We start from the raw sequence: 134,693 nt of genomic DNA, 5'->3' as shown, positions 1-134,693 counted from the left end.
CTCAAGTATTCAGAAGGCTTAAAATTAAAGAAGAAAATCTGAGTGCAGAATTTATGCTGCTTTTGTGATACTGTATGATGCCCTCTTAATTTTGACATAAAAGGTGTCAAAATCTGTCTTTCCTTGGTTTCTGGAATACATTAATGTATATGTGGGAGAGCATTAAACTTTTTGGTTTGCTTTTCAAGTGAAAGCATTTTCAGTTTTTATTCTTAATTTATATATATAGGCTTTAAGCTTGCCTGTTCAGTATTGTCCAGACTGTTCCCAAGTACTCAGATGGTGCCAAGAGTAACTTTTGTTTTGCTAAAATGCTGTTGGCCCAGATTTTTGTTTCCTATTGATGTATATTTATAATAATGCATAATAGATAATATTATTCATGTAATAGCAGACTTTATTTGATACCACTATATTGTGATGTCTGCCATTGAAAAGTAGCAGGCTTGCTTCAGTTTCATTTTTGCAAAAGGAAATGCATCCAGTTGACAAAAGGTGCTCTTGCCATTAGTTCATGCTTGAATTTAATTTTCTTATTAAGAATGTATTTGAGATAAATATGCAGCTTATCAAATAATTATAATAAAACTAAATTGTATTCTGCATTTAGTTTTGAATAGCCTGCTACTCTCAATTTCATTCACTTGTGTTCTCATTTTTAGTAGATATATTGCAGATTACATGAACAAACAGATCCTACAGGGAAGTCAAATCCTAATATTTGACTTGTACTGATGTCTCTGTCATCTGGTCATTTGTTAGGAGGTCCTTGAGATTTTTTTCTCTAGGACTTTGGAAAGAAAAGGTTTTGCAATGCTTGGTAAAACCTCTGGTACCTTGAAGACAGAGTATGATTCTGTATTGCAAATAAGGTCAATCACTTCATATTCATGATAATTTTAAGGGATCTTCTGCATCAAATAAGCTTTTTAATACTGGCTTTAGGAATACAGAGGGCAAGGCTCTAAATTGCTTTCCTGAACTGTATAAAAATATTAATCCTGTTGTTATGCTCTTACTGGGGCTTTTACATGAGGGTTACAGAGAGGGGAGGAGAAGAAAGCACTTTTGAGAAGGGTTTAATAGAAGAGTTACAAATTCCTGTGAGGAGATGGCAGCAGCAGCCAACCTGCCAGCCATGCCTCTTTCCGCACATGGCTCAGCTTTTGTTACTGGATTCAAGAACTTCAAAGCTTTTCCTTACCAACAATTATCTGGACCCATCTGAGTGCATTTAAAATAGCTGGAGTCTGGGAGCCTGTCTTTGTTGCTGTGATTAAAGGACAAATTGTTTTGCTAGAGTAGGCTTATGTTGAAAATGGGCTACAAGTTTAACTTGATTGTGAGGATAAATGTGCTATTGGACCTTAACCTTGGCACTCCCAGCAAGCCTGGCCTGTGGCAGCTCTTCATTTATCATACCAAATAAAGACCCAGCTGCTTTTAGAAGAAATAAATAACTTTTGCACTGATCCCTTTTGAAGAGGGTTTCAGCATTAGTGTTGGGAGGAGCAATCCCACCTTCCTAGAAGGAAGAACTAGAAGATTGGTTTTGTCCTGTTCTTTCCTGGTCATATATATGTATGTAAATAGCAAAATAGTGCACTCACTGAGTTGCCCATGGCAGTGCCCAAGCAATGCCCAGTTGAGGGGGTGGGCGGGCCAGTGTTCAGGTTTCCTTTTAGCTTTTTTTTTTTTAGGGGAGGTTTATGCTGGATATTAGGAAAAGGTTCTTCATCCAGAGGGTTGTTGGACAGTGGAACAGGTTTTCCAGAGAAATGACCATGGCACTACGCCTGCCAGAGCTCAAGAACTTGGATAATGCTCTCAGTTATGTGCCATGATTTTTGGGGTTGGTTCTGTACAGGGCCAGGAGCTGGGCTTTGATGATCCTTGTGAGTCTCTTCCAACTCAGGATATTCTATGATTCCTTCATTCTGAAGCCACTGCTGGGCACACCCTCTTCTGGCTTCACTGAAAGGCCACCAGTGATCTCTGCCTGTCATGCGTGGTGCCTGTTGATCATTTTATGGGCCTGGTTAGGCACTTTGGCTGCCACCAAGTGGGGTAATGGAGCTTGCAGGATCTCATAGGACTTACTGTGTATCAGTAAGAAAAGACACATAGTTTTCTTGGAGCCATGGGTGAAGTTGCAGACCTGCCATTTGGAGTAAATATTGTTGCCGTGGTTAAGATGAGCCTCATTTCTGTAGAAAGAATGAGTAATGTGGTGCTCCCTTCATCATATTTTAGTTCCTCCCCTGAGTAGAGCAGCCTTTTTTAGTTGAGTAGGGAAGCCATCCCAGCATCTTCCTTCAGGCTGAGTGGTGACAGTGCTTCAGACTGCCAGTTCTGAGAGAGTTTAATATCCAGCTTCCCTGGAGACCAAGTTAGATGAGCCTAAATCAGTGTAATTTGCTTGTCACAGCTACAGATAAAGAACACTCTGTGAAATAATTTGTCAGACATCTGAATGATGGGATGTACAAACTGTACTCCAACAGTAGGATAGGGAGAGAAAAAGGTGCTTACCCTTTGAAAGCAAAACACAAATACAGCTGCTGCTGTTTCCACCAGGTCTCTTGTGATAAGTTCCTCTCCTCAAGGATTTCAGGCAGCCTTTATCTTGGTGGTTGGCTTCAGTGATGGCAGGAGCAAGTCTCCAGAGGACTGTCTGTACTTGCAGGGATCCTGTGCTAGAGAACTGGGCACTGGCACTGATGTTAATGAAGCCATTGCCCTGGGGTGATACATGCCAGCTCCAGCCTAGGATGGGAATCTGGATGAGCTCCATCACTGCTCTGAAAGCTCCCATGTCACAAGATGTTGAAAAGCACTTTTCAGCCTGCCAGGATTAGGGTGCCTTTCCTTGGCTCTCAAGGAGTTTAATTATCCCTGAATTTAACTATCCCTTCTCATTTCTGGACCTACCTAAGTGGACTGGGTAGTGCCCTGAGCTGGGGCAGATGGTGGAGGGGCTGGTGCAGGGGTAGTTGTGCTCAGCACACCTTGTCACATAGCCCTGAGCCCACAGAACCACCAAGGACAGCCTTTATGACATGTGCTTTTGGGAAGTGTTTCCATTTGCTCAGCCGGGGATGTGGGAAAGCTGCCATATCCTTGGAGCAAGGCTTTGTTTAATGTTTGTGAGACTGTGAACTTGCACAGTGTGTCACCCAGAGTGAGCGAAGAGCAGCCACCTCTGCCACCCTGTTGGGTACAGATGGAATGCAGCATCTGAGGGAGGTGAAGGGATTTGTGTACAGACAGTGCTTACAGGAGTGCTGAGACAGAGGTGAAAAGCCCTTGAGCAGATGCTTATGGAAGGCCCATGATTACACTGAGAAGGCCCAGAGGTATTGTCTTGCCCTGAGATGTAGAGAGCACCTGTCTTTCATGGGAGCTCATTCCTTCTCTGACCCACTGTGCCAGAATCTGACCATGTCCTGTATTGGTTTATGCAGGGTTGCCTTTAGTATTTGGCTGGCCAGGCGTGCTAAGAGCTGCTCTTATTGATCACCTTTTAAAATAAAAATTCTGTTTATAGTGTTTCTCAGGTATACTCAGGGACCTGTGAAGTTCCTACATTAGCCAAGCTCCACCTTAGTGAGTTTGTGCCCTTACCTGGGCAGGGGAGACAGTAGGATATCGTGTTTGGCATTCTTCACAACTGCTTCAGCCATGTGCTCCTGTAGATCAGAATGTGGAGATACTCAGCAAACTGTGGAGAAGGATTCTTTGGGGATAAATCCTGCATTTGGGTGCCAGCAATGATCCTTATGGGAGGGGGGGTTTGTTTTGAAGTGTGCTCAGCTCAATGCATTCAGCTCATACACAGCTTGGGCACTCCTGATGTCCTCTGCACCCGTTTTGCTCTGGTGCTCTGCCCCACCTTGCTTTCAGACCAAGAAAAGGTGAAAGGAACGTGATGTCCCAGCTCAGGAAATCCCTGAATAGACTCCTAAAATATATTCCACTGCCACCAGCCACGCAGGTATGCAATACAGCTGCATAATTTACTTGCACACTAGACAGAACCAGCTGCTTTGACAATCCCCTCCGTGTCTTTGGAGGCCTTGCTGGGAGAGCCCTGCGGGGACTTCTGACACAGGGCAGCCTGTGGCTTCTGAGTGATGGACAGACAATACCTGGGACTGATGAGCAGCTGCTTGATCAGATCTCATCCAGCCCCCTCCATGGGTGAAGAGGTGAGGCTGTCATTTGCCATCACACGCTCCTCCAGCTCCCCAGGAGGAGGAGGAGAAGGGAGGCTCAGGCAGTGCTGTGTGGGTCTGAGGGGAGGAGGGAAGGTGGTGGCTGTGGGCAATGACAGGCTGGTCAGTCAGGCTGGCTGGTCTGGTGCCCTGGGCTCAGCAGGATATCAATGGCCTGAGATGCTGTGGAGACCCACAGAAGGGACATTTCTTCCTCTGCTGGAAAACCTCTTTTTGTCCAACTGAAAAGTTGCAGAGTGTGTGGGCGCTTGAAGGCAGATCTAATGGGCTGTAGGAGGAGCCCAGCTCACATCCTGCCGCTGCCTTACTCAACACCTGGCTCCTCACGGTGCTTCCAGTGTCTGCCAGGATCTGCAATCCTGTGTCCAGCTGGCTGGGGATTTATTGCTGTGCCCAGGCCCACGAAACATCAATGAGTGCAGCATCCCAAGTGTGTGGACAGTGAGACAGTCATGGGGTAAGTTGGTGACACAGGTGCCAAACCACTGCTCTAATGAACCACACACTGGGTTGTGTTTACAGGAGATTTTCGTTTCCACCAGGAAAGAATGCAGGGAAAATGGATCAACATAAAACATTATCATGAAAGCTTGTCTGTCACACTTTTCTATCTGATGGGTTTTTTTAAAATAGAGAATAAAAAGTATGAAATCCAGTTCACTGGGAACAAGAAGGAATGGTATCTCAGAGTTCTGTGTTTTAATGGAGTAACCTGTGCTGCACCGTGCAGTGTCCATAAACCAGCAACATGCACATGCCTCAAAGGAATGAGGAAAAGCCAAGCTGGAATCTGGATTTGGAGGACAAAGTGGGTGTTACAAACCTGCAGTTTGAACAAAAGGCCATGAAAGGGGAGCTGCTCCTGGTTTGGTTCCAGCACATTGTACACCCGTGCCCAGGGGCAGTGACTGGTCCCACTGTGCACTGCAGCCCAGGCGTGCTGCAGCCACAGGTGCTGCTCCTGGGGTTCAGTCCTGCAGGGTGCAGGGCCACAGGCAGCAGAAGGGGGTGCAGCTTTTGTTTCCTCTGCCTTTCTTTACAGAACATTGCAAAATGGGGCAGAGAAGTCCAAGTGTCCTCCCCAGAGGACACTGGCATATAGAGATGTCATCACTGTTATTGAATCTGCAGGTTATTCTTTAATAAAAGGTATTTCCAGAGAAAAGAGTCAAACGTCCACACTGCAAACCATTTTCACTGGCTGGAACCTCATTAATAGATTGTAAAAATTACTTTCCTTGACAGCAGCACCTTAAACAGTAGTATATAAACAGGGTAGTTTATGCTCCATGAGGTTACAAATACATCTTTGCTGATCGTTGTGTAATTCTTAGTAATGCCAGGAAATAAGATCTTGATTATACTAATTATTTATAAAATGTTAATATCCAAGAACAATAGTAATTAATTAATATTAATTTGTTCTGGATTAATATTCAGAACAAAATCCTGTGCATAAGGAGCAATGATGCAGAACATGGTCTGTCCTGAGAGGTTATTGATCTTCACAGTGATGTATCAGGGTAGATTATTGTATATATGTATTTTTTTTTCCATTAGTATTTCAGTTAGTCTTCTGATCTGAAAATCTTACAGCATCAATGGCTTGGAGCAGATGCAGCTGGGGATCAGGATCTCCCAAATAAAGCACCACACACCCCCTCAAGCTTCCAAGTCACACAGGGAGGGGAAGAAAATCCCCTCAAAACCTGAGACACATCAAACCACAGAGCAGGGAAGGTTACACATGGATTTGCCATGGACTCTGAAAATACCAAAGCTGAGGCCACGGTAAAAGAAGTTAAAAGTTGTGCCAGAATGAAACCTACCTGGAGAGAAAAGCAAACCAATATTTTGAGGTATTTTGGAGGGGCATGAATGCAAGGGTGCTTCAGGGCAAGCACGCAGTGGCGTGGTTTGAGGCTGGGCAGTACCAGGACCTGGGGCAGTACCAGGACCTGCTGTTCCCCCCCATGCCAGGGGCTGAGCCTGCAGCTGAGTTCCCTTTGCATTCCCAGATGGCATCAACATTTCCTAGTGCTGCTCCTGCCCAAATCAAGCTCCCCTCACTCCCAAAATATCCCTCTCGAGCTGGTGCCTGGCAGGGGCCCACTGGGGAGTGAGCCCAGGGAGGGCACTGTCCCTGCTGTGCCTGGGCCTGGGCAGAGGTGGGTGTCAGGGCTGGGTGGTTGCCAGCGCTCATCTCCACTTAGTGCCACATTGCATGGAAGAGAATCTGACACAAATCAGAGCAAATGCAGCTCTCAGGCTCTTACTGATCAAGCCTCACACAGAGGATGCTATGTCTAATAAATATTTTAGGCAGTAAAACATCCTTCAGAGAGGGCTGCTACATTCCTGTTGTGTGTCTTCTTGCTGGGAGAAGCCTGCCTTAGCTGCTTCAAATATTCAAATGCTTGATATATAGTTACTGTTTTATGGAAAAATGCCTCTGGGTGACATGTGTTTAATAGAGAGAGGCTAATATGTGAATGATTTATCTCATTTTGCCAAGTTCGTGCCTGTAATTCAATAACCCCATGAGCTACACTTAACTGTATTCAATAAAGATGATCTAGAGGAGATGTTCGTGCAGGTGAAGGATTCAAGAACTGGAGGAAAGGTTGTTATAAATAACTGGGTTTGAAGTAAACAGGGAGCTCAGGCAGAACTTTTCCCCAGGATAAATGTCTTGAGCATCATTAAGCCAGTACAAATGGCTCTGTGAGCTGCAAAGATTTCTTCCTCTGAAAGGAAAAAGCTGTGAGAGAGACTTTCATTAGGGAGAAAATGCCACCCTGTGCTCCGGCCGTGACCCAAATCCTGCAGCAATCCTTCGCGAGCTGTCATCGTGGGGAGCATCCCCAGCAGAGCGTGCCGGCTCCTCTGGCAATGAGGCAGTGTTACCAAGGGCACAGGAAGGTGCTTTTACAAGCAGACAGAGGAAAGAGGTGTGACAGCCCAGGGCTTTTTTCTCCATCTGCTTTAGAAAACCTTCAGACACGTACCTGGGTGTGCAAAGTGCTTTATAGACAGCGCTGCCTGCAAACTCTGACAGCATGACAAGGAAATGCAGACTCTAAAAGCTGTTCAGGGCTGTAATTGCCCAGTTTGATTGTAAAACTAAAGTAAACAGCACTGGCAGCTGAGTCACCCTAATGCAGACCTGAAGCACTTCTAAGTTAGGTCTAAAAATATCTTGTATGCTTCTAAGTTACTGGCTCAATGGAGAAGAAAAGGGCACTGAGAAATAAAGGCATCACAGCACTGGCAGTGACTGCACAAGGCTTTGGGGTGAGGTGTGAGTGCTGTCCCTTGCCCAGCCCTGTGGCCAGCACGGCTGTGTGCACACCCAGCACTGGTGGCTCGCTGAGTGCAGCTGCAGGTGCCAGCCTGGGCCAGGAACGGGCTCTCAGCCTCTGCCCCACAGCCAAGTGCGACAGCCCACCCCAGACAGCCAGTTCCTAGTTGAAGGTGTAGAGCAGTTGCAATAGCAGGGAAAAGGGAGTGGTTTTCAGCCAAAAAGCTGATAGAAGAGGCCTGGGGACAGCAAATAGGCCATGGCCATTCATTGCCTTTTCCCAGCCAACACCTTGGAGGCATGGAGCAGCTTGGAGGCAGGAGGCAGCAGCTTCAAACAGAGAGGTGCTTTCACACTGCATGTCATTACACAGTGGGGCTCTGCCATGGGAGCCTGCCAGTGCCGGCCACAGCTTCAAAACATGGCAGGAAAAAGTCATGAAAGGAAAATAATTTAAACTCTATTGCCTACAGAGATACTAACTCTAGCCCAGGAGGTTGCTTGGATTCCCGTGGCTGGGGGGAAGAGGCTGGGAAGGTGCTGGAGTGGGTTCACCCTGTCCTCACCCTCCTCTCATGGCATCTGTGGCTGGTAGGGACAAGCTGTGGGGTCAGATGGACATTTGGTCTGACCAAGGGTGGCTGCTTCTCTACAACAGGCAGTCTCACACAGTAGGGGCAGCTGTCCCTGAGCCACCACATGAAGGTCACTCTGTGGCTGCAGCCTGGCAAATGTGCTCTGCTCAGCCCCCTCAGTCCTCAGTGTGGCCACTCGCCCAGCACAGCTGGAGCCTTTTGATATGGGATGCCTTTGCCTGATCATTGCCTGACAGTCAAGGCCCAAAATCTTCAAAAATTTGGAAATCATCAGCCTTGGAGCAAAGTGAGGGAGAGAAGACACTGAGCTGGCAGGGTTAGAGGAGGAGATGAGAGAGCAAAGGTGCCAGAACCCCTGGGGCACTGGCTGCTGCTACCACAGCTCCTGGTGCAGGTACCACCAGTAGTGTGGGCATTGCTGAAGGGAGTGGGAAGGGCCTAGGGAGCTGTAGAATTGTTGGCAGAGAGAGAAAGGAGAGCAGATGGAGGAAAGGACAAACATGAGCAGTGGGAGCACCCCAATCTGTGCAGCCCACCATGGTACACATGCTACTAGCTCCTGTTTTTGACTTCTCTTCCTAATAATTATTGCATTGGAATAAACAAACCAGCTCTTACCCCCTGCAGTCTCTGGTGTTTCTGGTGCCCACAGTCCTCTTCAAAGACCCAGCAGGCAGAGCAGGAAAGGAGCTACAGATCTTGTTTCTATCCTGACACATCATTGCCACAGATGGGGCTGGCAGCAGCAGCCTGGGCTGAGGCACAGCCAGCTGCTCAGCCTGCCTGGGATGGAGCTTGGGATGACTGGAGCACTGGAAGGGATTTTCCAAAGCATGTGTCACAAAGCTGACAGTTTTTGGTTTTCCTGCTACTTTCAGAAGAGACTTTGCTTGGCATGAGCTCATCTGTTTGTCTGGTTTGGCAGGGGCAGCCAAAGCACTCAGCCTGCGTGGGCTGCACGCAGCCTCACAGCACCTCTCCTGGTCCTTGCCAGGGCTGAAGGAGATGCCTGGCCTTGGCATCCCACACCTCCTTTCCAGCCTCTCCAATGGGTCACGTGCCACAGCAGGAAGCCTAAATATACTCAGATCTGTGGGGCGCAAGTTTGGAGGGACATAGTGCTTTAACAGCACTACAGCTACATCTGAGGAAACAAGTCTGTCTGAGCCTTGAGTCCAGGACAACCTCCAAGGGTTTCTTTAGGTCAGTCACTCTTGTGCCTTTCCAAATGTTCAGGAAAGGTCATTTTTTCCAGCTGGTTCAAACAAAGACTAATGCTGATGTTTTTCTAAAAGCTTTCCAAATAGGTTTTTGAGCAAAGCTGTACAGGCCAGGAGTGGGAGTAACAGAGATGTGCAAAAGGCTCTGGAGAGAAGAAAAACTCTTCTGGGTTGCATTTGTTCCTCAGTCTTTCCATAAAGTAGCTAATTGGGCTTTTATTTTTTCTTTTTGGTTGTTGATGTTTGTAGCTGCCATTTATGTAAAACACCCTGCTAAAATTTATCCCAGTTGTCTTTTCACTCACAAGCCACAGAAATATGATGTATTATATCAGATCTACCACCTCAGTGATCTGCCCCCTTCACATACTTTGCAGTTGTCTGTTTGGCATCTCTGTTTGCTGTATTGCTTTGCACACACTGGAACTATTTTGCATCCCATCTGCCTTTAGCACTGGTACCCTGGTCACCTGCACCAGCATCCATGCAGAGAAAAGTCTGGGGTAATCTGAAAGAGACAGTAAAAATAGCAAATCTCTCTCTCTCTCTCTCTCTCTGGATCTGAATAAACCAACCCTTATAAATATGCAGAGTAATAAAACCCTTAATGCAGTGTGATTAAAAAGTTATGGTTCCCTCAGCAACCCTTGCGCGTGCCGAGGCTCCGAGATGGCTTTGCTGGGATATTAATGCCTCCGTCTGCCTCCCTGCACCGCACCAGGGCCAGGGTTGCCATGGGAATGGGAGGTCAGGCTCTGCCTGGTGGGAACGCTGAGAAACTCTCTGCTCCCCTGCCCTGCCCTGCTCTCCTGTGCTTGGTGACTGGCAGTGCCTCCTGCAGCTGCCTGTTCCTCCCAGCACCTGAGAGCAGCTTCCTGGCCCCCAGTCCAGGCACAGAGTTCCCCCCAGCTGGCACCTCTGTTTCAAACCCTTTTTTCTTATCTTTCCCTCAGCACTCTGTGCTTCCCAAAATGGGCTCTTTTTGTTTTGGTTTCTTTCAGTCCTCAGTCCCCAGTGAGGCTTGTCACACTGCCAGCAGCCTTCTCCTTAATCAGCTCTGGGTCAGTCCTCTCAGCTCTCCCTCTGCTTCTTGCTTTTCCCTGTATGCCCTTACTGGGAGCACAGGCACCTGCTGAGCCCTTTTAAATGAGAGCTCAGCAAATCATTTGTGTAAAATATATTGGATGAATGTCCTGAATACTCTGGGTGGGTGATCCCATGCCCCTTGTTTGCTCGGGGAAATGGGTGAATCTAGTCCACAAACAGCATTGGTCTCCAAGCCTGTCAAACACTGGTACAATGAAATATGAGGTTTGCTTTTTGGAGGGGAGCTCTGGAAGTAATGCAGGTAAGGAACCCTGTGGGCAGGAGCAAACCCAAAGCAAGAATAAGGTATGAATTCTGCGAGAGGCATCAGCCCTCAGGAGCTCTCAGCCAGGATTTATGACACACATCAGGATTTTAATGAAGACAGAGTGTCTTTCTTCCCAGATTCCCTCCTGCTCAGGCAGGAATTGCCGGGCTGGATGCGGGAGCTCCTGGCTGCAGTTTTATGGCCAGTTACACAGGAGGGTGGGCAGCTGATGGCAATGGCCCCTTGGCCTTCCCAGTTATGACTCTCTGAATTTCCAGCTGCTCGTTCCCTTGTAGTAGATGTCATTTACACAGAATGGAATGTCACCCAGTTGGTGGCCGGGAGCAATGCCACGTGGCTGCCAGTGCTGGGAGAGGCAGCTTGCCACTGGCAGCCCCCAGCCTGCTACATGCAGCTTGTCACTGCAGCTCTGTAAAAGCTCCCTTGCGAGGTGTTGGTCACACAAAGAAATCTGAATAATCCAAACACTTCCTCCAGGTGTGACAGAGAGATCCCACACACCTGTGCTCTGGGAGCATGAATAGGATGCTGGCTGTGAACAAAATACTTGGTGATTTTCACTAATCTCTTTGCAGGTATTTCTCTTCCCTCTCCATCACCACCTCCCCTAGCAGTAGAAATCCTTCTTGCTCTTCTTCCCCCCTCCCCCTCCACTTTCCCTGCTAAATTACGACTTCAGTAGGGCGTGTCTACCTCTGCCTGCTGTACCATGACTATCCATCAAATTCCATACTGTCTGTTTTATTTTCATCCATTTTATCTGTAGGTAGCATTACTCTGAGACTGTTACTCCAGAATAGCAAATAAACACTCAGATTCTTTTTCCTTTCTCCCTATAATTTCAGCGTGATTAAAGATGTACCCTATTAAGCCAAAATAGAAAAGAGGTTAATGAGAGGTCCTGTGTTAACTCCACATGAAGGGCAGGCAGGGAACCATAGGTTGCAAGGGATCTTTCTCCTGCAGAATACATGCTGCAGTGAATGCTGACCTTTTACTGAGCAAGACTGGGAGCCTGGAGGAATTATTGAAAATGAGGATCCAGGATTTACAGATTCCCATCTCCTCCTTTCTGGCTTGGTTTTGTGGGGATCAACAGGTCTCTGGGTCTAGGGATTTCACTTAGAGAGCAACATGACTGGTGCAGCAGCACAGCCCAGGTGAGGTGTCTCCTGGCAGAGCTAGAGGGAAGGTGCCTGGCAGTTTGGAAGTGAGTTATTTATCCCCCCCACTCCCTGTGTTAATGGGAAGTTGGAAGCTAGGCTGCTGTTGCTAGTCTGTAAATTCATGCCATTACATGAGAACTGCAGCTTTCACTTTTTTGCAAAAAGTGAGAAAACTTGTAAATAGAAGATCTCATGTGTTTTGGAATTCACCTTGAGATTCATTTTCTTTATTGCTGATTTGTTGAGCAAGGAGCCTTCACACTGTTAAGGCTCCAACAAAATGAACAGCACTTAAGCACTTGGCAACTCTTCAGGATTGTGAAGGGATGAGCAAAGCCAAAATATAAACCCAGGCTCAACTTTTTTCAGCTTTTCCCCTTAACTCCTGCTGCAGTGCATCAAGATGATTTAATCCAGGGGCAAAATAGGCAGACAAGGACCGGGCCCAGGAGCAGCCTGTGAAATCCAGCCCCAGCCAGCAACCCCTGGACAGCTCTCAGATCCATCTCAAAGGATGAGCACCTGGCTGGAAGGTGTATTTAATAAGTGCCAGATTAGCTGAGCTGTGGGAGATGCTGTTGGGATGTGGGAAGCAGAGAGGAGCTCTGTGGAGGGTCAGTGCCTCTGCCACAGGCTGTGCCCATATTGTGAGCTCCTGGCACCTGTGTGTGGCACCTGTGTGTGGCACCTGCCCTGGCACTGCCGCTGAGTGCTGCGCTTGAACTATATTTGTGAGTGCTGCTTGTGTCAACTGGACACAGACAGTCTGGCTTTAACGTGATCAGTCAGACCTGGAGAGGTCTATGAAAATCATGGAGTGTGAAGAGCAAAAGGGACAGCTTAGTTTTTAAATTAATGCTACCAGATTCATTGTAAATTCTTATTAACCTAGGTTGGCTTTTCTCTCTCTATTCATCATGAAGTGAGCTCTCCTCAGTTGCCCTGAGCTCTGCAAACAATGCACTCAGTCACCTGAACACTTTGCATTCCTCTTTGAAGGCTGGTGCATGGACAGAGCAGCAACTGTTCCATGAAGGTTTCCCATTTATCAGATTGATGATGGAAACCCGGATCAGCCTCTGTGCCTGACTGGTCTGGGGCTGCTGTGCCGGAGGCTCTGGGCTCGCACCTCCAGGGCACCTGGCAGCCGAGTGTTTCGGGGAAGGGGCTGGGCAGGAGCCGGGCACAGGCCGGCTTCCCTCCAGGGGCTGCGGGAGGAGGCCCTGGAGCCGCTTTCCCGGCCGGCAGGGAGCTGCTGTGCTTCCCGGACAGACAGCGACAGCCGCTTCTCCACGGGGCAATACGGGCACTGCCCAGCCGGCCAGCGCTGCCCCAGCCTTCCTGGCACTCCCTGCAGCTGCAAGGATGATTTTGGCAAGCTTCGCTGACTTCTTCCCCGCGCAGGCATCAGGCGGAAATGCCAAGGTCTGCCTTGGTGCTCACAGCAGGGCCGAGAGCTGGGGCCGTGAACCGGGCCTGAGAGCCGAGGCTATGAGCCGGTGCCGTGAGCCGGTGCCGTGAGCTGGAGCTGTGAGGCGGGGGTGTGAGCTGGGACTGTGAGCCGGGGCCGTGAGCCGGGGCTGTGAGGCGGGGATGTGAGCCGGGGCCGTGAGCCGGGGCCGAGAGCCGGGGGCGAAAGCCGGGGCCGAGAACCGGGGCTGTGAGCTGGGGCGGTGGCCCGGGGCCGTGGGCCGGGGCTGAGAGCCGGGACTGAGGGCACAACGCCTTCCCCGGCTCCTGCCCACAGCCACAGCCCCCGCTCCAGAGAGAGCCTCGCAGGCTCTGCCAGGGAGAGCAGCTCTGCCGACAAGAAATACACGGAATTTGTGAGAGTTTGGGTGGACTGGTGAGGACGATGCCCCCAGCCTTAGCAGCGAGTGCTGCCAGGTGAGTGTTCACCTGTGCGATGGCAGACAGAGCTGTGCCACTCCCTCACCCTGCGGAGGGACCTTGTACCCCAGAACGGCCTTCGGGGCAAAGGAGTATTTTTAGATTTGGTGTGGAAAGGACTGTCTGGGAGCTCTGCATCACTGGCTCCAGTCCTGAGCAGCCGCGGGTGACCACTGCCTCCCATTTCCCTCAGAGACTGATCATCCTCATCATCACCTTTCTGTCCTCGTTCTCCTCCCCAGCAGTCATCCTCTCTTCCATCTTCCAGCCCATGCCCATGTCAGATCACTCTTGCTGTGGTTTTGTTGCCGAGCCTCCCGCCTGCCCGCTCCAGCGAACCCCGGGGAGCTGGGAGAGGCGCACCCGAGTGTAGTACGGGATCGCACCGTAAGAGGGAGATGATTCCCTGTGGATTTCCTGGGGGACCTGTAGCCCTGTCCTGACTGGTGGGCGTCAGTGGAAAAGGTGGGCTATGGTGGGCACAGAGCTCTGGCAGAGAGAAGAAGAAGGGAATATCTCAAGATCCCTCACCTTGGGAGTGTGGTGTCCTTTTCATGGGTTTATCCCAGGAAGTTGTCAATAGGTCTTGGGAAGGCTGCTATACCTGAAGGATAATTTCAGTTATTCCAGTGTGTTGCAACACAAAAACGGCTGCAATGTCTTCCAGCCAAAGTGTTTTAAAAATTATTCACTGTAAAGTCAGTTTCTAACAGGCCCGCAGAAAAAAAAAAATATTAATTTTGTCTCAAAACCAGCCTTCCTCCTCCAAGGGAAGAACTTTTTTTCCCAAGGTCTGAAGTGCAAACTTAGACCTTTTGAACCATGCTTTTTGAACTTCAACAAAAGAAATCAGATCAACCAAAGCATATGTACCAGTGCCAGTATCTTGCATAATGACCCTGGCTGTCTGGAAAACAGCACCACATTCCTCGGTGTTCATTTCTGGAAGAGATCTGAATTCAGGGACAAGGTGCGAGACATTTTGAAAAGTCTTCATTAAAATGCTGAGATATTTCCCACCCCCTCCTCCTCTTCCCATCACACCCTTTTTTTCCCCCCTTCCCTCTCTCTGAGCCTTGTCACAGGAGGTTAAGGAGCAGAATTACATTAACTGCCTCTTTCTTCCAGTCCACAGCAACCTCCCGAGTGGCAGACACTGTTTTTGCCAAGACTGTTTGAAGCTGGAAAGGGCCTGAACTTTGCCAAGCTCAGAAGCTCCTGTGATGGCCCAAGAACAGACTGAAGTGTCCAACACACAGCAGCCTGCTCTTCTCCTCCTGTGCCCTGGTGCTTCCAGCAAATGTTTTCAAGCCACAAAAAAACCTTGCCCGAGGTTGGCTGTTTGGCTCCATGGAATGTGCATGGCCTTCCAAGGCATTAGGGAGGAGGCAGAGAGGAGGAGAGCAGCCTGCTATGAGAGGCTACGGTGGAATCCCCTCAGCATCTTTGCTGAGCCAAAGGTTTTGGGCTGCCAGGCTTTGGAGGGAAGCAGATGGGCAAGAAGGACTCAAGAGGTGCCAGAGAAAGTCAATGGGCAGGAAAACAGCTTTACCCAAGCAAGAAAGTCTCTTGCCAGGGTAAAGCTGTGGGATGGTGTTCAGCAGGAGGGATGGGAGCAGGGAAATACTTGAAGGTGGGAATGTGAGGAGAGAGTGGAGCAGGTCTTGTGTAGCTTTGGTCTCCCCCACATTCCCCTCTCAAGAACCTTGTGTCCATAGGCTGTGTCCTGCTGCATGCAGCAGGTCCTGCAGTGAGAGATGAGGCCATGAGAATGTTGCAGCCCTTCAGTTTAACATGGAGCACTAAGAGGAGAGGGAAGGATCGCCTCTCCTGACCTCAGAGGGCATCACATCGAAGCACAAAGTGGAGATTGCTGCACCATAGCTGGTAGCAGATTTGCTCAGGGGGATGAAGATAAACTCATAGATTTCTTGCCCTCCCTGTATGGCCAGGAAGTCAGAGTTGTGAGCACAGGTTCTCTAGAGCTAAAAGCCATAAGCACCAAGGCAGCTCCATTTCTAGTTTGCTGCTAGAGAAAGTGGCTGGGAGAGCAGCCTACCAGAAAGCTTCCCAAAAGGTAGGATCATCCTCTTCCTCTAGTGAGCACCTGCCTAGGTCAGAACTGCTTTATGTTAGACATTTTACCAAAGGACAATTGCTTTTCTGAAGAGCTTGTGTAAACATCATCTTCTGCTTTCTTCTTTTATTTCTTTTTGCATTTCTTTCTAGGGTACCTTCTGAAAGGAAATAAACAAAAAACAAACAAACAAACAAACCAAAAAAAAACCCAAAAAAACCCCAAACCCCAAACCTTGAAACAAGCAATCAAAAAAACCCCAACCAACAACAAAACCCAAGAAACCAAAACCAAGCTACCCTAAACATCATCCTGTGAAATTCTGTAGAAATATCAAAAGAAGAGTTGCTCCCTATTCTAAGGTGCTGCAGTCATGTACATGACAGCAACAACCAAGGGGCTCGCTGAAGAGCCAGGAGAATGTGGGACATGACTAAGGCTATTTGGGCAGTGCCAGATTTTGTTTCCAGAAACACATGGTTTCTGCTTTGCCTTTTTTAGAAAGTTGAATAATTTTGATGGAGGACAAGAGGGTGATTGAGCCTTTGGTGCAGGCTCTCACATAGATCTCCTCTATCTCTGAGAAAGAAGAAGGAGGACCTCCACAATACCCACACAGATTGAAAAAAAATCCAAAACCAACACCTAAAAAATCCATCAAAATTCAACATCATTGCTTTTGGACAGTGAACTTCTTATTAGATGCACATTAATTTTCAGTGATGTTTTGAGCCCAAAGAAATTAATTTTCTTTTTATGAAAATATTTTCCTTGTAACTCCAGAGGACTATCCATTCAAGTATCTCTTTTCTAAGAAAAAAAATAGGATTGGGTGACAAATGTCTACAATGTCAGAAATAAAAGAGAAAGAGAAATCAATACTTCCTCACCAAACTATAGTTTTCAAATTGAATTCCCCTTCCCAGCTGTGCCCTTGGCCCAGTTAAGGAATGATGGGAGGTGCTCAATAGTCTATCAGCTGGACTGGGGCTCTGGTGACCCTGGGAGTCATCACATCTCCATGAGAAAACAGTCAGCTCTGCACTTACTCGAGATCAAATAAGTTCATGAGGGCTTAAAGCCATCCTCACCTCATCTGCCACTGCCACCCTTCCTGGCTCTCCTTTCGTGTCCTGGTCAGACTTCATCGACCAGGCTTTGGGGCTGCTGCTCAGGAAGAACAAAGTGTATCACCCCCAGGGAGGGAAAAGGCTGCTTTGCCAAGCTTCAGAATATGACAATTCAGAGTTTGACTGCCTGAAGCTCCCCTAAATTATAGAGAAGGATCCTGGGAGGAGTGTTTAAAGTCCATGGGAAACTCTATGGAGCTGATCAGGAGATTCACTTTCTCTAAAGCTCGCTTGTGGTCCAAACCAGAACAATAATGTAGACACATCCTTTGCAGCTGCCAACCATCCAACACATCTAAGCTAATGTTTACTTTAAGAGAAGTAAAATTGTCCCCAAAAGCCAGAGACTGCCTTGATACAAGGGCAGAGCAGGCACCTTGCTCGCAGGCAGATCCTTGTGGAACACTCAGATATTCTTCCACCGTCCTGCACACACCAGCATACTCTGTGTCCCTACACACAGCCGGGCCCAGCTGTGCTTTCAACTCCGCCTTTTGTGCTCCCACAGATTTCACCCAGAGTACACCACAGCTGTGTGTCTGCAGGGATGCAAGATCTGAGTCAAACGCTCTTCAGCCCTCCAAAGGCACCACTCTGTGCCTGTGCAAGGCCACTGGACTCCTTCCAAGTGAGCTGAGTTCTCTGGGATGGAGAAAATCCCCATGGGCCTGTTTTGCCGCAGAGCTATTTCACTCTGTTTATGTGCTGGCTGTCCATCTGCAAATGCAATGCAGAACTGGCCCCTCAAAGAGAGTTTGAGTCAGTGGTTGAAACATTCTTACTTAAATGAGCTTGTAGACAAAGACAAACAAAAGAGACTCTCTGGAGTCCATTAATTAACAGCATTATGTCATCTACAAGACTGCAGTAGGTAAGTACTGTCCAAGTGTTCTCAGCATTTCAGCCTCAGAGCACTGTAGTTCTGCTCTGGTTTGGAAAAAGCCGACTTTCCAGGGTTGCTCTCTGTTAATAAGGCTTCTGCTACTGCACAAATTTGAGTGATCTAATTATGCACGCCTTTTGTTTGAAAGTTTATGTAACTAGCAAGTCAGAGCTTCTTTTCAGAGTCTTTGAATGGTATCTCTTCAAGAGGTCAAGGGAGGAAATGTGAGATAATTGAGCAAAAAACAAATCAGAATCAGCTGCTTTCAAGTGTATCCAGGGGTTACAGTGGCTTCAGCCTGATTTGGGAACCAAGGAATTTCTCAGTAGCCAGAAACTGATGTAGTAAAAGAGACAAAGATACAGGAGGGAGCTTATGAATAAAAACAATAGATGCTGCAGAGTGGCTGCTGATAATATCTTCGCAGAATTAGGACTTTATTATTCCTGGTGCTCAAAGCTCATATGCTGTTTTTTGTTTGGCTTTTTGTGATTTTTGTTTGTTTGGTTTGGTTTTTTGGGGTTTTTAATGTTCGTTTGTTTTGTTTTGCTTTGGTTGTTTTTTTTTGTTGGAAAAGGTTTTCTGTGTATTTTTTTCACTTAAAGTTTCAGCTTTGCTGCTGAAGTGCACTTTCTGGTATCCCTCTAGCTCCATCAAGGAATATAACATAACATATGGCCCATGTAGCCTCTTCCTTGAGCTAACATGGGGGTAAACATGTGAGTGCTTTTCAATTGTGGATGTAGTGCTCAAACTAGGAGCTGGGAGGGAATTTCACAGCCATTAGCCAGCCCACTGAAACCAAAGCAGTAAAACTTACCCAAGCACTCACAGTCTGTAATTCTCCAAGTGGCATGTTATCCAAGGGAATTTATACACATTTACCAGGGAGGTGTCAGTCAGGAAATTTATCATGTCTCTTAAACCCAGCCTTTTCAAAACACAATTATTTCTCTCTGTCGGTTGTGCAGAGAACTGGGTGCAGTAGGATGGTGCTGCAGGAGCTCACCATCGCTGCAAGAATGCTCTGCTCCCCTTCTGCCTCCTCTCTGTCCTCCCTGAGCATGGATTGTCCCCATCCTTCTTTCTGCAGGCTCCATCCCTCCCCTGTGCTCCCTGCCAGAGCCCATTAACTCCAGTGGGTCAGCAGGAAAACATTCCCTGCTTGCTTTGTCTGTGAAGACTGACTTTAGGGCCTGGAAAATGGGGAGCCAAGGCCTGAATGTCTGACCCATTTCACACTGTCATTTTCAGCCAAAGTGACCTAGAGATTTCACCCTGGGGTGATAGCCAAAGCTGATCCATGTTTATTCAACTGGCTTAATTCTCCTCCCTCGTGAAACTTTCTAGTCACAGCTCAGTGATATTATTTGGGTTACTTCATGCTCTCAGAGGAAAACAAGACCTTCAGAAATTCTGTTGTGCTGATTGTGACATTTGCTGGAGGGAGAGGGATGGAAATAAGAAAATATATAAACGGGCATCTGGGCTGCAAGTAGACAGCAAAATATATGAGTTTCACCATTTTTTCCCTTGTGATCAGTTACAGGACATAAGATGTTATAGCAATGTATTACATTATCTGGTCTGGACACCAGGGAAAAGACACTCCGTAGGTATTTCAGGTAGTCCTTAGTCTGACTCCTAAATATCCTCCTCAGCATGTTCTTTTTAACATCTGACTCCAGTCTTAAGGTCTATAAACCAGCTCCACCCTGGGGAAGTAGTTTCTTCTTCTGGATTGCAGAGGTTGACAGCATGATGGTGGGATGGTGCCTCCAGCCCTTTCTTCTGAGAGCAGAGATGTGTTTTAGGGAAGAGAGCCTAAGCAAACAGACACATTGTGTTGCAGGGCTGAGATTAAAACTGTATTTATGCTTTGCTGGCAAATCATCTAACAGAAACCTGAACTTATCTCTTGCTGAGTAAATGGGGCTTTGTCTTGCCAGCAGTGTCTGTGTTTACTCTTGGGGTGGGCTCAGAGGGGCCTGATGAGGGTGAGGTGCCAATCTGCAGGTATCACAAACAGTTTAACAAGGAGAGGAGAGATGTGAGGGAGCCTTCACTCTGAGACACAATCAACTCCCTAAGGACTCACAAAATATCTGGGAAAGGCTATTCCTAGGGCTGGTATCTCTTAATGCTGAGTTCTGGTGGTAAACTGTCCTCAGCAAGCAGAAGCAACATCTTTCCCAGCCTCTCTTCTCCTCTAGGGTTTAGTCAGTGAAATGTGTCCCAATGTTTACAGCCAGCCTGAAGTGTCAGCCCATCTAATCCTGTTCTTTTGCAGGGGAGATGGAAGTCACAGCTTGCTGGTCAAGCTGCATGTGGCCATTCAAAGAAGACAGTAAAGGCAGTAATTATTCTGCAAATGGTGTTTAATGTCTTGTTCATACAGGTTTCATGATGTCTTCTGGGGTTCATGCTGCTGTGGAGCTCTTTGCTAACTGAGGAAATCTGGGAAATACCTAGAATGTAAGGGCTGCCAAAACAGACCTTGCTGCCCTAAGGCGCCTCATACCTGCACAGCTGCATGTGCCACAAATCTCTGGAAACCACAGGTACCACTTCCTATAGAAATCAAAGTTCTATGTTAGGATATGCTAGAGGCACAGGAAAGCATATTGTACTTAAGAAATTACTTTAGTAGGCAAATATTAATACTAAAAGAGGAGAAAATTACACAGAGGATGCTTCTACTTCTGTTATATTGCAATGAATCAGAGCTTGAGTAAAACTTCTGCTAGATTTACTGCTGACCAATCATGAAAAACTTACTAGCAGAGGCTACAGATTTCCAGAAAGCAAAGGAAGCATTTTTTGTAGATTTTTTTCAGCCCTTTCACAAAGTCTTGTAGCTCCTTTTTTCTGCAACTGTATTTCTCATCTTGTCAGAACAAGACAGCAATGCATTTTGAAAAAAAAAAAAAATCTAAAGAATCTCTCTGAAAATATGACTTTTTCTCAACCAATCTTACTTGTATTTAAAACACTATATGATGATCTATCCACCAAAGCATTTGGAGATCTTTATAATATTGATTAACTATGAGCTACCTTCTAATTGTATCACCTCTATAAAATTTGATCTTGAAAAATAAATCTAAATTCACAAACACCATATCAACTTGACTGCCTAGTCTGAGTTCATTCCACTCAATGAAATTATCAGATCACAAAATTTTATTGACCTGGTGTTCAATTAAATATAGCTAATGATTGGTAGGGAAAAGGTAGATCATTCATATTGCTGTTCCTGTTTTCTTTTTATATATATTACCAGAGTTTGAGAAAACAGGCCATGTTTTGGGTCCATTCTCCATGATGTAGATGAAGATCTTGCTTGCATGATTCCCTCTTTCTCATCGTACTAAGGTGAGAAAAAAGACATGAGATATAAGGCAGTGGGGTTTCAGCCATGGTATAAAGTGGGTTTAAAAACAAGGTAAACCAGAAACTCCTCAAAAGGCACTGGATATGATTTCTTTAGAGGAAAGGAATATCCTGGTTGGGGGAAAGAAAAAATCATCATGGAACACAGGAGAGGAACAGCTTAGCTATTTAACTGTAACACTTGAGAGGATGCATTGGGTACTGATACAATGCAGAATAATCTGTGTGCAAAGTGTCACAGATCCTGGGCAATTGCATGTGGTCTGTGAATAATGGCTCTGGAGCAGAGCTCATCACTCCCCCATCCTTGGGAGGCCTTGGTGACACCAACTAATGTGTCTGGAGAGAGTCATTGATGGGCAAACTCAACAAGACTAATACCACCATCAAAATAAAATTGGGTTTCACCAGTCTGAATCCTGTGTGGATTTGACCAGTATCTTAATTAGAAGCAAATCAAAGCTTTAACCTGAAGAAACAGCAGATCCGTCTGTTTTGAATCCTGTCTGTGTGATTCTGTGCAGCAATTCTCTGTGCACACCCACACCTCTCCTTGGAGGTAAGAGATGTTGCATTTCTTGCCTGGGAAAATTGTAAAATGCAAATTCTTTACCAGAGAAACGGTCTATTGTAGGGCAAAGGTGCATCTCCCCAGTCCATCCAAGGCTGACACAGATTATACATTCCTATCTGAGCCTCAGACTGCTTTGGGTAAAGCCCATCTATTTAATTGAAATAATCTTCTGTTTTATCAGGAAAAAAGATCAGATATCTGGAATGGAAAAGTGCATTTTGAAGCAATTAATTGCAGGTGTCTGTTTTGCTTGCTTAAGTTATTTATATCTTGAAAGATGGCACACAATGGTTTGAGTCATTGCTGAACAGCTGAGTTATAAAATTACTAATCCAAGGGCTAATTGCACTGACAGTTTATCATGTCAGGTTGTATTATACATGTGGGGTTTATTTGTTGCCTGACACAAACAAGGATGATTTTTCCTGGCACTACCCACTCATACCTTGTACTCACTGCCACTAGGGACTTGAAAAAAAAGCTGCAGTAATAAAATTTTAAATATTCTTACTGTAATCTCTTGCTCGAGGGGCTAATGCAGCTAAACACAGAAGGCTTTGTAAAGTGTTGTGTGTAATGAAGGATGAGCTACAAGAACAGAATTGAAGGAACAATACCATTATCACAAATTGCAAACTTCTTCAGAGTGATGCTTGGCAGTAAATTACAGGCTGTCTGCAACTTCCTTTCTGCAGCTGTGCGACATTTACTATCAGAACATGCAACCTTAAATTAAAGGGCAGGAAGAAAGTTGGGAAACACAAGGAAAATGCAGGCACATTGTAAAGGCATATACACTGCACATAAGGGATTGATCTCCTGACCCAAGCACTGTTCTTTCCCCACTCAAATTCCTCTTTAATTCACTTTTTTTGCAAAGGATTTAGGTGAAAATCTTCCAGTGAAAACTTTTTTTTGTACGCATTCATAATTAGAATTTTTTTCTCACAAAAGCAACCTAAAAATCTGTACAGCAGCCAGGTTGGACAGCCTTTTCTCCAGGGAATGTCACATCTCTCAGAAAACTATTCTTCAATTTCTTTCACCAATATCCTCTGCAGTTTGTCTTTAGCCTGTGGTTTTGTTCCTTGTAGGACTCTCTGAGGCACTGAATTCCCACTGGAGCTGCTGATATTGAGTGAGATTTGCAGGTAGCAGCTTTGGGAATGCAGTGAATTATCTCAGTGCTTATAGAAGGAAATGCTGGCATTTTGTCTCCTAAATTACTCAATTCCATCAGAGATCTGGAAATTTTCTATCAAATGTTGGAAGGGCTGAAATAACTAGGGGAAAAAATATTCCAAGTAATCACTAGTAGAGGGAGGAGTGTCCCAAGGAGTGTGGGGTATTTTCAGCAAGGTTGTACTTGTATCTAGATGCTCAAATCCTTTTGAAACTCCAGGTCACTGGCCTCATTTCTTGGTGATGCTGCACCTGCTTCAAATTGCTCTCCTCAGGCAAAATGACCATAAACCTAGAATAGTTAAGAGCTGACTCTGCCTCTGTGGGCAAGGAACAGGGATAATGGATCCTACATGTCCCATATCAGCTGGGGATTTCTTCTGCTCTGTGGTGCTTGGCTAAAAACCATCTCAGCACAGTGTTACAGCCCCTTTGCTACAGTACAAAACCAAAGGTGCTGGGGATTATCTCACACTCCTCAGAACCTCGTTCTGTCGTACTCAGAAAAGCACATTAAAACACATAGCACAGAGCTGTTAGGAGCTGATGGGAATTATCTGCATGCACTGAAGAGCCATGGGGAAAAGTGAGGTTTCTTACAGGAAATAGAAATCCTCTCTAGCAGGGAGGTTATGTAGGGCTTCAGTGAAAGTGCTACTCCAGCCCAGTGACTGTAATGGCTGCTCTGCAACTGCTGAGCATCTCTTTCCCACTCTTACCCACATTGCTCTGGGAAAATTGTGAGAATGTTAGTGCCTTCAGGTGCCTGTGTGTAGCTGTTAACAGAGAGAGAAATCAGAAATTCCCTCAGTCCCCAAAGTATCAGGGACTTATTGAACATGTTAAACTCAAAATTTTGTTATGGACAAAAAGGAAGCACTCTGGGTAGGGGTAAGAATCTGCTGTTAGCATATTTGAAATCTAAATGATCTGATCAAAAGAATTCTTATTAATCCAGATCTAAATAATATAGAAAAGAAGGGAAATAAAAGCAAAAAATATTACTATAGAAAAAGTTTCAATAACAACAATACAGCTAAAAGTGTTGTATCCTCTCCTAGTGTCTGGTCCTTCTTCCAGTGTTTTGCAACTCTTTCCACTGCCCTTTTGGGTGCTCAGATTGATGTTTTCATACCAAGGGGATGGGGAGCAACAGCACCCCTGTGTACTTTGTCAGGTTGCTAGCGTCTCCCTTCTCCCCTTAGGAGACAATTGGGATAATTTCTGTAAATTTGCTAATTTGGGTCACACCTTGATTTGCCACTCTGCATTGCAACTGTATCTTACTTATGTTAGATACTTTTTCTTTGCTGTTTTCTACTCCTGATATGTGCTTTGTGCAGCTCCCAGATCTTCATTTCTGTAACTACCCATTGATGAGTTGTTTACAGCCCTGGGCTCTGCCATGTAAGACTCTGCCCTTTTTCCTATCATCCTGCCTTCCTCTACACCACTTCACTGTGCTTAGACATGGGGGCTTCATTCTGCATGGAATAGCTCTTCGTTGCTACTGTCAGTGTAAACAATGGTTATAGCCTGCAAAAACAAGCAAAAGGAAAACTAGTCAAGCATAGCTGCCTGGTCATTAGGGGAAATGAAAAAAAAAATAGCAGATACGACTAACTATGCTTAAAAGAAAGCTCTAGGCAGATTAAGGAAAGTTCAGACAAAAAAAGGCAAATGAACCTCAGCCCTGAGACCTTGGAAACTCAGCACTGCACGTAAGGGCCCATTATGAACACTGATACCCCAAAGAACTGTGATGACTGCAGTCATTTCCACATGAACAGTATCCACAGCCTTCCCAAACCCAGGCTTCCTGCAGGGCCAAGCAAAGTAAAAAAGCTCAGATCACCTGTGGAATTGAAAGACCCCACTACTGCTTGGGGATATATGGGGTGGGAACTAGAAGGAGTGGGCTTTAACTCCAGAGTAGACAGTGTGTATATATATATAATAATAATAACAGCCAGCTAAGAATAACATATTAATAAGGAAGAACCATGACACTGAAGAACCCAAGAAATCTTTCCAAGATAAAAATGCAATATCCAAAAAAATATCCAAAGAGTGAGAAATAAGAAATAGGCAATTATAAAGTGCTGAAGGTGTAGAAAAGACAAGAAAAAAAGGCAGATTTCTTGCTAAGAGAAAAAGTAGTTAAGGAACATCAGTGACAAAAGGTTATTATCCATTGTTTTGCATTTCTGAAGCAGCTAGCTCAAAATTTTCTCAGTGCTTGGATGTAGGAGTGAGGACAGCACCACTGGAGACCTCAAGGTGGAAATACAAATGTCCAGGAGGTCTAGACAACAGCAGAACAGTCTAGGATAGTCTCAGAGAGCTCAGGTCAGACTAGCTATTCTGCAACATGTGCAGAAATGGCAGCAGAGAAGGTTAGAAAAATTCTGATCCAAATGCTGCATGTAAAAATTCATTGGATCTCCAGCACTGGCTGAAGACAGACATTATGCAGGTGAAAAAAGGCTTCTGGGAACCTACAGAAGAGCTCAGAGTACGATCTTTTATTCAAGTTACTTGCATAAACTTGTCTCAGTAAAACCCAGCACTTGGAGGGGCTGGCTGAAACACATTTCCTCTTCTCAGCTGGTTGTGTAATTCTTGGTGACAGAATAGGTTAAGCTTTGCAAGTGTTGTGTTGGCCAAGCAGAAATTGCCAAATGCTGTGTGATCACTCCAGGTTTTAGGAGTTGGCAGTCAGCTGTGCTGTGCCTCAGAACTGGGCTTTGTCCTTCAAACTTCATGCAGGGAATGTTGGAAATATTTTTGGGCACAGCTGGGTAAGTGCACCTCGTGCTTCTGCCCACGGCAACCTGAGGCACAGCCAGGTCACATTTATGGAGTGGGAAAGGAAGCTCTGTTCATCCTTTCCTGAAGGATACTGGCAGTGAGAGAGAACTTGGGCAGCAGGGTAGGAGACACTCAGCTAAAGACAAAAGTATGCATTGAAAGAGAAGGCAATTATGAAGCTAAACCAGTAGGAGTGATCTGGGCCTGTGTTGCGCTGTCTTGGAAAACTTTCAAAGCCTTTTTAAGCAATTGGCATAAAGCTTTCTGCTGGCTATAAAAATGCCTTTTGAGAATCATCTCCCATTTGTACTTTGGAAATTCATGCTTTTAATGTCGAAAGTGCAAGTTTGCTTGACAGCCTGAGATAATGGAGTTCAGCCCAGGCAACATCAGTAGCATCTCAGCATTATTCCTGCCCTGCAAGTCTCAACCCTGCCTCAGAGAGAAGTGTCTTGGGGTGAAAAGCAGGTCTGTTGGTCAGGCTGCTCCCATCCTTTGTGTGGCTGCCGAGCAGGTATGAACTGAATCTGGGTTGTCATAGCAGCTCTGATTGTGATATCTGTTGAGAAGGAGCTGCCCACAGCCAAGAGGTGAATTTCACACTGACACAGTAGGGTTAGATAACTCTCCTTCTTGGCTGAGTTGGAGCCAGCAGGCACAGCCATGAGGCAGGAAGTCATTCCACTGGGAAAGCATTGGGTGTATGGTGCACTTTACACAAGTTTCTGCTCCACTGAAGCGGAAGGGAGTTTGGCGTGTAAATGAGAGCTCCTCTGAATAAAGATGGATTTTAGAGCCTAGTTCAATACTTCTGAAACTGGAAATGTAGCTATGCAAGACTACAGACTTCAACCTCTATTTCTTTCTTGATGTTCTGCATCACTTAGAATTCAGAAAGTTGTCTTTATGAGTCATCACTAGAACTCTCTCTAACCTTGGAGCTGAGGAAAGGAGTCAGCACCCTCCACGCTGGCACCACAGCACGAGCACAGGGCTTCCTGTGCTGCAGCAACCCCAGGGTGTTGATTTGACTCCTGAGACAGTTGAAAAAACATCAGAGTAGGCCTGAGGCTCTGCTCAACTTCAACCATCTTTTCAGGTGGTGAGGCTTCTGTACTCAGCAGAGAAAGAGCAGAACAGTAAAGTGACCCCTTGCTCTGGCTCAGTCAGAGGAGATCCCGGTGTTTCTCCATTCACGATAGCAGGACTCTAATCAGACATGCCAACAGATTGAGTTCCCTAAAACTGTGGTGTCAGCATCCCTCCTGTGCACCCAGATGTGCTCTTGTGCCAAGCCCAGCTTGAATAATCTGGACCTCTATATTCCATTAACAATCCTTTAAGTTCTCCAATCTTCTCTTTTGAATGTAATGCATTTTTAATATTGCAAACATGAGTGTGTAATTCAGTGCATATGTTTTGGGAGTGGGGAGTCTATGAGAATGCCAAGCAAATCAATAAAGGTTTAGCACATCATTATTCATTGTTGCGATGCCATGAGGCATTTTGTATGCTCTTCAGTAGGGAGGGGGAAAAAAGAGGAAAGCTGTTACATGAGTAGTAAAATTTGATTTGAGAGGAAGAGTTTGCATCTGAATTGCATGAAGTCTATTAAAATTTTGGTCTTCTTCAGACTAATAGGATTATGCCATTCCCAAACTGATTGTTTCTAAGCAACGATGCAGATCCTAGTATGTGTTGGCTTATCTCTTTAGTTTGCTGCTAAACCAGAGAAGCTTCCAAAGATAGCTGCAAAACTGATGATATCAGGTGTAATACATAATTTTGAAGACATTGTTTCGAAAAGATGGTCCATTTATCTTCTATTTGGAAGCTGTAGGAGTGCATTTGTACTTGTGTAAGGCAGCTGGAAAGTGATTTTTATTTAATTTTCTTTAACAAAGGAAATGACCTGCACTGTCACCAGCATGGAATGCTCCAGTATGCCATTTCCACTTGTACACAAACACCTTACTGCATTAAGGGGGAGCTGCTCTCTCAGAGGAGCAAATCCTAAATGGTAGCTATGAATAGCATTGCAAGGCTTCAGAAACTGCTGTTCCACAAGGCTTTCCAAATGCTCTCCAGCGTGGCTGCCTAAAGGGTCAAATCTTCACTACTTTACTAATTAAAAGCTTCCTTCATGTATTATAAAGGAATGCATAGCTATATAGACTGTATACTAAATAATAAATAGCCAGTTGGAAATGAAGTTGCCATTTTATATTCAGAACTGTCCAAGTTGTGTGGAGATTTTGAAAGGTGCATTAGGAGGACATTAGAGTATTTCCTCTCTTTTCTGGATGCTTTTGGATTTGATGACATAATGGGATAAATATAATTTAGGAATCTATGCTTACTCTTCTGGCATTTAAAAAGGCTGCTTGAAGAACTCTGTTGCTTAACATCATTCATACATTTTCTTTATAGTAAAAAAATTTGTGCATTTATACATAATTTAATATGAAGAAATGGCTTTTTAGAGTTCTCTGACAGCTGCATAAAGAACACAATGCAGCTCTGCAGACATCTGAATTTCCATAGGAAGCAATTGATCACCTCAGAAGAGAAATACATAAGCTATTTAGCGGTATAAAGCAACAAAGAACAAAGTTTAGGACTGTAAGTGAAAAATACTACTATTGATAGAAATTTTAGAAGGAATTTATTGTGGCAGAATGTAATTACCCAACTGGATGGAGTGCTGTGATTTATGTTTGTGCCCATGTAAAGTGCTTTGAGATGATTAATAACTGGCTCAATCCTTTATATTCATAACAACACTTTTGGCACAATAGCACTGTAGTGATCTGTCACTCCAGCTATTGTGTTAGTGGATATATAAGACCCCTGCATTAGGCAAGCATGGAGTCTTGGGGCTGGTGAGCAGGCAGATGCAGTCCCTTTGCTATTTGCATTGCAGCCTTGCCAGGGATCTAATAAGGGCTCAGAGCCCTGCTGGGCCAGACGCTGAGCAGTACTTGAAATGAAAGATGGCTTTCCCTTTCAGAGTTCACAATTTAATTATGTGATGGGAATCAATAGAGAGAGCAGAAAAGGAGGTCTGCATCATAGGAGTTGTTGAACTTCATATAGTAAACAACAGCCAGAGTCCATCGTCTGTTTTCATCTCTTACAAGACACACTATTTGATGAGAAATGAAACTATCTTGCGTACAAATTGAAGGCAGATAATTTATTCTCATTTGTACTTCAGCAGTAGCCAAAGATAACTGAGATTGTACTGTTCAGAGTTTGACTGCCCCGTGATTTGCAGTCAAAGAAAGTAAAATATAAGAGAGAGACCCTGAAAACATCCTATATGATATGATGGTATCCCCCTTAATTTGGCTCCCTGGTTCTTTGAAGGAAGTAGAGCACTGAGGAAAAGGCAGTGAGGCTGGAACATTTTCTCTTCCTTGGCTGGTTTAATAGTGGTGCACAATGACTAAAAGATAAACAGAGTGAACAAGATGATGCACAGAAGTGAGAATATAGTGGAGGAGAGAGGGAAGTGAGAATATAGTGGAGGAGAGGAAGAAGTGAGAATATAGTGGAGGAGAGGAAGAAGTGAGAATGTAGTGGAGGAGAGGGAGGCAGAGATTGTTGTAAAGAGAGTGAGCCTGAGATGAAGATTTTGCAGGGGATTGTGAGAAGCCTATAAGCAGAGATTGAGTGTCCCAAGGGAAATTAGCAGTGTAATGATACCTAGTGTCTGATAGCCTTTGAAGACTGTTTCTTGCAGTTGTTTAAGCCAACCTGGCTGCCTTGGCTCTGAAGCTGGCACTTCCCATACTGAACAACAGGACTTGACATTTGCAAGCAAAATTACCTGGTTCCTGAAAGAAGTGATAATGTGCTCAGGATTTCCACCATGCCAGCAAAAGAAAATAATATTTGTCACACAAAGAAACAATACAGAGGGAGAAGTAGAATTTTTTTCTTTAAAATGTATATATTTTTAATAAAATCACCAAGGTCAAATTTGTGCTTTCTGGCACTGTAAAGAGAAAACAGTTATAGTGGAAGAGTATACCTGGATTTACACTAGTGTCAATGAGGAACATTTGGCTGATGTTCTCTCCCTGAGGAAGGCCATGGTTATGAGTAGCTGTGTGGTTAGAACGGTCTAGAACTGGTTTTATTTTGTGCATGATTTTGGCTGATGCTTCCTCTCTTGGCTGAAGTGCACGCTGCTCTATTTCTCGTCCTTATTTTTGTACTTTGCTTGCATCAAGGTCTCCTCCCCCCTCCTCCTCCTCCTTTTCAAAACTAGCAAAAAAAAAAAAAAGAAAAAAAAGAGAAAAAAGAAGAAAGAAGAGAAAAAAACCAGAATAACAGAAAGAAAACTGACAACCAATTTCACATTGCCCTTTTCAAAGGACATGACAAGTTACAGAAAATACAGCGGAGCGCTGGCAATAAAGGCACGCGGAGCAAAGAAAGCTGAGCCAGCCAGCTCCCTTCCCGCCGGCTGCGGGCGGTCCCGCGGGGATGGGGCGGCGCTCTCGGGGGTCCATGGGGTGGCAGCCCCTCTCCCGGCCTGCCCGTCCCCTCCCTGCCTGCCGGTCCCCTCCCTGCCGTCCCTCCATGTCCCAGTCCCGCCCGGCGCTCCCTGTCCATGGTGCTGAGCGGCGGCTCCAGCCTCGCTCCTCGCCCCGCGCCGGCAGCACGGGAAGCATTTTTCCTTCAGGTTCTGTAAGCTTCTACTTTGAGCTGCTGCTGCCTCCGCGGTGCAACAGATGTTTTACAGCCTGGATTTTCCTCTTTTAGCCACCCTAAGAAGGCAGGCAGATTAATTAAAGCCAGAGTCCCCATAGGTGAATTGGCTCCCCACGTGCTCGGGGGGCCCTCTCACTTTCCCTGGCTGTACCTTCATCAGTTGCTTGCATAAGAGAGAGGATTAGATGAACACTGAAAACGCCTTCTGCCTTGATTTGTTTGTGTGTTTACTTTTAATTTTTAGGATATCTGCAGAAATAATGAGAAACAGCAGGGAATGAGAAACTGATTGAGATTGATCGTTTTGTGTATTTGGCTTGTGATGACCTTTGGGGAAAGTGGGTATTTAATTTTTACTGATGTTGTAAAGGCACAGACAAAGTCCTGACCTTTCTGATCCGGGGTGACCACTATGAGCATCCCACTGAGAATTAATTACAATTGCCTGGAGCGGCTCCAAGCAACATTTATTAGAGCACTATAAATGTGGTGAAAGCGATCAGTATGTCTGGGAGAAGCCATTCCATGTGCCTGCTGCGATACCAAAGAGAAGCTCAGACTTGTCGGTTTGTTGTATTGTTTTGCTGTTCATTAACAAGACTGAAATAGGAGAGACAGCATTAGAACTCGAGGGCAAGCATTTCTCATCATTCTGCCCTCCACACAGATACTTTTGTATTAGATTAAGGCACAATATATAGAACTAGGCAGAACAAAAATCAAACGCCTCCCCAAGAGACAGGACATGGTGCAATTCTCTGATTGTATAAAGCACAGTACAACAGCTTCTTCTAGCAACCTCCTAGAATTGTAAAGTGGAAGAAACAGAATGCTCCACAGAAGAACTCTGTACAAGGAAGTATTTAACACTCAAGGTATGCTATGATGCCATTATACTTTAGCATCTAGCACAAAGCTGGGACTATTAATCCCCTGGGATCTTAAAGTCCTTTTCCCCAGAGATCTGCCTAAAAATGGAAGATCAGTTACATGTTCAAAGTTTAGGCAGAACTATTTTCTACGATGATTTTGTCTGATACTCTGAAAAAAGAACTGGAATTGAATAAGAAAGTTTGAATACAAATTGTAAAACCATCATTTTTTTGGAGAAAGATTTAATTGGGAATGAAGATGAAAAAGCTAGAAATGTGGATTAACCTAAAACGGAAAGGACAGCCAAGTTACAGCAGATGACTTTTTCTTGTTCTTTGAGTGCCTTATAATGAGGAAAATATGCTATATAATGACAGTTGTTTCTAAGCTGACTTTTTTTTTTCAGCTGGGGGAGCATGTGTGAGATGTGGTTTCCCATGCAGCACTGGTTGAAAAAGGAGAATAAAAAAGACATGGCTGTAGACAGTCTGTATTGAACTGTTTTTGTTGCAGAGTTCTGGAGCTCAGTTTGATCTATGATAGGAAAGACAGCCATCTCCCACTCCAGCTAAACCTGAATGAGCAAATAGCCTCTATTTCTCCTTGCTGCCTCGCCTCTCTGAGCATCTACATTGCATAAAGGCTCTGCTATTCTCTTTCTGCAACAGAACCTCCCAATAGCCTTCTCTGTGGATTGACCAAGATTTCTTTATTCTGACAGGTTTTTGTTCTGTCTTGCTGTGGTTGCTGTTATTTCCTTCCAGTGTCAGTTAAGAATTCCTTTTGTAATGCTGTTATCCAAACAACATATTTCCCTACAACTGAAAAACTGCTGTTAAGAATTACTTAAAATCTCCCTCTCATTCCATTTTTTTTATTCCTTCCTATCCAAAATGGGGTTGAGAGGGGGAGGGAGTGAAAGAAAACGGAAGAGGCAGCCTATTCTACATGACATACGCTTGATTTCCCAGCAAGGCTTAATTACCATTGGGAGTAAGGACTCCTGTTCATTTTGACACAGCGAGCATGCAGAGTGCAGCCAGAGCCTCTTACTATTCCAGTTTGCATGCACTCGGATGAGATTTGATTGCGCGCTGGGGCACGTGTGAATACAATATGAATTGTATATGAGAAAGGAGAGCCTAGGCATGTCCCCTGAAGGCCCCAGGCACCCGTGCAGCTTTCAGGCCGATGTAAGAGCCACAGAAAGTGGTACTTTCCATGCTCTTTTCATATCAGGTTTCATCTTGCAAAGAAATGAGCGTACTGATGCAGAAAGTGCAGGTGGAACTTTGAAAGTCCCATGTAGCTCAGGCAGTAGGGCCTATGATAACGCAAAGGCAAGGGAGCCTTGCAGGACTGAGTTCATGACTGATATCTGAAGGGACTCATGCTTCATGCTTCATGGGTACACAAGTCTAATTGGAGACAACAGGAGGCTTAGGACATAATGTGCAAGATGGAAACCCATCACGGTGATTGCTCTTCAACTTTGCATAAAGACATGTGCATTGTGCTTTGAGGAGGAGCATGATTTCCCTTGCTTTTGACTCTAAAATGTAGCAAAATTCTATTAGCTCTAGCCAAAAAGAATAAAAGCTAGAGAATTCACACACTGAAGCTATGTTGTTAAGGACAATAAAGAATAAGCTTCAAAAAAAGGAAACTAATAAATACAAAATTCTAAAACTTCGTTAAAAAGAAAACTGTCATTTTCAAGATCAATCATAGTGATGTGGATCCTCAGTCATGTGAGCAAACACTCACATGCAAATTACTTACTGGTGCTCAAAATCTAAGGACTATCTTTGAGTGAAAATCCAACTTTTCCCTGCCTGGTGTCCAAAATGCCCAAATTTCACTGTCTATTCTGAAATATGGTTTTGTCTCTCTCACAAAAATACTAAATGTTCCATAACAGAAACAAGAGATAAGCAATCAAATTAAATATAATCATGAATTTTAAGGAAATTCTTAACTTCAGTTCCCTTTAAAACATTGATATAGAGATTTTTAACATTGCTAGATGTTCTTTTAAGAAGCTATAGAAAATTATTTGGAAAGCAGTGATCAGGTAATAGTTAGCAAAGGTTCACTACTACAGTGGAAAACTGTTGCCTGATATTCTCCAGGGATATGTCCTGAGTTTGGTAATGTTTTGTATTTACTTCAGGGACCTGGATGATGAAGTAGGAAGTATGTTTAGCACATTTGCAGATGTCACAAAGCTGGTGGAGTAGCAATCAAAGTGATCCTGACAAATGGGACAGCTGGCCAAAAAAACTAGGATGAACTTACTTCAAAGAGGAGAATGCAAGGTCTGCACTTAATCTGGAAAAATCAAGTGCATTAACACAGAATGGGAAACAGCTGACTAGACAGCAACTTTGCTGAAAAAGATGTTGAGGTTGCAGTGACTCACAAGTGGGATATGTATCAACAGTGTCATACTATTACAGTAAAAGCAAACACGAGGCTTTGCTGTTGAGAGCTGCATGTCTAGTTCTGGGCAGTGAACTTCAGCATATATGGAGGCAATTCAAAAGAAAGAAAGGAAAGTGAACAGAGAATTAGAAAACATGTCCAATGTGGCAAGAAAGAAAGAGCTAGGGTTTTAGTTAATTGAATTAATAACTGGAGAGACTGAGAAGCTTCCAAATAATCACAGATTGTCATCTGTTCTCTGTATCCATTGTGGATATCAAGAGAAAAGAATGTGCTAAAATTACATCATGGAAGAGTTACATTAGATATTAGCAAAAAGTTTTTGACAATAGAAACTAGGGAATAATACATGGGGACATGGTGAAGTTCTCTGCTTTAGATTAAATACCTTAAAATAATAAAGCAGACATCAGTCCATAACCATATCTCTCTCATTTATGCAGGCTTGGCACAGGAAGGTGGACTAAGATAACTCTTTCTGCCATTTTGGCCCCATTTTCCATGTCTCTATCACTACTCTCATGATTTAATTCTAGGGTTAACTTTTCTACTTGCAATTAATTTACATACATTTTTGAAAGGTGGTCTCAGTAAAACTCCATCTCACCTCTGTGATTCATATGTTTAATTTTCTTCTGGTGGTCTCCAATTTTTACCTCTACCTTCACACCTTAATCCTTTACATCTCAGCTTCTTCCACTCTGGGACACCAGATGCCAAGTCCACTGGGCAAACCTAACTGGTGATCCAACTCTGTCTAGAAGCTGGGGACAGGCAGTTGGAGAGTCACGTCTCAATTGGAAAATAAACTCCTTGGTCAAGCTGCTGGAAAGAGAGAGTCTCATTGGCCTTGTGTCACTCCCCTGTCACATAAGAGGATATAACAGCTCACTTGTCTCAGCACTCCTAAGAGGAAGCTGTGTACAATGGGCCAGGGAAAGTTCAGAAGCATTTTGTACTCACTGTTGTGCATCCTTGTACACATGGTCATTTGATCCCTGCCATCTACATGGCTGTGCATAAATAAAAAGAAGGTGATACTTGTGAGGCAGACACTGAAATCAGTAATCAGGGTGCTTCCATGACAGCTTTATTCCCATGAGGTATGTATGGTTGAAAGGGATGGATTTTATATTTTTTCTATTTTTATCCATTTTTTACTGTACTCCTCATGTTTGTTCGCTATGTAATATTCCTCCTAACAATTCCAGGATATGAAAGGAGCATATTTTTTATTGGCACCTACTATGATTTTTAAAATTGATTTAAAAAAAAAGAAAAATAATTGAACATAACTCTTCCTTTCATCACAGCCATCTCCTTCATTATTCCTCCCTCACCTTACCTCACATACTAGACTGCAACTGATGTCTGTCCAAAGAAATGAGATGCTGCTGGGACATTCCAAGGTTTTGAACAAGCTTGGGTTTGATTCTGCAGTTTTGGGCATCCATGTGTCATTCAAAGTATTTTCATATCTAAGGCAAATCACTCTGTCCCCTTGACTTTCCCAAAGTCAGAGATGGTAATGGAGTACAACATTGAGGCACTCACTCTTTTCTATGGATGAGAAGAGAGATTTCTAAGGGGCCCTAAGGGACCTAGATGATAACCTCTTGCTGAAAGTCAGTGGGAAATGGATGGTTGCAATCTCTGTTGGTAAACTTTACCCTTGAGAGAGACAAGAGGGACAGACAAATCAGATGGAGTGAGGCTACCAGTAACTATTGGACATCAGGGTGGGAGCAATCCAACACAGTTATCATGAATCTTTCAATATCCATGTCTGTTTATGGGCTTAGTAGAGTGAGAAAGCAGCTAGGGACTTCCCAGAACACTGCATAAATCCTTTAACACTGAACAATATGTTGTTATTCTTTACCCTTTTATTTTTCTCCAAGAAAACCCATTTTTACCTACATAAGAGATTTCTTCTGACATTACACCCCTGTTATGATTGGTGGCAATAACACAAGGAAGCACAGAAGTTTAGGAAAGGACTGCTGGGTTTGTAAAAAGCTATAGTGAATCCAGCCAGGAGAAAAAAAAATGAGCTCATCTTTAACTGATGGGAAGGTGTTTGTTACAGTACTCCTTGAAATATTTCACACTGTCCTGTTTGCAGTAACCCAACTTTCCTTGTGACCTTCCTTTCCCTTCCCTTCCCTTCCCTTCCCTTCCCTTCCCTTCCCTTCCCTTCCCTTCCCTTCCCTTCCCTTCCCTTCCCTTCCCTTCCCTTCCCTTCCCTTCCCTTCCCTTCCCTTCCCTTCCCTTCCCTTCCCCTTCCCCTTCCCCTTCCCCTTCCCCTTCCCCCTGGTTCCCAGTTTTTAGTTTCATCCCATTAGTCCTAGCTGTGCCACACTAAATCAACAGTGCACTACTAAATACAGCTTTCTGCATATAATTTTTTAATCTCTCAGGGAACTTGGCATCATGTCTTTCCTGTGTTTATTTTTATAAAGGGAGCTTGTTCAACTGGCAACGCTGTAAAACCATTGAGAGAGTCTGTCCACTCCTGCTATAGATCACCAGGCCTTGCTTCATAGGATATCCTGCTACACTGCCCTCCCAAAATGTCAGGGCCAGCAAAGAAAAACGAGTGCTTTGCATAGCAAATAGTTTTTATGACTTACAGTTAATGGGCCTTACTATTAATTGGCAGAATTACAACTCCTGTTTAGTTGATGAAAGTAGCTGTCTTGAAAAGTTATTAGGCTTCCTTTTGTTCTTGCTTCCCTGCATTTTTTTTTCTCAAGATTGATTACACAGTGACTCTTTGAACTTGTGTTGAATGTTTCCTCTGAGGATCTACTTGCATCTTGGTTTCATATTCTTTGTTAGTCTTTCAGTATTCCAGCAATCCAGGGATAGTAGAAGGAAAACAATAAAGAAAAAGCAAAATAATTAATAGTGTCAGGAAAGTATTCCTGAAAAATGTGAGTCACATGGTAATATCAATAACACTGAAAATACGAATAGTATGAGAAATACACATGCAGCCTTATCAAGGCTAAACAGTTTTGTGATAAAGGAAAATAAACTCCCTTAACAGAGACGTAGTAATTCAGAGAGCATCTTAGGTTGTGCAGTGTCTGTATCTGCTGGCTATCCTAAATCAATTACTTCAGTCAAGACATGGTTCCCCTTTCTCTGGGGTGCGGCTGTGGATGGAGGGAAAGCAATTTATTTCAAAAGCTGATTCAGCAAGAAACTCTGGAGGGGCCTATCAATTTACCATTAATAATCAGAGATGCTGTAATGATTATCAGAGGCGTTGTAAATCATTTGTACAACACTATTTATTTTAACATTATTCAGCAATTTTGTGTTTCCTGAAAGACAAAAAGGTTTTCATATCATGAAATATGCTCTCCAGCAGGAAGCAACAAGCTGTATAACAGGCTTTCAAAATATTGTTTCTTCTTACACTGTATCTTTTTTTTGTGTGTACGAAATTAAATATTCAGGAAGATGAGGTCCTTATAAATTTGATCTACACCAGTGATATTATATGCAGACATTAAGAAAATGTCATGCTCACTTCCACTAACTCATCTTGGTTTCAGTCCCCAATAACCCTCCCTTTTCATTACCCTCTGAAGTCTGGTTCTTCCTTCAAGTGAAATTAATAGAAGATCAATCCTGGATATCTCTTGGTGTGCCAGTCCAAACCTCTATTTACTGCATTCAGAGGGCTTATCTGAAGCACAATTTAACTTAAAAATAATATTGGTTCATACAAATGCTGATTCAATTATTCCTTGCATTTAATTTAACCACCTTTCTTTTTCTCTTAATGAAAACTCAATACCAATTCAACACAAATTGTTTGGCAGATTTGCCTTATTTGCAAATTCAAAAGCAAGGTCAAAGCAGCAGTAATAAAGCTGTGCCTGAGCTCCTTTCTTACAAGATCTAGATGTTATTAGAAATGGCATTAAAAATGTCATGAATACAGAGGAGAAAAATGAAAGCCAAGAAATAATCCAGGAGACTGGGAAGCAGCCGGAACGAAATAAATGTTAATTAATACCTTGCATCACACAGGCTACTTACTTGTATTGATGGAGCAGAAAAAAAGTACTAGTAGAGATAGGTCTGTTTGAAATTAATACTTTTAAAATCTCAAGATCCCATTTTCAGCATGAAAAAAGGACCACTGAATGAGTATGAGTGCAGCTGTATTTTAACAATAGCAAATAATTTTCCTTCTGTTTTGTTTTACAGTCTTTGAAGAGTTTCCATTTGCTGCATATGTATTTCAGGAAAAATACTCTTTTTTTGGATAGAGAACAAATTTTTCTGAAAACCTTGAGACTATTTTGCTCTTAGGAGTTTTGTCCCACAAAGTCCTAATACTAAGTAAAAAGCCTGCTGCTTCCTTCTTTTAGGGTTATGTTACTTAAAGACTTCTTTTCTGTTTACTTTGCTAGTGATCATAAAACTGTCACCATCAGCAGTTCAAAGCTGGTGCTTTTTGCTGTGTAATCTGGAGTGATTACAGCAGTGGTTCTCAGCTGTTGCTTCTTACCACGACTGACACAAGTACCTCAAATACAAATACTTTTTTCTGAAAATGATAGGAATCCCACATACTGAGTTTTTGTGGGGGTTTTTTTGGTGAAAAGGAGGTGCTTGTGAGCCTGCAACTTTGCTGTAAGGCAAGATGTGGGGAACTGAAATGGTTCATCTGGGTTGAGCTCAGTAAACTTTTGGTCGCCGATTGACTGGAGATGGTGTTTAAAAAAACTCTACTTTCAGCTGTGATTATTTTTATTGACTAAATAGTATTTATTCAATATGACTCCAGAGAGAGTGGCTGCCCCTTCAGCTTTCCACAGCCTGAGACACCACTGCCTCACGGCTCCTCCGGGTCCAAGTGTCTGCAGCGGAGCAGCCCGAGCCCCCATGGATGGGGCAGGCTACTGAGCTGGTTAGATCGGCTGCTGCCCATCAGTGCCTGCTCCCCTTCTGTAGAGCATTATTCCATGATCATGGGGGTCTTCCTGACCTCTTTGTCCCATGTAAAGACCAAGCAGAGGCTCTATCGATCTGGGCAGCCTGCTGAACGGGGCAGAACAGCTGGTCGTCACCTTCATGAGCTCACTGGTTTTGGGTGTCCTGTGTTAGCTGTCATGAGTTATTGAAGCTGCCCGGCCATTAAAATAAATTTAGCAGTTGTTCTACACATCCTGCCCCTCCAAATCGGATTCACGTGATACACTCCCACCTACTTTTTTCCTAAAGGCTTTGAGGCGCGCAACAAAAGCCCTCGCCGCAGGGATGGCCACAAAGGCCGGCAGCTCAGGCACAGCTGGAAGGGGCACATCGCTGGGCCTCGGCCGGCAGCTGCAGCCCCGCAATGCACCTGCCCAGCGGGGAGAGAGCCCGTCTGGATAAACATGGATCTCTTGGGGGCCCGGATGCCCAGGAGCTGGATTCAGCAGGAATTGGGTCGCAAGGGCAAGAAAAGGGCAGCGGTGGTGGGTGTGCTTGTGGCAGTCGAGAATGAGGGCAGAAGCGCCGCAGAGGCCTCTTGCGGGCAGAAAAGGGGCCGGGGCGTTGGGTGGGTGACAGCACCGACCCCGCGGGCGACGTGCGGCAGGCGCCAGATGGCCTCGGGGACTGCGAGGGACTGGGTACCGCTGTCCCACAGCCGGAGCCGGCCGGGGAAGGGGCGGCTCTGGCACTGAGGGAGAGGCAGCTGCCCCCGAGGGACGCGCCAGGGAGCCCCAGGGCAGCCACCACACCCTGGCCGCTTGGGCGGCCTCACGGGGCCAGGCGGCACCCAGGTCAGGGCGGGCAGGGGTCGAAGCGCCGGGTATGGGCCCGCCAGCTGGGAGAGAGATGAAAGGATGAAGGCAGGGAGGGATGAGGGAATGAGGGAGGGAGGAGGGACGGAATCGCCATCCCTCGCTCCCGGCCGCTCGCCAGCCCCAGGTAGGGGCCGATGATTGACAGCTGACACCGCCCTCCCGGCGCTCTCATTGGCCGCTCCCCATGCCGATCAGCGCTCAGCGCCGCCGGCGCCTGCATCCCATTGGTGGACTCTGCCCCGCCCCTCGCGCAGGAATCATAAGGGCGGCGAGGGGGCGGGGCCCGCGGCTGAGGGGGCGGGGCGGCGGCGGCTTAGCCCGCGAAGGCGGCGGTGGCTGGAGCGCTGGAACGGCGGCGGCCGGAGCGGGATGGGACGGAGCGCGGCGTCAGGTGGGTGCGGGGCTCCGCTCCAGCCCCTCGTAGCCACGGTGCAGGGAGAGCAGGAGGGCGGGTGGCCGCGCTTAGAGGGTCCTTTCCCGTCCTGCGAGGAGCGTGGAGGGAGAGCAGTCGCTTTTTAGCGGTCTTCAGCCCGCGGGGACAATCCCGGCGCTGCCCTGCGGGAGCCCCCTTTCTCCTCCCGGCCGCGGCGGGGGCGCCGGTGGGTCGCTCGGGAGCTGCTGGCTGTGCTCCGCTGGCCCGGGCTGAGCTGTCCGTTCTCGGGCCCTCTCGCCTCAGCTTTGTTCCGAGTCCTCCGCCGGCCTCGGCCCCTCGCCCGTCCCCGGAGCCGCGGGGCGCGCTCCCCTTCCCCCCGCGCGCCCGGGGGGAGGCTCCGGAGCCCTCCGTGCTGGGGTCGGGGACGGGCCCCCGGACTGTTCCCCGCGGCGCTCCGATCGGGCAGCGGGAGCACGGCGCCCATTCCCGGGAGCTGCCCGGGGGGAGCTCGTTCCCCGCTCGTGTTCGCCCCCCGAGAGCGGCCCCCGGCACCGCCGAGGCTTTCTGATGTCCGGCGCTCTTCAAGTATTTAAGAAATAATCGTCTTTGGCTTTGAAGGGCGCTGGCAGTCCTTGACAGCTCGGGAACTTTTAAACCCTTCCTCGCCCCAGCGCGTTTGGGGTTTTTTTTGTTAATTCTTTTCCCCCCTACTTGGCTCTTAAGTGAATGTGTCGCTGAGAAGAAGCCTGGAGTCTGAGTTGAGTGCAGGCGTGTGAAGACAGGGATTTATCTCAACTGCTCAGTGTCTAACACTGACCTAAAAGCAGTTAAAAAATGCTTTGTTTATTCTCTTTCTTTCTGATATAGTTCAGTATTCGCTGCAGATAACAGGAGAAGGGCTGATAGTTTTAGGTTGAGCAGTAATCTGTGAAGTGGGGCCAGTACTTGAGTGATTGGATACAGTTGTGAGATTCCTTGATAGAAGACACTTCAAAGCACAAATGGTGTAGTGTGTGTGATGTTGGTGCAGGAATAGCAAAAAGCTGTAGTTCTTTGTGCCTCTTTTGTAAACTGCAGCGAATGAGGAGACAGTGTTCCTATTAGAAAAAGATGGGGCAAATTATGAGAGCAGCCAGGAACTTCAAGAAACTTAAAATCTGGGGATGAGGAGGTTGTTTTTTCTTGCCTATCATGCAAGACTGGCCTTCTTTTTAAAACTTGACTTAGGGAATCAAAAAATATTACATTTAGAGGAGACAGACTGTTGTTTTGACTTTGGCTGATACAGTATTTTCCATAAACTAATAGCGAGTGTACTTGAGGAGAGGAATGAAGTAATGGAATAAGGCTGCAGTTCTTATCCTCCAGTAGGCTGTCCCACACTACAGTGCTCTGTAGTTCAGATGTGAAGTGGCCCCTAATATATAAAGGATGACATGATACAAAATAATTATGCTGCACTAAAGTGCTCAAGCTGGAAATCCGTGAAAGTTACTGGTTACAGTGCTTGCAAACTTCAGTGATTGAAGATTAAACTCTGTGTTTGAGCAGTGGAACTGGGCTTTGTCAGTTGTTATGCTACAGCTTTTTGCCTTTTAAGTTCTCATCAGAAGAAAATATGCTAAGATGGAAGGACAGTTATCTGCCCACAGGCCCCAAGTCATTCTTACTAAGAATTAGGATGTTTTATCTGTAGCTATTCATTTGAGACTAGGACCATACTATGTTTCCCTTAAGTGATGTGGAAACTTGATTTGTTTCCAGCTGAATTCTGGGGATGAGTTGTGCAAAGCAAACTTTTTCTGTCCCTTGCTGGAAGATTAGTTTTGTGTTTATATAGCTAGCGGCAGTATGAATGGAGTTATTAGGCAGTGAACACAGAGGTTTTGTTGTACATGAAATAATGTATAATTGAGCCAGTCCTCTTCTCGTTTTCCATGGCTGTTTTCCTCAAATAAAGAGAAAATAGAAAACATTTTTTTTATCAGATACTGAAACAATAGTCTTGATTATACTCAATAGTTACAGAAATTGAATAGTCTTTGTTAATCTTCCTATTTGTCCATGGAAGTATTAAAAATTACTTTACGTGCCAGAAATAGAATTGCTTGTGCTTAAAAAAGGTATTTTCACAGCAGGAATAAGTTACTGTGGCTTCATGTTTGATTTATATGGTACGACACATGTGACATTTCATAGTTAATAACAGCATAAGCCTGTTTTGTTTTTCAGTATGTGCTTTATCTGTAAAACATGCCTCAAGGGATCATGATTTTAGGAGTAACAGTATAAAGTCCTTGTACGTCAGCTACTCTTTAGTGTGCCTACTTTAGCTCAGGTTTATTTACTTCATTCTTCAGTGAGAAGGTACATGCCATTTACTTTTCTGAAACAAGAATAGCACTGTCTGTGGGCAGTATTGCTGTATGGAGGAAAGAGAAAGAAAAGCCATCATCTGACAGATGATAGAGTGTTTTGAAGTGTCTTATACAGTGATGAGAAAGACAGGGTTTCTGGAAAGTAACTAAATCAGAGCAGATACTTTGGTGAAGAATTCCAGAAGAGCTGATGGTGATTGAGTGTTTCCATCACTGTATCAGTGTGACCTGGACATGAATTAGCTTTCATGCCTTTGCAAGTCTTTGTTTTTTGATTAAACTTCCTGCATGAACAGTCACATATTAGTGTACTCTTTGTTCTTTTGAGCAGTCTCAGAGCACTCTCTTCCAGAGTTCTCTTGACTGCTTTGCATGAGGAAAGAGCAAAAAATACTATTGCAGGTAATTTCAGTCTGCTCTTGGAGGCCTGTCTTTAGCTGATGTGTACTTGATGTTGTCTTGTAACTGCACTGGAATCTTGTATAATACAACTCTTCTTGGGCTTTTCAATTCAAATGGGATGTGTTACGACTTCCTGGTTCATATGTGGCTCCAGTTAAAACTACTAGACAAGTTGTGGTTGTTACTTTTGACTTGTTTTTATTTCATTTTTGCTTGCATAGGATCCTGAGCCATAGGTAGTGTATCACATGAATTACACTACTGGTGTAAGTTACTGACCCAGGCTGTGCATGCCCAGTGGGTTATTATACTAAGTTTTGTTAAATATCTCCATAGCAGAAGTACATTAGTATACAGTACTGATGGGGAGCAATTGGTCTTGTCAGGCTAATTTCTTAGTTCTCTAATCTTAATGGCATGCAGTAGATGGAGATCATTGATAGGATCAGATTACAAATGTCTTCCAGTGTAGGATATAGCTGTACTTTGCCTTTGGAGGCTTCCCTGTACAAGGAGTATGATGAATCACAGGCTGTCACTGCTTATTCTCTTAAAAGGAAAGGTGGAGGTAGAGGGTGACTATTAACTTCTCCATATGGAAGGCTCACATACAGAATAGCTGTAATCTAAGAAAAATTAGTGTCTCGACTGAGAATTAAATCAAAGCATCTCAACCCTTAGCTCTGTAGCAGAGCTGCCATAGCACTTACATTCTCTCCTGAGAACTTAAGTCTGCCTTTAGAGGTAAAAATGACAATAATCTGGAGTTACACTAGAATTATTTGTTACAGTTTACCCAAATGTTTTCCTTCACATTTAACTATTATTTAGATCCAAGCCAACCTTTGATAAAAGTTGTTGAAATGTTGCATTGAGTTCTTTTCTTAACTGGTAAAGCACAGTTGTTTTTCACCCCTCTTTTGAAAATTCAAATACTGAAATATTTTTAGCTACTGATGGATATAATTTCTTCTGCCACAAGAAGAATCAAAATGCTTGGGAAGAAATTAAGAAATTTGTACAAACAGCTGGAGATCAAAATGGCACCCTTTATGCTGATTTAAGCTGCAAACTTGGAGCTTATCTTTGATTTCTTCATTTTTGACAGGGGAGGTAGCTGGAGAATTATTTTGAAGGCTTCTAAGTATGGTAAATATTTGTTGGATTTGCTGGTTTTTATTTGTGTTAAGGCTTTATAGGTGTCTGGAATTTCAACATGCTGTGAATTAGTTTTTCCTTTCACATACTGAAATATTCTGCTGTTGAACTGATGGTGTTTTCTGCATCTAGAAATGACCCAGAATGTATGGGGATTTTTTTTTTTTTGTGGACCTCTCAATTCAGCAGAATTTTAGTTAATGCTTCAAGATTCTTGGAGCCCCTTCCTATCTAACAAATATAATCTCTTTATTCTAACAGAGATTTGGTAGCCAAATTCAGTGATAGGGGAGAGCATGTGTTTTTACTGAGTGTAAAGCATAGTATGCCACATTTATTAAATATATTGGTTTTGAGTATTCATTATACTCGTGCCACTTGCATGCTTGAACTGATTTACTTTTACATTTTCAAGTGTATGTTTTAGAAGCAGAGAAATTGAAATTGTTATTCAGTGTTTCAGCTGATGGATCCCAGATTTCTTGGGCATATCCACAGTGGCAAACTACTTTGCTCATAACAAGTAATAGTTGGAGAGCTTGTGTATGTAATAGGTGATGCATAATACATCAAAACATGTTAGTAGTATCCAGTGAACGCTGGAATTGATTTCTTGATGTTGGTTTTGAAATCCTGTAGTTGAAAAGGTCAGTATCAAGTGATGCTGAGGAAAGCCATTCATTTACTATGGACTTGGTGTTGTTGTAACAGAGCAACAGGCAGCTGTGGAGACTAATGTGCTAGAAGACAAGGCCTGCAAAGCTTGTTTTATTTTGAGACTTCAAACAGCCTTTGGAAGCACTTCTTCGAGAAGTTCTTCTGCCTCATTACATGTGAATGGATAAATGAAGTTTGAACTTGTGAATTAAAAGGGGGGCTTTAGTGGCAATGTGGCTTTTTAGTTTGTTTTTCTGCAGCAGTTAGGTCTTGCTGATCAGTTTTCTATAGAATGTTGAAATTCTCTGGAACTTATATCAGCACAGATTTACTGCAGAGTTATTTCCTGGGAAAGTAGTGTTTTTCTTTATAAAGCTTGGCTGCTGCTTTGAATGCTTAAACAGCTGCAAACATGGACAAGAATACATCACTTCAAGTGAAGCCTTTGATTTCATGCTGAATTTCAAGACACTCTTGTATCAATGTTTTTTGCACATGGAATATTGAAGTTTCTTCTCACCTCTGCATGCCAGCTTGAGCTGGAGTGGAGCTGCAGTTAAATCTTAAGTCATATTTAAAGAGGATGTCTTGGTACAGTTATACTAGTGGTTTGGTTACAGTATCAGATTATTTAACTGAATAGTAGGAGAAGGGTATTTGCATTGCTAGACAAGCAGCTGTGCAAGCCATGTGCTTTCTATCCAGCCTTCTTTTGGCAGAAGGAGCCAGGAACTAGCATTTCAGCAGCTTCTTTTTTTTTTCCCTAGATGGAGGAGATCTTGTCTCCTTCTGCTCAGCCAGCTTGCTTCTCTTGAAGCTTTCCCTTCCAATCCTACAGGTCTTGTACATGTTCACTGTAGCAGGCATCAAGCACAGCTCATGCTCTTGTAGACTATGCTGAAATTTCAGGTATCCTTTGATTCAGGGTGGGTAGCTCCACACAAGCACATAGTGAACATTAGGAGCTACACCTAGTTATAGCTCAAGCTATTCTTGCTGTAAAGACAGACCTTCGTGTCTAGTTGCTGAATTTCTGTACTGGATTTGCACTGATAATGACAAGAGAAGCTTCCATGTTGTTGGACTAATAAGTGGTTAAGTTTTTAGTCTTAATGATTTTTATTGTCCCAAAATAGCTGCATTTGAAATACTAATGTAACATCATTTGGATTCTGATTTTTTTTCTAGAATGCTTGCCACCTTACTGGAGAAAGTGTGTGCTTTGTAAAGTGTTGTTCTGGTTGCTGTACTAACAATTCTGAGGGCCTTGCATCTGCAGCTTGCCGTCATGCTTGGTCACACAGCTGGCTGAAGCACTGTCTGTCTAGTTGGCTCAATGCTGGAGCAGGTTTAGCAATCTTTTGTAATTTCTCTGTCTTGGAGGGTGATGGCAAGGTTCTGTTCAATGGGATTTAGAATTCTACTTGCAAAAACTGGGGAGAGGGAGGTGATATTCCACAGCTGGGGAAAATTTCAGAACTTCTGTTGTCTTAGCTGCTTGGAATGGACTAAATATTTTACATTATTTAGTAAATTGGTCCCGTTACTATTTCTGTGCATTATTAATGAAGGACAGAGTCAAATATTGTAGCAGACTGAACCCTCCTCTTAAATCTCTGGCTTTCTGAAATGTGCAGAAATAAATCTTATACAGTATATAGTCCAATCTGCATCTTTCTGTTAGCCATTTTGTCTCTTAATCTGGAACTATTGAGGCAGCAGTATTTCTGAAATAATCACCTTTACTGGGTATACATTATGTATTACTGCTGCCTGTGACAATGACTGCTGAAACCCCAAATTCATTGCCTTCTCTCCCCGTTTCATGCTTTAAAATTAAGCTGTTAAATGCTTTGTGTGCCACTTCCTCATTTGCATTTTCTGTTCCCCTTCCTCTTGCTGCAAACTCTCGCTGATGCATTTTTTCTGAAGTCTTTTACTTCCCTTCGAAAGTTGCTCCTATATCCTAGTAATCCCTGTAAAAAGACAAACGTTATGATGAACTTCTGCTTTGTGTCATTTCTAGTAAAACCCACTGATGCCTTCTTTTTGAGAGTGAAATACTTGGAGATGTAAAAAAAAACAAACCCCAGCAAAAACCACAACAAAAACCCTTCCCAGCTGCCACGTGCATCCCTGAAAAAATTTAAAATGGAGGGAAGTAGATGCAAGACATGAAGTGTAAATCCTTGCCAAATGTAAATCCGTCTTCCCTTAGCTGAGTGAACTGCTTACTATCAAATTTCTTTAAGCCGCAGAATGTTGGTTTTGGCAGGAACATCAGAAAGAGTTTTCTTTCTTTTAAACAGTTGTTGTTTGGAAAACAAGCATATGTTTGGCATCATCATAGACTTCTAAAAGAGGAAAAAGTGATTTTATTTTCAAAACGTATAGTAGAACTGTATTTTCAGCAGAATCAAATGTTAAATGCTTCTGGAAGCTTAAATATGATAGTGTGTCCATACAGTTGGTTGTCAAGGTTGAAACAACAAGCACAGTTAGCCCCGAAGCTGCTAAATGCTAATCCAAGCTTGGCATGTATTTTTCTCAGCCAATTGAACTGAGGAAGTTAGAGAAGCACATAGACAGCCTGTAATAATCAAGTTTTTAAAAGCAAACTTAAATGTTGAGGTTCAGTTATAAAAAATGCAGCCTTATTTTATACTTTTGGTAATGGTGATGTTGACTGTAAGACCTGTGACTCTAAATCTGTAGTTTGAGTATCCCCACTCTTATTCATCCTGGTGGAATTATTGCTGTTAATGCTTTTGAATATGAAGCATTAGAAAGTATACTGAATTAGATTTTGTGAACTTAAAGGATGATAGTCTAAATAGTAAACAGCTTTGATTTGTTGGTCAAAGATAAGATAACTTCCTTCATGCCTCATCACAGAACAATTAATGCAGCATAGAGCAGTGTGGGTTACTCAAAGAAATTTGTGTAGGTTCACTGAGTTACAGGGATAGGCTAAGAAATGAGAAAAATTAGGTGTTTTAGCACTGGGTGGGAAACAGGGAGATTGAACTGTGAGGGTGAGAAGTATGGATGTTGAATCTAGAGGAATAAAACTAGTGAATTTATTTGAGGGTTACTGAGAGTTGTTATAATCTCTTGAAGATGTTTAACCTGATGTTTTAGAGCTAAAATATAGAGGAAACCTTCAAACAAAAGCTTGTCTGAAATACAAAGCTTGAAGGACAAGTGTTCTTTTGTCAGAAGTGTATTTTTGAGGCTTCTAAAGCCACTTTGAACAGAATACTAAAATAAATGTAACTCTAGGAAGATAAGACTGTAGAAATAATTGAATTTTGCTGTGGATTAGTTGATTTGCATTATATTAGTAGTGTTCTCTAAAATATGCCTTCCATACTTTTTTTGCTCATTTCTGCAGGTGTATAATGAAGTGTTCATCCTCTTTTCTTGTTCAAAGCACACAGGACTTGATGATTTAAATCAGATTCTTATTGAGTGCTAAAAGAAGAACAAACTTGGCCAAAGTGGGAACCTTAAGCAGTGTGGTTTTTTTTGTAGGCTTGAAACAACTTTTGGTGATTCTGCATATAAGAGAACATGACCTGTGGAACAGCCGGCCCATAAGAAGTAGTTTTGTTGCAGAACAGACTTATTTACATGTTAACTTGGTAATAGGCTACTCCTAAATAAATGCCTTTCTCAAGGGCAAAATACCTCTATACTGTTGTTATACTTGAAAATGAGGTAGTTGTGAAAACATTAGATCTTGAAAGTGTTGGGGGCACTTACCTTTTTAAAAAAAAGTGTGATTCCTATGATAATCTGCAGCATGGTTTTCTAAAATAACAAAGTCAGCATTCATCTGCACTGTGCAGAAGGAAACACTGTATTATTTGGGATCAGATGATAGTTTTAAGTGGTACTTCATAAAGGAGGCTTTGGGAAAAAAAACAAGAAACCCCAAACATCAACAAAAACCTCCAAACAAACAAGGTTCCATGCCTTCTTGATGATTCGTTTTAGTTCATTGTACTTGGTGCAGAATTTGCCAGAGGTTTTATAACCTGTAATAACATGAATGGTCAGCTCAAATGATTGTGGTGCTTACACCTCCTGGGCACTTGTTGGTCATAGAGGTAATGTCTGAAGAGCTACATGAGCATTTCAAACTGAGGTCAGGTGTGGTAGGAGAGCAAAGGCATCAGGTTCTGCATCTGCTGTGGCTTTACTTTGCAGCCTTCCACCCATCTACAGTGCATGTGCTGGTGCTCTTTGAACAAAAGCTTCATGCACTGCGTATCAGTAGTTTTAACTAAGCCTCCCTGTTTGGTTGTATTTTATTCCTCTACTGCTCTCTGGTCAGCACCAAGCAGCTGTTAAATAAAGAGGGAAAGAGGAAACCATGTGTCACAGCTGTGCAGCTGTGGTCCTGCCCTCTGGTAAGTGGAGTTGTTACTCTTCAAAGCATTGTGTGGTTTCTGCATTTTATATGGAGGTGGGAAGAGGTGGATTTGAAGCTGTGCTGGGTTTCCTGCTGTCTTTTATCTTTTCCTATCCCAGAATGAAGTGGTCAGTAATATCCAGAATGTCATTGCTTCCATTTCCAAATGTAAGCCACGCATTGCTCTGGAGCTGTCAACTGCTGCCTGGGCAGGCATGGCATTGCCCTGGGACATGGCATCCCTTCTTTCCTGTGACATCCTCTGTCTCCACTCCTGCCTACATAGGGTTAAGCAGAATAGCTGCTCTTCAAATGAAAAAAAACTCTTGCATGTTTACCGGCAGCCCATGTCTTTCAGCAACCAGTTGCCACATTAAATGTTTATTTTTTCCCAAAAATCAAGATATTTTGCATCTTACATGATGTGAATCTGTATTTAATTATTGGAAATCTAAATTATTTATAGTTTTCAAAATGTAAATAGAGGAAGGCAAAATGAAATGGGTATTTTCTGGTTGTTGGAAGACTGAGGAAGGAATGCAGACAAGAAACCAATCCAGAATAGGATAATTTACCTGCAATCACATTATTATGGAGATATCTGAGGTGTATATATTGTATGTATTAAGTAATTTAGGTTTTCTTTGTGGTCACATCATATCTTAGTTATTGTTTCTAAATCTCTTAATGGAAATTGCTTTGTAAGATGCTGTATTTGTGGCAGCTGACTGCCTCTACTTCCTTCCCCCCAGTAGAAAATACTAAACATGGCTGTGAATGTCATAGTGAAGTAATCTGAAGGATTTAATTTATAGGAATACGTAGTGGGAACAGGTAAAATTCGTCTCTTTAGTTAGTATCAACTGTGTGGTGTTGAATCTGATGGTAAGGCAGTAGATGACCTGGATGGGTTATGTGATTAGGATAATGAAGTCAGTATTTTTCATTACCTATATTAAAAAAGTATTTTAAAATTCCTTTTTATGAAAACAGGTCTTAATTAAAACCATAAAAATCCCATGGTAACAGCAGGCATGATTGTTTTAAGCCACTTCAGCCTTCTTTTCAAAAGAAAAAGTGGACTTTATTTCACATACTTCTGGATTTTTGGTGATTTGTTTGATCTTCCTAAACTGCTAAGCTCCTCTACGTTGAGTGAGATTTGAGGTCACAGATCCATGCAAAACTGCTTTAGTTTAACTGGCTTATAAATAAAAATGTTTATAACAAAAAAGACCCAAAGAAACCAACAAAACTCAGTTGCATCTGGCCCTTTAAAAACAGGAGGAGGGAGGAAAAAAAACCCCTAGAGAAACTGGGATAGACCTGAACCATGTAGCTAATGCTAAACTATGCCAGTCTCTTTCAAGAACAGCTTTCCAGCTGGGATGAAATAAGGAATAATTCAATACATAAGTTTCACCTGTTAAAAAGCTTTCATTTCTGTCCCTCCCTTCTCACCCACCTTATTTCTTTACATAATAATGTCCTTGATTGAACCCCATAGGTCAGCTGTAAGGAGTCATTAACTGTTGAATTGCACTGAGTTTTAATTTTCTAAATGGTGGCTCTTTAATGATTAATCTGTATGATACCTCTGTCTGTTTGAAAACCATTTATATGGTTTTTGAGACTTTAAAATTGGGGGAAAACCCTACACATTTCACAAATATCTTCATAGTGATAAAACATACTGGTTTTATGTATATAGAGAGATCTGTATCTGTAGGTACACAAGGCTTTATAAATGAAATAACTACAGCATTAGCTACATACACACATGAGTATGTGCATATGAGAAAGATGTTTATAAGAACAGAGTATTTCACTTGGAAGCATTTGTCCAGTCCAGCTGCCTGACTGCTTCAGGGCTGACCAAAAGTTAAGGCATGTCCTTGGTGATGTTGTTCAAATGCCTCTTAAACACTGTCAGGAGCTGAGGCATCAACCACCTCTCTAGAAAGCCTGTTTGAGTGCATGACCCGTCCCTTGGTGATGAAACACTTCCTACTGTCCAGCCCGAACCTCGTCTGGAGCGGCTTTGAGCCATTCCCATGTATCCTGTCACTGGGACCCAAGGAGCAGAGCTCAATCCTTCTCTTTTCACATCCCTTCCTTGGGAAGCTGTGGAGAGCAGTAAGGTCACCACTCAGCCTCTGTTTGTCCAAACGAGACAAACCCCAAGTCCTCAGCCACTCATTGCAGGACTTTTCCTCACAGGCCCTTCTCCAGCTTTGTTGAGCCTCTCTGGACACATTCAAGCACCTTCACAGCCTTCTTAAATTGTGCACCTGAGAACAGTAGGCAGTCCTTGAGGTGAGGCCACAGCAACACTGAATGCAGCTGGACAATCTCCTCTTTTGCCTGGCTGGTGATGCTGTTTGATGCATCCTGAGATGGGGTTTGCCCTCTTGTCTGCCAGGGCTCACTGCTGACCCAGACTGAGCTTCTGCCCACCATGTACTCCAGATCCCTCTCCCAGTTTATACTTGTGTCTGCCATTACTTTGTCCCAGGTGCACAATCCAGCATTTGGACTTGTTAAATTTCATGCTATAAATCATAGCCCAGTGTTCCAATCTATGTAGATCCCCTTCTGCAAATCTCCCTGTTCCTCAGGGAAGCCAAAAGCACCTCCCAGTTTGGTATCACCACCAAACTCAGTAAAGGTGCACTGCACTCGTTCGTGCAGATGGTTGGGAAGTACAGGAACAGGAGTGGCCCTGGAACTGACCCCTGAGGAGCAGTGCTGGGGACCGGTCACCAGCTGTACCCCCTCCACTTTACAGCCCTTCAGCTCTGCCCTTCAGCCAGTCCTTCACCCAGCACACCATGAACCCGCTTGTCCTGCAGCTGGACAGCTTGTCCAGAAGGATGCTGTGACAGTATCAAAAGCTTTCCTAAAAATCCAGAAAAAGGCATCTACTGCCTTGCCTTCTTTAGATCTGTGACCTTATCAGAAAAGGTTACCAAATTAGCTTATTAGTTATGACTTTCCTTTTGTGAACCCATATTGACTGTGCCTGATAATTGCATTATTCTTTAAATTCCTCTCAGTATTACCCAGTATAATCTTTTCTTCTATGATTTTTCCAAGAGCTGAGGTTACATTAATAGGTCTGTAGTTTCTTGGATCTTCCTTCATACCCTCCTTGTAAATTGGAGTAAAACTAGATCTGGATCAGCAGGGACCTCTCTTGACTCTGAAGACTTTTGGTAGATGATGGACAGGGGTGCTGCTGAAGCATCCACTGGCTCCTTCAGAACTCTGGGATGAATCCCATCGTCCCCCATGGAATTGGAGATATTCAGCTGATCCCTTAGAATTTCATCGTCCATAAATGGAAACTCGCTGTTCCCACACTGACGGTCTTCTATCTTGGGAGTGGGCAGCCCCAGGTCCATCAGTATTGTGACTGAAGCCACCTGACCAGCAGGCTGGGGGAGGTGATTTTCAACTTCTGCTTCGCTCTTGTGAGATCCCACCTGCAGTGCTGCATCCAGCTCTGAGGCCCCCAACCTAAGAAGGATGTGGACGTGTTGGAGCAAGTCCAGAGGAAGGCTATGAAAATAATCAGAGGGCTGTACCGCATCTCCTGTGAACACAGGCTCAGAGAGCTGGGGCTGTTCAGCCTGGGGAAGAGAAGGCCTTTTGTGACAGGACAAGAGGTGATGGCTTTATACTGAAAGAGAGTGGATAGGAAGAAGCTCTTTACTCAGAGGGTGGTGAGGCACCAGAACAAGTTGCCTAGAGGTGTTGTGGATTCCCCATCCCTGGAAGTGTTCAAAGCCAAGTGGCTCTGAGCAGCCTGGGATAGTGGATGGTGTCTCTGCCCATGGCAGGGGGTTTGGAACAAGATGATCATTAAAGTCACTTCCAACCTAAACCATTCTGTAATTCTGTAATGGAAAAAAAACACTGAATGACATTGTTTTTAATTCACCCCCAGCAGTCACTTTATCATCTCCCACAAGTCCATTGTTTTGTTTTAGACCTCTTGCTATTTATATACTTTAAAAAGCCATTTTAAGGGATCATAAAGCAGTTCCCAATGGAAGCTAGCTTCATATCTCAGTTGTGGTTTTTTAACAAAGGATGTGGCCTTTTAGGAGGACATAATAACAGGGAAGGTGAATTTTTTCCATATATCTACCCAGCTCTAGATCACAAAGCATTATTCGGTCTGCTAAGGTGAAGGATGTGCCTTCTGTTCTCCAAACATTAAATCTGAGTGCTCTTATGTTTTTTCATTTCTCTTTCACCACCATGCTGGGGGGAAATTAGCCATGGAGTGATGCGAGTTCCTGCTTTCAGCTAGATCCAGATGTAAAAATATGTTTTGGCCCTGAATGGGGTGTGCTAGAGAGAGCAGCTGCTTGCTTGGTCCAGGCTGTGACCATCTGCATAATTCTGATTCCATGGAATTGAAGTTGGCTGTCAGCTACAGCAGTGCTGAGTTGTTTAGTAGGACGTTGGTGCTGCCTTCTTCCCTGTTGCACTTCTTTATTGGTGTGGTGTTTTTTCCGCTTTTTAAAAACCACATCAGTTCTGTTTAATTTTTCTTTTGTTCCTGGACATTCTGAAACCTACTAGATTTCATTTCTCAATCTTGAGGTGTCTCATTTGTGGTTTATGTGTGTGTCTATATGTGGTATTTTTGGCTAATGCTTTTCAGCAGGGTTCTGTGGCCTGTGCTGATTCATGCTTCCCTTACTCTGCCACTTCTCTCTAACATTATGAAACTGTAGAGTACAACCTGCTTGAGCCTCTGCTATTTCTGGAGATGTAGGAGTGAAGAAAATATTAAGTCTTGTTCAGCACAAGGTGAAATCTGTTATTTGGTTTGAATGTTGGCTGTTCATGACCTGAGAATATTTTTTGATTGATTTTTGTCACCAAATTCAGGTACTTTAATGAAGCATTTAACTTGAAAGTCACATCACCTAGCCTTGGACTAATCCCCTTAATGAACCCACAGGTTTTCTGTCTGGAGTACTTACACAAAGCATCTGTCTTAGATGTTCATGCTTTTTAGCAGTGACTGCTAACAACAAGAAGTGAGGTTGAATGCTCCAGAAAGTGCAATTTAAGGGACTTTTCTATTTCAAGAAACATATTCTTAAATATTATTAATTGAAAAACTGTGCTATGTAATGCTGGGTGGGTAACAACTGAAATTAGAGATTCTGTCTGCTGAGGATGACCCATTTTTAGTGTTGTTACATGAGAGTGGGGATCCACTTGAGTAAAGGCATCTGAATTCCTTTTGTGAAGCATTAGGGAGACATCTCTACAGCCTAGGAGGGAGCTCTTTGCTATTCTGTAAGGATGTGTACTCTGGCCCTCTGGAGAAGAGTGCAGGGCTGTATTAGGAGAAAGAGCAGGCTGATAGTACAGAAGACTTGTACTGTGATATTAGGGTTGTTATCTGTGAAGAATTTAGGGATGGTGATTCTGCCAGCAAACCTTTTCAAGTGTTTGAAAACATTTTGATATTGATAGCCCATCTGAAATCTGCTCCTTTTCAGAGGTATTGGCCTTTTGTCTTTCCTGGTGGTGGAAGAACCCTCTCTTTTTGGATCAAAGACAAGAGAGCTACTTCTTGTCTCTTGTGGTTGGTACCAGTAATTTGTGGTATAATCTTTGTTTGGCTTCATTTGCAGTAAAGAGTCAGTGCTGACTATAAGAAGAGAGTGTAGTCCTGGGCAGGCTTCTTGTTGGGACACCAAAGAGGTGATAGATGTAGGGATGGTCCTGCAGGAGCCAGCAAAGAATGTCTGACAAGCCACTGCTGTTACTGGCTGGCTTGTAGGCTTGATGGGCTGGCTTTTGTAGATTGCAAAATCTCTGAAGATCAAGTGTTTAACCTCAGATAAATTCTACAGGATGTTTAGGATTTTGCAAGCCTGCTGTTTAGATGGGTTTCCTCTGTCCAGTACTGAAGGACTGCTATACTCAGTCAAGTAGTGAATATTTGTACCATAATCTAGCGAGTCAAATGGAATAAAAGAGACACTCAGTACTCCACATGGGTTGGATTTTTTTATTTTATCTGCCTGTGCTCTGAAGAAAAATTTCCAGAACTTGAACTTGTTTGTTCCTTGGACGGAATTAGTGGCAAAGGACACACTGGGTGTGGTGACTAAGTCTGACTGTCAGAGTGGTTCTCAAGAAGATGCAGAGTGGAAAGTATCCCCTGAGGGCTTGTCAAAGGGCAGGTTGCTCTCTGCACTCCAAGTACAGTGTTTATCCCAAGTAATTTTGCATTTCTGGATGCTGCAGAGGCTCATGGATTAGACAACAGTGAGTGAATCTTTAGTTAAAGACCACCTGGAAAACATGAGTTGCCATGTCTTTATGCTGCTCCTGTTCTGTGCTCGAACTTAAGACTGGGATATGGAACAATCTAGTTTAGGGATTTAAAGATAGTCTAGTTTAAAATAAGAAACTTTTGAGTTGTCTTGATCAATCTTAGAAAAGCTGCTTAAGATGTGCTCCTAAGAGGCCCCTCAGTTTTAAGTAACTGATTGTATGGCTCTTTTACAGAAAAGTCCCCATCCCACTGTAGAAGTACATAAGATCAAGGGGGACCTAACCACTAATTGATGTGTGGTTCTACTCTTTGAAGGCTTCAGAACCTGTCTGGGTTTTCCAAATGTGTGTTGCAGAGTTACAGTAGTTTCTAAGATTGAATTTCATACTTTAAGATTAAATACATGCACAAATTTAACAAGGCAACCCAGTACTGAAGTTTTAAACCACTTCCTTTTTTGTCTCTATGCATTGGTAATGCAGTTACTTGAATTCAAATTATAGTGGTAAACTTTGGGTCTCCATATATGAAAACATATTTTAAAAACCCTCCCCCTACCCCAGAAAGCAGACTTCAAAATAAAATCCTTTTTTCACCATTTTCATGATGACCTGCCATTTGGATACTTTTAATCCTCAATCAGTGTAAAAGTTATGTCTTGCATTAAATCCTTTATGTTTTTTTCCTGTGGATTTCTAAAGTAATCCTCTGTGTGCCATATAGCTTGTTCTTCAAATTGCTTGCCTATAATATTCTCATTTCTCAGAGTTTTGTTTAGAAAGCTTTAAAACATCGATTTTAAACAAAATTCAGCTGGATGTAAATTTCTTACCAGAAGTCAGTGTTACACATTGTGCATGTCTAAATTCTTATCCTGTTGAAACTGTTTAGTACTTTCTATAATTTAGTCAGTGAATGTGTCAAATGGGGCATTTGGCAGAGGAGTCAGTGATGTTCTTGATAATGAGTAAGAATCTTTTTATAATGCTTTTGTTGTTTTGTTTTTTTCCCTCTTGGGGATTTCATGGGAAAGAAAGAATCCATTCAAAAGGGAATGTGCGTGTTTTCACAGTTGGGCAGTAGATAGGTATTGCTGAACTGTTAGCAGTGTACCAAAACATATTTTCCTTTCTGTATCTTGTGTTTTCATCATAGCTATGTATCTTAAATATGGAACTCAGAGAGAGTCCAACACTTTGTCTCTGGCTTATCCTGGGCCTTTTTCAATATTCTACTTAAAAAATATAAAAAATCTGATTGCAAAAAAAAATAAAATCTAAAACTGCTTGACATGGACCACATCTTCATGTTTTTATTTGGCCAGGTAAGGATTTATATTGAAATACACATCAAGATAGTTGATTTGATTTCACTTTGAAAGCTGAGATTTGTCTTCACGGCGTGGTAGTTCTCAGCTTTCTTTCCATCCCTTTAATCCCTTTATAGGTTCTGTATTGTTGATCTGAGTGAGGAATTCTTTCATCACAAAATGGATTCAGGGATCCTGTTTATGTAGTTCAGCATTGCAGACAGTGTGTAAATGTAAATGATGGAAGTAAACTGCAGCATGTGGACAAAAATGTGTCACTCATGTGGGGAACTGAGAATTTCCCGCAGTGCCTTTGCTGCTGAGGATACTGTAATGTGTAAACACATTCTCAGACCCCTTGGTAGTACTGGAGGGTTTAGGATCTATATAAAGTTCCAGTCACCTTGTGCCACAAGTGCTTGATGATGTCTGTTCCATAGTGTTGTTAATGTAGTGCTGTTTGCTCTAAAGCAGATTTACTGTTTCCTGAGCCACAGGCATACTTAAATCACTGCTGGTTGAAGTCGCTTACAGAATCACGGGAAGGCTTGGGTTGAAAGGAATCATAAAGAATATCTAGTTCCATTGCCATGGGCAGAGCACTTTCCACTAGGCCAGGCTGCTCAAAGCCCTATACAAGATGCCCTTGAATACTTCCATAATTTCTCTGGGCAACCCATTCCAGTCTCACTACCCTCACAGTGAAGAACTTCTTTCCAATATATGACCTAAACATACTCTCTTTCAGTTTAAAGCCATTCCCTCTTGTCTTTTCATTACAAGTCCTTGTGAAGAGTCCATCTCTAGCTCTCTTGTTGGTCTCCTCTTGGTACTGGAAGTTGCTGTAAGATCTCCCTGGAGCCTCCTCTTGTCCAGGATCCTGTCTTCATAGGAAAAGGTGCTCTAGCCCCTCTAATAATCATTGTCACCCTCCTGGAATCCCTACAGCAGGTCCACATCCATCTTATGTTAACTTAGGCAAATAGCTTTCCCCATTTAGTACATCTGTCCTGGTAATGAGAACATGAATGAACTGTATGTATGTGAGCCTTTATAATGTGTCTCTTTAATTTTTCTCTAAACATACAAACACTTAAGTGAGGACCAAGACCTTGGCCAACTGGTAGATTTTGTGAGCAAGTTAACTAGAGGACAATATTTTATTTGGAATAGGTGGTTACTGCACCAGTGGTTAGTGGAATCAAGGTCTGGGCACCTTAAAGCTGTGGTATTTGGAGGGAGAATGAAGGAATGTGAGCAAGGCAGGTGGTGACAGTGAGCAAGGAGGACACTGCTGTCTTGCCTTTGAGAAATCTCTGTGGTGACTTTAACAGTGTTTTGCTCTTCTAGATGCTTTTTCTTTCTTACACATCACGGTTTATAATTGTGTCCTTGAGATAAAGAAATTTTTTTCCTCTTGTAAATTTTAAATGTCTAAAATATTTAGGCAAAAAAATGCATAGAGGCACCTCTTTAAAATTCTGGTAATAGTATCAGCCTCCTCTAAGCAAGTGATCTGTTTTAGAGATCATTTTTATATAGTTCTTGCAGAAAGGGCATTTATATCTTAACTGCAAATCCCCTTAATTTATAAAAATTTCGTGTATGACTGAATGCTAATCTATAAGTCACAGTGTTCTCTTGATGCTAGGAACTGTACTATTTTCATGGAAACATCTCATTACTTTATTTTTGCGGGAGATTCTCATTGCTTTTTTTTAGTCTGTTTTAGTGGGTTTCTGTTCAGTAATATTTAATTTGCTGTGAAGGATCTCAGAGGGATTTAAGACTGCTGTTTTATTGTGCATTACTGTAGGCTGTTACATCATTTTTCCATCTCTGCAGTCTTCAAGTGGGTAAATGTTACTTTCTCTGCTGATGTTTCTATTTAAAAATTGATTATAAAATAACACAAGCTATTTTGTTACCTTGAAAAAAATTAAGCTGTATCATGAAATATTTAGCACAAAATGGTTAAAACTGTCTGGATTCTACTCATGCATATTTTACTAAGTTTTTTTTTTTCAGCTGATTACTGAACCGAGCCCCACTTTTAATGCATATTTTTAATTATTCTGTTACTGAAAGATTAAGTTAGATTTGTCTTTGTTTGCAGAAAAAGCCACCTGAGTGTGCCAGGAAGTTAGAGAACAGCTGTCTTCTCAAAGGCATAAACAGTACGGATATTCCACACTCCTTTTTAAATGGTAAGTTGTTCAAGAGAGCTCTTGCTGAAATTCCTTGTCACTTACTTTGCATTTGTGTGAATCTGTTACAAATAGCTTGGACGACTGTGATAAGTGCCTCAAACTGAAGACCAGTGATGAATTTTAGGAACTCTTCCAGAAGGTTTTCAGTTAGCCTTGGGAAGGAGGTTTATATTTTTGTGATATTGAAGATGTGCTGTATTAGGCCCTGAAACAAATGTCAAAAGCATTGCTCACCCAGGAGACTGGTAGCATTTAAATACTAATCTTATTGTGTAGAAACTGAAATAAATTTACTTTATTCATGGTTGTTCATGAGCTACTGGATTTATAAATTTGCATCTGTTAATTACTTTTACCCTGTATAATCTGTACTTTGTTGATGTATTGTCTAAGAGATTTAAACGAAATCTGCTGAAGTTGAATGTTTGTTGGCATCAAAGTGCAACGGATAATAAAAGATTTGTATTTATTGATATTAAACTAGCTGTGTGGGGAAATATTTCCCTGCCCCCAATCTGTCTCAGCTGCCACACTCAACACCAAGGACCTTTAGATAAGGATTATCTGTTGCATTGCTGGAAGAGTAGCACTTTCCTCATGGTGTGATATAAGAGGTGGGACACACCTGGGGGTGCTAATGGAGGACTCCTGGCAAGGTGCAGACAATTTTGTTACAATAAGTAAAGCTGATAGATGTATGCATGTGTGTATTTACAGGGAGCTGCAGCTTGTTGGCATTTGCCAGTGGGAGAGAGAAACTTTTTGAGCAGGGGAGGAAGCTGAAGAGCAGATTTGTTGTTCTTCCTTCTTAAAGGATGAGGTTAAAAGTAGTATTAGCTACCTGTAGGAGAGGCTGTTTTCTTCCAGCACTGCACACCACAGTGCTGCCTTTGGCAGAAACCACGGCCAGCCTTGCTTCAAGGTCTCTGAGAAACTGTAAGGTATGCAGCAGTGATATAGGAGACTGTTCAGGATACTATTCTCCTGTGTCCTAGAGCTGTGTCCTATAGACTCTGTCTATAACCCTGGCTATGATCCTTTGCCACACTTTCCCCCTCAGCTGAAATTCACTTATGCTTCATTTCTGTTTTGAGTTCTAAGAATATGCTTGATGATACTTGAGATGCTTTTCCGGATATATGTTCTGAAAGAGATTGTACTTTAAATTAGGAAAAAGAATAATTCTGGAAAATGTGTGCCTTCACAATTTCAAGTAGGAAACTGTTTTGAGGAATGAAGGAATAAGGAAGCAATATGGTGCACACAGGAGTGGGAGGGTTATGGTAACAGCTTTTGAAGGAGAAGGGTGAAAGAAAACCCACTCTTTCCTCCTTTACCCCTCTTGCATTACCCATTAAATGGAAAGGTAAATCAATGGTTATATACTGAAATTGTTTGGAAAAAAGATCTCTTGCTGTAACAGTCAAAAGTGGAGGAAGTGTCTCAAGGAAAATAAGTAGTCTGTAGGAAAAAAAAAAGGGTAAACTAAATATACATATTGAAAATTTTGTCAATTCACTACTAGATTATTAGATTAGCATATTGCTTATTATTTAATGAAGCAGTGAATGTTACAGCACTGTTACATTTCAGTTGCTTTTCATGTGCATGGAAACATCATTGCTTTTATTTACAGGGAGCTATAGAAATTAGTTACTACAGGAATAAGAACCTTGGTTTTGGAATATTTTACCTCTGTTATATTTATTAATAAAGCTTCAAAAATTATTTTGAGCTATTTGCTGTTCATTCTTAGTGTAGTTTTATCAAGTATTTTCTGTTTCTTTGTGCAGTTTAAGCCCAGCTTTCATGTAGAGTTTAATTGAAGTGTCAAGTGTTTAACTAGTCTGGAATTTAATGTAACTGATGGGTGTCTAAACACAATACTGAACATACTTGAAAATATCAACCTTTAAGTTTTTTAAAAAATATTAAAACCTAATTCTAGTGAACAAATTCTAATTTTTGATTGAACAGTGATCATTCATGTATCAGAAACAATCGGATTGGACATACAATTTGGAAACTACCTGATCAATAAAATGAGAAACTTGTATTTAAAATAATGATTGATTTCTACAGAAATGTAATATATTTTCTTTTTAAATTTCTATTCAAATAATTTCACTTTCAAGTCAATAAAAAATTTCAACACTTAATTCACCTGCATGTGTAGTAAGGCATTTGAATTTGAAATTGTCACTTATTTTGTCACTTGGATTATAGCTGTGCCTTGTCTTGCTTCTCTGCTTTTCCTACTGCGTTTTGCCAATGTAAATGCCCCCAAAAGTTGTCAGGTTGATAAAAACACCAGATTAAATATTATATTAAACCTACAACACTACAGTACAAAAGTGTCTTCCACAAAGAAAGTTAGAGAATGTGCAGTGAGGAGTGAAATGCCAGATGCAGGGTTTGAAAACAGCCTCTGATGCTTACTAGCCCCAGCTGTCAATTCAGTAGACTACCAGAAGAATTCTTTTGTCATCACATACAAGCAATTCTAAGAAATAGACTTTTACACTTATTTTGACAGATAAAAATACAGTGTATTCACTTACATGTTTTGAAAAAAGATGTTAAAATTATATTTGTGATTGCTGTGTGGATAATACTCCAGTGTTTAGAAATACTTTTATTGGGAAAGCAGCTTGGATATTTTCAGTCAGGGTTAAATCAAATTTATGTGCCAAGACTTTTGCCAGTACTGTCTGACTTTCAGTCATGTAATCTGTATCCTTTCACCTTCATGGCTGGTAAATTATACAGTTATTTAGTAACTTAAATGTTTGATTTAAAGCAAACTGTTAAGAATATTCCCCTGAAAGAAAGAAGCTTTTCAGAATGGGGCAGACTGAATGTGAAAAGTGGGTTGGGCAGGAGAGAAATAGTCTCTGGAGAATGGTGGAGGGTTTTTAGACTACTTGACCAGCCAAAAACTGGATCACCAATTGCGTAGCAGTGGATGGGGGGAGTAGCAGGACTGCGTTTTCCCAGTGGTCTCCAGGGGTGGAAAAAGACCTATGAGAAAGGCAAAAGTCTTGCAGAATTCTTGCATTGCAAACAGTAAAGCCAAAATGAGGTGAAACTGGTTTTGGGAGAGACTAACTTAAAACATGGTAGAGAAGTGATCACAGATTTCCATCTTCAGGTACACACATTTTTGATGAGCCTTTTCTTGTTTCCTATCCGATTTTGCTGTTAGGAGAGGCTGAATATTTGGGCTTGGCTCTTGCCTGTCTGGGGTTAAACTCTTTTCAGTATGCGCTTATTTACATTTTGGACTTGACTGCATGGAGTTAGATTAAATCGCAGCCTGGCAAAATGGGTTTGATGTTAGCAAATTTCTTCTCTTTGTGTATCCAAACTGGTGTCTGCACTGTGAGAACCTTAGCATGCTCATCACATATAGAAATATTCTTTGTTATCACTGTCTGAGACTGGGAAATGTTCATTTCTGCAAATAAATGCAGTCATTGGCCTCTTCTCTGAACTTTTCTGTGATTGGCATCATAATAACTTCCCTCTGAATTATGCAGCTAGTGCACAGGGATCTGCTTGAAGATGAGGTTTAAATCTTGGTTGCCTGTGCAATGATTAAATAAATCAGCTTCTAAATTTAACTGATGTAGTTAAATTACTTCTTGAACTGTGTGTAGATTAGTCTCTAATGGCTTGATTTTTTTCCATATGTGCTTGTAGTCTATGTAGATTACACTGATTATTTTAAAGTGTAGTTAAGAGCAATGTAAGTATTGATAGGTTTGTTACATAATTTGGTGGGGTGTATGGAAGATCCATGTAATCACAGATAACTTTAAATTACAGTCTTTGGGAGCTGGAGTCAATGTGTTTGTGCCTGCAGCCACCCTCTTAGTCCATAAAAACAAACTGGTCTCCAGTCACAAAGGGTTTTGCTTGGTTTGATGTGATTCTCAACCTCAGGAAGGGTGCCAACAACCACAGCATTGCCCCTGGAGCCTCATCACAGAGATGGCAATAGCAGTCCTTTTCTGTTTAGCAGCCAGCTGGTCACAGCTGTAGTTAAGAAATCTATTCCTCTTGGATTGGGGGATCTCATCAGCTCAGTGGGTTTTAAACTAATAATTGCATTTCACAGGAGATGATTTTATCACCAATAGAACAGCAACAGCACTGCTGTGAGGGAGGTAAGTTTAGAGTAGGTTCACTTCAGAATTCAGCATCTTTCTTTGCTTCTGTTGTATATTTAAAGAAAAACAAAAGCTTCTTGAGTATGCCAGGATTTAATTCTCCCTCCCCCCCATTGTTTTCACTTCAACATGTTTAGGTTCAAAATCTACTTACTAGTGTTAAGAATTAATGTCTAGGAAATCTTTTTGTTCAAAGCAATTTAATGATAGGAAATATTGAAAGTGTTTTGATCCACTATGCAAAATATTTTGAGGCAAACTCATGGCAAAGTTCATACTAACCACTGTGGAACTGGAGGGGTGAAAAGCATCATTTGGGTTTTTCTTTCTTTGGAAATAGGTGCCCTAATTGATTTCCAACTGCTTTCTTTAAGTTTACAAGAGACTGCTGTGATCATCAGGGTCTAGATGGATGCCCTTTCTTTTTTAAATTCAGGAATAAAATTAAAGCATATTTCATCAATACTCATTGCAGTGTTATACTTGTAAATAAAACACTAACATTTAAAGCTTCATTTATTATTTGGTTTGTGCATTTCATGAAATGGGTCAGGTTGGATGGGACCACAGTGGGGCATCTGGTCCAACCTCCCTTGCTCAAGCATGGTCATCCCAGATCACATGGCACAGGGTTGTGTCCAGATGGTTCTTGAGCGTCTCCAGTGAGGAACACTCCACACCCTCTCTGGGCAGCCCGTTCCAGTATGCCGTCACTGCACACTACAGAAATTCTTCCTCATGTTCAGGTGGAACTTCCTTTGCATTACTTTCTGCCCATTGCCTCTTGCCTTGTTTGGCACCACTGAGAAGAGCCTTCAAGATAAAACAAACTGCCCTGAAATTATCTGGTTGCAACTCCAAGGTAGCCTCAGCTATGCAGTAAAACAGTTCAAAATGTTAACAAGTCTCCTTATACTTAAAAAATAGAGCGCTGAGTCTTTGCAGATAGCTACCTGGTCTGTAATCTGTCAGCATTTAGTAAGCTAGGTGCATTTTCCTTATTGTGTGGGAAGAAGCAGCATTTACTTCTGAGGGTTTGTGGAAAGAGTTGACATGCTATGGGGTGTTGGAAGTGTTTTCATGTTCAAATAAGAACATGGCCTTTGAATAGGACTGACAGTGGGAGGGGAGTTTGGAATGTCTCTGGGGAGTGGATAGGAAAGGGGGAGGAGCAGCTACCCCATCTCATTATTTTAGTTACTGGACTCTTTCTTCTGAGAGTAAGAAACAGTCTTTATAATCTGTCTCTGAATAGCAAACAGTTTCAATAATTAAAAAAAATAAATGTTTTGTACCAAATAGGGGAAACACTCGATTGTAAAACTGCAAGGGTGAAAGGGTAGTCAAAAGGATTAGTTTATATGTCTCCTCTTAGCTACCAATGCCTCCAACTCTTGTTGGAGCAGCTGGCAACTTCCAAAGAAACAGCGAGACATGGCATTGCAGAAGTGAGGTGTGGAGAGCAGAGTCCAGGTGAGGAGAGGAAAGTGGCTGTAGGGCATGTGAAGGACACAAATCTTGGTTGCTGTGTTGGCAACTGGAGCGGTGAATATGCACTAAGCAGTGGTGCTGGATGTGAAGGAGGAGATAAAGCACTAGCAGTAGGACTCCTATAAAGGAGGAGAAGGTTGGACTGTGGCTCTAAAATACGGGCTGAGCATCTTATCAGTATAAAACTGAATGGCTTTAGGTGTTTGGCTGTGGAATGCTGATAGATGCAATTGGGAAATATGAGTGTGATCAGTTCAACAGGCAGTCTGCCTGTTTGCATTTTATGACTAGTGATTAGTGGTAAACAGCTAAAGAAATATTCTGTTCTCTATGAATTACAAGATCAATTTAGATTTTAGATTGAAAACATAGGGGGAATGGTTCCTTAATGTTTTTAATGGTTTGTCCTTGATTCTACCTTAGTCTCTTGGAAAGAGAAAAGGGACCTTCACACTTTACCAGGAGCTAAGGGCAACTACTTTTCTTGAGATGTGATGGTGCCTTTCATCAGATAAGTGACTTCTTGTTCCTGAGATGAGGATACTAATTTTGGTCTTGAGTTGTTATCCACGCTTCTGGATAACAACTGTGTACTGTGTATTTATTTAAAAAAGTACATATTTAATATTTCATTCTTTAAAAATAAATTTGGTTTTAAATATTTATAAGTATATGCTGCTTGTTTCTTTTTATAAACAAACCACAGAAATCAATGCACACCAGGTTAGCATTCACTAAAAGCATGTTTTTCAGAAAGAGATGGAAAGGATACAGACATAAATGACTTATGTGGCTAACATGATTAGCAGAATTTGTAATGCACACATGGGATATCCATTTTTCTTCTGTTCAGTAAATTTTCTGTTGACCTACTCAGAGTTTGCTGGGATGCCTACGTGATTTTTTGGGAAATTTGTCAGCAGAAAGTTCCTGAAAATTGCAGGATTTCTGCGCTCTTTAGTGTCATTGGTTTTTGTTCCTACTAGTAAGAAGGACTGGCACTAGAGGGAATCACTTATGAGGAGCAGCTGAGGGTACTATGTGTAATCTTTGGGAAGAGGGTACCTTCTGTCTACAGCTTCCTTGTGAGAGGGTGGAAAGGGAGGTGCTGATCCAGCCTGTGTCAGGTGTCCAGTGACAAGATGCAAGGGAATGACATAAAGCTGCATCAGAAAAATTTAGACTGGATGTTAGGAAAAGTTGTTCACTGGGAGTTATGGCCAAGCACTGGAACCAGCTCTGCAGGAAAGTGGTTGTGACCCCAAACCTGTCAAGAGTTCAAGAAGCATTTGGACAACACTTTTAAGTACCTGGATTAACTTTGGGGTTGCCCTGTATGGTCAGGAGCTGGACTGGACTATCGTCATGGGTCCTTTCCAACTCAGCATATTCTATGACTCAAGTAAAATACTTTTAATGTGGCAATATTGTTGCCATTTCTTGTAGGAAGCAGTTGCTAGTCTTTTAGTCTTGTTGTCTAGTCACTTGTGCTTAGCTTGCTGCTCACTTACACAACTAAACACTGTAACTGGGTATGAAATGGGAGTTCAGCTTAAATTGCTTTGTTTTCTGGTTTCCTTTTTTTTTTTTTTTTTTTTTTTTTCTGAAGCAGATTGAGTGCTTTCACTAGTGCTTCCATGCTCTCAGGTATAAGGGTAGTAATTCCATAAACTGCTTTGACTTCTTTCCCCTGGATTAGATTTTTGCTGACTTCCAATCTGATTCCAGCACAAGAAGCAGCTCAGCCAGGAGCAGCAGTTATAATAGCACAAATGTTGAAAAAGGAATCCATTTAATTAAATCAAGGAGCAGTTGGCTTACAGCTGTCTTAAAAAGCACAACTTTAAATGGAGTGGATCTTAAGGCAATGACTGGGTTTTGCTTCTGAGAAGGAAGCATAACTCATCTTGTGGTTGAAACATTCGTTGCTAAGTATTGATGTGGTCTAGGTCCAATTTCTGGTCCTTCTACAGGCCTTGATGATGCTGACCAGCACACAAGTAGCTCTAGTGCCTCTCAGCTGTATAAATGAGATGCTGCTTCTTGCCTTTCTCATGTTCGGAGAGTAAATTTAATGTCAGGGTGTACAGATAATGTAGGAGTGCAGGTATTGGGTGACCTTACTGTAATAGGCTTGGGGATGCTTCTTGACAGTTGCAGCCTTGCTAGATTTAGGCAGTCTGCTCCTCTTTCAGTGGGTTTTAGTTGGCTCTATTGCCAGGATTTTGCTGTGTGTTTGACTGAAGTTAGTAAGGAAGATGAGGTCCTTCCCAAAGTATTGGGAGGCTGAGTGCATTATAGGGAGTGAGAGGATCGACGTAACTGACTCCTGTACATATTTTTTGTTTTATTCCTCCCTTTTCCATGGAGTATTCATTTGTAAGTATTGGAGGGAAGCATAATTTAAAAATACTGTGACATATTTTCAGCCCTCAGATGCTTCTTTTTCTTTCTAACCTGTGTTTTCCTCTCTTCTTACATCTTGTCTTGACAAAATTAAAACAAAATAAAACTACTCTTTTTCAGCCTTTATATAGCAAATTAAAGCATGCTGAAACAACATTGTAGGATGTATTATGCTGTAGGTTTGGTTTGGATCCAGCATTATATTTATGATGCAAATTCCCCAGATGTGAGCTATATGAACTCTTTCAGATGAGTGTAAAACCAAAACGTTGTCTGTAGGGGCATATGGGACAGTGTCAGTATCTGATGGTCCAAGGACTGGGAGACCACTAGCTTGGAACAAATATTCCTGTTTCCCTACAAAAAAGAGTGTGTGCAGGCTGGACTCAGGATCATCACCAGCAGCTATGCAGCTCTGAAGGTGCTTATGCTCCTGTTGTACCACACAACTTGGTAATGCAGTCTCTGAAGTCTTTGAACATCCCCAGAGGCTCACACATGAAAAATCTGATGGCTCATGCTGTTCATTATTGTGGACTCCACGTATTTTCATGGAGTATTTTTGTATTTTGTGCTTTTATTATTCTACGTAAGACTGTTTTCCTCCAAGTTCACACTTAGCATTTACCCACACTTGGCATTGACTAAAAGAAGAGAATTACAGACATAGCTATAAAGCAGTGTGATGCTTTCAAGTACTCAGGGTTAGGCTCTGAAATTTCATAGTTCCTTATAAAGCTAAGTTTACATTTTCAAGTCATATATGTATATATAGGTGCCTTGAAGAAAGACAGACAAAAGGTTCCACAAGGGATATTTTAATACACTGATTTGAAATATAGGAATAAAGTAGATTTAAAGAATTTAGTGTTGTCATTGATAACCTCTGCGTCCCCAGTAATCTTAGCTGTGAGTTGACGATTTTTAGCTAGGAGAAAAAGTTGCTTAAGCCTCTTCTTAGTGATTATTTGTATGTGGTAAGAATGCTTTTTTTCATTGAAGCTGGTTTCTGGAGCACTTCTGTCCTGCCAGCTCCATGGAGATGTGTTGATACAATGCCAGATTTCATGGAACACAACTTTCTTTCCAGCCTTCAAGTGTTGAAAGGGGATTTTTACAGAAGACTAACTGCTGAATTCTGTCTGAGACTCACTATGGTTTTACAGTAGCTTATTTGTCTCACAATGGGAGTTACTGTATGTGTAAGGAGGAAATCTCTTTAATGATGAGAATGAGGTTTTGTCAGTGTTGCTGTATCAAAGCATGTTACTTGTAGTACTGCCTGACACTGATTTTAGCTTTAACCACCTCCCCAAGAAAACTCCAACAAAAAAAAACCCCAAAAAAACCAAAACCAAAATCCCTCAAAACTCCAACACAAAATGCTATTAAAACCTCAAAACAGCAGAAAAAGAAAAATCTGAGGCCAACATTATACGTTGAATTATTAAGAAGGTAATGGTGGGCAGAACCTTGACATCTAAATTTGTGATCCTAGCACGTGAGATCTGTCACAAAAGAGCCAGAAAACCAAGAGAGGATGTGATGTTTTGTACCTGGTTACAATCTCAGTATGCCTTACATATCAATAACAAATATATCAAGTGTGTTTAGATTTAAGTTTTTTTACTGTGGTTTTATTTCTCTTAGTATTCTGTTTCTGGTGAGAGGTACAAATGGATATTTGCCTGTGTAAATTAGGTTTGAAAAAAGTCTTCAGTATTGCTAAGGTCAGGAAAAAGGAGTACAGTCTGTCTTGATTTCTGCTGGACCCCGTGTTACTCACTTGTGATTCAGTTGTTGGGGTACAGGGAGCTCCTGTACTTGTGATAACTGGATGTTCTGCTGTCATCTGTAACTGTTACTGTTTCATTTTATGTACTGAAAAATTACACATTGCTTATTTCTCATGTGTCAAGTGGGAATGGTTTCTCTGATTAACTTGAAGATGTTAACTGTGTGGAGGAGAGTGAGGAAGATTAGCTGGGAGAGGGAAATAGCATCCTTAGTGCTCAGGTTACTGTGCACAGGCAGATCACATAGGAAAGATCATGTAGGAAAGACATAAAATGTGTCCCCACCCTGGGAAAGTCTCTGACCAGAGCTCAGCCTTCTTTAGGCACCAGAGTGAAATAACCACAACACAAAAAGCTGTATTAACAGGGGACCTTGATAAGGCTGCTTGAGCTTTGTGGTGATTTTTTTGGGGGTGGTGGGTTGTTTTTTTGTGTTGTTTTTCTTTGGGTTTTATTTTTACTACTGTCTTGAGTGTTGCTTTCTGTCACTCGTAGTATCTTTCTTGATTTATACACCAGTCCTCGATCACATGGCACTTTGTGATAGTGCTGTAGTAGAGTAGCTACCAGAAGATGGACTTTGTGGGAACAGATGGCACACTTGGCTCAGGATAAAAATAGTTGGGAATTTTCAATCACTTAGACTCAGCTGTTGGATCCAGACACAAAACGTTTAGTTCAGTTTTTCCATGAAAGCACCCAAAATAAATCTGGTTTTCCCTCACATAGGTTAGTTGCCATTTCCAGGTTTCTGGTATATAGGTAAAGTCAAGAACCATTATCCTATAATTTCTTTACACCGCTTCTTGGGCTGTCCGTGTGTTTCCTGACATACACGAGGAAATTGCTGCTGCTGTAGTATGGCTGTTCAGATGGATATTGAAGTTGCTTTGACTGCAAAGTATTTTAAGGATTGTGATACATAGTGTGGTAGCCTGAAAAAGCATCATTGCAGGTGTTTCCCAGTGGTAGTCTTTCCTGCCTGGTGAGAACTAGGAGTGGAGGAGGTTTGTTGGGAGTAGAGGTGGAGAAAGTATCATGGCAATTCAACATTAATCTTAAGCGCTTTTTCTTTTACTGTTTGACCTACATTATTGGTCTCTTCCATCATCTCTGTGTCATATTTATAATAAATGTGTATAAATTGCATGTGTATATATAGAACATAAATGTACACAAAGTGTACTTGTGTGTATATACATATATGACATCCAGAGGGTTTCTTGTACAGAAAAGAACTATAAGAAAACTTGACACTTCCCTGTGGCATTTTAAATTTTAGATTAACTGAATTATGTGAAAATGTAACACTTCCATGTGACATTTTAGACCAACTGCTGTGTGTAAAAACAGTTTAACAATAGATATATATTTTTTTTTCAGAAAAATTCTGTTTTAAAAGGTTTTTCATGGTGAATATTAGGTATGGGAAATGGGGAACACTCTGTATTGCCATAAAATGGATATTATTTGACAAAAAATTCAATCCTTGATCCCTTTTTTACTTTCCCTTCCAATGTAAGGTTAACTGGAGTTCTGAGAAACAAATTACTGAATTTGCTTCTGGTTTAGCTTGAGGTCATTGGAGGATCTGAATGGCATGTTGTCCCTGCAGGAGGGCTCCTGAGGCCTCACCAGGTGGCCTTTATCACATGGGCTGTGACCCAGACAGTTATTTCGAGCACTTTAAATCCAGTAAGGCTCTGTTAAATGGGATCAGTGTAAGTCAGCAAGCCTAGCTGCAACTTAGGTTTTCTTTATATAATCAAGGCATTTGCTTCTGATAACCCTTGCTATTTGTGAAGGAGGAAGGCTGGGACAAATGTACTTTAAATGGTCTGCAGGAGTTATTTGTACATTACTGTAGTCTGAAACACTAAGAAAAGGCTTGTTTACAGTTGTTTCAATATTCTATTATGAGTTCTTCCAGCATCAAATTGTCTGAAGCAGTGTAAAGAAATTATAGGATAATGGCTCTTGTCACATAGTTTTTCCATTTCTGTAGGGTAGATAGAATGTGACTGTATATAACTAAACTCTTAAAAGAAAGTGCATCAGATAACCAAAACAGGCTTAAAGTAAGCACTGCAAGGTGTTTAATGCCATCATTCAAGAGAGTATTGAAAGAGTCATACTTACAGTAGCTTCTCAGTGGTGTATCCTAAACTGGGACATGAAAAGCTATGCTTTGTCTTATTTTAATTGTCAGATAGCTGAAGAAGGAATCTACTTGTAATGATGCTTTTTGGACTGCAGTAGATGGGTAGAGAGCAAAGAAATTTCCTTCAAGTGGGAAATATCCTGGTATGGCTAATTGTTAATTAAGTGCTAATGTTTATTCGATAGCAGTTCTCTTGGTTTTGTCATATTTTAATTTTTTAAAAATTATTATCGTTGCTTTGTGGTATTACTATGCTAGAAAAATTAACAGGTACTAAACAGGTGGGAATGACTAGTGTTGCAGTACACAGCAAGTTACTTGAACCATGATTTACTTTTAAGGCTTAATTAATCTTAGCCAGTTTCATGGGAATACTTCTGAGTTTTGAGATAGTGGCCTGTAGACATTTTCTCAGCTGTCTGGGCTGCTGAGTTTTGCTGTGGAAAGTGAGAATTGTGTGGCTCTGTCTGCATAGCAAACTCTGCTCACATCTGATTAAGATCCAAGCCTGTTTCCAGATGACATCTGGAAGCATTTCGACCTGCTAGTGGAGGGCTGTTCCTGACCTAATTAGCTTGGTGGTATAACCAGCTCTCTGCTGCTTTGTGATTTTGTTCCTTTTGACTTCATCTGGTTTACACTTCTCACTGAATGTTACCGTGTAGGGTACTAAAGGTCAAAACAAAATTAGATTTTACAATCTGCTGCTCTTCCAGTCAGTGTTTCAGTACTTCTAAATTTTCATACATGTAATCATTAGGTATTCCAAGTACAAAGAGCTGAATAATTCAGCAGCCGTATGGCTCGCACATGTCAAGATGATACAAAAGGGGAGGATGATCAATCTAAGTCTTCTTTCCTGTGCTGTAGGACAAAGCACTGCTTCCTCCTCTTTCTGTTCTGAGCTTCTCCTAGCTCTGGCTGGGTGCTTCTTTTCAAGAAAGAGGTGGTATTTTAAAGGGTAAATGCCACTTGAGAGGTAGACAGTATAGTGTAGTAAGGTATTTATATTTTCATTTCTTTCAACCATGCTTAAAAAACAAAAGGCTACGACTATTTCTTTATATGCACAAGCAAAGTATTTTTTAGCTGCTGTACCAAACTGGACAAATGAAATTTAAACAAGCTCCAACAAATGCATAGTGTGCATCTTTGCTGTAAAGACAAATAATAAAACCAAAGGGAAACAAATGGTGACTCAGTTCAATTCTGTTTGCTTGAGTAGGAGAAGGGATGATAATAAATTCTTGGGGTATAATACAGAAAGGTCATATGAAAGAAAACCGTGCTTTCAGTGCAGCATAAGTACTTTGTGATTGAAACAAGTCCATTCTTAAGATAGCAAAAACAAAACAAATGCTCTTACATGATTTGAAAAGAGGTTTTTTCCTTTTCAAGTGCATGCATAACATTTACACTGTTAGGTGTTAGTCTAGCAGTGTTAGGTTGAAATTGTAAAATTGATAGTGGCGGTAAGGTTTTTATTGTTTTTTTTAAATGTATGAATGCAGTGGAACAGATGTTCAGAACAGCGTGGAATATTCCTTGTTCCCCATCCCACCATCTCTTTCACACAGAGCCATCTGGAAGGGACTAGGAGCAGGATGAGCAGCCATCACGCTAAGAACAAGATTAACGTGTCGGCATCTTTTGTTGATACTTTAAGCTGGTCACTGTTTGTTCAGCAGAAAGAAACAATGGGATGTCTCATGACTCCCTGTGTGCCAAGATCATTCACGTGGCTATGGAAAGAAGGCAGAAGAGAAAATGTGATTTATATAGAACAATTAATAAATTTAATGGTAGTCAGGCTGGACTTAGACCCATACAGGCAGAAACCAAATTTTCCCTATTCAGCTGTATTGATGTGGCTGGCCACCCTTTACCATTAAGCACAGTGTCAGGGAATAGCATTCTGTTAAAACAGATTCAAATTTACTTATTTGGGAAGAAACTTCTGTGCATGTTTTTTCAGTTCATGCTCTTAATGAACTTTATTTTTTTTACCCTGAATTTTTCTTTTTTACAGAAACAAGTATACCATTCGTGGATGTCTTTCAGTTTACTCAGTTGAATTTCTTTAGTGCCCTTTAGCCTTACATCTTTTGAGATAAAACGTAAGTGTTCTGGCTTAATGAACAAAATTTTGGATGGAGAAAGGACAGCTTGTGGTTTAGAAGCGAGGGACTTTAATCATGTGTGAAGGTGCCCTGGATCATCTGCATTCTGAAACAGAATGAGTAGAAAAGGGTGGGTGGATCTGATGCTGGCAGAGTGATTTGATTCAGTGCAGCAAGCTATTGTATTGTGCACTCTTTGAACTTCTGTTAGATTTCAGGTAAGCAAATCTGTTTCTGAATAGATACTTGAGTAACACTGGGTGTCAAGGAAGACTAAAATGTGTTAGTGAAGGAGAAATTGAATTTCAAAGCTTAACACAAAGGTTCAGTGGTACCACAGTGTATTTTTTGCATAGTTTTCTGTTTCCTTCAAAGAAGAGAATTTTAAGGAATGGAAATTTGAAATCAGATTCAAGAAGGTTATTTGAAAATTAGGTGCTTAAAATCTGAAACTACTACTGCAGTGCCGTAAGCTGTTCTAAAGGCAGAAGATAATCAGAAGAAAGTGACACAATCCAAGATATCAGGTTTCAGATCTCCATTTTCAGGGTAAAGATAAGCGTGAGAAAATAAGAGAGCATAAAACTTGTTAAGGGATATGCATAGATGTTCTGGGGAAAGGTTATTCTGTGAAGAAATGGGGTGATGGAATTAAGTAAATATTAGTGTTTAAAAAAATACTTCAGCATGACAAATATACTATGTATATGCTTTTCCTGTATCTTTATGAAAATGATAAGACATGTTTAAAAGTATAAAGATTTAAGTAACAGGAGTTAAAAAATCTAATGCAATTTACTGGCAAAGATTTTTGCATATTGGGCAGTGGAAAAAATGCTGTGAGTATAAATGACAAAGTCCATTAATTTGAACAGTGAGAACCTAATACAGGAGATACATTCTGTATTCCTGTATAGGTATGTTGCAGTTGGGCTTGAAAAGTTGCCTACTTGGAAACTGAGATAAACCAGTGTTAACCTTTAGTTAAGTGACTTCATTAGCAGAGAGTGAGAAATACTTTTATTTCTTCCTTGAACAATGATGAAGCCATTTAATTGGTTGAGATGTAGGTGATCCCTTGTTTTTGAGCAGGAGATGAAACTTCATCATAATCTGTCTGTACTTCCTGATGATAAGCTTTTTATTTTCTTCAGAACTGCTGTGAAAAGTATTGTGAATGGGAAAAATTATTCTTGGGATTGTGGCTTTGAAATATTACAGTTCTGTGGAGAGGAAAAAGTTAATGCAATAACTTTGAAGTGGTCCCTCAGTCTTCTTCACTGAGGGACTCTTACTTGGCAGTAAACTGTAGACACAAGTATTTAAGCATAAGTTGATGAGACTTTTGACACTATCAAAGAATGGCAGGTGCCCAGAGATCATCTTGAGCTACAGTGGGCAGGTAATGCAAACAGGCTGTAGAACAAAGGGGAGAAGACCCCAAAATACTCACCCCGAAAGCTGTAGAGAAAATAAGTCAATTTCTGACATCATAGTTGTTGATATTATTTTAAAGCCTTTTATATTACAGTCTATAGTGTAAAGGAAAGAACAGCTACTTAATTTTAGGGTGAATCATCCTCAGGGCCTCTTTTCCTGTGTTTGTGAATGTTATCTTTTCTATGCATATTTATAGTCAATCTGAAATATTGAGAACTAAATATAGAGTACCATAAATGTTCACTACTGTGAAGATCTTTTCACTTTTTTCTCTCCCAACTTTTTAATTAATGGAAATTCCTGAATTAACGCATTCACCTTTTGATGGTTCTGCAAACTTTTGTGTTCCAGGCCCACTCTGTTAATAGAGGTAGCTATTGTTCTGCTTCTTACAAGTCTTTTGGAGATGTGAAGGGATGACTAGGAAAATGTACATCCATACAATTTTAGATTACAGATAAGCAAAACTAATTACCATCCCTTCTCCTGTTGTCCTTTCTCTTGTCATTACTTAATGCCTTGATTTCCTTCATAATATCACTGGACCATAAAATCTGCCCTGAAGATCTCAGCACAGATAAAAACTCTGCCAAATAAAGAAAAGAAAACAAAACAACCGTCCAAGTTGGTGAACCTTCAGAAACAGCTCATTGCAACAGACATTGAAGAGCTCTATTAAAGAAAGAAAATAGCTTTAGGAATTCCTGTGCCCTTTTCATCATTGCTAGTACTACGATGGGTATGATGCGAGAGGAAGATGAGACGTGGTGGTCTGATACTGAGAGGAAAAACCTGCTTTCATTCCGGCCTTGACTCTCATCCCTTTCACTCAGACCTGGCTATCAGGAGGAAGATCTGTGGAAACAATGGTGATAGGATTGGCTATACATTAACTTTTAGTGAGGAGGACATTTTCTAGGCATTTCACTTTATTGTTGAAAGATGTGGTTTGTTGTGGATTAGAAATGTTCTTGATTTTTAATTATCCTTAGGAAATAGAATTCTGTTAGATTTTGTGCATCGTTATATCAGAAGTCTGCTCTTGCATCTCCAAACTCCTATCAAAATCAAGAGAGTTGCATTAAAAATTATGTGAAATGTGAAAAAATATGTATATTAACTAAAAAATACAATGTCCCTTAGATTGGGTTAGCTGTAATAAAAGTAAAGTACTTGGTACTTGAAGCATGATTGTGGTTTAGTGAAACAATATTTTGTTTCGATACAAATTACATAATAATGCGGCTGAGAGATGAATTGCATACTTGATAGAATTCGAATAGCTAGAAGAGACTATTAAAAATGAGTCTTGTTTGGATGCCTTTTGATAAAAAATAATTCAGTAGTATTAGAGAGCACTGTGAGACAATAACTGATGGCTAAATATTCTGTATTGTTTTGCACTATACAGAATGTGGATTCACATTCTTGTTAGAATGAAGCCAGTTTAAAAAAAAAGGAAAAAAAGCACAAAACGTTTAACTGTACAGAAGAACGACATTAGATAAATCTTGAATTCAGTAATTTCCAGAATATATGCTATGGTTTGTTTTTAACTTGTCATTACTGTTCATTCAGAGATGACAAGTAGGAAAGGTTCACAAACATCAGGTTCTTGGTCACTAAGGAAAAACCAGAAAGGAGCATGCATTTAAGGCATATTTATTCCTTTCCTTCCATTAGGATAGGAGGAATAGCAGTGTTTATTCTCCATGTAGCCATTTTCTTTCATCTCGTGAAGGGTGAAGAGCCTTTGGAGGACATGGAGATCTGTGATAATGGCACCTCCATGGGGGAAAAAGAATGGGCATGGGAGAGCATCTCGAAAGCTGGTGCTTGGGGTCTTTCACCTTTCTGCTTTCTCTTCTATTCCAGTTTAGCACATACATGAATCTTGAAGGTGGGTGATGGCAGGCAATCTAGAATTACAAACTTGAACAGGAAAATAGTCAGTATTACCAAATTGGGTGTCATTTAGAGTTGGAAATTGTGTGTTGAATTGACCATTAGGACATCAGATATGGGGAAACTTAACTGTCTGTAAAGGTTTTAAATGTTGGAATGCCCTAGACATGGAGACTGTGATAAGGAGGTAGTGTAACTTGATTGTGTGGCTTGATGTGAACAATCCAACAGTATTTCTCTGGTTTTGATGAGGTGAAAGGCAGTTGTCGATTCAGACACTGAAATTCAGGTGAGTGCCTATCAGAGCTTGCACATGAGGTGTTTGAGCACACCATGTCATTCTTGTATCTGTCAAGAGATGCAGGGATTTGGTTGCTCTCTGGGCTTCTGCTGAGCTCATATATATGTAGTCATACAAATTTAGGTGCTTAATTCTGAATGAAATCCCATCTGGTACATTACTCATGGCAAGCTGTGTATTCAGACTGTCTCATTTTTCTTCTCCATAGAAAGAGAATTATGGTATGTATAGAGAGCTGGGAGATTCATCAATGGAAAGCTCCAAAGCTCTCTGAAAAGAATAGGCTATATTCAGGGAGAATTTAGAATTGATGTATAGTAAGCTCTTTTTCATGTAAAATGTTCAGCTTTGTCATATTTTACTAGAGGATATAAGAAGAAATCTCTGAAGAGTTTAAGAAAGGGATTGAACAGTGTCTTTGGGAAAATGTAATAAGTAAACATTGACAAGTAGGGAGGCTGTTTAATGAATCGGAATTTGTTTTGTGGCATTTGTGAATATGTAAAGAATTTAAAATAAAGAACTGTGGAATTCACGTACATTATTCTTAGCACTCATGTAAATTGCAGTGCCTTTTGGGGGATGTGAAAGGACAAAAGGCAGGTTTGGGGAACAGCTGATACTTCGAGTTTTTTGCCAATAGCTCAAATATTTGAAAAATTCATCTTGTCTCTTCTAATAGCTGTTGTCTGCTGTTGTTTGGAAAGATTGCACATGGTGTTTGTCATCTTTCAAGTTTGTTACTGTACATCTGCTCTCTACATGATTTTTTAAGAATCTGGCTTGCCAAGGCAGTGTCAGACTTCTTGCAAGCAGTTTAGCAGCTGCTGTCCAGGGGAAGGCAGTCTGAGTTGACCTGGAGAGGTACTTCTGTGGCTGCGGGGGAAGCATGCAAAGAAAAGCAAAAATGCTTTGATTAAGTCTTCCCATAGCACACTTGCCTCTACAGCAATGAATACTGGGATAAGTGCCTTTTAATTTTAAGACAAAAGGCAAGTTGTTATGGAGTTGTTATGCAAGTTTTTATGGGAGGGGAAGAGACAAGAGAAAGGGAGGTGAGAATACTGAGGAAGCATGGAAAATCTGAATTTTAAAGAGTTGATCTAAGGTAATTCAAGCTTTTGATGTCCTGTTCTTTCAGAATGTGTGTGGAAATCGAGTTGCTGATGCCTGGAGGGTTTGGAGTGCAGTGTCCGTTTGTACTGCAGTCAGAGTTCAGTCCAGCCAGATGTCGAATCTGATCCATGTCCAGTGAGGCACGCATGGGTTTAGTGAGATGTTAAGCGACATCTCACCCTCTTAGTTTTCCTCTCTCCCCTTTTGACTCCTCTGATTTTTCTGGTCTGACACTAGTGTGTCATACATTTCCACTTCAGCCAGTTGTACATGTGCAATATGGCATCTTTCTAGAGTCTTCCTCTCTTCTGCTTGATGTAGCTGATGGTTTAAAGGCAGCTGTCAAGCGTAGGTGGCCTCACAGTGGAGATGAACCCCTTTATCCAAATTATAAGTCTTTGGTTTCATTGTGTATTTACCTGGGGTAAAATGAGTAAAAAAATTACCAATTTAGGATTGGGGCCAATCTACTGCACTGACATAATTTTTGAAAATATTAATTTATTTGCATTAGATTTTTCAGTTATTTGTGGATGGGAGGTGTTCTGTTTTTGGCTGGGGTAGAGTTATTTTTTTCACAGGGGCTAGTAGGGAGCTGTGCTTCAGATTTGTGCTGAACCCAGGGTTGATAAATTAGGGGTGCTATTGCTGAGCAGGGCTTACACAGAGCCACAGCCTTTTCTGCTTATTGTACTTTGACATTGTCAAGGAGAATACTGGGGTGCTTGGGAGATTTGGGAAGAGACACAGCTGGGACAGGCGACCCAAAATGACCGTGGGAGTATTCCAGACCATGTGACGACATGTTCAGTGTATAAAGTGAGGAGAAGAAGGAGGAAGAAGGGGGAATGTTTGGAGTGATGGTGCAGTACTTTGACTTCCCACGTCACCATTATGTCTGATGGAGCCCTTCTGGAGATGGCTGAACACCTGCCTGCCCATGGAAAGCAGTGAATTAATTCCTTGGTGTGCTTTTCTTGTGTGGGCAGCTTTTGCTTTCCCTATTAAACTGTTTTTATCTCAACCTATGAGTTTTCTATCTTTTACTCTCTTGATTCTCTCCCTAATCCAGCTGGTGGGGGACAGAGAGAGCAACTCTGTGGGGGGCTTGGCTCTTGGCTAGGGTTAAACCACAGCTGAAGGGAAGTCATTAAACCTCTGTACTGCAAAATTAAATATGATTTCTAAATGCCAGTGTATTTAATATAGTGACATCACAGTGTATTTCTTGTCTAGAAAGAAACTGGGACTGGGTGTGACTCAAAACAGGTGGAAGATGAATGTGGAAGGCAATGGAATTGCCATTGCAAATTCTTGGTTTCTGCTCCTGGTAACACATTCCCTTCAGTCTGGTTGTGTCTCATGAAGACCCTGTAATTCAGAGACCTGTTTTGTCTTGATTCCTTGTCTAACTTCTTGCTACATAGATTTTGAAATGAATTTAGCCTCACTTCTCATGCATTTTCTTTGAAAAGGATTAAGTTCATCTGAGTTGTGTGTGGTGAAGAAAAAGGTGGTTGTGCTTTAGTAGTAAGGACACAAGCTTTTTACTTAGTAATGGGTTAATATCTAAATAGGTCTGTAGTGTTTAATGCAGTTAGGTAAAGGGTTTAAATTAGAAGAAATTTATTGCAGTTGCAGAGTTCTTTTTTTTTCCCTCTGATTAAGAGCAGGTAGTGGATTGCTTAATTTGTTGCATATATTTACTCATTGGTGTTCAGTTTATCTTTTAGAATTAAACTTCAAACTGAAATGAGATTGCTACATAATAATTTAAATCATGCATTCAAATATGAAAGTTGTTTATTTTTCCCTACCCTCAGCCCTGGTGTGTGCTTTAGCCTGCTCTTTAGAGAAATGGTATTTCATGTGTTGGTCTGTCACTCCCTTGGTAGCTCTTGAACACACTGGACCATTTCGTTAGTAAGTGACAAGAAAACAAAAAGCTCAAACTGCAATTGTATGTTTTCTTCAAATTAGCTTTTACAGGCAAAAAAGAACATTATGTGGAGAAGAGACTTAAATATGAGCTCCTGGTGGAAGGCATTCTGATTGTACTCAGTATGGAAGGTGTTTCAAGAGGTAGAGACGATTAGCTGGGCAGTGCTCATCCAGCTTCCAGCTGGGCCCAGAGTGCTGTGTGGGCTAGTGAGGGAGGTGGGTGAACTGCAAAAGGCAAGGGCAGGGGTCAGCTCTGAGAATGCTAGACAGAAAGCCATGGGAAAATCATCATATAATTAATTTAGCACTAATTTGTGCTCCTTTTGATTTATTTCTTATAAATTATGTTTATATGAAATGCATTTTCACTGTAGCATTTACATTAAAGTGGACGAATTCCTCATAATTATTCCTATTTTGTAGCTCCAATGCACTAGCCTGTTTGCAGAGCGTTGGTGCTAGATGTTGCTCTTCAGTAATAGTGAATTTCCAGTTTTGACTTATTTTTGATCAAGTTCAGAAAAGTGTCTGCAATGGGTATGAAGCAGTATTTTCAAATATATGTTTGTAGAGGAATACAAAAACATAGAACAGAAGCAGGAAGGTTTTTTTATCAAATACAGAAATTGTTCCTCTATTACCTCTAATGTGCTGTGTAAAATTTAGCAAATTCAGCTAACCTTAAATTCTGACATATTCAAATTATCTCATGTTAAGAAAGACGTACAATATAATTCAAGACTGCTGCTTAGAAGTCATGAGTTTGTTCCTTCCTGACTTGTTATGAAATAGTCTTACAGTTAAATAGTTTCTTTTTGTTCATTAAGGCTGTTAAGCTTTTAGAAATGTTCTTGAGAATAAAATATTTTAAATTTTCAGGCGGAAGTAATTACAAAAATTACTGTGCAACATTTGAAAGGCAAAAGGATTTTTTAAATTTACTAATGTGATTTTAATTAGGGAAACTGAAAAGCTACTTTAATTGCTTTAGTACAGTAAAAAAGAAATTTTCAGCTAAGTCTTTCCCAAATGAACTATGTCCTTGGTAATAATGTAACTTCTTGTTCCAGAAAATTTCCATGCCACATGGTTTTAAACAGAATATTATTCATGAGTAGTACATGGACATTGAATTGACTATAGTTTTAAAGAAAACTGCTTTAGATGTTTTTGTTTTATATCGCTTCCCTCTTGGGTGAATTCTGTCTCACTTGGGCATCCTTGCTCTCAAAGCTGCTCTCTGCAGGACAGTGTTTCTATGCCATTGTGCCCTTTTGTGATGCTTTCAGATCTCTTTTTGTGTTTGTTTTCCCCGTCTGTTGTGGTTTAGGAATGGTACTCCACACTTTAGTTTCCCCCCGAGACTTTACAGACCACACTCACTCGCTTGCTCCTCTTCTCCCCCTCTTCTGCCCCTCAGCCCCCAGGGTGGCCAGAGAGGAGAACTGGATGCACAAAAGGCAAAGATCACAGCCTGAGATAAGAACAATTTACTGGAAACAGCAATGAGATGTGAAAACAAACTAGCAGCAACAATATTAATAAGCATATAAAAAGAGAGAATGATTCACGTGCAAAAATGCTCAAAAAATGTAGAGCCTGACTTGACAGAAGCCAGGTTGTTCCTGGCTGTAGAGGAATGCACTGCTTCTTGGAAATGAGAGAGGAATCCCTCTTCCCTGCCCCTGGCAATGATGTGAGATGGTATCAAATAACACAATGTCCTGGACCCTCCCCTTGGTCTGGACTGGAACGAAGACGCCATCCTCATTTATTTCATTTTTCTAAGAAAGCCAATTCTGACAACCTTAGTTTTCTCAGATAAATGTCTTCCTGCATCTGGCATGTTCCCAAAAGCTGTTCAGTGAATGCCCTTATCCCATTCAGAATGCCATGTAGCTCCCCCTGTGGAAAACCATCTTCTTCCTCATGCAGCCTAATTCTGAGAGGCACTTGCCCTTACATGCCAGATGAATTTATCATTTTTGCTGGAAACTGTCAGGGCTGGGGTAGGTCGGTGTCTGACGTCACTGGGGGGTGTAGTGCTTGCTTGGTCTGTTGGTGGCCAGCTTGCCAAGACAGGATGCCAGCCTGCTCCAGACAGTGACCTTTCCTGCCACTCCTGTGGGGACTGCCAGTTTTTTCCAAATGCAAATGTGCACTCAAGTCAGTGATTCTGGAACTGCAGCACAAGTCTGTGCATACAGTAAATCTTACACCAAATCTAAGGCAAAAAGCCTACATGAGCTATATTGCCTTTACTCTGCTGCTCCGCATGCTCCTGTCATATTCTGGCAGGAGTGGACAACTGCGGTGCCCTGGTAGGAATTGTACAGTGTCTTACAGTGGGAAGGCTGAAGCAAGGCTTTAAGAAGAAAGGTAAAGTGCTTTTTGGAGAAAAAAAGCCTGAATGTGTGCTACACTGATTCAGAGCTCTTAATTTCATTTTTGTAAATGTCATATGTATTTGTTTGTAAATTCCAGATTGTGAGCCATGCCTTTGGTGAAAAGGAACATTGAACCACGGCATCTCTGCCGAGGAGCTCTGCCAGAGGGAATTACAAGTGAACTGGAATGTGTAACAAATAGCACCCTTGCTGCTATCATACGCCAGCTAAGCAGCTTAAGTAAGTATCTGTAACTTCCTGCAAGTATTTGATTCATGATGAAAAGCTTTGAGATGGATTGTTTTAAATTGCAAAAGTATGGTATGGGACATTACCATTTATGTATTGTAATAATATGCTATAATAATAATTGCCTTTATGCTCTTCTATATTTTGAAGTGTATTAAAAAACCCAACCCTCCCTCCACCCCCAAACCCCACTCCAAAAAACAAATTAACAAAAAACCAAACAAGCAGGAAAAAAAAGCCACTACCAAGAAAATCCCCAACCAAAAGACTGGACCATAGAGGAGCAGAAAATTTTCTAAGGTGAGAGAAATTAGTTCAAGAAACAAGACCAGCACTTGAGTTCTACAGGATTGAGCCAGCAAACTCTTCTGCCTCTTGGCATCAAATGACACATTTGACTGAAATTTTAGTCTTTCGTAGTGTGCTAGTATTTCTTAAGCCTTCTCTTTTATATGTGTGTGCTCAATTCATATGAATGAAATTAAGCACATTGAAAGGATGCCATTTGCTGAGCAGGCTACTGTTGAGGCAGGCTACCATCAGCTCTGTACGGAGTAGCCTACACACCACACCTGTCAGGTGACACCACCACTAGCAATTCTGGAAGCATGACTGGAGTGTTTGCAAGATGAACAATATTTTTGATGAAAGGGATAAGAGATGTTTTTCAGACAGTCTTTAACAATCAGCAGCTGTTGTTTGTGCTGATAACGCTGCTCCTAGAAAAGAAATTACTGCTTCATCAGTTGCTTCTCTTTGTAAATGGACGTGGTTTTCAAACTGAGAATCTGTATGGAGCTCAGACTATGGGGCCCACTGGTGTTCAGTTCATGATAATAGGAAAAAGCCTTTGCTTAGAGAAAGAGGACAGGAGACACAGCATTTCCTCTTTGCAGTAGTCAGGGATTTAGGGATTTTTCTGAGCTGGAGGTCCATCTGAATCATCCTATGTAATGAGCATTTGTAAAACTATCATCTGTGGTATTGCTTAGATTTGTTGAAATAGGGACTGCAACTTCTTCTTCATCAATGACCTTTGGCAGAATGTGCCACAATGGAAGTTGACCTGTTTCTTCCTTTTGATACCTTCTCATTCTAGTGTGATGAAAGATAATGAAAGGTGCTTTCATTGTGTGCATTTCCATAATAATTTGTGATTTTGTTAAGTCTTTATCCTGTTCTCCTGGTGATATCTTTTCCAGGTTGAAGTGTCCTGATCTGTAAGTGATCTTTTTGAACAGAAACCATTTTGTATTTCTGATCACTGTTTCGGATTTTTGCTTTGGATATGTAAGGTTAGGGTATGTTGTGGTTTTTTTAAGGTGGAGTGTTGAGGACTTCAGATCATATTCAAAACAGACTTCTGTTTTATCATTATTGCCCTAGGAATTTGTAGAATTTTGATTGTTGCTAAGTGTTGAATGATTATTTTCAGATAAGCTTGCAAGTGATCCTCTGATCTTTCTTGAACAGCAGCTGACGATTTAGTGTCTAATGTTATTTAGAGTTACTTTGTGTTTGCATTGTCATTGAGTTTCATCTTCTGTTTTCTCAGACAGTTGCTTAGTAGTGCCATCCTTAAGTTTCAGAAAGGTGAGAATGGCTAATGTTCTAATTATACTGAAGGAGACCTCATTTTGAATTATAAGACCTCATTTTGGTGTTGTGCTATGATTGTCCAAGTGTGGATAATGCACTTTTTTACTTGTCTGACTTGCTAGGAATGTGTACAGCTTTCATTTATTCAGATTTGGTCTTGGGGCTAATCTGTTTATACAATGTATTTAGATCCACTTAGCAGTTGCTGAGGAACTGCTACTTATATTCATATCCGGCAGTTTTCCCTTAGCGAATTTCTAGGTCATCTGAAGTCTTTGTCGACAGCCCCTAAAGTTTTGGTAGTGTCAAGTTAAAGATCTATGCAAATAAATGATGTGTCCTTAGTCTTAACAGATGAATATGTGGTATTTAACAAGTGAAATGTACCACCATTCTCATGCACAGTCTGAAATACGTCACGTTTGCAGAGGGTTTTTCTGCAGACAGCATTTGCTTTGCCTGTCTTTTGAGCCAACTGGGAGCAAGGAAATGATCACAGAAAATGCTGTCCTGGAGCTGAAGTAGTATGTCCTGCTGACTGCATCAGAGCTGGTTGGTGTTCTCAGAGCTTGTGGCATAGAGCAAGCAAGTTCAGGTCTATCTTGCACTAACACTGGTTTTATAATGTTGCGCTGTGATTTCAGTGTGGATTTTAAAAGCTGGCAGGTCTATACTGTTGCATACAAACTTGGCGTGCTTCTGCCTCTGCTCTTTTTGGGAGATGTGAACAAGTTCCTATCCAAAGGGAATGTACTCTCAGGAGAGCTTTTTCTGTATTATGTTTTCAGATTTGGGTTCATTTCCAACCAGCTGGCTCAGAGCACAGGCAGAGTGAGCAGCAGTCTCTATGAAACTGCACTTTTATGTAAGGCAGAATCTTGTCTAGGGGATTCACCTGCATTTGGGTAGAGAGAATCCTCTGGAGGGGAAGGGCAGGGAGCTATTGCAGCCTGTATCTCTTAAGTAGCATGGAGGAAGTGTAATCTGTGGAGACTTGGAAGACATTTTTTTTCATGCAGAGAACAACATTCACCAACTTGCCTCCTAGTATTTTCTTGGGTAGATTGGCCACTGGCTCAGTTTCACTAGTTTTCATGCAGGCCTGAGCACACTACATCTCTATAGTACCGCTGAACCAGCTGGGTTGGAAAGGTTGCTTTTTTTGCCATTAAGTATCATGCTAGAGGTACTGTGAAAAAGGAGATGGGAATCAAGACCTAGTCAGTAACAGCCTACCACTTTTGCACCTTTAAAAAAAGAGGAGGGTAAAGTATGATTCTAATGTTTCTAGTTAATGCAGTTTCAAATGGGTGGGTAGAATCACTGTCTTCTGTCATTGGAGGGAATGTCAATAGGAAAGACTACATAATTTCTTAGATGGATTTTTAAATTAATGTATAGGTTGGCCACATGTTGGGCAACACCTATTGTTTTTAAATTATTGTCTTACAGTGCCTAGGTCAGGTCTCAAATTGACAGACACATGCTTTTTACCAATTTGTTTCTGTTTTATTGAAGATCTAATTTAAACAATGGCAATGTAGAAAACACATGAAATACTATTTTATTTCTAAAACTTACTGCATCATGTTAATCACAACAGCATGTCCAATACTGCTTTGCAATGGCACTGTTTCCACAGACAGGAGATTGACAGTCTGTCTTTCACATGTTCTGGGCTAGCAAGTGTTGAAAAAAAATCAAGTATTGAAAGAAGTATGCTCCCACTTTGTCTTCTGAAAGATAACTGACAAATATCCATCTCCTTGACTTCTCTAGGGGTAATATGTTTAATCCTAGGATGTGGCAGTCCTCTCTCAGCAGGCTGATTTCAATATATTAACATAAACTAACATCTATTAAATTGATTGAGCTCTGAATACTGGTGGCTGAAGAATGTAATAACTGCTTTATTTAACTGAAGATTTGAAAAGCTTATTTTTTTCCATAGCTTGGAATAACATCTTCATTTGGAGCAACTAAATCAAGTGGAGATTATAAGTAAATTTCAACTAGATGCTGGGAACACTTAGAGAACACTTTTAGTGTGCAGGCAGTTGAACACTGGCATGGGTAGCCCAGAGGAGTTGTGGAGCCTCCATCCTTGCAAGTGTTCAAAACCCAGCTGGTCAGAGTCCCGTCTCATTGTGCTCTGAGCTGGGAATTGGACCAGATGATTTTGAACTTCAACTGTTCTGTGGCTGTGTGTGACTTCTGTTTGGGAGGGAGAGGAGATTAGGAGCAGGTAGATGGCATACCTTTGCTATCCACCTTCCACATATATATATTAAGCAGAGCTTGCATACACTGACATGTCTTTACATTTTGGGTTAGTTATTGGCGGATCTTACACATAGTAATGACAACTATTACTGGTAAAGTCCTTCATTCAGTGGCAATCACTTTTTTTCTTGTGATTCACAGTGTTTTCAGATAATGTTTTGGTCTACTTGTTGTTTCCTCTCCCCTCCCAGGTAAGTGACCAAGAAGAGGCCAGATTGTCCTGTTGATTTCCTAAGTGTGGCCATTTTTTTACACTGAGTTATCATCTCCAGATGTTCACAGAATGGGATCTTAACTGAAATTTTCATTGTATTTTTACTTTTCTTTGTGACGTATTAAGGTTGGTTATTGGACCAATTTAAAATGTCAATAATGGCTGCTTTGGAAGTCCCTGTCATTTAGGTGGTTAATTCATATTCCATATTCTTCCAACTAATTAGTTTTACTTTGCCCCCTTCCATTTCTGCTCTTCAGACTCTTCTTGATGCAGGTTGTTATCAAGATGAACTTAATTCAGAAGCAGGGTTTTAAAGTTTGTTTTTGTTTGAAAAGCATGGTTAAGTGCAGGAGGCAGGACTTTTCTTTCTACAAGGATTTCTTGAGGGGTTTGGGCTGCAGAAATTGTAGAGGGAGACATCTTAAATGAAATATCAGTATCTGGGTAGGCGGGACCATCAGTTCAGTGAGTGGGAGCAATGAGTTTGGGTGGAATCTGAAATTTGTAGGGGAAGTTCTGGGGCAGGCCAGCTATTAAACTGGGGATCCAGAACCACTGATCTGCAGTGGATGAGAGTTGTGGAGTGGGGCACAAAGAGAGTCAAACTGTGGATGACTATGCCTAGTCCTATGAGAGGACTGGGAGAGGAATGGCCGTGCACAATGATCTGTGCATCAGGGAGGGATTTGGTTTGTCATGTGGCACCTTCTGTCCACTGTAGCACTTTCAGGGAAGGGCCTGAGGCTGCAAATCTGTACTAGGCACTGGTGAGGCCACACTTTGAGTATGGTATCCAGTTCTGGGCCCCTCAATTCAGGAAGGACATTGAGGTGCTGGAGTGGATTCAGGGAAGAACAACAAAGATGGTTAAGGGTCTGGAGCACAAGTTGGAGGAGCAGCTGAGGGAGCTGGGAGTGTTTCGCTTGGAGAAAAAGAGGCTGGGGGGGACCTTAATGCTCTCTACAAGTGCCTGAAAGGAAGGCGTAGGCAGGTGGGGGTTGCCCTCTTCTCCCAGGTGACAGGATGAGAGGACAAAGTCTTAAGCTGCTTCAGGAGAGGTTTAGGTTGGACATGAGGAGGAATTTCTTCACAGAAAGTGTGATTAGAAATTGGAATGGGCTGCCCAGGAGATTATGGAGTCACCATCCCTTGGAGGTGTTTAAGGAAAGACTGGATGTTGCACTTGGTGTCATGGTCTAGTTGATGTGATAGTGTTTGAGCATTGGTTGGACTCAATGATCTCAGAGGTCTTTTCCAACCAAATTGATTCTGTGATTTGGTGATCTGCACTGTGAGAGTGACTGAGAATGTAGAGCAGGTGAAAGGGAAGCTGAAAAGGTTGTGCACCAAGTCCAGTGTGGCCATGGGTAAATGTGGTCAGTGGCCTCTGACCCTCTCTCAAATGACTCCAAGGACAGCAACGTTTGCAGTCGGCATTTGTAGAGGTAAGTGGGCTGCTGTTTTTATCTGTTTAACGCTGTTTTGATTTTGATGTTGGCCTGTGCTACTATGAATTGCAAGATTTTAATTTCAAGATCTACTTCAGAAGCTTTTATTGACTGCAGTAACTTCAGGCCTTTTCATCACAGAGACAGGTTTTAATGCTCAGTTGTCTGTCAGTTGGCACTAGCTCAGCTACATAAGGATTAGAATTTGTAAGTCTCCCTGTGTTTTTAAGAAGACTGCTAACCAAGATGTCCAGAAGAATAGACTTCAGGCAGAATTTATGGTATATTTTGACTTTTTTGTACAAATCTGTTACCCTGAATTTTGCTGAATGACAAACTGCGCTGTTCTAATCCTACAGCTACTGTGTTTTATTATACTTCATGATATTGAAGCCATTTGTCTTGTGTTTTGTAAGCCACTAGCAAAGGGATTTCCTTGTCTATTTTCTTACACAGGCAAACATGCTGAAGACATATTTGGTGAATTGTTTAATGAGGCCAACAGCTTCTACATCAGAGCAAATTCCCTCCAAGACAGAATTGATCGCCTTGCTGTCAAAGTCACCCAGCTGGATTCAACAGTGGAAGAGGGTAGGTAATTGCCTGAAAGCATTGAGCCAGAAGTGATGTTGACAAGAGCACAGTATTTAATTGCACAATAACCTCTGTCTTTTCAAAGTAATCCTGTAACGATATTTCATCTTGTTGTCTCAGTAAGGCAAGCTGGGAATAATCACTTTAGCAGAGCAAGTGAAAGTATTCTTGAGTCAAGAAGCCCCTGTAGTAATGGAGCCATTAAACTACCTTTTTCATGAGGAAAACTTTGAGTTCGTGAGTGTAGTAAATCATAAATGAATAAATATAGACCTTACTGGGGGTAAGTCAGAAAACGTTTGGACTGGGAGTCCCTATCAATTTCATAGTAGGATAATCACAAACTACATTAGTACATTAGTCTGTTCTGTGATCATCAAAGATCTTATAATACCCTGTATTTAAACAAGGCACTGTATTTGGATCAACCAGGTGAAAATCTTTAGGGGGTTCTACTCACTAGAAACTGTATTTCCTTTAAAAATATTTCCCGCTTATGAGCTTATTTGGGTAGATAAAGCATTTCTCTGTCTAGCTTTAAAGGCTATTAACGTGCATCTTGGCCTCCATGCTACATGTCTGAGCCAGCTAATGCCTGTACTTCCTGTTTAGATGATTCCTGACATTTACTAAAATGTAAAAAGCTTTTTATATCAGTATAGTCGTGTAATATTGACTCAGTAGTAGTTAATGCTACTTGTGATATATTTAATAGTGCTATTTATATGGCTTATATATTTCATGTGCCATTCAGATTTTTGTAGCTTACATATTTATAGTGCCAATTATTAGTGCCAATATTAAATTCTAGTGTTGATATTTAATAGTGTAATGGTGTAGTATTTAGCCTTCCTTTTTTAGCTGGTTTACTGGTTTTAGCTGGTTACTGTCTGGAAATTATTGTGCGTTGTTATTTTTATGGTTTTAGAACATATGAACTGTTAGGGCGTCCACAGCTTCTCTGGGCAACGGTGATAGTCTATCTCCAAAGAGACCTGATTAAGTGAAAGGTGTCCTTGTCCATGGTAGGGGGATTGGAATGAGATAAGCTGTAAGATACTCTCCAAACCAAACCACTCTGATTTTTTGGTACAAGCACCTGCATTTTACTGTCTTAGGAGTCAACAGCTATCTGGGAACATAAACTGACCTCCTATGGGATCACTATTCTGCTTAGTTTTTGAGGCATATTGTGTTGGTACTATGAGCAAACTAGATGATATTAATATACTGTACTTTTGGAAATGGCAGTTCTCATCTTGGTTTTGCTGGTTTGTTTTTTTTTTCCCCCCCTTTTTTTTTTTAATGCCTCATTAATGTCTCATTAGTGTTATGCAGTAGCACCCAGCTAGTTTTCAGAGTTTGGAGGATAATTAAAAGCAATCTTTTGGAAGTGGAAACTAGTGTATGGACTGAGAATTTAATCAGTGTTTATTTTAAATTGACAGCAGTTGTTACTTACTCTTGCATTGCTAATCATGTTTCATATTAATAAGCTGTATATACAAACTGCTGTCACCTTAGTGTCAGTAGTAAATTTTATTAGCTGTTTCACTGTAGAAGTTGAAGTCTTTATAATAATTCATTGTACTGTCAGAAATAGTATGTTTCTGGATAGCTTTGGCATTTAAGCAAAATGTCAAAGTTGTTTTAAAAAGCCCTTCAGATTTGATTGCATCAGTGATTTCTTATATTCTTAGATATAACTAATACAATGTATATAAAAATATTTTATATATAAAAAACTACAGTTGAAAAAACATTTTAAAATAATTGCGGTAAAGTTTTCAAAAATATATAAATAACTTATTCTAAAAATCTCCAGAAAAACAGTGGGTTTTTTTTGGTTCTTTTGAGTGTCTTCCATCAAACAAGAATGAAACAATTCAGATATATGCATCTAAAAAATCTGTCTGAAAAACCTTTTACTTACAGGCAGATTTAAATATAAAGTAATTTTAGAAATGATGGTTTGATACTTCAGATGATGTGAATGGGGGAACGAGTATTAGACATGAAATATTCTATTTTTAATTTTTTGCTATTTGCAAATGCTATACATTTGCATTGTATAAATTTTTAATTTTTTGCTATTGTAGAAGTTACAGAAGAAACTAAGTAATTTTTGGAGTGAGAAGCAAGACCTCAGCACAGATAACAAAAATAGTTGGGCAGAGAAGTCTGAGCGGGATTTGGTGTCCATCATGACAGACAGTAACAGTGTAAAATTTCATCCCTTGGTCTTTTTTCAGGTCATCAGTATACTACATTTTTGGCCATTACTGTTCATTTGCCTTGTGAAATTTCTCACAGTTAGTCCTTGAGATTCAATAAATTGGATGAATGGGCAAGAAGTATTACATGAAATATCAATGGCAATAAAAGGGGACTAAGCCGGTACATTTTGTTTGCACAAAGTCCTACAGTTTACCCTCTTATAAAACACTTGGATTGAATCCAGACGTGGTCAGTGTCATTGTAGACAACCTAGTGAAGATTTCAACATCCTCTTCAACTCCAGTCTAAAACCTATATTTCAGGGTGCTGAGGGGTAGAAGATGATATCAAGAGCTTACTGTCACTTTTAAATTGTGATTGGCCTTTAACGGGATCTTCTTTAACAATGATTGCTGCATTTCATGAAAACTTGTATTAAGAGTGAAAGAAAGCCTTGATAAAAGTGACAGGAACAATTAAAACCAACTTCAACCTTTCATTTGAAAAGAAAGAATGAAAAGCCTGGTGTCATTTTCCCCGGAGCTGTGTATGTGAAAAGATAAAATGAAAGTACGAGAGTGCAAGTATTTTTCTCTGTAGAAGTAAAGTATAAGTAAAACATAAGAGCAAGGAGTGTTTAGTTATATGGGAAGACATAAGAGTTGAAAGAGAGTAAAATGAGAGGAACTGTGTCTCTCACAGGAGGTTGTTGCAGCTGTAATTTAATTATACTTAGAATGGGCTGGAATATGTGTATAGATAGCACGTACAATTATAAAACACACTGTGTCAGAGGAATACCATACCTTGTGTTTCAGTCTTGAAGCCAGTCTTTCTGCTGTTAGAACTCCAGGATAAAGCTTATAAAAAGGGGAAATGGTTGTACATCTGCATGTGACAGCATTCTTGCATCATTTTCCAAGATACAGTCCACGGTCCCATTATTTTAAGTGATGTTCTGGACTAAGTGAGACTTACATCTGTTTTATTATGGGAATTCTTACGTGCCTTTGTGCCTAGTTATCAGGATTATCCACTGAGGAAAAACCTGTCTTTGTGTTGACATGCTGAAAATATTTCAAATAATTAGTGGAAAAAGGATGTTGTGTATCCACTTTCATTCCTTTCAGACCTATGGTAAATGTATATCTGTTTCTAACAGTATCCTTACAGGACATCAACATGAAAAAAGCATTCAAGAGCTCAACAGTTCAAGACCAGCAGGTAGTTTCAAAGAACAGCATTCCAAACCCGGTGGCTGATATTTATAATCAAAGTGACAAACCACCACCTCTGAATATTCTTTCACCTTATAGGTAAGGAAATATTGATTGTTTACCTTCTTGTACTTTACCCTTTATTTCCTAATCATATGCAAAAAATAATTAGAGCAGAGGGGAAAAGCTATAGTGACTATTGAGATTTGATTTTTCAAGATTGATAAAACTCAATCTGCAATAAATAATTTATTTCTTTTTAAAGAATGGTATAGCACAGCATTTGCAGTATATTTTATTTTTAAGATAAGAAGTTTTAACTGGAATGTGAATGTGTAGGATTTATGACCAAGGGATGTGTTTTTGCTGCTGCTACAGACAGTGGTGGTATTTGTTTATGGACCTCCAGTTAGTAAGGGTTGTTACTGATCAGCTTGAGGCTCGGATGATCATCAAAGGTAAATTTTTTGGATTTAAAGCACACTACTTCATGTATTTTTATCTTTCCTTCTGCTGCTTTTCCAGGGATGATAAGAAAGATGGATTGAAGTTCTACACCGATCCTTCCTATTTTTTTGATCTTTGGAAAGAAAAAATGTTACAGGATACTGAAGATAAGCGAAAAGAAAAGAGGAGACAAAAGGTAAAAGCAGAAACATAATAGCATGTTTGTGTATTACAATTTTATGTGCAGTTGTCCAGGCATAAAGATTCCCAGGTCATACTTAGTTTGTGTGCGTGGGAAGATTGTTCCTCTTGTGTGGCTTAGATTCAGTACATTCCATTTTTATAGCTTATCCTGTCTATTTTAAGAAGGCAGCAAATTGAATTTTAGGAGGGCTGTGGTTATCTTCCAAGATGCTGTTTTGAATCCTTTGCCAATATCTGTTTATTGGTACCCAGAAAAATGCCCCTGTTATGCTCCAGAGAAAGACTGTAATGGGAGAGGAAAGGAGTTGGCATTAGAATGTTTTCCATTCCAGTGTCCCATTTTTTCCATTCTGATTTTACAGGAAAAAATACAGATGCCTTTATAAGAATTTAAAAAATCACTTGAGCATTTCTTTATTCCTATAGAACAATTTCTACAAAACTACTTATATATTTATAAGTTATTTTAGACTTCAACTTAGGCAACACATCCTGCTTATTTCCATCCATGGTATATTTTCTGTAGATTTTAATTGTCTTATTACAGTCTACAAATGCAAATATACTCAATTCCAATCATGTACTATTATAGCCATACATCACAGAAATACCCCTTGATAAATTCAAGCTGAAGTACTATTTGATTTGATTAAATATATGCCAAGTCCAACTAAGAAAGCAGCATAGACTTGAGTCTGCATGGATAAAGTTCAGTTTGTGATGGGAAGAAATCTCAGGTTTAGCTTTCCAGAAGATGATTTTCATGCATTTCATGATCTGTGTCCTTTGGAGAGCAGGATGGTTTGGGTGAGATGTGTCCCAGGTACACCTTGTTCCACAGGTTGCTGAACCAAATGTCCTTTTTCTTTTATTCTTGTCCTTATGGTAGCAGTAACCAGGAATGAATCCAGAGCATTTATTAACAATTTGATAGCTGAACTTAAATTTTCGACTTGTTAAATGAGAATTCTTTGCTCAGTTTGTGCTCTACAGATGCACAAAACTTGATAGTTGTTGAGAAACTGTGCAGGTGAAATAAATGTTTATTGTTTAACAAAGTACAAGCTAGACACCTAAATGCCATCCTACTCAGCTGACCAAATACAGCTAATTTTTAGCCTCAATTTTTTAGGTGCTCAGTGAAATCTGAGAGTAGTTCCTGCACCAGAGAATCAGTTTTTCAGTATTATTTTGATAATTTGCCCTAAGTGCTCATGCTGTTGCAGCAGGAGGTTCATAAACTGTTTAATTTTCTTCCCTCAAATATCATGCTTTTTGTTTCTGTATACAGTTTAATTGAAAATATCTGACAGGCTTCCTCTGATTTGACTCTTTCAGGCAAACTTTTTCTGAAGAAAAATGTAATTTTAATTCTTTAAGTTTAAAATCTGTGTAGTCTATTTTTTTTTCTACTTTCTGTAGATCAGTGTCTGAGAGTTCAGTGTAGTTTTGACTTGGTACGTACCAGTGATACTCTAAATTGAATGGCTGTAGGTAGGGCAGTTGTGACTAAACAAAGGATAAACGGTTAGAATTTCCTCTTTATTGTGCTGGCTTTTTATCTGGGAATAATTAGCTATTCAAGCAATTAAAAATTTCTAAATTTGGAACGCTTATATTTCAGAAATCATTCCTGATGACTTGTGTTTTGATAGGATTTTATGAATTTGTGGTGAGGAAAATACTCTAGGCTTGCGCTTCCAGTTTTTTGAAAGTATTGCAAATACTTGCTGAAGCTGCTTTTTATTACTAGCTCTTAATTCTTTATTCAGATGCTTGAAATATCATTTGCTAATTCTTGATGCAAATATCAAACTTACAATTAACTCAACCCTATTTGAAGGCTCTAATATGTTTTGTGTTCGCTGAAATAATTTGCTGCCAACATGAATGACTTGTTTTCTGGCCTAATCTACAGCACCCACTTGTCTGCCACAGCTTCTATTACAGCTAGTTAAAAAAAAAGTAACTCCTCTTAATATTGCTTTAATTTTCTGAGAAATATTTCCAGCTGTAATTATCTAGAAAGTCTTTAGCTTCCCTACAACTCTGTCATCTTTGCCCTGGGTTGTAAAGCTAGAGCTGTCACCATTGTCAAGGGACTGAAACTGCTACTGAAACAACTTAAAACTACTCTTAGAGGTACATGCAGCTTTGTCAGCTGCTAGCAATAGGGCTGCACCCCCTGTTTTGGAAGACATTTAATGTTTTAGAGATGTATTGATATAATATTTAATCAAAATATCACTGCCAGTAGGGTTTAGTACTGCTTGAGTAAAAATGATTCAAGTGTATTTATTCATTAGCATGCTTACAGAGGCTCATCTGGAACAACCTGTCCAGCTGAAATCTGATCCAATTAAAACCAGCTAAGCTTTGTGCTTATTTTTTGTTGTTTATGCATCCACATGTATAAACATTTTTTAAACTTTTTAAACTTTTAAAAACTTTTTATAAACTTTTGTTTTTCATAAAAAAACTAAACTTCTAAATAATAAGCAGTAACTGTAAGCAGCCAAGTAAGCACTCATGATTGTGCAGGAATTGTATCAAAATGATTGTCTTCCTAGTAGCATCATATATTGGTCAAAAGGTGAATATTTATTTTACTTAGAATCTTGCAAGTAATATATAGTTGTGACCCCCAGATGACAAATTGCTGTTCTGAAAGAAGACAAAACAAAGTGTTTTCAGTGAAAATGCTTACTTGATCTTTCTTCTGAAATATAACATGACTCAGGAACGAGGATAAAAGTCGAAAATTAAAAATCCTGAAGTATTTACAGCAAATAATTGAAAAAGACAGATGAAAAGCTTTTAATAAGCATATATTCAACCATGGCAATTAGCAAAACTATATATATTTAAAATAAAGCATGACTAAATCTGTGTCCTTTCTTCTCCAAATCCTCTGTTGGCAGAATTTGATGTGAAAAAGTGGTTATCAGACATAAAAAGGGTGTGATTCGAAAAAGTTTGTGGAGGAAAAATATTTTGGGAGAACTGATTAAGAACCAAAATGATCATCATTATTAAACATAAATCAGACCAAAAATCTGTTTACTGTAGAAATATGCAGGAGTTGTCAAAACGTTTGGGTGTTGAACTTCAAGAAGTCTTTTCTGACATTCTGAATGGTAGGAGGGTCAGCAGGTCCCTCATGCAAATATGCATGAATGAGCAAGAGATCCAAAACAAGGACAAGGAAGCTATTTGTTAGATTTTGTTAGTTATGTAATGCCAAACACATTATTTCAGAATTATTTACTCAGTGCTCTTTGACAGTTGGAGTAAAAAACCTGTGTTTATCTGTGATGGGCTTTTTGTTAAACTGGCTTTCCAACTATTATCCCTTATTTTGTGGGTCTAGATTCCCCAGTAAAAGCCTTGCCTACCAGATTTGACCAAGCTCTTCTCTCAGTATAACTCACTGACTGCATTCTCAGTACAGCAATATAATTATTTTCTGAGAAACTATTTTTCTAGCAGCCAAAAGCCTAACACCATGTATTCTAAGATGTAGGATCTAGAGCTGATTGAAAAAAAGACCCCTATGCTCTCATGAATACTGAGAAAAGGAGTAGCAGACCCTTCTCTGTCTGAATTGAGCAATCTTGTTCATTTTTTGTGCAGAAGCACCAGTATGAGTTTTATATTCATACTGAGTAGTCAGAAGTAGGTGAGTACAACATTTCCAAGGTGTGAAAGCATTAGGTGCCAATATTAGGAAATCTTGCTATCAGTGAGGTAAAGATAAATAGGTATAATAAACACTGACATTGGTTGAGCCTGATGTGATATTTATTGAAAGATAAAAGCAGCCAAGTTTGTCATGAACCTATCAAGCTGTAATATACTGCTGGCCTGAGTATTGCTGACTCACTGCAGAGAGAATTAGTGTAATTCATTTTTATATCAATGGTGAGAAGAAACTAGGAAGAATTTTGGTAGTTAATTAGATCTAAGAAGGCAGAGGAAGTTAAAACAAACAAAAATCATTTCACATAGCCTATGGAATAGGAAAGTGTGTCCAGTTTCTCCATACTTCCCCTGGCCCAGTTCATTGTGACCATAATGAATAACCAGAATAGCCCTGAGCTTATTTTACATTCTCAGAAGTTTGATTTTTGGGAGACGAAAATTACAAGTGCTTCAGGGTGGTGTAAATAAAAGACCAGAAGTGATGTCAGAAGAAGTTCAACTTTCTGGCTTTTAAAATTGGTCTCATTTCTGTATTAGGAAAACCAGGAGATTGACATCACAGTAGCGCATGCATCCTTACAGATCAAAAGTCCTGCTACTAATGAGGATATTTTAGTGCAGAGGAATTTTTTGAAGACTTGGCTTCATCTGTAAATCTGGTCTTATTTTCATGCACTCTAACTGCATTTTAACCAGCTTTTTTCCTTTCCTTTTTTCTCTCTCTTTGCATGCTTTATTTCTTTTGTTTGGACATTAGGAGCAAAAGCGTATAGATGGCACCACCCGTGAGGTGAAAAAGGTTAGAAAAGCCAGGAACAGACGCCAGGAGTGGAATATGATGGCATATGACAAAGAGCTTAGACCTGACAACAGGTTGTCTCAAAGTGTGTACCATGGAGCATCTTCCGAGGGATCACTGTCCCCAGATACTAGGTCTGTTTACAGCAAAGCTGTTTCTTATACCACAGTTGTATGTTCAGCAATACTGAGTAGAATTAGGTGTTTTTACAGGATGGGAATAGTTAGACAAAACATACAATGCGTGTTTAAAACATTCTTTTCAAATTTACTTTTAAGCGTAAATGGCATAACAGATTCTGTAATGATTGTTTTCTTCCTCAGCTTCACATGAGCATTTTGTCATCTTAATGCTATGTACTGCAGAGAAAGAAGTGTTTGCTGTATGCTTTGTATTTCATCTTCAGTAGCTGTAGTTACAAAGCATTTAAGCCTCTACTAGATAATGTCAGTAGCTCTTCCTTAGTGTCTAGTCTGTTGTTTGGTGCCCTGCTGGTAGCTTAATAAATATTTTTCTGTGATCTACTCAGTCAAGAATACTTTTGCCTGGAAGGAATACTTCGGTGGGAGAAGAGTTCAGCTTTTTGATGTTATATTAGTCTAAAAACCAAGCTACGAAACCAGATGAGATGTTACTGCTTGAAATAACAAAAATCTCTGCTTAGAGATAACACAGCAGAATTCATCTTCATTGACTGAGATTCTTTTTGAGCTCTGTGGGAGTTACCTGATGTGCAATGAAGTTTTAGTTTTTGCACAAGCTGGTCTCACCAGAGGATTTTCCCACTTACTTTATTTCCTTTGTCTGTTGTGATTAAGTACAAGCAATAAGCATTGAAATAAATAGGGTCCACTGGAAAAAGTGTTTAAATTGGTGAATGGCTAGGTTGAGGAGGCAGCTACCACTGCAAGAGTGTGGAATGATACCTTTAGTCCATTTTCCAGTGGAGATTAATTTAAAAGAAAATGATCTGCTCAGAACTTTGCAATGTTGTGGTCTTTGTGAAAAGTAATGAACTTGTAATTGAAACATAGTATTTGATATTGCTATTGGTCTTTCAGTTATGTATTCAGACTCCCTCACTGTCTAAAAACTGTTGTTTGTTTTTTTTTATTTTACAGTTTCTAATGCAAAACTTTGTCGCCTGTTAGTTTTAATGAAACGCTGTAGACTGACAAAGCTTTACATAGGTTGATCTAGCAAAAGCTGTGGATTTTTTCATCAGAACTTCTGTTTCATACCTTTTGAGTATTTTTTTTCAGATTTAACACCTTGCTTCCAGGATTCCTGAGTTTAAATTATCATATTGAAGTTATTTGTTTTTATCTCCCAGCAATGTCAACATGTATTTGGTTGTTTGCAGATATGTGGTATTTGCAATCTGTGGGATTTTTTAAAGTCGAAATTGTAGGATGCATCTGTTTTGATGTTGTTTGTGTGACAGATACCTTGTACTTACGTATGGCTTTTATATTTTATAAATTAAGGACTATTTTACATTTCAGTGAATCGAATATCTGAGATTGAATCCTGAAATCTGTTTTACATCCATGGAGCATTAATTCTGAGAATGTGAGATGGAGAGAGGGCTTTCTATTTTTTCACCTTGGAGTAGTATTATAAAAAAATCCATACGTATAGAAATATGTAGTGGTTTGAGAGACCTTTTCATGCTGCCAGCTACTGCATGAGCAGTGTTCTGTAAGTCAGATCCCAAATAAGTGTATTTGGTTATACTGTCTTTTTTTTTCCTAGTGCTAAAGTAAAAAAAATTGGTCACATATCTTCTCGTTTGGTACTTGTAAGACTTAAGCATTAAATGTTGACATCCCGGTGTTTGGACTGTGGCAATTTACAATGTATTTGTTATACTTATTGTACTTTAGAGAGAGAAACACAAGCTGAATCCAAACAGAAACCAGCAAATTAATGTGAGAAAAGTAAGAACAAGAAAAGAAGAGTGGGAGAGAAGGAAAATGGGCATTGAGTTCATGAGTGACGCAAAGAAAATGGAACAGGCAGGAAGCATGAAAGAGGACAAAATGCCCAAAGGGTTTGTTATTTTGTTTTGCTCAAAGCCCTGGCTTTTTGTTGCTTACCTTGCTTCCAGTCTCACAGATAAGTGCATCAGTTCACTGTGTTCACTAAAAGCCAGGCTGCACCATTGTTCATTACTAAAACAAGTCTTCACAGTAATGGGATGAAAAGATCCTTTTGCTCCCTCTCTTGGGCTTATTTGACAGAACATCCTAGACTTTGTATCTTTATGAACTCTCTGCTCAACTAATACTTACATTTCCCAGTTTCTTTAAGCCTTTCCAACAAAATTAATTGTGCAAACAAAATAGAAAGCGTTTTCTAACTTTCAAAATTGGTTTTCTCTGCATCAGTAAAGTATGTTCTTCTGCATAATTGCAAGTGCTTGTAGTATTGCTTTTCTTTTTCTGCTGCCACTGTTAACTTGAGGCAGGCTGGTAAGTATTGCCATTTCAAACAAGGGACTGTCAAAATCATTGACAAAAACCATAAGCTTCATTATGGCTACTAAAATTCTTGTGCTTTCTGTGGACCTAAAGGGAGTGATAACTGATAAATCGGGGAATCCTCTTGCAAGACAAATAACGCTGATTGTATTCTTTTTTGCTTGTTTTGTCAGTTATTTAGGTAATGCCCTGTTGCACTCACATAATCTGTTCTTCTGCATCAATTTACTTTAATTTTAGGTCCCATGCATCCGATGTTACAGATTATTCTTATCCTGCTACTCCGAATCATTCCCTCCATCAGCAGATAGCAATGCCTTCCTATGGAGCAGGAGATGGTCCACAGTACATGGCAGCATCCCAAAGCCACGAGCATGAATACAGACCGCCCTCCACCACTGTACGACATGCCACTTTAAACAGACCTCAGCAACCACCTCCACCTCCACCCCAGCCTTCAGATGGCCAGCACAGCTCAGTACCTGTGGTACCAGCAGAATATGGGTAAGTCTGATTTACTCTAGTGGATTCTTGGCAAAACCAGAGGAATGCATGTTTTCCGTAACCATCGTAACGTGTAATACATCAAAGAAAAAGACCCCAAATATATTAGTTACCTCCTTGGGGAGGAGAGAAGAAAATTGGTATAATTTCGATGTATGAACTGAATTTAAGTGAAGAAATAGTGAAAGCAGAAATAACCACGTTTGTATTAAATGAAGTGTATATTGGTGAAGTCAGTATGATTGTAAAATATTAAGGGTGCCTAATATAATATTGAAGAAGGGATAATTTTCCTCTAAAGTGGAAAGTAGTTACAGGATAATTTGGATAAGATGTTAAACTTCAGGAAATGTGCAGAAAGAGTATTGTTGATTGTGATTAATCTGGCAGTGTTTGTTGCATCCCTGAAATCCCTGAAAGGCCTTTTTAGAGAAGCTTGCAATGGAATTGGGAGGGGTCTCCTCAGACACAAATTCCATACTGCCACAGGAGGAATGCCACTTTTTAATTCAAGACAGAGATTTATCAAATGCCTGTGTAGATATTTTGCCTGAATGCATTCTGAAGGAAGGCTTGCTCCAGAGTTCTGGTTCTCCTGTAGCAAGAAAACATCTGTTTTCTAATACGTCTGTGTCTCTGTGTCTGTTCTTTTGTGTAAATAGCTTAAACTTTCAAGTTGTAACCCCAGGAAGTTGTAGTCATTCTTGCCTGTGTTGTTTTTTACTATGCAAGCCAAGGTTTGTCATCCTTGCTTGATGCATCCTGGGATAGCCCTTGCCTGATTCATGGCTATTGTGCTGCAGATGACTCAGTTAGGAGGGACTGCTCCAGCCTGCCCTTTCTCTGTTGTTTCCAGTGTGTAAGACATCACTGTGCTTAGCCCTCAGGTCCATGACCATTGTTGGGATGTTGCAGTTGTCATACACTGGCATGTGTCACTCAATGTCATCAGTCTCTTTGCTTCAGTTCCTGTCTCCTGTACCTAGTTCTTTACCTACTTCACAACTCTTATAAATTCTCTATTTTTTTCTGATTAAGATTTCTTTCAATGACATTTTAACAAAGAAATGAGCTCTTCCCTGTACCTCTTATTTTAAAAATCGATCAAATGTATCAATTTAATTAAATGGTATTTAAACTGATAAATTTGACTGAAGAAGCACATGACATACATTTACCTTTGGGTAAATCTTTCCTTTTGTTCTTTCCCTTGTTCTCCATGTCTGTGTCCTCTGTTACCTCTTGACCTTCTGTGGAATTGAAGGGTGTAGTCTGCAGTTTTCTTGGTCCCTTCTTCTTCAATGACTTTGCACTGTGCAGTCCCACAGAGTAGATGTTTAATAAGAAATGCAGCTTCATACTTAAATGGGCAGGAGAACTAAGATAAAGAAGCTCAATTTGTAGAGTGCTGAAAGGACATTGCTTTTAACTTCAATATTTGTCTTAAATCTCAATATATCAGCAATATTTGACAATTCTTACATGTATAATCACTTGCATAATTAAGTCACCAGTTTAAATTGCTTTTGTTTTTTGTTTTATGTGCGGTTGGATGAGTGCAGTTTAAAGGGTGATAATTTTGTAAGTTCTAACTTTGAATGCAGTAAATGTTTTTGTTCTGTTTTATATAGGATGCTCCCAGCTCAGATGGTGGATTATTACAATCCTACAGGTCCTCCCCCTCCTCCTCCCCCTCCTATGATTCCTTCAGCACAAACTGCATTTGTTAGTCCTCTTCAGCTTCCCGTGCCACCTTCCCATTCCGGACTGGTGACTGGCTCTACATATGCAGCTACTCATCCTCCTCCTGCTGGTGGGCTTGTTGTCACTGCTCCTCCTCCTCCCGGCCCACCTCCTCCCCCTCCAGGCCCTCCTGCTGCAGGTGCATCCCTCTCTTCCTCCCCCATGCATGTACCTCCGGCGTCGGAGGCAAAGCAGGCACCGATGAGCGATGCACGGAGCGATCTGCTGGCTGCCATCAGGATGGGTAAGTGCACACTGGGTTTTAGGTACTCCTTTTTTTCCAGTGGGAGCACAGTGTTTTCCACTGAAATGAGTTTATGGCTTCTTTTCCCAGCTGGGAAGATTTCATTAACCACAGGTACCACACACCTGTTCTGACATTTGTCAGCCATGAGGTTGGAGCATTTTCTAGCACCTAAAACTACACAGCTTTGTCAAGCATGTTCTAGTGTTTGTGTGGACATAATCTAATGAACACAGCACTTGTTGTTCATTATGTGAAGTGCCAGTACGTGTAATGGATTTTTGCTTCTGTTCAGAAGAACTGAATTACCCAATACCAGGCCTCGGCCCACTGATTTTTTTAACCAGTGACTTACAGCTCTTCCTGACCTCACTTACAATATGGAGCTGTAGTCCAACAGTATTTCCAAATACAGATCAAAATGACCTGTACAGTCTTGAATATTTAGCTTCAACACATTGTTGACAGTTTTAGAAGTCCGGAAGTATTCAGTCTCTGAGAATTATTTCCCAGCTGCCTTTTTTGTCTTTCCCTCTTCCTTGCTCAAGGAGGCTCTCTTCTCTCAATGCTTGCTTTCTTTTTTTCCTGAGTATTTTCTAAGATACAACAAACTCACCAACAACAGTGTCAAATACGAAATCTCTTGCCTGGAAAGCTTTGCCTGAGGGTGATTGTCTCTGCAGGAATTCAGCTGAAGAAGGTGCAGGAGCAGCGTGAGCAGGAGGCGAAGCGCGAGCCCGTTGGCAATGACGTGGCCACCATCCTGTCGCGGCGCATCGCCGTGGAGTACAGCGACTCCGACGACGACTCCGAGTTTGATGAGAACGACTGGTCAGACTGAACGTGGCCCCAAGCCTGCTGGCAACTGCATTAAATACTTGGCTTCAGTGATTGCTTTGTTAGCAAGGTGTAAAGCAGGACGTTGACATGTATTAAGGCTAGTGAGGGAAGTGCTAAAATTGAATTGGTATTATTCAGAATGCTGTAGCTTAGCAACTCTGGTAATAATGATGTGATTATGCTTATGCAGATCAGAAACTTGTCTTACTTTCAGTATTTACTGCATAATACTTAAGTGCCACTAAATGTAGCAACTCTTGTGCTGCGTGCAAAATATGATGCAGTTGTTGCACTGTTACAGAACCAGCATTTTATTTTACTTTCCTGTTCTTGAAGGGATAAAATATATTTTTTTGACTTTACATCTTATTCTTTTAATTATGTAAGCAACTTAGATACTTGTGAATTGGTCTGGTTGTTAGTCTTTGAGGGCAGCTAACTGTATGGCTGAGTGAAGTGTTGAGTTCCATAAATGTAACTTTTAGCTTTTTTTATTAGGTACTAATTATGCCCCCCTTAGTCTATTTTTAACCACTTCCGGGCTTAAGTTTTTATGCATACAGAATTGATTTTATACTATCTTCCTTTTTATCTTAAAAATGTAGCAGATGTTGAAATGTATACTTTGAAGAATGACCCCACATGATCCAAAAAGAACATTTGGTGAGCAGACAGATATGTCTGTAACAGTACCAGCTCTAAGTTGCCAGCTGCTTGTTGGGAAGAGTGTTGGGAGGGTCTCTACTGGGTAGTAGATGCATGTCTGTGTTATAAATGGAAATGAAAATACCTGTAGAACTTTCCAGTCTTAATATAAGATCAGCTGGATGCAGGATAGTCCTGATGGAAACCCTGTGGCTGTTGCAGTGCAGAAATGCTACTGTTATTGCTAAAGATTGGAAGAGTCTAGATCTAGCAATCAGATACATTTCACAAGTATTAAACTTGGTCTTTATGCCTGTAGGTATAAACGTGTGTAAATAAGTTCTGTTGTTGTTGATTTGTACGTGTGTAGTTGTGTAGCACATTGACTCAGAACTCTTACTTTGAATGTATTTCTTTCCCAGTACATCCCATGGATAAAACAAGGGCAGTTAGAGCAGTTTTGATGGCTGTTGAGGTACTGTGCCATATATACATATACACTCACTTTCTTGGTCCTTTCCTAGGCATAGTTGCTGCCATAAAGCCTGCTTTGACTGTCTTTGTTTTCCTTGTTTTCCATTTTTTATCAGCCGTACAGTATTAAAATGGTTTGTTTTGTCTTGGGTTTTTTTGTTTTTGTTTTTTTGGGTTTTTTTCTGGGCCAAGAGTCAGGCTGCTGCTCTGCCTAATGAGGCTTTTAAATTTTATTCATAGCAGGGGAAGGTTTCTTTCCTTACCAGATTACAGTTTTAATCTTTGTAACAGAAGTCTCTGTAATTCCAGGTCTAACATTTGGTAAACCTCCTTTGTTCTGTGAGGCACCCCCATCTGTTAAAAGAAGTATGTAAAATAAAAAGAGAAATGGAAGGTGATTATCTAACCTGTGTTTACACCATTAACAGTTTTAGTCCTGAGAATGTAACAGTCTAACATGATGTTTGCATGCAAACTGTTGGCTACTGCATTGCTGTTTAATCTGCATATGATTTTGCAATCTGTGGTGGCTGCCTTTATGGTAGAGGGATAACATGCTGCCTCAGGGCTGGTGTTAGAATTTATCACACAAAGTATGACAAAGTATGACCAATCTCTGCATAGTGGTGAGCAACCACAGCTCTTGTAAACCAGGGGCAGCTGAAGGTACTTGGTGATCTCTGTCCCAGTTGGAGCTGGTTTTGTCTTTGCCTTAAAATGCAGAGCTGAAGTGTGCTTTATTTTGTGTCCTGGAGTCTGAGGTCTGTGTGTCCACCAGGGAGGACAGAATTTGGGCTGTAGCCTGATGGTGGCTTTCATCACTGTGTGGGACATGGCTTGTCCTTACCATCACAGTGTGCTTGCACAGTGGCCTGCAAAATGATTCTTTGGAGAGGTAGCTGAAGGTGCAACTGGGACCTCAGTGTTACATCACTGCATAGGTGGTGAGAGCACTCTTGATGTTCTTTTGATACATGCTGAAATTAAATGTCTCAGCAGAAAATTCTTTCCAATCTATTGAAATTTGATATGACAGAAGATATATTTTATGAGCACAGAAGTTGGGTGTGTCTGAAATTTTGTAATTTGTGCTTATTTTAAATAATAAGCATTAAACAAGCAATCAGTTGTGACCAGTGAAGATAGTGTAGATTTTTCAGTCATAGTAGCCAATCTGTTTTTCTGAACCTGCAATGTTGTCAATTTTCCTTTTGGTATTTTATGGACAAAATGTGAATTGAATTTAGTGATGTAAACACTATTCTAGGCTGTTTTTATCAGTTTTATCATACTTCGGGTTGTGCATAAGTAACAAATATGAATAAAATCTCACTTTTGAGCCTGTGTTTCTTTCCTTAGATTAGTAAGATTTTGCTGTTAATCTTTATTTTAACTTACCAATAACAGAAGGGAAAACGTAAGACTTCCAAATGCTACCTCTGATCCCAAGGCATGATGTTCCTGGGATGAAGGATGGAGTCTACAAAACCAGATTCCCTTGAGGTACTGCTGCTCCTGCTAACATCCATACTTGGTTCTTTTGCAGCCTTGATTCAAGCTCCAAGTTCCTGGCTGGTCTAAGCAGGTATGAATTTCCCTACAGGTAGCTTTAGGGATTTTTTTTTCCAGTGAAATGTGTTAAATGGCAGCTTTGCTTCCAGAGGGAACAAGGCAGAAAATACAAGTTACATCAGCAAATCTTCTTGCCCACTTTTTTAATAAGAAGTTGTGTTTGTAGGTTTGTGACAACCAGCACAATACTTTAAAATGCAAACCCAAGTAGGCCTACTAGAAAAATACTTTAAATTTAATCTTTTAATTGTAATCAGATTAAAGACAGGAGAGGCTTTTCATCCTACTGGGAAGAACTTACATAAACCAATTGTATAATTTAGTAGGTTAATTGTAAATTAAACAGATTTGTTTATGCATCTTAGACACGGTTGTTTCTTGGGAAAATAAATCAATCTTTATTCTGTTCAACTGAAAACCCCAGTCCCTTTGGCTCGCAGTTCTTACTTCTCTCAAATTTTCCACTTTTTGATTTGAACTTAATTCAAATAATTTAGACCAGAATTCTTAGACACCAATTCTGCATTGAATTCTACATTGAAACTGAATATGCAAGCTTGAAATTTTTTGGTTCAAAGGTTCTCTTAGTAAAGCATTTATAACTGTACAACTTTTGTTGTAGCTCGGTTGGAGTTAGGACTGATGGTCACTCAGCCCGCTGCTTCTACAGCTTTTGTGGTTGCCCTTTGAATTTTAAAGAATTTTCATGGAACTAAACTGAACTGGATTTTTGGGTATTTGAGATTTCTCTTTACTAAGATGAATGGAGAAGAAAAACACCTTTAATGCAATAGGGGGTGCATGGTGTTGAGTACAAGCTCCAAATTGAGCTCATTTGCAGTATGCAGATGGAGTTGGGAGGAAGGGAGATGTCTCCTTAGGACATTGGTGCTTGATGTATTTTTCAGCTATGTTCTCTCTCTTGTGCTGGGCACTGTTTTAATAATGAAGTGTTCTTTTCCCCTTGAAACAACATACCTAAAGGTACAGCAAAGATGTTATTTCTAAAAATGCTTAAAATCTCACTGTGAACTGAACTGAGTGTAAACCTGATAATAATGAAGACTTCATTAGAATCCTATGGCTGGAAGCTGAAGTTGTACAAATTAAATTTTGAGCTGAGGTATTAGTTCCTAGCCAAGAAGTAAAATAAATATTAGAACAGCTTATCCAGAGAATGTTTTTTACAGTGAATTTTCTTTAAGGTGATATTACATGTTTTTTCCTTCTGAAAAACCACACAGAAATTCAGCCTGCTGTAGTCTGCTTTGGGGAAAAGTGCTTGCCCTGTGGGGGTGTGGATTTTTACTTCTGAGTTTGAAGCATTCCTGCTAAGAATGAGTCCATACATACATGAACTCAAGTCCAAGGATTTTTAGCATATTGAGGCATATCTGCATTCAGGTACTAAAACACTGAGGGTGATACAAGGGGAATAAAAATAAATTATGGTCCTTGCTGGAATCCCTCAGGCCCAGGTGTCTGCTCCAGAACAGTGATGAGAGATTTTAGCTTATCACTGAACACCGTTCCCAGTTTCCTTGGACTTTAAAAGAAGTTAGGCTACTCCTGAAGGACTATGGGTTCCCAATTGCCCATCTTTCGTTAAAAAAATGAAGAGAAAGAATAAGAACCCTGAGAAAAGAAATCTTTTAGATATAAAGCAGGGAGATGGAATTTCAAATCTCACTTTCTCTACCAACAGGCAAAACAATCTCTTTTCATGTGCTGTCAAGTCTGTGTAGGTTTCTCTGGAGCAATGTGTTCTCATCTGTGGGTGACATAGATGTGCACTCCTACAAGAGGAAAGTACTCTCAGGTTTGTGCTGGGCTGAGCTTTTCAGCTACCTAAGAAGACGAGTTGCCCCTAAGAATCTTAGCTAAATATAGTAGTCTCTTGGAGATTATTCCTACTGCTGCAGATAAATAGAGAACTTATCTGATTAGCCAAAGTAGGGTAGAGTTCTGTGCTTTTCTCTTGTCAAGGGGTTATGTGCAGAGTGATTTGGAGATTAGAGCTGAGGGCCACTGTTCCGAGATGTCTCAGCAGCTTGTCTTAAGCTGTTGCCTTTCTGAGTCACTCTGCATTTCAATGCTCTGTGCTGTGGCACCACGTGAAAACTGCTCTGTTCAGCAGTCACTTGTTGCCAGTCGAGTGTAGGGTAGAGGAGGGAAGAGGGGCCTGGGAATCTGCCTGAGTTACCCTAATGCCAGTTAATAGTGGACAACCTGTCCTCTCTCTCTGGGGCAGCAACTCTAACCAGAAGTCCTGTGAGCTGCACTGAGGGGGGTTGCAGGACTCATCGCTTTCCTCTCTTCCTGGAAATCAGGTGCTCTTTTGGTAGATGCCAGTGCTGATAAAATTTTTAGTCAAGTTTTCCTGAGTCATCCTGCTGTTAATTTTTGTTTGATTTCTCTACTGAGTTTAACTTTCTAGTCCCTTAGCAGTCACCTTCTCTACTTTCTGAATGGCCCATGCCCACCATGGCCTGTCACCTTTCACAAACTGGATGCAGTCACCAGCCATGGGGGCAGTGCCATTGCTCTCCTGAACTCCACAGCCCAGCACGGGCTGTCGCCTGCAGCCTGTCCCTCTGCCTCCTCATGAGCCTTGTCCTCCTGGTTTTCAGTAGATGGTTTGCACATTACCAGCCAAGGATATTCCCCTTCCCTGTTTCAGCAGGACCAGGGGTTTGGTTGGTTGGCCATGGTGTCTTTCCCTTGGGTGGATCCTTGTTCTGTGAGTGTGCTGGTACCAGTGGGTGTTAAAAGGGGTGCTGCTTCAGGGCACAAGCTTTTCCTCTCCACAGAGGAGGATGGTGGTAGTAGGATTGTTTATCATAGAGTCACACTTTATCACTAAACTAAGCCTTTCTAAAGTTGCTGCTTATCCCAACCATGTGAGGCCCCACCTTAGCCTCACTTGAGACACTCTTTCATGCTTGTTTGTACTAATTTTTTCTGGTCTGGTTTTGAGGTGTTTTCAGCTATACCTGTGATGCCTTAGGTTTTAGCTTTTATATTTTTCAGATTCTGTACTGCTTTAGTGTGTAGTTATGCGCTACATATTAGGGGGTTGTAAGCTCTCTTCACAGAGTAGGTAGACAAAACAATTTCCTAACTTGGGACCAAGGACAACAGATCCAAATCTCAGGCCCAAAAGCATAAACAATGTGGACTGAAGAAAGAAAAACAAAAAGGCTGGGACTTCATAACCTAAACCTATATTTGGACAGTTTGCTAATGGACCAGAACTTACAAAAGTGAGAGATCCCATGACCAGTTGTTCATCTTGTGACAGTTTTGGGTTCATCTTGGATGTAACCCTGGCTGGGCTGTTGTACTGCCCATGGTGTATGCATTGAGGCCTTTTAATAAATACCTACTTTATTCTTTAGCTCCATCTAGCCTCAGTTCTAGCTCAGCCTTCTAGAGGCATCACCTGCAGTGGTTTGTTTTTCTGTTCTGTTTGTGTTTCATTTCAAATTTAGTATGCTTCCTAAAACTCTTCTTAGGTTGCCTTCACACAGCTGGGTACACTGCTTATGGTTGCCATTATGTTGTAATCATTATTTCTGTCTTTGAGGAAGAAGGATTTTTGTTTGCTTTATATGCTCAGAATGACAACCAAAGTAATGCTTTCAAGGATGGCTGTTAAAGTTTCCCCACAAATTTATTTCTACATAATTTGTATTTATGGCACATTTTGCTGTAACAAAGGTTTAGAAGCTTTGCTTACAGCAGATGGTAAAGTTTTTGTATTGCTGTGAAGAACTTTTGTATAGGTTCATCAGAATATTTAATCTGACTGTGTTGAGACTGTTAAGATGTATAACATGTGCAGTGTTGTGCTGCAGTGTGAGCTTGATTAGTTATAAATGTTTGCAGTTCCTTGGGGCATGTGGGGTGTACCTTAAAATACCTGGATCCTGCTGGCTCATTGCTCCTCCCAGTACCAGTCACTGATTTGGCATAAGCGATGCAGAGCACCACTGTGACATTTCACAAGTGTTTACAGAAAGATAAGCAAGATTGCTGCCTTGTACTGATCCCTTGGGAGGGGGACATGGAACAGAGGCTAGACAGTGTTAAAGGAATAAAGTAGGTATTTACTGAAAGGCCTTCAAAGGATACACCTTGGGTACTTCAAGAGCCTGGCCACGATGGACCCAAGATGAATGACCAGTCACGAATCGTCACACTTTTGTAAATTTTGACCTATTTACATATTGGTGTTCATTGTCCAATTACAGCTTCAGGCTATGAAGTCCCATCCTCTCAGACTGCTCTTCTTAATTCACTGTTGTTTATACCTTTTGGGCCTGAAGCTGCAATGGTGCCATTGGTTCTTGGGCTGGAAAAGGATTGCTTTGTCTAACTAAACTGTGAGGAGAACTTGCTAACACTTTTTATGAAGTTCAGAGTTATATACTAATGCAGTACAGAATCTGGATGATATGAAAGCTAAAACTTGAGGCATCAGTACACAACCAACTGCTATCAGCCAAATGCTTACCTGAAAGAGTATCCCATTTTTTATCATCTCCTGTACTCTCTTCAAAACCCCCCAGTGACTGTCATGACAACCAATGCTTTTAAAGTTTTTTAAGAACCATCTTTATAAGTTGACATGGTCTGCTTAGAAAACTGAATTTAGGTCTACCACAGGTTTTTAAGTAAAGGGTGCTCCATCCCCTTCCTGTAGTGCCCCTCCTGTCCTATATTATTTGCTATGCTTTTGGAATTTATGTGAATAATTTATATGGCTTGATAGATTTACTTCATACTTTACTGAAAGAGATAATAAATCCTTACTTTAGGGATTTTCAAACCTAGTTAAAATACACCAAATGGTGAGGCAGTTGCCAACAGCTAGAATTATTTCAGAAGAGATGTGGGAGTTATCTATAACATTGCTGCTTATTTACTGTTTCAGCCAAGTAAAAAAGCATTTAAGCATGGATGCCTCACTTACATGGGGAGAATAACAGCACAGATCTGTGGCATTCTTCTGTCTCTTAGATGGGAGGTAGAAAATAAAGATTTTTACAACCGAGATGGGGAAGAAGAAAAAGGTCTGGAATTTTTTTCTGTTCTAAACAATAGGAGAAAGTGCTTTGGTGAAATTGATGATACTTCTCTTTGTGTTTGTTTTATCTCCATACAGAAGCCTCCAAATGGTGAGGCTACGTTTTAACCTTTTCCCTGAAGATCACCTTCCCTATTTTATTCTCTTCACCTTATCAGCTGCAGTATGCAATGACCTTTCTCTTTGATTCAGCCATCTGCCTGCCTCAGCTTTTATTTCCTCCACTGATCAGATGAGACACGAGGATACAAATGGCACTGGCAGTGCTGCTGGCCTCGGTACCTGATTAGGATGAATAGACTTAAGCTGACATTTTAAGCAGTAAATAGGTCTTTTTAAAAATTCATGAATACAAAAATTGCTTAAGTAGTCTCGTAAGCTGGTAATGTGTTCTGCTCAGAAAGCAAAACATACTATACTCAGGGTGGTAGGATATATAAAAAGAATGTGTGGATAAAGCACAACTCTAAAGTGCTGCTCTGTTTTAAGGTTTCCAGATGTGAGCTTTGCACAATTGCTGCAATTACCAGCCTGCTGTAGGTATTGCTTCTTTCAGGGTTTGGGCTGCAACCATTTGTTCTCACCCAGCTGCTTGAATGCTAACAGGGGTATCAGTGCTGTAGAAAGGATGCAGAAAAATGTTGCCTTAGGAAGCATGCATGGAATGAAATGGAGAGCTAGTGGGATGGAAAGAACAAAATTTCCCTCTGAGAACATCAGCGATCTTGGCAGGACAGAACTGAAGATACAGCAGGCACCATTAATTTCTTAGCATGGCATTAAAGAAAATAAAGTAGAGCTTGAAAGTTCCAGGTCTTGCAATCCACAGCATGGGGACTGTCTCATCTCATCAGTCTTAATGCCTGAAACTGCAGCCCCAACAGCCCTGATGTCAGCTGGCCAGTGAGATCGTGTCCAGGTGACTCAGAGTGGGGCTCAAAGGGAGCCAGTCTATAGACCAGGGCACTGCAGGCAGTGGGCTTCAGTTCTGCTTCATGCAAACTAAATGCCTGGAGCTGTAGTGAAAGCAGGTCTTGTGCCTGCCTGCATCTGACAGGAACTGAATTCACATGCTGCTCCATGGTGTGAATTACAGCATGGAGAGATGGAGTGAGCAGATTTGCTTCCAAAGTGCTTCTGATCCAAGCTAAAGTACTGGCATGGACCCAGTGCCTGTGCTCTGTGTGTGACTGCCAAACAGCCCCGTTCTCGTGGCTGCTGACCCTTCCTTGCCGCGCTCCCCGGCTCCTGGTCGCCGCTGTTGCCATCCTTCAACATCATCTGTTGCTCAGCCTGGGAGAGGCAAACACCCCTGTCTTTGTGCAGAATGTCTGGCAAAGTGTTGGCAGTAGCTGAGGAAGCCTTGCTAATGAGCGGGTGTTGCTGAAAGCAGCGTGGTGCAGCACCTCTCCCACGCAGCCTGAGCAGCAGCCGAAACAGCCGCCTTCTCTGGAGCTCATCCTGGCACACGAGCCAAGGAGGATTTACTAGATAGTAAAAATCTGTTGGCTGGTAATTACACTTTAGTGTTTGATTTATATACAAAGCCAGGTAATGCAGAAAGTGTGAAAATGTTTCAAAATGCTCATTCATCAGTTACAAATTCCCTGCCCAACGAGATGCCTTTTTACCCAAGGGAGGAGTCTGGCACTTGGCTCCTGCAACGCTGCAGTGGTGGCAGGGGAGCTGCAGGAGGGCACTTACAGCTTTTGGATTGAACCTACTCAATAGATGGGAAAACACTACGTTTGAGCTTCCTGCAATTCTTTGTGTCACTTTAACTGGGAAAGGCCATGCCAGGAGCAACCTTCCATTATGGACTGCACTAGGCTTCTCTCCTCATCTTGTACCCAAAGCCTTAAAATCCAGTGACAGGAAAATGAGGTGCTGCTGTAAGATTTCTGTGCCCTGCAGACCCACCAGGTAAGAGGGACAGTCTTTCCGTAGCAAGAGACTGACCTCCAGTGGACAAATGGGGCAATCATAAGAACTTGTTCTAATTTAAAACTTAGCTGTATGAAGACAGAGAGAGGATGAATTTCGAGTTAGAGAGAGAGAGGGAGAGATGTTTCTCTCCCAGTTATCGAGTGGTGGTGTGGTAAAAGTGGATGTACAGCAAAATCTCTGTACATGTGCAACTGTGCTGACTGCTGGAGACTCAGAGTCTCAGTCCTTGACAAACTTGGAACAAAGTGCTCTGAAATGTAAAACTGCCATGAAGCAAAAAACACTGAAGCGACAAGGTCTGACAGCTGAGGAACTTACTGCACCTTGGCTGAGCTCCCACCTGTAAATGTCCTCACTAGTCCCCTGAGCCTGCCCTGGTTGTGAGGTGATGAAGAAGAGGCCTCCAAGGAAGTTGGGAGAGGGATATGAATTGCTTAATGTTTGATATTTTAAACTTTTCATTCCCAGAATCACAGGGGGCTTGAGGTGAGAAGGAATCCCTGGAGGTCATGTGCTCCAGCCCCCTGCTGAAGCAGGATGACCTAGAGCTGTTTGCCCAGGACCATGTCCAGATGGCTTTTGATTGTCTCTGAGGAATGAGACTCCACAGCATCTCTGGGTAAGCTGTGCTAGTGCCCAGGCAGGGTCACAGTGAAAGAGCATTTCCTGATGTTCAGAGGGAACCTCTTGTGTGTCATTTTGTGCCCATTGCTTTCAGCTGTATGCTTGAGCTCTACAGATGCTGCCCCTCAATGCTTAATAACTGTGTTGCTGTAAATGCAATGCTTAAATTAAAAATCATGAGTCTCTCTTTTTACAGGGAAAATGATGTGTGATTAGAAATGGATGTGCTGTTCAGCTTCTAAGTGACAAGGTAATAGAAATCACTAAAGAAAAAGTTAGTTGCACAGCAAGTTTCATCATCAATGGCTGGAGCTGAGCCTAATACAAAACTAGAAAATCTTGATTATTTTCCAGCCTTGCTTGGGTAATGTGCTTTGAATTTCACCACCCAGCAAGGGTGAAATTCAAAGCACATTACCCAAGCAAGGTGGAATTTCTAAAACCTATCAGCAGCCTAATGAGAAATAATCTGAGGGCCTTGCTGGTTTTGGTAAGTTTGTTTTTCAAGGAGGTGAGAGTTTTTTGGCTGCCTTTTAGAAAAGGACTGGAGGATCAGAATGGGGTTTTGGCAGACTTAAGTTTCCCCACATACTGTTGTGTGCAAGCACAGGTTTGGATGGGGAGGTGATTTGAAACCCATCTCCTAGTCAGGAAGGGAAGTATGTTCAGCAACAAGAGCTACTGCTGTTTCCTTAGACTCCAGTGCTGCTCCTTTGTGTGGTGGAAGCCACCCTCTAGTAGAAAGCCTTTCCAATGCTCTTTCATAGGATCACAGGGTAGTCCAGGCAGGAGGATGCCTCAGGAGCTCTCCTGTGCAGCATCCTGCTTGCAACAGTGTCAAACCAAGCTGCTCCATGCTTGATGTGGGCCCCAATGCCTACAGAAACAGTTGGTTTTTTCCCCCTAGTGTGTGACAAGGACATTCATGGTGGGGTTAAGCTTTCCCCTGCCAAATGATTGAGACCACAGTCTCAATTGCTCTGAGGAGGAGAAAAGAAATGCTTCCTGCTCACTAAGGGACAAGCACATAGGAAACACCTCGCTGCGGTACGGCGGGAGCTTTTGGCAATGCTCATGTTCCCTGCTCCCCACGTGTGTGTTACGGGAGAGGCTGGCTGGGGTGCTGGATGGGAGACCATGTGGATGCTGCTGCTTTACTTTCCCTCTTCTGGAAGTTCTCCAAATATCTGAAGGATTTGAGTACTTGGTAGTTGGAAGATATTGCTGTCTTCCCCTGTCCTCCTCAGGTGAATAGAAAGGGGGTAATTATTCCCTCGGGACAATGATGGTGAGTGATGCTTGTTGCAGCACTGCTGTGTACACCACTCCTCTCACCAGAAATGCATCCCAAATTTTCCTTGTGGTGTTTGATGATGTGCCTGTAGATGCGAGTGTTAATGGGCAAAGGCCTAACCAGATCTCACTGGGTGGTAGAAAGAAGAAAGAACTGGGTGTTCACTGGTTATTGCCTGGAACTTGCCTGTTGGTATGAGAATTGATCAACCCTTGAATGACATATTGTGAAATATATTATACAATCTTTAATTTACATAGAGATGAAGTCTGCTTACAGGGAGTAGAAATCAATAATGGCTTTTATATCATCCTCTGGGTAGAATATTAAGTCTGAAATTCCATAATATGTAAACTGCATCAAGAGATTACAAGTCAATAGTACTAATAGCATAAAAGGTTTTATCATTTTATCCTCTCTTAATAAATTTTATCTATCTGCTGTTTCCAGATGGGGTTTTTGTTCTTTCAGAATGAGAAATGTATTGCAGGCTTCATCATTTTCTTACTGTTTGAGGTTATGGCCAGAAGCTTGCAATGCAGGTGGTGCATAACCACAGAAAGAAAAGGTGGTCCCTGCAGTCTAAACTGAAATTGAAGGGTAGTTGGTGGGCAGCCACATTGTCTGAACAGGAAGCTTGACTTTTTCCTGATTCAAGGCCTGCCCATTTGCTATGGACCAAGCTGTACTCAATTTAACACTGTACTGATACCAGGCAGGGAGTGGATTCAGATTAAACCCAGCCTTCTCTGCAAAGAACCTGTTGCCAGTGCAACATTCCTACAGCAATGGTGTGATTGCCAGTCCAGCATCCATCTCTGCTGTGTCTTGGAAAGACATTGCTGCCACTTGATACTTTTTTGTTCTTTCCTTTGAACTGACTGGAGCCATTTAACAATCTGCTTCAGCCATTCTGAAGGCTCTATTTGCTATAATTTGCTTTGACTCTGAATAGATGGGAGAAGTGAGAGTGAAAGAAAACATTTCAGTCAGAACAATGTCTCTTTTCAAAGGCATTTCTCAACAGGAAATACAATTTAAATTGCCTGAACGGCCATGGTTGGTACATAAAACCTTGTGCTGTGATTCAGAGTAAGCAGAGTACAGTGAACATGATGTGCTGGAGTATTGATACTCCCTGGCTGTTTCTCTGCAGCTTCTCCAAGTGGTGCTAGTTTTCTTTCACCCCCTTTGCCCCCCCTGCAAATGCTCTCTCTTCTTCCATAGGATGAATACAGCCATTAGTCCAAGATTAACTTTATTCAGGTTCTTTACATCACCTCTTCTCCTCTGGTTTTAATCAGCTTGCACAACCAAGTTAGGTTTGTCTTAATTTTTCTGTGCTTACAAAGGTGCAAGGAGAACCAGCAGGTGCACAAGGACTGAAGTAGGGGAGGAGGATGACAAAATTGTAGGAGTGGGAGGGAAATAGGTGGCTTTTCTGATGGGCTGATTTAATAACTTGAAAAATTACCTTTTCCAGAGAACATGTAATGATTTCTAAGTAGTTTCCTTAAAACTGTGACTTCTTTAGACTGAGGTTTTCTCAGAATTTCTTGGGGATTAGAAATAAAAGTGCTGAGCCTATTTGATTAATAACCTTCTGTAATGCAGCTGCTTTTGTGTGTACAGCAAAACCATGTACAGACAGACAATTTTTCTCTGTAAAACTGTGTCTCTACTGCAGCATTTAAAGCCTGTATCTACTATGCATTCCTTATTTCCCATGCTGTCATGAGGGATTAATTTGATTTCTTTGGTTGTGCCCTATCTAGGCAAAAAAAAATATGGAAGAAAACTTTAGATACTGCAAATTTTATTAAACATATTGATGTTTTCTAGGAAAGAGAGCAGATTCAGAATTTTTTTTGAGGTAATTAACGTGGCTTATAGATAATTCTATTGAAATACCTAGAATTGTATAACTGTACAGTTTGTGAATTGTACAGTTATCATATTTTCCTATCTCTGTAGATCTCTAGCCAAAACGAATTCCAGGGCTGGCATTTTGATTTGTGTTTGCATTTCAGCTCTGCCAGATGATTGCTGTTTCTTTAAGTGAACCAGACTAAAAAAGCCTCATGTGAACAGGTGGCAAGAAGTAGAGCAGACAGGATTCTTCTCATCATTCTGTTCCTAGATTGCCTCCTCAGCAGTGAATCTCTTTTAGGATTTGATGTAGCAACATACATATTTTTCCTGGCCCACAAGTATTTTTAATAATTCCGGGCCAGTTTAAGAGTGGACCTGAGGAAAAGCTTATGCACATCCAAAGTTTCAAATTTCACTTGTAAGTATTGAAGGCTGGAAGCTTCACCCATGGAAGCACGGCTGGGACAAAAACAAAGTCAAGAGCAATCTGAAATGGTTCAGTGTAATCTGTACTGTTATAGCAGAGATCTGAAAAGCTCTTAGCATCCACTGAGAAGGTGACTGTTCCTGAAAGATGGGATTTATTTCATACATTATGGAAGTGTTTGTGATTATCTTCATCTGGGCACCCATGAGAGTTGCTGTATTAGTAACTTATGGTATGGGGCATGGTGTTGCAAAGATGTCTGGTCTCTGAAAGCAGATGGTTTGTTATGATACTGCTGATGCAAATTATGCAATGAAGCCAAAAAAGTGACTCAGCACTGGATCTGGTATGAGTTACTGCTCTTGGTAGCAGCTCTGGCACAGCTTGACAACAAAGGGGCCTGGAAACAGAACTGCTGCCTCCCTGTGGAGCCATTCGAAGAGGAGATGGGCATTCCAGAGCTATATTTGCTGTCCAGATATTCCAGGCACATGCAGAGGGCATAGATCATACAACTGCTATGAATTTCTTGTCACTCTCTGTTGAAGAGGTGCATAGGGCTCAATTTGCTCTCTGTGTGCCACCTAGTTGTGATGCTCTCTGTGTCTGCACTGACCCTAGACAGCCCAGGCCTACTGCATGTTCAGCATTTTTCCCTTTTCATTAATTTTTAACCAGTCCTGTAGGCTTCCCAGGTGTTCTTTCAGCTGTTGGCTCTGGCTGTGCCACAGCTGCTGCTGCTAAGCCTCTCAGTGTGACCCTCTGTGCTGCTCACTTCAGGCACAGGAAGAACAAGACTCAAGAATGGCCTGTGAAATGCAAATTATTCTGCCAGGTAGGAGGGCAAAAGCAAAGCAAATGAGGGTGTCTTCTAATTAAATGTAACGACAAGGAGGCCAAAGAGCATCCCCTGCTAATTCCTGAACTACTTTGGCAGGAGGCAGAGAGGAGGCAGAAGGGGAGAAGAGAATATCTGCTAGAATGGGGCAGGGAAAAAAAAAACAGGACAAAAAGGGAGGTGTCACTGCAGCTTGTCCTGCACATCCCCCTGGGCTTTGGTCAGGGCCCCTCTGCCCCGCTGCTCACCCCAGGGCTGCCCTGCAGCAGCTTTGGGATCCTTCAGCTCCTGGGGCTTGGCATCTCCTCGGCAGAGCATTACACAAGCAGTCTCTCATTGGCAGGCAAATCTTTTGGATGAGATAGCACTGTTACTAGCTGCTCTGGTTTTAACCTGTTCCTAATGCTTGCAGGAATATGCATGGGCCTAAGAAAATTTCAGTAATGTGGTTTCTGTAATTCCTTTTTATTGCTTATGTAGAGCTGAGGGAAAGCCCTGCTGCCCTGGGAGTTGTACTCATAAAGACAAAACTTCTTCTTTTGTTCATTTCAGTTTCTTTGTCTTTCAAGTGCGAATGTGCTCTGGTGCACCTCAGATCAGCTTCTTGGCAGGGCTCACGCACTCTTTTGTGCTGTAGCAGAGGTAGGGGGCAGGTACCCTGCACAGCTGGTGTGCAGCTCTGATGGGCTGAGTAAGCTCCACTTGCTTCATTTTGTTGCTCAGACCCCACTTGGGAAAACACCAATGCCAAGCAGGTTCCCCCAGGAACTCTCCTCAGCTGCCTCCTCTCCTGTCAGGGAGCAGAGTGGTGATGGCTGACCTTACCTTATGGATGGGTGTAAACGTGTGTAAATGTGTGGCACTATTATTTTTGGTGCATCTGGAGCCTCATGATCTCTCTGTTGTCAGTCTCCATTGTGGAATGCACTCCATGCAGAAGGGATTCTCCATTCTCTTCATTTCCACCAGTGTTCAGGGAATGATGGAAGCATGTGTCCCCCAAGTCTCACTTTCTTCTACACCTTGCTGAGAACTTCCCTCCTACCCAAAGGGTGGCCTTTGGTGGTCAGTAGAGTAACCCAGGTCAGAGAGCCCAGGTTTCAATGGCAAGGAGGGACATTTTTTTTTACTCTGTTCTGTGTGGGTATGTTTTTTTCCCCTTACATGAAAAGTTAGGAAATAATGTTTTTCTTTTAAGATGAAACCTGGCACAGTTTATAACCCACATTCTCCTCAAGACAAGCCTTCCTCCATCCTCCCTCATCCTCAGGCTAAGTGATGACTCTCCCTGGCAGCCTCACACCCTCCAAGGCTGAGCTGCTGAGGATTTGTAGGGCACCTTCTGCTCTGTTTCAGGGTGGGCTCCCTGAATGCCACTCAGGAGTTAGTACTGGGAGGTTTTTAGTGGCCAGCTGCAAATGAACTGGGGACATGTTCCTCTCTGCGGCTGATGGAGATGGAAGCTGCCAGGTGAGCAAGTTTTGGCTGGGCAGGATGGTGGTGGGCCCATCGTAACTGCTCCAGATGGCTGATATGGAGACTTCCATCAGATATCTTTTAAATGTGAACATTTCTTAAACATTCATGCAATATAAGTCAGGAAAAAGTTCCTGTTGCAGATTCAAGACTTTCAATGAATCTTTTTAATAGGACCAAAGCCTAAAAGCAGCTTGACCAGGATTCCTAGCAAGGGGTTTTTGCAGGTGGCTGGGACACTGACGAACGAGCTGTTACTTCACTTACTCTGGTGGTTAGGTCCACTGTAAAGACAGAGCAGGGAACAGGCATTTCTATAAATTGTGGATGTGTAGCACTTTATTCTGTTATAGCAGCAAGATTGTATCATATCTAGAGAGATAATGCCAGACATAATCATATGGAAAATAGTATTAAGGAATATATATTAATTTAGCAATGCACCAGCTCCCATAGAAAATGTTCATGTCATAACCAGTAGTACTTGATTAGTAATGCTGGCAGGAGTTTTTTCCTTCCTTTTTTTTCCCCTTGTGACTTTAGCATTGGTAGTCCTGGTGACTGGAAGGCTCACTCCATCCAGAAATTGTGCAAGCTTTTCCTTGTACCTCAGCCCTACAGAGGACAGGACATCTTTAAGTTACTTTTGTGCTCTTGGATTTTTTCCAGTCTGTGAATAAGAGTCAAACATCAAGGGAATAATGGATCAGTCACCACCAACTAGACTGATACCCTCAAAGTATGTCAAGTAGATAAATAAATCATAGTGAACTCATAATTGTGATTGATAGTAATATTTTTTTATTTGCATTAAACACAAGTTATCTATGATTCTAAGGCGAGGACCAAGGTATGTTGTGCCAGGTACCCTGCAGACACAAGGTTCTGCTTTAACTCTTGCAGATGATATGGCCCTGCAAACTTGAATTGTGCCTAAAACTTGGGCTGGAGTTGAGAGACTGTGAGCTGTTTGGTTTGACAAAGTACATGTTTTAATGGTATAAAGAAATTTTTCCCACTCAGAATCCAATTGCTAATGCTGCCTCATGCTGTACCTTGATCTTTCTGCTGTTCTGGATTATCTGTTGAGTAGACTGACATACAAGTGTTAACTTTGTCTTTTAAATACTGCCTCTGATATGACATAAACCCACTGTGGGCCAATGAAGATATTGGTATAATTTTAATTATTTTTTTTTCCAATGCTCATGCCCCAAGGTAGATTTTTGTAATGTGTGAAATTTTAAAATGTGTTACCTGCTGTGAGTACCCAATGTTATGAATAATCGGGGAAATCCTTAAAATTATGAAAGTCATAGTGTAAAAAGTGAAAAAAAAAAGGCTGGAGGCCCATTGTTTCTCTGCCCATCCCTTTTGGAAGGCACCAAAATGTTTATTATTGTTCAAGGCAGCAGATAACAAGAGGTATAGGAGGAAGATCCAATATGTAACTTGTGGAGGCTGTGTCAATGCCCCTGCCTGTGACCATGGTCATTGATTCTTATTGTTTAACCCCAGAAATGTCAACTAGATCTTTGAGCCAGACCACCAGTATTTTGTAGGCTCTTTTAATTTGTCAGTCATTTATTCTTATACTAAATCCAGTAGTTTGTGCTTGGCTCATGCCATTTCAGTAGCTGATCTGTATGGCAGGAGATGGAGATCCCCCATTTCCTTGGGAGTACCTTCCAAGGCTTGATCTCTATCTACCTCCTTGTTATGACCTAAAAATAAGACAAGGAGTAACAGGTACAAATTGAAAGATGGGAAATTTAGGTTAGATATTAGGGAGAAATTTTTCACTGTGGGGGTGGTGAGACACTGGGACAGGTTGCCCAGAGAAGCTGTGAATGTCCCAACCCTGGCAGTGTTCAAGGCCAGGCTGGATAAAGCCTTGAGCAGCCTGGCTGAGTGGGAGGTGTCCCTGCCCATGGCAGGGCGTTGGGACTGGATCATCTTTAAGGCCCATTCCAACCCTTAACATTCTACAATTCTATGATAATGCTCTGTCAAGGTCCAAGCCTTCCAGATCATGGTATGAACACTCACTGTCCACAAGAACCACAGGATAGTTCAGGTTGGCAGGAACCTCAAGAGGTCTCTGGTCCAACCTCTGTCTCAAAGCAGGGTCAGACCAGGTTGCAAAAGGTTTTATCCAGTGGAGTCTTGAAAACCTCCAAGAGAGATTGCACCACTCTCTGGTCAACCTGTTCCACTGCCTCCTGTTGGGATGGGGAAATAGTTTCTCCTTATGTCCAGTCTCCTCCTCACTATTTCACTTGGGCCTGCAGGCTCTCAGCATGCACCATGTGAAGATCCTGGATCTGTTGCCCTGGTAACAGCCCCACAAGCTTTGTTGGGTGCTTGTGAAGCCAGATCTTCTCCAGGCTGAATGAGCCAAGCTCCCCCAGCGTCTCCTCACAGGCTGTTGTGCAACCTCTGACTTACCTGTAGGGATGTGTGTTTATAAAACAAACCTCTTAACACCCAAATGCAGCACAAGATGATTTGTTGAGAAGTCAATTTGTTGGGTAGAAGTCAATCTGTTGAGCAGTCTGACCTCTGTTATCTTGATGACAATTTAGGTATTATAAAGCCTTGTAGGTTAAAGGACAGATGTCTTTATGTTTTACATAAATGTCAGAGCTTCCCATCAGGTGATTTCATCTGCTAAATTTGATTTTATATCAAAACTCAGTCATCAACATTAAAATCCTTTCCTCCAGCCTAGTCCAAGCTGCGTCCCTCTCAGCTGCCCTGCTGGCTCCCAACCTTTTTTTGTCTTGCAGTGATCTGAAATACCATTTCTGTACCTCACCAGCTACCCAGACTTATTTCTCCTGATGCTGAAACAGGGAAAGCAGAGCTGTCAAAAAGTTTCTGCATTGCTTCCTGAATTCTTTTACAATGCTCACTGTAGATAAGATGAGCTCTCACATAACACCAGCTCATTACCCCACTTATTTCTGGAACACCGTATCCCAGCCGTGATGCTGTGCGCTCAAAAGCAACATCCTGCTCTTCCACTTACACATTTGCTCTGCTTTTACCATCAGTAACAAACCCATAATCTCTCCTGGGCAGGATTTTGTTTCGAGTTCTGGTTCTCACAGTCAGCTGCTAAAACACAGGGGCAATAACAGTGCTTGACAACTGCTGCCAGGTGGTTTTTAGATGGAGTTTTAAGGAGTACTTTTGACTCGGAAAGCTGCAAATGGCCTGTGACCTTTCTGCAGGAAATTGTACCTCTGCCGCAGCTGAACCAGTGGATGCTGGTTGCAAAATATCTCTAGGGCTCCAGCTTCACCGGGAAAGAAAAGCATCTGGTAAAACCCTCTTGGAAGTGAGGCTTTTAGTAACTTTTAATGGGTCAAATAAACCTTAGGCCTCATAGGTTCTAACCTGATGCACTGCCCAGAAACTCTCAGCTGTTGTCTCTCCCCTTGGGTTTCCCCTGGCTCAGACTGGAGGCATGGCTGCAGCGTGCAAGGGGAGGCACAATGCCCAAAACTCTACAGAATCTGTGAAGCATTCCTATCTCTCCCCTGACCCATTACTGGAAGCCTTTCAAATTGCCATCTCATTTTTTACACTGCTACTTGCTTCTGCATCAGCAGAAGGCTGATGCCAGCCTGTTTTACACTCTAAGATTGAAACAAGGCAATATTATGTTAAGCTTTACAACTGCTGGGTGGTGGTGCACTCTTTTAGATGATATAAGCTACTGAGAGGGAGACATATCATGATGTAATGTGATGTAGCCTAGTTGAGGAGTGGAAATTGTTCAGAACTTTTAAGTAAATGTTAAATTCACGGTAATAATTTCATTTAGATGTTAATCCCACAAATGCACAGTGACAGAGAGCACTAGTCTTATCTGCCACATTCTCACAGCAAACACTTAGGGAAGCAAGAAGGAAGAGCAGCAGATATTTGTGTTTGCCACATGCTTGATATGACCTCTTTGTGCTCAAGTTGCCATCTGTTGTGAAGCTCTTTATGGGTGTTTGTCAAGCCTTCTGTATCTTTCTAAACAATATTGCTACTTTATCATAAAAGGTCTGAATTATTCTATACATGGCCACGCCTTTCCAGGAACAGTGACATCTTTACACTGTACTTAGGTGCTGCTCAGGATTTTTGCTGCTGATTTCTACTATGGGGGCTGGAGCCCTGCTGACTTTTGTCTCTGAACAGCTTTCCAACAGGAAGCACTCTCCACAGTGATGCAATATCATGCAAGCTATTCACAGGGGAAACTTTACCTACATCTGCAATGCAGCTGTGTCTGATGTTAAATATGGAATCCACTGATATTTTGACACAAGGGGAAGACCTGTGCTCAGGGAAGTCCTTTTATCATACGATTAAGCTGTCATTTAAATGGTATAAAACATAACTTCTAAGCAGAGGAAAAAGGAACAGCCTTTTTGCAAATGACTGCTGAAGGTGAGGTGATTGAAAGGGACATAGAGCAGCATTTTGTTCTGTTTTTAACTTGTCTTTAATGAAACACTGTATCATTTTGTGAAGCAGAAGAAATTACGGAGATTCTGCTGTTTAGATCTCTGGAGACAGATGTCTGTGATCAATGACTGCTCCCAAAAACCAGCATCTAATAGAATCAAGGAGAAGCAGAAAAACACTGAAGGGAAACTACCGAGCTCTGAGGAATGTGTTATCTCATCTCTGAAGAAGAATACATCATTCCCTGGTAAGGCAAGGAAATACATTGAGCTGGAAGCCAACAAGCTGCTGTGGGTCTGCAGTGCACACACTGCTACAGCACAGCCTCAGTGCACGTCCACAGGGCAGGGCTGGTGGCTATCAGCACCCAGACAGCCAGGTGAATCTTAGAGAGAAGGTGCACCATGGATGGCTGAGCAGCAAACATATCCTGGACTGGTAAATGTCTGTTCCTACAGCTGCTCACAACCTGGGATCACCAGGGAAGGAAATCGGCCTCCCTGAGCACTGCCTGTTGCTCTCTGTCCCTCACACCCATCCTTCCCAGACCCCAGGGATGTGGTGACCACAGCAGCAGCAAACAGCACACCAAGGAACACTCTGGTTGCCCCTTCTGCCAGCAGAAACACCTGATTTTAGCAAAGGCAGGTGGCTGCTGCTGCTGCTGCTGCTGCTCCTGGGGAGGGGGGCGGCTTCTGAGCGCGATTCCACAGCTGACACGCAGCTGCTGAAGGGGAGCCAGCCTGAACGACCCTGTGATGGCAGACACAGGGCTCTGCAGATCTAACACCAGACTCATCTATTGGCAAGGCTGAGTGTGTTTTTGTAAAGGCTGTGCACAAGCTGTGGCTGGGTGGAAGGCAAACAAACACTTTCCAGAAAAAGTGTGATGAATGAAATGGACTGAACATTAAGAAACCCCACCATTTTTCTGTGACATCTTCCTAGGAGAGGGTAAAAACCCAAACCAAAACCAACCTCAGCACAGAGAGCTCCAGGGACACTAATACAGGCTAGTTAATTAAACAACAAAAACCAGATCTGTTTTATTAGTTCCCACAAAAAGCTGAGGAGGGATTGGGAATCCAGCATTGACGATAAATCCTGGAGCCCATCTGAGCAAGAAACAAAGCTGCAGAAGGATCCAAAGCATCAAGGGAGAGATAAGCTGCTGCCATGTGGCCCTGGCTCAGTGTAACACATCCTACCTTGGCAGGCAGGGAACTCAACCATATCTGCAGAGCAGTAGAGCAAAGGGAGTGTCTGCAGGCTGGGCAGGGACCAGCCCCTCCACCCCAACAGGCCCTGCCTCTAGGCCAGGGCCAGTGGGAAAAGCACTGAAAGCAGTGGGGCTATCCGACCTGCTTGGATGTCAGGGAGTGGATTTTTTGGCTGGGCTAAACTGACAAATAGCAAATACTTCTTCTCCAGCCTCATGCCCTTGCAGATTCATGGTTTGCCATGTAAACAGTAATTTCCATGTAAGCCCTTGCACTGCTTCACCAGTGGCACCACTGAGGAATTCCAGCTCTTAGAAAAAACAAAAGTGGAACTGGAGGCTGCAGCAACTGATGCCGTGTGAGGGGTGGGGGTAGGGGGAGCAAGAACCAGCCCCCTCTTTGTCATCCCTCATGCAAAGGTGAAAGAGCAGGAATAGCCAGGGGAGTGAAGGAAATCTTGAGGTTAGTTTGAGATTTTGGAATCTTCTGCCGCCATTTAGACCTGTCTAATGCCTGAAACTGGAGTTCTTTGGTTTGCCATATCCTCTGTATTCCCCTTGTAAGCAGAATGATTTGGAATGTTGTTCTGGAAATGGTGTGTTTTTGAGCTTGACAGCTCAAAATGATGATGATGGCAAACTCAATGTATCTTAGAAAATGTGTTTATATAGGCTTTCAGTCAAGCACCATTTAAATGCCATACATCATGATAAAAATGAAGGTGAAAACAACTCTGCTAGGCCACTGGTGGGAAGGCAGTGTCCTGGTTACATTAAAATATCTTTTGTTGTCAGATAAAGAATGTCTGCATTGAAGGGCCACCAGCTTCACAATTAGTGCAAAATATGGGGATGAAAGGCTTTTGCAGATATGAAAGCAAATCCCAATAAAATTCACAAGCAGAATGTGCTCGGGTAAGAGCTGATCTGCATGCAGCAACCAAGTGTTGGCTGTAACAGGCTGTACAGCAGTGGGGTTGCTCAGCTCACATCCACATTAGAGGAATGCAAAGTAGTACCAACCCTATGGAGCATTTTTGTTATGAGGATGACATTTCAACTAAAAGAAAAACTAAAAAGAAAAATTAGATTTGAGCTGCTAATTTTAAAAGCAATTTTAGAGAAAAAATACTTGGATGTGCATGATTATAGATAATTTCAAAATAACTTTAAAATGGAGGACTTTTAAAATATCTGCAAATGGAGTTTTCTTCATCATACATGCCAGACTGATGATTTCTCCTATAACATTTTCAGCAATGAATGTAAAATCTCCATTAACTGCACTGGCCTCACACTTTGCATGGACAGCAAAGATTCATGGTATAGGACAGTGGTGAGGTAGTAGACACTCTCTGACATCCTGCTGTAACTAAGACAATTCATAAGCATTTAGTAAGAAGGTAAGATGTGCTGCACCGTGTCCAAAAGTCCGTCCAACTCAGCAGCTCATCTCTGGTGTGACTTACAGACACTTAAATGAACCTAAGAACAGGCATGCACACCTGGAATGATGCACTCAAGGATCCTTCAAGTAAAGGACACTGAAACTACACTTTTTAATTTCCACTTGTGGGCCTCATACAATGAAACTTTGTTTTGCTTACTGTAACATGGAAATTATTCCATGTCCTGACAGCTTTCAACTGTTTCATCCTTATAAGTAGAGTGGCCATTTATTACTGGCCACATAAGTTGCATACCCATTATTCATAAATCTGTTATCTTTATCAAATACATCCTGGTCACCACTGTGCTGCAGTCCTTTTGGATATAGTTTAACCTCAGAGAAACAAACTGTGTCTCTACTCCTGCACCATGATAGCAGTTTCTTCTTCTCTAGACAAAACAGGTGGTGCCTAATGCTGATGTAAGAGGTGGAGAGGACAGCTGTTTCTGGTAGAAGTAAACACCCCCAAGATCTCCTCCTGGATATCTGTCAGTCACTGTCCCATTTCCTTCAGAAGCCACATTTCAATGGCTATAGTGTACAACAGTCACTCCTATGGTTAGAGATGTAACTCATTCCATCAATTTATGTGCCTGGGAAATAAGATGGGTGTGCAAGAAAACCATTCAGAGGAATTAAGTTGTACATTTTATACAAAAATTTAATTTGGAAAATGAGACAGTCCACCGTTTTCTTTTAGCCTGTCTAAAACAGTCAAATTGGAAATACAGAACTGTGATCATGCATCTGATTTTTCAGTTACTTAATTCAAGGATTAGGACCAAACTTCTAAAAAAAAAATCTAGGTTAACACAGTTTCTTACTTCCATAGTAACTTTTACCTCTCCTCTCCAGTTAATGACTGCTAACACAAATATTAAGTATTTAGACCCATTTAGCATGACCAAATGCAGACCCTCTTATAATCCATAGTGCATTTTGTTCCCCAAAACTGAGTGTGTGCAATGAAAACAAAAGGCAGCGTGTCAGAAGGGAGTGCAGTATAGTCCAATTAACTTGAATAAGACAGGTAGCCATGGAAGGTTACTCTGGCTTCTTGGAACTCTATGTTCAAGAACTCCTGTCAGCTCTTCTTTCTGAGTTTTGGCCTGGTATTTCCTTCTGCAGTGTTGTAAATGCAGGGGACCTACAGAAATTCAGCTCAAGTTTGCACATCTGAATTTAATCCCCCAAGTTTAGTTAGTGTCATCCATCATCCCTTTGCACTGGAACACACTTAAATCTTATATTTGTAGAAGGATATCATTTTGTTATTTGAAACAAAATGGGGAATTCAAAGAAATGAAACAAACAACCATTCTTTTTTTAAAAAGGAAAATTTATTTATGGCTACACACACCACATATAAAATTAACATTTAACTGAAACATGTAATTGTTTCAATCATTTATGACTAACACAATGTTGACTACAAAACTGTACAGTTTATATTTAATAACCAATTCTTACAGCATAGTGCAATTGTAACATTTTATAAAGAAAATAATTTGTGCCTTTTTTAAATAAAGTGCATTAAATGACTATCTTGTATACAACAAGAAGCTCTGTAGTTGCAATTCAAAGCTTTAAGCTTAAGGGAAACTGAGGCAAAGATGTTTCACTTCCTTTAAAAATCACTTCATACACTGTCAAGCCATGGTTCAAACTTCAACCACAGTTAAATTACAAAAAAAACCAAAACAACAAAAACCTAAATTAGTATCAAAAATTACCACAGGCCTTTATGTATGAAACCAGTAACTGGTTCTCATATGAAGAGCACAACATGCAGGATTTCAATCCACCTGGCTCCTAGTGAGATGTACAGCATGAGAACTATCCTCCATGCAGATGCTTTTGCTAAAGCTTTTACAATTCAGCATGGAACTACATTGCAGTCAGTAGTATCAGGTGTCTACCTGAAATGTACAATGTTTCCTAAGAAAAGTTCTCTCTGAGGATTTGATGACATGAACATGATAAACTACAAGTTATTTTTTATTGCATTTGGCAACAAAAAATGTGGGGGTCTAGTTAGTAAATCTAAAAAATTACAAGTGTTTCTACTAGTCCAGGAATTCCAAATTTCATGGCCTGAAATTAAAGAGAGTTTACAGCTTTACTTCAGAGGCACACTTACAGCACTTATCCTATGAAATTCCATTTGTAAACACATTTACAATCAACTTTTGTAGATTTTGGCTGTGACACTAAAGCTCAGACCACACAAAGGAGGGCTTAACCCCAGAAAGTAAAAAGCTATAGACATCAAAATGGACAGAGGTGTAATGTGTCTCTCTCCAGAAACAATGACAAAACCAAGAATGCCCATTTCCTTTGGTTGCCTCTGGCTTAGGCCCAACAGGAAAGTCCATATTCTTCTCCTTCTCCATACATATATGGGACTGCTATCAGCTTCAACAAAAAATATATTTGAGCGCATGCAAGTAACCCTAGAGACTGCCTGACTTTTTTGCTTATGTGTAATCCAGGCAATTTACCTGCCTCTTCAGCTGCAATACTCATTCCACACTTTTGGCACAAATCACACACGCTGTTCCTGCATTCTGGAAAAGTGCATTTTCCTCCTAGAGGGACCAGCCTGAGTTCAGCACCAGATTACTGTACCTTCAGCTGCTCAGCTCTGGGAGAGCTGCTGTGTAATAAGCTGTGTGCTGGAGCGTGCTAACTCCCAGCAACCACTCTCCCTCCTCCTCCTGGACCAGGGAAAGTCTCTGCTTACACTGAGAGGGCTGTACAAAAGGAAAGATTTGGCTGGAATGTGACTGAAGAAGGCTCCCTGTTTTCTATCACGTCTGCAGAAAGCTCTGTGCTGAGAGCAGAGCTCCCTTCCAAACCCATCAGAAAAGCCTCACCACTGTGCTCTTTTCTCCTGGGCCCTCTGGGGCAGAGGCACCACAAGGTGGACTAAGTGTTGATCATATATGAGGGACTACATTGTCAGAGGGCAACCAAAGAGTGGCAGCACAAAAACCCATGGATGGGGCACAACTGCCCACACTCCATGGGGACACAACCCTTTTGTCCTATCTGGATGTGGGTACTTCAATTTTTGAAGGGCAAGGTCCTGCTGCTTTTATTTGCATACTATAAAATATCTCTCCCCTGAAAGCAGGGAGAAGCCAAATTCCTCATTATTTTGATGGGTTTAATCTTAGTGAACACTGAAGTAAGAGGAAAATTCTATGGTGACCATAAGTAATCAATGCATTAGAACTCTATACCTTGGCCCTAAATTTTAGAGGTCCTAGGCCTTTTTCCCAGAAAACCCCTGAAGCATATGTGTATTTTGTGTGCCTTTTAAAAATGAATGCATATTTTTTTTTAAATACTCTAAGATTCCCCAGGTTAGCATCAGCCAGTGCAAAATGTCCACCTGTGTCCCACGACTGTGTGGAATCATGATCTGTGCAGTCCTGTTACCAAAGCACGTATGGAAGACAGAAAAAGAGCAAGAGAGGAAAGGGAACAGTGGGTGGAAAAAGTTATCACTGCTTTATAGGCACATGCAAGTACCCTTCCTGCATTCTATACTATCGGTGGTCATGGAAAACATTCCTGTAATCTCAAAGATGGAAGTGGGACTGGCCCAAATTAAAGACATGAGAATTTGCTTCCCTTCCAAAACCTCTTGCCTGTCTTTGTTTGCTGAAATATCAGTTATTGCTGAATCTTTCAGTATTTGCAAGACTCATACAAATTGGGCAATATGTTTCTTTGATCACAAGGAACTGCTGAGCAAAGAAGTTATAGTTTAACCACATCCACAATGAAGGCATAGAGCATGATACATGGCATGTCATACATATAGAATCTAAATTAAATAATTGTAATAATTATGTATATATATATATATACATATATATACACATATATATAATATTTAGCTATGTAATTATGCTATTTAAAAATGATAGCTCATCATACTTAATCAAGTTAATGGCACACTGAAATACTCTAAGAAACTGTTTCTCTATTCAGCATGTAATATAACTAGTATGTTAAACTTGGACATAGGTATTTCCTTTTAAGAATGAGTTTATACTCAAAAGAAAAAATTTTAAAAGTCTATTTTGTTGGCATCTATTTCTTAAAAGGGAAAGCCCCCTCCATTTTCTAAGGTAAATCATTGCAGGATACAGTCTTCAGCATGTGCAGTTGCTATTGGCTTATTTTTTCCTTGAGAAACTGGGATTAGACCTGTGCTCAGGCATTGTGGTAGATCATAGGGTTGGGATCAAGTGGTTAGAGGAAAAAGAATATTACCAATACCAGTACACTTGCTTTCCCACCCCACAGGTGAATCAGACGTTTCCTGCCTAAGTGAAGTGGTTCAATGAAAAAGGGCTGCTGATATGTTTGAAAGGGTTATAACAAACTATTAAAAACTTTGTTAATCAGCTTTTACCTGGGAATGCACCACTGCACTTATGAGAGGCAGGTGCTTAGAATCACAGAGTCATTTAGGTTGAAAAAAACCTTTAGGATCATTAAGTCCAACTGCGAACCAATGTTTGCCTTGAAATAAAAAGGACTGTACCAGACATCTTACTGCTGGGAGCTGGGGTGGTGTGGAGGTGAAGGAGAAAAAGAAAAATAACCCAACCTGTAATCCTATGGCCATCAGTTAAAATAGTAAAAAACAAAAAAAATCTAAAAACAAACAAACAAACAAACAAAAATCTCCCCCATCCTTTCCAAGGGGCACTGAATTAGTCTGCATCACCAGTGACACACTAATTAACTGCAATATGGTTTCATCTAACCTACATTCAAGTTTGGATTTTTCCCTTCTCTTCTATAAGAAGTTTGTATAACAGTGAAATGTGCAACTCTTTCTTCTTGTGGGGCTTACAAGATCACAACAATTTTGTGAATAAACCACAGCATGGACTTTTTTAGAGCAAAGGCATGCTGTTTTCAAAGAAACATTTACTACAAAGTTATAGGCTTAGCTGCTCCCCAAAAGGAACAGAAATACATAATGACTTACTGTAAAATAATCTTCTGGTGGTCCTACTTTGAATTTTCAATGTTTTTCCACAAAAAAACCTCTTCTGATTTCAAGTGGGGCCACCCAAGACTGTGCCAACAAGACAAGTAGTAATCAGAATAAAATATGGGGCAACATTTTCAAGGAAGGGATACCTCACATCTGATCATACCTCCTCCTCTCTGCTCTCTGAACAGCACTCACAAGGGGCAGCCATACTGCCAGCCTCAGGGACAGGGGACTGCTGCACCACAACCTGGAACAGGGGCAGCCCCCGGGGCCCTCCTGGCAGCTCTGTGTACCTGGGGTAAGGCTCCAAATGGGCAGCTCAGAGCAGTTCTTAACACCCTTCCTACAGGGGGTGCATTTACTCAAGCATCCTTCCCGGCCAAGCTCAAGGCTGAGTGATTGAATCTGGCTGATTCACCAAGCTATAAAGACTTCCATCCCTCATCTTTCATCATCCACTTAATATGAAAGTAGATATCCTTGCAGCTCATTCAGATTTCTGATCCATTATAAGGAACTGCATTTTCTTGATCTGAAGAAGATGGCAGCAGCCAGTTTTAAGGGGTAATTTCCTCTTGTACCAAAGAAGTATTTCCAGTCAGGAGACCCTTCAAGTTTATTGGGAGTACCATCATTCTTTTACAGGCAGATGAGGGAGATACATATGCCTAATTTATCTTTCCTGACCTATTGCTTATTCATGAGATATAAATTATGCCACTCCCTTATAGTTCCTTCCTTTTAGTTCTCTATAAGCAGAGATTGAGAGATCTTATTTTTTTCTCCATGGAACATCTCTGGACTACCAATAAGCCAATCTAGAACCATTCAGTATCTCAGATAAAGTGACAGGATTGCTGCTGGGTTTTTAAATAGCAACTGCTCCGTCCAATTCTTATTTTTATTTATTTATTATACATAGAAAAAACAGACCCTACATAGTTTCTCGTCATAAAAGTCAGGGCCAACATTTTGGAAACACTGTTCTGAATGTTACAGAATCACTTTTTTCTTTTTAAGTAATGAGTGTGTAGTTATGCTTCATGGGCTTGATTTGTAGCAATGCTATTTAATCCCAACTTCCAGTCACACTTGCTTTATAAGGTTGCTTATCACCTTGGGGAAATGAAGTCACATCTATTTTATTTTTAAAAGCTAAAAAATCCCTAAGAAAACAAGGCAAAACAATAATAGCTCTTTGGGGACAGCATGAGCACGGGTCTCTGCCAAAGTTCACTGCTGTCCATGGAGGAGTTTTAGCGACTCCAAGATGCCTCAAGGCTGGTCCCTGAACACTAAAGGATGGATGCAACTGCTTATGTCACTGAGTGTCCCTAGCAGGAAGATACAGAAGCAGTATGGGTCCTTTGAGCTTGCTTCCAAAGAGCCTGGGTATTGGCAGGGGTGTTCTTCACTGGTATCATAACCAAGCTCTCTGCAGAACAGGCAGCACCACCTCTCAGTCACTCTGATGAGCATGACCAATTCAGGTATTCTTGGGATCAAGTTATAACTGGAAATCTTGAACACTATTAATTTATCCACAGAATGCTGTGCAACTAAATGCCAAACAATGAAAAGAATAAAACTCCCCAATGCAGTACATAATTCTTCCAGCAAATAGCACAAATTCAGGATTCAAGAATTTAGGTAAGATGTTATTGCTGTGTAATTCTATTCAGGAATTCAATGATTATAAAACAAATCAACCAGAAATAATGTCTTACATTGGTCTGATAGGATCTGCTTAACAAAGGAAGACTTATGCTTACTAAAAGTCCTTATGCAAGTTACTTTTTTTTGTCTAAAGTATATATTGCTTCCTCTCTATTGCTCTGAGTTTACTCAGCAGTTTATAGTATCCACATAATGGAGGATTTTATTGCTCTTGTGCTAAAAAGACATATTTCTCCTTATTGCTGAAATACTACTATTGGGGGAAATGGTTAGAAAAAAAAAGGAAAAAAAAAAAAAAGAAAAAAAGAGAAGACAATACAAAAAAATCCTCTCCTAACCTTTGAGGATGAATGTCTGAAAAAACCTGACAATAAATTTTTCCCATCAGGATACAACCTGTTACTAACTTTGGGTCAAGTGTGTTAATAAATAAACATGAACTTCAATTATTTAAACTAAATTACATCTTAAGGAAAAAAACACCTTCTGTCATTACAATGGAGATATGAAAGGTATTTCTCTGTACAGAGGTGAATCTAACCCCCCTGGTCTTATGCACTGTTGTTGTTAGGTAAGACAACAAAATACCAGAACCTGCAAGTTGGCTGGATTTCTGCCAGTTGCAGGAGGACCTTGGATGGATACTGGCACTTCACCATACAGCACAGGGGCCATTGTCACTCTGAGGGGACAGCAGAGAGTTGCTTAGCTCTGCAGGGTCTGAAAGGTGGCTGCCTGTCAAGCAATTCTGTGTGAGTGAGGTAGGCAGCTCTGCACCCACAGCTCTGCCCCCATTTCCCAGAGCTCATTCAGAGGTGTGTTATCTAGCACCCATCCTGGTGCTGCAGACTAGAGTAAAGTTTGGCCTGACAGCTGCAGGCAAACCTATGCTCAGTGGGATTTTCTGGCCTGTGCTGCACAGCCTCAGTTTTGGAACATATTTCTGGAAGAGGTAAAATCCTTCCTGGAGGTCACAGTAGTATCTTTGGAGGCAGAATCATGTTTCGCATCTGTTTGTGGTGGAAGGTAACCATGCACAACTCCTCAAACAAGGGCAAATCACATCCCTATGAGCCAGCTTTGTGGGATTGCTATAATTAATCCTCCTTTCCTCCATTTGACTTGCTCTGCTCCTCAGGAGAGAAGCTTCCAATTACAAATCTCTCTGCTCTGGCACAAGGAAGAGGTCGGCTCCCCCGGCACACTGGAGAGCCTCTGCAGAATTGAGCAGTCTGTGGAGTGAGGAAGATGACAAGGACACGAGGTGAAACCACATGAGAAGAGGGAATGACATTATCTCCCTCTGTGCTGTTTTTCTCTGGCTTCCCTACCACACAGGTGTTGCCTAGAGAAAAGCACTAATGCCTATGAGGTTATCCAAGAGCATGAGAACACATCTGCATAAGGAAAACAACAATTGCCCTCAGGACTGAATTTTGGTCACAGTTGTAGCTGCTCATCTTCATCATACTTTTAGCAATTTGACACAGAAGAACAAACAAGGGAAAAAGCAGGGGGAACAAAGTTTGCATGGCTTTAACTTTTTTTTTTTTTTAAGTGCCATCCTACATATTCAGTCTCTCTGCATTATTCATCTCATGACTTTTACTGCCATTATTTCCCAATAGTTTGCATACTTGCAAAACTGCACACATATGTATCATGGA

The 134,693-nt window shown here is 41.4% G+C and overlaps 2 protein-coding genes across 6 annotated transcripts in view; one reads left to right on the top strand and one right to left on the bottom strand.

Annotated features, from left to right (window-relative positions):
• The first annotated feature begins 39,978 nt into the window (after window positions 1-39,978).
• Window positions 39,979-105,390, top strand: WASF3 (WASP family member 3). 2 transcript variants are annotated; one of them, XM_071434028.1, is made up of 10 exons: window positions 39,979-40,080; window positions 58,813-58,903; window positions 82,240-82,382; window positions 88,395-88,529; window positions 91,912-92,065; window positions 92,492-92,609; window positions 99,005-99,171; window positions 99,842-100,105; window positions 101,737-102,092; window positions 102,776-105,390. In XM_071434028.1, exons 3-10 carry the CDS (start codon window positions 82,250-82,252, stop codon window positions 102,931-102,933), a joined length of 1,485 nt encoding a protein of 494 aa, XP_071290129.1. In that variant the 5' UTR covers window positions 39,979-40,080; window positions 58,813-58,903; window positions 82,240-82,249; the 3' UTR covers window positions 102,934-105,390. The 2 variants fall into 2 exon arrangements, with proteins under 2 accessions (XP_071290129.1, XP_071290128.1); XM_071434027.1 differs by lacking the exon at window positions 99,005-99,171 and adding an exon at window positions 97,077-97,252.
• A 22,254-nt stretch (window positions 105,391-127,644) lies between these two features.
• The window catches only part of GPR12 (G protein-coupled receptor 12), a 10,932-nt gene continuing 3,883 nt past the window's right edge, over window positions 127,645-134,693 (bottom strand). For all 4 annotated transcript variants that reach the window (XM_071434025.1, XM_071434023.1, XM_071434026.1 and 1 more), the window contains exon 2: window positions 127,645-134,693. This exon is cut by the window's right edge. The gene's annotated coding sequence lies outside the window, so the exon portion shown is untranslated.

This window comes from Agelaius tricolor, unplaced genomic scaffold (genome assembly GCF_023055355.1).
Source record: "Agelaius tricolor isolate 1412-34295 unplaced genomic scaffold, bAgeTri1.0.p SCAF_9, whole genome shotgun sequence".
NCBI classification, from domain to species: Eukaryota; Metazoa; Chordata; class Aves; order Passeriformes; family Icteridae; genus Agelaius; species Agelaius tricolor.
Note: the sequence above shows the minus strand (reverse complement) of the source record. Positions and strands in the feature narration are given on the sequence as shown.

What these genes read in the sequence shown, in the direction of transcription:
- WASF3 (XM_071434027.1), top strand. Translation starts at nt 82,250, where the DNA reads ATGCCTTTGGTGAAAAGGAACATTGAACCACGGCATCTCTGCCGAGGA. An exon ending in GTGGTACCAGCAGAATATGG is followed by an intron (nt 100,106 to 101,736) that starts GTAAGTCTGATT and finishes TGTTTTATATAG; the next exon opens with GATGCTCCCAGCTCAGATGG. An exon ending in GCTGGCTGCCATCAGGATGG is followed by an intron (nt 102,093 to 102,775) that starts GTAAGTGCACAC and finishes TTGTCTCTGCAG; the next exon opens with GAATTCAGCTGAAGAAGGTG.